Genomic DNA, 142,107 nt, shown 5'->3' on the forward strand with positions numbered 1-142,107 from the left:
TTTTATTCATAACAGCCAGAAATTGGGAATAGCCATAGAACCGCAGAGTGTACGTATGGAGTAAGGTACTAAGTGTGCTAGATCTCCCTAGGACAGGGAAATAGAATAAATAGTTATGGATCAGAGGGTGGGGGGTTAGAATGGGAGGGTCAAGTGGTGATGGGGAGAGAAGGGAAATAAGGGGAGAAATAGCAAAAATTAAGGCCCATTTGAGTGGTAATATGAAAACATAATACAGTAGAAATGACTTAAAATATATGCATATATGAAGGCAATCTAAATGAAATTGCCAAATAATGGGGAGACATCTCTTTTCACCAAATGAAGCTTTGAGTATTGAGATTGGATTACATCTAATTGAATTGTTGGCCAAAGGGGTTCACGGGAATCCCCAAACAACCCAGGATGTTGCCAAGACTATAGATTGCTCTTTAGAAAACTGACAGCAAGGCCCCATTGCTGAAGACAAAACCTACACAACTCATTGAACATGGAAAACTCTAGCCAGTGCCTACATAAATCACTTGCTCTTAAATGCTAGTAGCTTTGATACAGGAAGGTACTCTGCATGCTACCAAAAGAGAAATTTAACACCAAGCCAACTACAAACCCTTTGATCTACAATGGTATTCTGTCTGCAAGATATACTAGGGCAATAGTGGCACAAAGATTGTGGGAGTAACCAGCCAATAGCTGATCTGACGTAAGGCCCATGTTATGAGATGGAACCCATACCTGACATCCCTTGAGTGACCAAGAACCAGAGACTATATATAGCCCAGGACCTAAGGTAAAACCAAAAATACTATTGATCTTTAAAAAAAAAATGTAGTGATAAAATGACTCCTAATGATTTTCTGCTATACTTATAACTCGGCACCTTACTCAGCCACCAGAGAAGCTTCCTTTGGCAGCAGAGGGGAACAAGTACAGAGACCTACAGACATTATTTGAGAGTGAGAAACCTTGGAACACTCAGTCCCAGATAGGATGTGTACACCAAATCCCTCCCTTCAGGGCTCAGGGAATCCTTAGAAGAGGATATAGAAAGAGGGTATGAGCCATAGGGGATGCACCAAGAAAACAAGGCTCTCTAAATCTACACGATCAAAACTCATATGAACTCAGAGATGGAAGCAGCATGCACAGGGCCTGCTCAGGTCTGTACCAGGTCCTCTGCATATGTATTATGGCTCCAGTTTAGTGTTTTTATGGGATTCCTGAGGGTGAGAACAAGTGGCTCTCTCTTTTTTGTTGTTTGTTTGTCCAACTCTGATGTGTTAGTTTTTGTTTTATCTTATCATTTTATTTTGTTATATTTTTATTATTATCCCTTAGGCAAAAAGCCTGTTTTTTTTTTTCTGATGAGAGACAAAAGGGAGTGGATCAGATGGGAGGGAGGTGGGGAGGAACTGGGAGGAATAGGGGGAGGGGAAACTAATCACGATATACTGTATAAGAACGATTTATTTTCAATAAAAGGGGGGAAGATGGAGAGCAATAGAGAAAGATGCTCATTGGTGACCTCTGCCCCTCCCCCACCGGCCCAGGCTCATGCACACACACGCACAAATACCACATACAGAGAAAGAAAGAAGAAAATCATATAGCAGATGCATAATATTTCTGCCTTTGAAACTGGATGTTCTACTGACAGCCGCCTCCTCATGCAGCCACTCAAAATGTTTATTTTCAGCTTCCATAAAAATTCAGTTAAGAAACTGATATGGAGACACCAATACATAATATAAATATTGTGGATTGTTGGAACATGGAGATATGAATGTGGAAAGAACACTAGAATCTGGAGTTCACAGTCCTGGGTAACAGCTTCAGCACTTTAATATAAATGGTGTGAGTCTGAATTTTTAGTTGCAAACATCCAGATCCAATTTTGGCAGTCGTAAGGAAAATATTTCACTAGAAAGATAAAAGGAGTTTCAGGATCACCAGAATCAGGTTTCCTGGGAAACCGGGCAACTGGAACATCTCTGTTTGTCTGTTGACAATTAGGTGCCACCACTTACTCCGAGGGATGCTTTTGATGACACTCTTCTTCAAGTTGCTGACAACGTTCCAGAGATGTTGTTATATAGCATGTAGGTCTCAATTCTGTAAGGGGGATAATTATTTGTAAAATTAGGAACGCATGGAAAGACAGAGAAAGCATCTAGAGTCTTCACTTCCCTAACAAAACACATGGTTTGCTTTTCAACAAGCCCATCAATGATGATCCCCAAATGTAGGAAGAACATTGAGATCTGCAGGTGGCCAAAAAAGATGACAGCTGTTGTGTTTTTGGAAAAATGACTCTGTCTGAATCTAATCTTTCTGTAAAGAAAAGGTTCATATGGCTGAGATGACTGTATATTCGCTTATCCATTTGCCATAAATACAAATTATGTGCCAGGCTGCTAAGATGAACAAGCCCACTGTGGTCAAATGAAGGAGAGAAGTCAACTGACAGCAGGGAAAACCATTGCACACATGGTGGGATGGAAGCCTGTACCTGACAGAGCAGGGCAGGAAAACAGGAGCAACCAACTGCTGACAAATGCTGTTCTTGTACACCAACATACATGCAGCCAAAGCACGCATACCCACAGAATAAAAATAAATAAATCTTAAATAAACGCCACTGTTTTGACAAAAAAAATCCCTCTTGTGGCACGTGACACCTGTAGCATCGATGAAGAGGACAGACAGCATGCTGTGGTAGATAGTCACCACCATTCTTCTTTGGAAGTCCCAACTCTTTTACAGAAATGCCAAAACAAACAGTAATGTTTGATGTCACAAATCCAGGAACTCAGGATTTAATGGCTTATTGAAATTCATATCCAGCCTGCTGGTTTCATACAATGGGGTACTTTTCAAAGGATTAGACATGTGACTGGTTTACCAGTCATCAAAAGCAAGCAACATCACCAAGTTTATTGTAGTATGAGTTCATCCTGTTTTTCGCAGGGCTTGACCTAAGCGTGGCCTTTCCGCTATATCTGTGGGCCTGGTGTACCGCTCTCGGTCTTTAAATTGTTTTTAGGTCTAGGTGTTTGGTTTGGGTTTTAAACAAAGGAGTAGTTGAGGGCTGGGGTGTGGGTGAAGGGGAGAGCACTTACCCAGCATGTGCAAGATCCTGAATTTGCTCCAACCAATAAAACAAAAAACAAATAAAAACCCCTGACAGTTACGCTAATGTGGGCCTCACCCCATCATGCCAAATTCATCATACAGTAGTAATAGATGAAATTATTTTAACACTTTTTTTTTTTTTTTTTTTTTGTAGACCTAGGATTTGGCGGAAGTCAGTAGAACCACATGGGTCTGGTGTAGAAACTTCTCAACATTCTTGATGAGTTAGGTTTCTGCACTTAATGCAGAGGTCTGAGTCCAGATGCTTTTTGTTTTGTTTTCTTTTGTTTTGTTTTTCGAGACAGGGTTTCTCTGTGGCTTTGGGGGCTGTCCTGGAACTTGCTCTGGAGACCATGCTGGCCTCGAGCTCACAGAGATCTACCCGCCTCTGCCTCCTGAGTGCTGGGATTTAAGGTGTGTGTCACCAACGCCCGGCTAAAGATTTATTTTATTTTATGTACACTGGTGTTTTGTCTGCATGTATGTCTGTATGAAGGTGCCAAATTCCTTGGAACTGGAGTTACAGACAGTTGGGTGCTGGGAATTGAATCTAGGTCCTCTGGAAGAGCAGCCAGTACCATAACTGCTAAGCTATCTCTCCAGCCCAGATGCTTATTTTTCTTTATCTTAAAATTATTTTATGCGTATGTGTGCTTCTCTGTGTGTATGTTTGTGCATCAAGTGTGCCTGTTACCCCCAGGAGACCAGAAGAGGGTCGAGTTACAGAGGGTAGTAAGCTGTCATGAGTGCTGAGAATAAAACCTGGGTCTTCTCCAAGAGCAGCCAGTGCTCTCAACAGCTGGACCATCTCTCCTACCCCCCCTCCACACACACACACACAGCTGCTCTTGAAAATCAGTGACCGTGATGCTAATAGGCATCACAAACTTAAGAAGTTCACAACTGAGTTATTGATCCTCCACCTTTATGTTCCCCTTATGACAGTCCCGTTTTTGCAAATAGCACTTCCTGGATCTATGGTAAGCTAGAAGATTGAATTTTCCCTAGTTTTTCCACAACAGCCCAAATTAGACTCTACTGCAAAACCGTCTCAAATCTGTGAGTCCCCATATCCACACCAGTACTTCAGCCCAATCTCTTGGCTTTCCACTAGAGTAGCAGGGTCCAAACACCCACATTCTCCACCCCTTCAATGGCCTCCACTCTAATACCCTTTGATCTCAGACAGAGCTGGGGGTGGGTGCCTGCACATGGCTGGAGAGGCAGCTTAGTGGTTAGGAGGTAGGTGTATTGCTCTTGCCCAGGATTCCCTTGGCGGCTCACAACTGTCTATATTCCCAGTTCCAGGGGATCCAGCTCCTTCTTCTGGCTTCCAATAGCCCCTGTAAGCACAGAGTGCACACCCATACACAGATTTTTTTAAAAAATATTTTTTTGTTGTTAAAAAAACCGCAACTCTTTGTGTTTCTCTAAGGAGCAATCTTGCCTCCCTTGGCTCACGAGCTTTCTCACACAGACTTTTCCTGCCCCTTTTCCATATGACTACTCTCATCAAGTCCCTCAACCCCTGGTTTTAAACCAAGGCCCCTTCCACGTAGTTCACATAACTTTAAATTCATATGAACTTAAATAGCAGCTTGTGTTTACCATCTCCACCATAGAATGGATTTCAGAGCAGGCGCCATCACAGTTTTGTTCTCTTGGGCCCATAACTAGTAGTGACACCAACAACTACTACACATCATTTACATGCGTCATGCATTGTTATACCAAGAGCTTTCCACACAACCAACCCATGGCCCCAGTGTCCTTCCTGACTTCTAGCCAGGGTCAGTCTGCTCGGCCGCTTAACCCAGCTCCTATGTGCTCATCCGCACCGAGCCCCATGGGCTGTTAGGCTAATCGTGCAGGAAAGGATCCGCGTTGACCGCTTGGAATCCTCCTGCAGTTCTCGCCCACGGATGCTATTCCTGCCCCTTCAGAGGCCACGCTCGCCCTTCTCAGAGCCCCGCTAGCTCCGCCTTGCCTCCAGGCTCGGGTCGCGCGCTCGCAGCGGAGCTCCACCCACGCATCACGTGACAGCTGTCGGGGGCGGGGCTCGCGGCGAAGTCGGTCCTCCTGGCGGCGCGCCGCAGTCCTTGGGCAGCCCTGCGGCTTCCAGGGCGTCGCGGCCGCGGCCCCGCAGCGCCGCTCCCTGAGGTAAGAGCGCGGGTTCCTCGACGCGCCCCGGAGGCCTCCCGGGAGCCCGCTGATGCTCCAGGCCACCGGCCTCTCCGTCCTGCCGTGGGCCAAGCCTGTGGCTGGGGTGCGGGGACCCGGCCTGAGGCAGTGCGGGGGGGAGAGGGGGGGCTTGGCCGCCGGAGCTCCAGGAGAGCCGTGCCTTGGTCCCCCCTCCTTCCCCGGGACCACCCGCGGTCGCCTTCAGCCCCAGGGTTTTGCTGGTGTGCGACAGAATTCATTCTCCTTTGCGGTTTGCAGCCTTCACCTGGGATGCCAGAGCCAGTGTGCAGTCGGACACCCAGTGGGTTTGGTTTTAGCAAATCGCGGAGACTTGGTTTCTAAAATCTTTGAAAGAGGGATAACCGCTGCCCGGCCTCCCTCCTGCATCGAAGAACTGATGGCAAAGCCATTTGATGAGCCAGAACTCTGGAGTTGGTTTTAGTTCCACCACCCACTAGCCAGGCAACCTTGAGCCACGTCGATGGTGCTTCGTTAAAAGTAGAGACAGTACGTCAGCCAGAGGTTGCTATGAGGATTAAGCTGAAGAGATGAGCACGGTGCGGGCACAGAGGGCTCTTTAGTTCTCTCGGCATGAGCATTATTAAAATAGCAAGCTAGAGAGGACTCTCCAAGAGAGACGTCTTTCTTGCAGTAAGCACACCATCCACTGTGTTTGTGATCCTGAAAACAGTACGGGTTTTGGCTGTAGAACCCTCTCCCCTTTCCCAGGCCCCCTTTGCCTTCTGTTTCACATTGGCATGTGAACCTGTTGTTCCTACCGAATGAGTCAGGCAGGATGGGAACGCTAATTTACTTGAGCAGATGGGTATCAGATTCCCTCTGAGGGGAAAGAAAACTGCCAGGCATGTGCTCCCATCAAAAAAAGCACAGTAGAGTGATTGACAGTCTACTGGAAGATGCCTAGGAACCCATGTAATCCAGCTGTTTCCTGCACATAAAGAAACGAGCCAGAAGGAGGCCAGGACTTTGGTTTTGCTCACACTTCAACACTGTTGGCTCTGGGTAGTAGAAAGAATGCTTGTGCTTTCCCATGCTCGTTTATTCCTGCTGCGTATTTGTACGTCGACAAGGAGCTGGATGAGATAAAGCTATGAACCAGACAATGGTGTCTGACCCCATGAAGCTGTCTCCATAGCTGACTATGTTAGTTTGAGATTATATAAAAGTCTGTTTTGTGTGTGTGTGTGTGTGTGTGTGTCTGCTGGGTCTCAGTATGCTTTATGATAACAATAAGTTCCAGCTCCCAGGGAGCTTGCCTCACAGCAGCTGGCCCCAGGGTACCCACATGCAAGAGAGGCTTGAATTGTTTCATGAACCTTGTCACGTCTCCAGGCCTGGTGGAAGCTTGATGAGATTTAGAAACTGGAGAAAATGGTACGTTGTTGAAGCTTTTAGGGAAGGATTTCCACAGGCCTAGAATGCCTGCATTTCTTTGTTCCTCTGGTTTCTGGCCTCTTATTGTTTTTAGCTATCTAAAGAGAGCAGCCTTCAGCATAGTTCCTTCATTTGGTTTCCATGGTTATCAGGGGAATTACATTTTCATGATAGCACCAGTAGCTATTGAGCTGTGTGGCCAACCACCAGTCGCTCACCACCAAGTCCTGCTTTCTGGTTTTGTTTTTCAGTTGTAGTGCAGACATCATCTCCGTTTTCTTTTTTTCCTTCCTTTCATCCTTCCCTTCAATGGTGACAGTGTGAAGAGGGATGGCAATAAGAATAGATAAAATAGAGACAGACCTTGGCCTGGGAGATGGTAGAATCCCTTTTTGGCCCAACCCATTGATGATGATGATGCAATGCTGTGTGTGGCACAGAACTGAGGGCATTGGCAGGAGTCAGGGGCAGGGCAGTGGCCCTCTGGAAAGGTGTAAATGGTGAACCAACTTGAGCTGTCATAGGCAGAGTAACAGTGCCCTGAGCAACAAAGAACACCTCACCCGCTTTTCAAAGGAGATAAGAAAGAAACATGTTCCTTTAATGGGCCCCAGTCACAGAGGAACACTAGATAGCATTTTGTTGCTTGAGTTTGCCTTCATGGATGAGCCTTTTCCTCTTGAGTCACTTACCATGTGCTTTGTGTGAACAAGCTGCTGCTTTCCCTGTTAGCGGGATTTGTTTCCCTACTCACCTGACAATGGGATTGTCAACATAAAGGGGCTAGAGAAACACTTGTTTGGGATCCATCTATTTCAGTTTAGATGTTTAACCTGTTTGTCTTATTTCTCAAGTTGGACACTAATGCAGTCACACATTATTTTTCCAAGTACCCTCCCAAGTCTTCCAAAACCCTCATTAGTAAGGATTCTAACCTCTAGAGAGGCTTCTGTAGCCCAAAGAGGACCTCTCAGAGGAGTGAGAGTGGTAAGTGGTATACCCAGATTGTTATCTGACAGCTATGAGTTGTCACTATGGAGGAGTTGCCCTGCACAGTTCAAGGATGTGTGGTAACTGCTGCTCAGTGCCCTTTAGGGCACTATCTATGTCAGTAAGATCCCCTGTTTGGATCTGAGTTTGCAGCTTTTTTTAGTTCATGCTCACGTGCTTAGCTTTGTGTTCCCCAAAGCTCCACTTGTTGGCCTTTGCCTTGAGTCTGCTGCTTGGCTGGCTTCTTCTAGCTTTCGGGGTCACCACAGATCACTGAGATTCTCCTCTTTTCAAGCCTTTTATCTGAATGAAAGGGCTGTATCTTCCTTCCTTCCTTCCTTCCTTCCTTCCTTCCTTCCTTCCTTCCTTCCTTCCTTCCTTCCTTTCTTCCTTTCTCTGAGCTTAACCCAAGTCCTTTTGGTAAACCGGTTCCATCTTGTCACCAGGGTCTTACCTAAGCAAGTTCTTACCTAAGATTCTCAGGGATGGTACATTTCAAGAAGATGCCTCCCTAGGACTTTGGGTACCTCTTCAGCCTTGTTTCTCCAAGTATAAGAGGGATGGGTCCTTGGTGATTCTTGACTGCTTCCACCTGCAGTCCTAAGAGGTTAGGCAACTACAAACATCCCCTATTAAGCTGGGGGTGGTGCATGCTTGCAGTCCCAACACTCTGTAGGTGTAGGCAGGAGGATCAAGAGTTTAGGTCCACCTAGGCTATATGAGACCTTATTTAAAGAAAAAGGAAAGGAAAATAGGGTTTACTGAAAGTAGAAATGTATTTGGCATATATACTCTGTTAGGGATTTGGGAAGCAAGGTTTCAAATTAAAAACAGGAATGTGGTTGGTAGGGTGACACTGTAGCTTTTGAATGGCGGAGGCAGGAGGATTGCTTGGACCTAGAAGTTAGAGTCAGTGGCAAGATCTCAACTTAAAAACAAACAAAAGGCTGGTTACAGTTGTTTGGTTTTTTTATGACAGTTTTTGTGTTCTTTCGGTTTTTCTAAGAATTGGTATATTTATTTTGTTATCTTTGTTTTGAATGTTTTTTACTCTGAAAGATAAAATATACAGATGGGGTGCAAATGTACAGTTTAGCAAATAATTAGGAGGGAAATAACAGTGTAAACACTGCAACCTCAAGAAATAGAACATGGTGAGTGCCTTTTTCAGAATTTAACCTCCTCCCTGAGAAGCTGTCATCTTGACCTGTAAATGACCATCATCTCTTTGTTTCATCAATTGTGTGCACGTCCCTACACAGTACCATTGAGTTTAGCTGCTTTAACTTCATACGTGTGAGATCACCCTGTCTGCATCTTTTGTTTTGCTTCTTTTGCTCTGTGTATCACTTGGCATGCATCCAGGTGGTAGCCTCATGTCTGTCAGTAACAGTAATGTGCTGGTGTGAATAGGTCACAGTAAGTTCAATTAGCATTGGATGGACAGTGGGTTGCCAAGAACATTCTCAGACATATTCTCTCTCTTTTAAATTGCATTTACTCATTTGTTTGTTTAGTGGCAGGAGGCATACACAAGTTGGTTCTCCTTTCATTGTGTGGGTTCCCAGGATAGAACTCAGATCATTCGTCTTGCTTCCTGAGCCATCTCTCTGGCCTTCCTCAGGTATATTCTTTGTGCATCTGAACAAACTTCTTTAGGTTACATTCACCTAAATAGAATTGTTTTGTTAGTGGTGGTAACATGCCCCCCCCACATACACACTTTGATTGGTTTGCTTTTTGATACAAGATCTTACTGTACAGTTCAAGCTGTCCTGAAACTCAATTTGTAACCAAGACTGACCTGGAACACAGAGCAATTCCCCTGCCTTATACCCGTAGCCTGAATCTACAGGTATGAACTACTATGCCCAGCTTCTAAATTTCTGTGAGTTCTACTTCCAGTCCTTGGAGATTCTTGCATCAGTCAGCTTATTTAGCTATTCTTGTGTGTATAATATCTCTTGAGGCTTTCTTTAACTTGCTTTCCTTGGTTATTGCTGATAGTGAGCACTTTTTTATGGCTAATGGGATACTCAAGTCATCAAGCTTGTTCTTTAATGTAGCTCCAGGTTGGCAGGGTTGGCAGGCACTTTATCCACTGATCCATTCAGCTGGTCCTGCAGATATTTTAAGTTAAACACACACTAGATCCACATATAAATAAAAACATGCAGTATTTGTCTTTCTAGGTCTGGGTTGCTTCAACTTAGTATAATTTTTTCCAGGCTCATCCATTTACTTTCATTGTCTATAGGTACCATGTTTTCATTATTGATGTACATCTAGGCTGTTTCCATGTCCTATCTATTGTCAATAGAGTAGCAGTGAGCATGGAAGAGCAGATATTTCTGTAGTAGGGTATGGAGTTCTTTGGGTATGTCTGGGAATGGTGTAGCTGGGTCATATGGTAGGTATATTTCTAGCTCTTTGAGGAACCTCCACATTGATTTTCATGGTGGCTCTACCATTTTTCTTCCCCAACAACAGTGAATGCTCCCCATACATGCTTGCCAGCATTTGTTCTCATTTGTTTTCTTACTGTTAGCCTTTCTTACCTGGGTAAATGAAATGTTAATATCAAGTTTTAATTTGCATTTCCTTGATGGCTAATGCAGATGTTAAATACTTTAAAAGTTATATCTTAGACATTTATATTTAAGGGCTTTTTTTTAATTTTAAACTGGGTGTGATGATTTAAATATATCTCACACAGTCTCAGACATTTAAATACTTGGTCCCTATTTGGTGGCACTGTTTGGGGAAGTTTAGGAGGTGTGTCCTTGTTGGAGGAAGTCTGTCACTGGAGGTGGGCTTTGAGAATTTAAAGACTCACACCCTTTGCTCCCTGCTTGCGGTTTAAGATGTGAGCTCTCAACTTGCTGTTTCAGCCATCACTTTACCACTGTGGATTCTAACCCTATAGAACCCCAAGTCCAAATCAACATGCTGTAGTTTCCTTTGTCATGGTGTTTTATCTCAGCAATAGAAAAGTAACTAATACACTGGGTTTCACTGTGTATCCCAAGATGACCTAGAATTTGCTATGTAGACCAGGCTGGTCTTGAACTAACAGAGATCTACCTGCCTCTACCTCTCAAATGCTCAGATTAAAGGCAAAAGCTACCATGAGTGCTCAGTTGTCATCGTCATCACCATTTTCTATTACATTCAGTGTGTGTGTGTGTGTGTGTGTGTGTGTGTGTGTGTGTGTACATGTGTGGAGGTCAGAAGACAGTTTTCAGGAGAGGGCTCTCTGTTTCCACCTGCGGGCTCTAAGGATGGAATTCAAGTTGTCAGATTTAATGACAACTGCCCTTACCTTCTAAGCCATTTTGCTGGCCCTTATATTTCTTCTTTTGAGAAGTCTTTATTTGGTTTTTTAAAATTGGGTAGTGTGTTTTCTTAATGTCTAGTTTTTCTGAGTTCTTTGTATATTCTAGACACCAATTCTGTGTCAGATGTGAATGGCAGAGATTTCTTTCCCTCACAGTTGATTGTTTCCTCTGCAGTGTAGAAAGAAGCCTTAAAAAAAAAAAAAAGATTTTATTTATTTATTATACAACATTCTGCTTCCATGTATATCTGCACACCAGAAGAGGGCACCAGATCTCATAATGGAAGGTTGTGAGCCACCATGTGGTTGCTGGGAATTGAACTCAGGACCTCTGGAAGAACAGTCGGTGGTCTTAACCTCTGAGCCATCTCTCCAGACCCAAAAGAAGCCTTTTAACTTCATGAGGTCCCTCGTGTTGATTGTTGGCCACTGGGGCCCCATTTAGAAAATCTGTACCTAAGTAAGTATATCGTCAAGTATACTCCCTACTCTCCTTGTGAATTTTCAGGGTTCTGGGTCTAACATTGAGATCTGACCCATTCAGACTTTTGTGCAGGGTGACAGATAAGGACCAACTTTCCCCACAAGACTCCAAGAACTGAAAGATTGTAAAAGCCAGAGTTGGGGAGGATTAGGGTGAAATAGTATATTCTGGATATGACAGGACAGATGTGTACATGGATCCACAGCAGCACTGTTACCTGACAAGATCAATTCAGTCAATATTCCAGCATGGAGTGGGAAGGACTCCAAGCTGAGTCCTTGAGCTGCACCTTTAGCTGAGGAGCTATTCACAGTTGATGGCTGGCTTCTGGGGGAGGGTAAGTCAGTTTTCTTCTAAAAAGTAGCCTCGAAGCCAGGCTGTTGCGGCACACACCTTTTATCCCAGCACTGGGGAGACAGAGGCAGATGGATCTCTAAGTTCAGGGCCAGCCTGGTATACAGAGTGAGTTCCAGGACAGCCAGGGCTATGCAGAGAAATCCTGTCTTGAAAAACATAGGAGGAGGAGGAGGAGGAGGAGGAGGAGGGAGAGGAGGAGGAGGAGGAGGAGGAGGAAGAAGAAGGAGAAGGAGAAGGAGAAAGGAGAAGGAGAAGGAGAAGGAGAAGAAGAAGAAGAAGAAGAAGAAGAAGAAGAAGAAGAAGAAGAAGAAGAAGAAGAAGAAGAAGAGGAGCCTCTAATAGGTTGATCAGTGGACTGTTCCACACCCATGCATGTATGAGAAACACAAATATCAGACTCCTAAGTGCTGGGACTTGCCTTTTTTGAAAAGAGAACAAGGAGTTAGATGGAGGTTAGAAGACTTATCTGGGAGGAGTGGGGTATGAATACGGTCAAATACATTTGTCTTAGTTACTGTTATATTGCTGTAAAGAGACACCACGATCAAAGCAACTATTACAAAAGAGAGCATTTCGCTGAGGGCTTACCATTTCAGAGGGTCAGTTCATGATCATCATGGCAAGTACATAGTGGCAGGTGACATGATGCTAGAGAGGCAGCTAAGAGCTCACATCTCATCTGCAAGTTGCAGCAGAGGGAGAAACAGACACAGAGAAAAAGACACACAGTGCCTGACTGTGGCTGGCATGGGCTTTTGAAACCTCAAGCCCATCCCCAGGGGCACACCTCTTCCAATAAGGCCACACCTCCTAATCCTTCCTAAACAGTTCACCAACTAGGGACTAAGCAAATACATGAGTCTGTGAGGGCCGTTCCCATTCAGACCACCACAACACTGTATACATGTATTAAGTTCTCAAAGAATTAATAAAAATATTAAAAGAAAAAAATCTCAGGCTAGCAAGATGGATGAGCAGATAAAGGTGCTTGCTGCCAAGCCTAACACCCAGTCCAATCCCTAGGATGAGACTTACTCCCACAAATTGCTCTCTAACCTCCACATATATGCTATGACAGATACCTCCCTCCAAAATAAAATAAATAAATGTTCTTTTTAAAAAGAAAGAAAATCTCTTTGTCTCTCTGAGTCCCTGTCTTGCTTGCTCTAATTTGGCCGCATTCTTCAGTCCCTTGGGTGATCTCTCCTGAGTTTCTCCCCTTCCTGACAAGGGGCATGGATATTTTGTCTTTGGGTCAAATCTCTATTCCATATGGTACCTTGCCCTGGCTAAGTCACCATGAATGACAGCCCATTAGACTCAATGGCCTGAACACAGCTCTAAGAATGAGAACGTGCTAGGCTTGGTGTCACAGGCCTGTAATCTCAGCTGCTTGAGAGGCTAAAGAGGAGGATCACAAGTTCAAGGCCTGCCTGGACAGCAGAGTGAGCTCAAGAGCAGCATTGGCAATTTAGTAAGACCTTGTCTCAAAAGAAGGGGACTGGGATTATAGCCTAGCATACACAAGGCCCTAGGATCATTGCCAGTACCAGAAAATAAATGTATAAAAATGAGGAGCAACATATACTCCTGGGGCTTGCATGTGCAGTAGAAAGTTTGAGGCCAGTCTAGTCAATACAGCAGGGTCCTTTGTAAAAAAACAAACAAACAAAAACAAAAACACAAAAAAACAAAAGTAAAAGACTTGGTAATGTAAGTGGTAGCAAGCTTGCTTAGCATGCACAAGGCCAGGGAGGTGGATAGTCAGCGCTATTCCCTCTGCACTTAAGACATTTTTATTTCTTCCTAAGATGCTGAGAAAAGTGGCTCAAAATGTGGTGAAGAAGAGGGAGAAGGGATGTGATTTGGGAAAACATAGGAAAGGAAATCCACCACTTACTATGTGTCAGGCTCATGGTAACTGCTTCCCAAACATCTTTCATCCACCTAACAAGTCCCTAAGGAGTATTACCTCAGTTTTATAGATGAGGAAGGACAGCCAGAGACCAGTCTGACTCCACTGAATGTTTAATGTCCCCAGTAAAGTTGCAATCACTTGGTGTGGAGATGGCCTCAAGCTGAGCGTGATTAAAGAGAAGTGGCTGGATCGGTTTGTGGCTGGTTGGGAGGCAGAAGGTGACTATCTGATAATGTGAAAGGTGTTGGGCTCTACCCGACCTGCAGGTAAGGTGCCCTAGATTTTTGGAGATTTTGATTTGAAAATCTAAGTCTTTAGGCTTCCTAGCAGAATGCTGTCAGTCCAAATTAGACATTTTATGATGCCCAATAATAATTGCAGAACCACTGCCTCAAGGAGATGATGGGACAGACTTAGTAGACTTCCTAGGGGAGGCCTTACCCTGTCCGAGGAGCAAGTGGGAGGTGGGGGTGGGGGGATAGCAGGAGGAGAGGAGGGAAGGGAACTGGGATTGGAATTAATAAAAAAATGAAAAAAAATTGCAGAACCAATTTCATCTTTTTTGTGGTTGGTGAGTATATGTATACATCTGTGATGCATGGCTGGGGTCCTGTGCCATCACCAACAATGAAACCCAACATTGTAAGAGGGGACCTGGGTGGCAGATGCTTGTACTCTGGAGACTTTGGACTTAGCCCAGGTTGGGAATCCATCCAGATATATTACTGCTAGAGACTGGGGATGAGATTTGCCATGTAGTTTGTATTGTCGGTGCTCACCGAGGTGACACAGCAACTGATAAAGTAAACCCTCCTAATGCCTTCCTGGTGGTTGTAGTTATCCACACCTGAATTCAGGGAGGCAGAGGCACATGGGTCTCTTGACTTAGAAGCCAGTCTGGGCTGTATATTGACTTTCCAGGCCAAGCGAGGCTATATAATGAGACTCTGTCTCAAAAAAACAAAACAAGAATAAACAAAACCCCCAATACTCCCTTCCTCGCCCTTTCGGGTTTGTTTATTACATTTGTGAGAATCAGGATTGAGCCAGTTGAAAGGATTTCCTGATGCATGTTCCTTCCCACATGAACCTCAGTGAACAGGCCCTAGGCTGACAGAGAAGGGTGAATTCACGGGAGGCCCTGTATGGCTTGAAGCCCTTAAAGCTCCTAATTTAATCAAGTGCAGTGTTCTGAATTATAGCATCTGATTTCAACACTGAAAATACTGTCTCTTAGACCGAAGAGAACTGAGGCTTGAAGAAATGATAGACTGCCCAGCTGAGACATTTGCCACCCTCAGAGTTTTACATTTTTTTCTCATTTCCAAAGTCTGTGGATGTGTGTGGGCACAGGCCTGTGGCTCAGATTTGAACTAAAATCCGCAAAAGTGGAGACATCTCCTTTGATTTGGGGTTTTAAATAATTAATCTATTACAGTTGCTCTGCTGTACAGTTTGTTCTTATTTAACTGGTGCTTTGTATGCCTCACAATGTGGGTGGAAAAATCTTGTTTTCCCTTGACATAGACACTAAAGGATTGAGCTGCCTAGATCCTTTGTTCTTTTGATTTTTAAAACTAAATCTAATCTCCCACCACTTGGAAACTAAGATACCCTCCTGTAAGTAGGCAGCAATTGGTTTTTGTTGTGTTTTTGTTAAGACACCCCGATGGGCCATTTTTGTCATTATCTGATCATAGAACATGAAAGCAGAGTTCAGTCACCGGGCCTGAAGGTCAGCCAGTGAAGGGGAGGTAGAGCCCAAACTAGAATGTGAATCCATTAGGTCCTTCTTGAAGGAGTCATTTCACCATGGTATGTAGAACCTTCTGTGCAGGACTCAAGGCAGTTCCCCAAACTAAATTAGTGGCTCCGGTTGAGGTGTCCTGGGAACCAGCTGGCTTTTCTGACTGACCCTGAACTATATCAGTCTAAGAATGGCTTCCCCTCCAGGCTTTTACTTATGCCTGGCTTCTCTACAAACGTTCTTCTGGTCCTTGACAGGTTGCCTTACTCCTGTCCACATTTCAGGTACTCACTCACCCATTAAGCTCACTTGCCACCCTGATCCTCTCTCTAGCAGTGACTTGGGCAAGTCCCTTGTCATCTGAGTTCTCTCAGGCTGAGTTCCTTCATATATCTCTACAATAAAGACAGCACTCCTTTAATCCAGTGCTTCTCAAGCTTAGGGTCCACACAAGTTCGTTGGTGATCTTGTTAAAATGCCATATCTGGGGCTGGAAAGATGGTCAGCAGTTAAAGAGTACTTGCTGCTCTTGGTTAGACATGGTGGTGCGTGCCTGTAATCCCAGGACTCGGGAGGCAGGGGCAGGCAGGTCTCTGAATTCGAGGTCAGCCTGATCTATAGAATGAGTACCAGGACTGCCAGTTTGGAAACAGAAAAATCCTTTCTTGGAAAATAAAAAATAAATAATAATAAAGTCCTTGCTACTCTTGTAGAGAATCTGCATTCGGTTCCCAGACTACATAGGATCTCACAACCACCTGTAAGTTCACTCCAGGAAATCTGACACCCTCTTCTGGCCTCTGCAGACACCTTCACTCATGAGGCCGATTTTTATACAAACACACATACATAGATACAAGTAAATCTTAAAAAACAATGCCATATCTGATCCAGTACGTATGTGGTGACACCCAAGATTTAGTGTTCTAACAAACCTTTAGATCCTGGGAATGTTTCTTTTGAATTGTATCACTTCGAAGAGATAAGAGAAAAAGATGAAATAATACATTGGGAAAAAGAACATTTTATTTGAGACAGGGTGTTGCTTGGATGTAGCTTAGGTTGGCCGAGACCCGCTGATTCCCCCTCAGCCTTCTCCTGATGGGATTTCAGGTGTGTCTGTCATTCCAGCAGGTTTTTATTCTCTCAACAAGGGTATTCCTTCTCTCAAGACCTGAGTGCTCTCCCATTCACACTGTGTTTTGGTGTGGTTTTGTGGTGGATGGTATTGTTTTGGTTAGGGGTTGTTTTTTGTTTTTGGTTGTTTTTTGTTTTGTTATTTTATTTGGGGGAGGGGTTGGTAGATGAATCTTGTCTTCTTTGGGGTAGGGGAGCAGGACCCTAATCTGCTTCCCCACTGACTCATGCAGCCTACCACATGGTCTTAGACATGGCAAGTGTTGAACACAGGCTTAGGTTTAATTTTAATTTTAGGTATCTATGTGGCAGTAGTTTGAAGTCTCAGCAGTGTCAGTTCAGTAACTATTTATTCAGTAGGCAGAGTTCTGGACAGATCACACACAGTAATACAGAGTTCCTGCTCTTCAGGAGCTTACATTTCACTCAGGAAAGATAACAAGAGGAGGAAGTCTCTAGTCTGTCTGTTTTGGTGAGTGTCAGTATAGATGGACACACTGGGATCAGGAACTGAAATGTCCCAGATTCTGAGGTCCGAATTGATAAAAAGCAGTGGGAAGACAGACAACAAAACCAAAGAGCAGAGCCTTCAGTCTAGCACTTTGCATGGGGAGAATACTACAGTGCTTGAAGTCTATTATGTCCACTTTCTCCTCTAGAGACCTGTTGCATGTCCTGTACCTGTCATACCCACTGAGGTCACCAGACTTTTCTCTGTCCTTCTTCTGTCACTAGAATATCATCTCACACCAGACCTCTATTCAAGGGCACTTCCCCAGAGACCATCCCCGACAGCCTGTCTAAAATAGTCCCAGCAGTTGTTCACACATGAACACACACACAACTCCTACTCCATTTCTCTGTAGTATTTGTGCTTAATTTCTTGCCTGTCTCTGAGGATAGAGACTTTGTCTTCTTTATTGCTTTTCAGTACTTGGAACAGTGAGTGCCTGGCTCATAGTAGACAATCAAGTATTTGTTAACCAAGTGTCACTTTTTTTAAAAAAAGAAATTGTCAAAATCTGTACACTGTGGCAGAAGAGCCATCCGGTGAAAGGTGTTTTCTTGGTTCAGAGGTGAGGAAGTAGGCTCAGAGAGGTCCAAGGACCTGCTCAGAGCTGCAGTCCTGGGAAGCAGCAGTGCATACTTGCTGAGAGCCAAGTCTTGTCGGCTAACCTCCTAGGAGGAGGCCTCTGCCCCTCTTCCTGAGGCTGGGGATACCAAGTGGCCTGGAGGCCTGTGGCTCTGTCCAGTAGGAGGGTGGAAGAGACCACAGAAACCCCGAGCTCACCTGTTGGGAGCCCGTCTCGGGACCTCCTTTCCCAAACATTGTTTTTCCAGTTCTTACAGACGTCATGCTACAGGTGTACAGGCCCTGGGGACTGTTGTTGCTGTTTAATTCTATGCTCAGAGGCCCCATTGGCAAAAAGGAAAGGCAGAACTTTTAGAACACACTTTTAAAAAAGTGTTACCTAGTTAGAGAAATCCCCTTGCTGCATGGCTCCCTGTGGACTAATGTGAAGACAGCATACATAAAGCCAAAATAGAATGCCAGGGAAGTGACAGTGGAATGCAAGGAGACCTTTATCTGAGCTTCAAGTGGACCCTAAAGGAAGAATTATTGGCCTCGGCCTCATTCTAGACTCAGACCCCTGGAATTGGGGACACAAAGTGAATCTGGAGGAAAGATAGAAACTGGCTGCCTCTTGAGAGACCAGCAGCTAGACTGTTTACTTCCTGAACCTCAAACCCAAAGTGGGCTCTGTGTGAGGTGCGGTCTTTGACTGTTTCCCATTCCTATAACACAATGTTTGAGCACAGATGATTTAAAGGAAAAAAAGACAGATTTATTTAGCTTCTGTCCAAGAGCATGGACACATGGGATGTGCCTGTTCCTAGGTACTTGAGAATCTGAGGCAAGAGGATCAGTTGGGCCCGATAGGTCACCTTGTGTAACATAGCAAGACCCTACCTTAAAAAATGAAACTTAAGGGCACAGGTCAGCATCTGCTCTAAGAAAGGCCTCTTGTTCTGCATTAAAATGGCGGAAGCCATTCATGCCGAAATGGCTAGTGAACAGTCACTAATGCCATCGTGAGCTCCTACTCTAACAATGTCATCTAATGGTAATTGGCTCCCAAAGGCACCTCAGATGCCAATGACATGACTTTGGAGATTAAGTGTCTAGCACATAGATTGGTTGGAGACATACTCAAATCATTACAGATACTTTGCCCAAAACCTCTCAGATAACCCCACATTCTGAGGGAAAGATGTTACCATTTAGTATTTGCAAAGTTGTGAGTTCCTGCCTTCACTGTTGCACTTACCTCTTCTGGATCTCCTTAAAATACAACTCTGCTCAGGCCCATGCCCCTCCTGAGAAACCTGTGCTAAGAGTTCCAGCAGCTGACTCTGTCACTCTGTCTCTGCCCGTGTGGACTATGTAAGAGTGTAGAACCTGAGGGGCTCCAGGGAGGCATAAGTGAGACCAGCTGAGGAAGGAACCAAGAGCACTTCTTCACTGAGTGCTCTTCCCTGAAGTCCCTGTGGAACGTCCACGAAATGGGCAACCGTAGGGGTTCCAGAGGCTTTGACTTTAGAGCAGCTGTTCTCAACCTGTGGGTCTCCAACCCTTTGGCAATCCTCTATCTCCAAAGATATTTGCATTTTGATTCATAACAGTGGCAAAATTACAGTTCTGAAGCAGCAATGAAATGATTTTATTGGGGGAGGGGGTCACTACAACATGAGGAACTGCATTAAAGGGTCACAGCGTTAGGAAGTCTGAGAACCATTGATCTAGAGCTTCCCTGCTCTGCTAGCTGGAAAGGACTGGGCTTTCCTATAGCAACAGACTGTCCCTCAAGGTCTCAGCACCTCCACTCAAAGAGAGACAGAGTCTCATGTGTGGACCAGGACTGAGATCCACCCACCTCTGCCTCCCGAGTGCTGAGACTAAAGTCGTGTGCCACCCACCACTCCAGGGTTTTTACTCTTTGATCCCTTATTCACGTTATTTCTGTGTAGAAATTGCTAGATCCATCTCATTACGCATGGGAGGGGGTTCTCAAAGCTTCATTTATATGGTAAATTTTCATCTGGTTGAGGAAACAATTATTCACCTGAAAATTGGGGTGGAGACTTGATGGAGATTCTTCCTGTTGACTTACTTATAACTAGTGTAGTAAGCTTCTATTTTGTGTTCAGTTTTAGATGGGTTTTGCTGTAACTGAATCTTTGAGTCTTTGTAACTGAACTGGGGCCCAGGGCAGTCTTTCTTAAGTAATGAGAAGCCCACCTGGGACAGAAATTGGCATGCTGTGTGCTGTAGTATATCACATGGGCCACACAATGTGTTGCCTGGGTCACACACTTTTATAGTAAGCTAGGTTGAAGCTGTACTTAGCATGAACAGTGGCTGTAATTTGGGTTGTGATCTGGATGTCTTTTAACATCTCTCCTAGGGATGGGATATTAGCAATAGATCCCAGAGGGACCTTCCTGGACATGTAGCAGGCTATATAAATTAGGATTAAGCTCTCACTCTGGAGCACCTGCCAGTTGTCTTATGTAGAAGTAAAGGGCTCACTGTATAAGGCATCTTGGAAAGTGCACTCCTGACATGCAGTGCCCCTGAAAGAACAGTACATAGTTAACCAGTATGAGAAAGTGAGGCGCTGAGACAAGGAAAACAGAGGTGTACAAGTAGGTCAAAGCCCCAAGGAATGATCAAAAGATACTCTCTCTAGATGCAGCAATTGGTCCTGAGTCAGATGATCACAGGCTCTTGGAGATGTTTAGAAGACGAATAGTTGCATATTTCAAACGAGAAATTTATGGGGATGTGGTAGTTCTGATGCTTTCCAATTGAAGTCACAAATAACAGAAAAAAGTGAAGTGAGAAGCAGCTAGTGGAGTCTTGAAATGAGCATGTCTTTATAGGGAAAGAGAATACAAAGACAAACAGATGGCAGGGGACCTGTTAAGTGGGAGGAGACTGAGTCTGAGCTAGGAAGCAGAATTGTGCTGTATGGGTGTCAGAGCTTGGTAGAAAAAATGAAAAAGTGTGATCCCAGGGGGTGAGGCAGGAGGTTGTAAACTGAAGTCCTGCCTGGACAGTTTGGGGAGACCTTGTCTCAAAATGAAAAGCAGAAAGAGGATGAGAATTAAAGCTCAGTGGCAGAGCACTTGCCTGGCATGTGTGAGCCCTGAGTTTTATCCCCAGCATGAGAGGAAAGGGAGAGGGAGAAGGAGAGGGAGAGGGAGAGGGAGAGGAAGAGGGAGAGAGCGCTCAAGTGTACTATTTTGGTATTAATAACAGAAATTGGATGTGGTCACCTTATACCAAAAGGAAAATAATTTACTTATTTATGACAGAGTCTCATAGCCCAGGCTGGCCTTGAACTCCTGATACTCCGAGTACTTGGATTAGAGTTGTGGGTGACCCAGTCTAAAGGGGAATTTGTTAGAGGGGCATGGAGATCACTAGCACTCAAAGGCCCAGGGTAAAGCTGAGCATTGAGACTGGCGCCATGACGTACAGAGAAACTGGGATGCCCCTTGCTTTCAGTGCTCTTTCTCATTCATTCTCTCAGTGAAACTGAGCTTCTACTTCCCGACCCCCATGGAAAAATGATTGCCAGCACCTACTCAGGAGTTAATTGCTTAGGAAAGAAGTCGTTGGTGTCCCATCATCCAAGAAAGAAGCCAGCTACTAGAATATCCACCCATGTTCATCTAGAGAAAGTCTCAGCGGGCCGTTTGTGTCTGTTGCAGCCAATCAGATGCAGCCAGAAGGCTGGGTATCATTTTGTTATGTACTTTTATTTTTTTAAGAGACTCCTGGCTCTGTAATCATGTGGTATAAATTGTTGGTAAGAGGGAAGGATATTTTCCAAAGAAATCAAGGAGGCAGACAGTGGGGCAGCCAGCCCTGTAGATGGTTAGGATATGGTTACATCAGGGAGTAGCTGATCAAGGACCAAAACCCACACAACCTTCTTTAGGGAAACACGGTGATTATTTGATCTTTGAATGCTAAAGGAAAGACAAATAGGTACTTAGTTCTTGTTTGTATTTAGGACATGTAGACTCTAAGAACCATTGTAGCCAAAGATGACCTCCCTCTGTGTGAATTCAAGATTTATTTGGTAGATCCCAGTGGTATTCCAGGGATCTGGATTCCTTATTTCCAGGATACATGCACCTGTTATCCCTTTTCTCCTTCCTAATCTTCATAGTTCATTTCTACTCCTTTCTGCTTGACTGTTATACTTGTAGTGATTTTAATGAGAGTAACCCTCATGAGATCCCCTGTTGGCGGCGCTGTTTGGGGAGGCTTAGGAAGTGTGGCCTTATTGGAGGAAGTATGTCACTGAAGGTGGGATTGAGAACAAGAGTGTGGAAAGCAGCAACGCTCAGAACTGTTCAGACTATGGGGGCCCAGCTCAGTATTACCAACTAAGCTAGAGACCTTTCTGTGATACTTTGGCAAAGAACATGGCTGCTCTACTAGTATGGCCTGTTAAGCTCCACTTACATGTTTAATGGCTTTTCTGATCCAAAGTTCCAAAGTCTTTCACATTCCTCCAACATGGTCAGGTCTGTCACAACGGTAGTACCGACTTGTATCAACTGCTTTTCTTTGCTATTTTAAGACACCGTGGCCAAGACAACCGATAGAAGGAAGGGTTTATTTGAGCTATGTTGCAGAGGTTCGAGTCTATCATCATGCTGTGGAAGCAGGTAGGCAACGGGGCATGGACAGCTGACGAATGGCAGCTTGAAGTGCAAGCAGGATACAGAGAAGGTGAACTCAAAATGACATGAATCTGGAAACTCTCAAGCTCACCTCTAGTAACACAACTTTTAATCCTCCCGAAACCAACTCAAAACCAAGCACTGAGACATCGGGGCCCTTTCTTATTCAGACTACCAGATTCCTCTCCCTGGCCCCCACAGGATTAAAGCCATATCAAAATATAAAATACATTCAGTCCAGCTTCAAAAGTCCCATAGTCTTTCAGCCTCAACACTGTTTAAAAGTCCAAAGTCTCTTCTGAGAGTCAAGACAACCTTTTAACTGTAACCTGCCCTACACCTCCTCCATAGAATCAAATGACATATTTCCAGCATACAATGGCACTGAATATACATTACTATTCCAAAAGGGAGGAAAGGGAGCATAGTGAGGATATACTGGACCAAAGCAAGACTGATACCCAGCAGGATAAACTCTGAATCCTATAGCTGCATGTCTGATGTCAAAGGGCTTAGATGGCTCCATCCTTCCTGCTTTGTTGGTTGCAACAGTATCACAAGGTTTTCTTCACAAGGTGGGGAATCTGGTTTCTGGGAGTTCTGGGATCATATTCTTAGAGTACCTGACTGAAGAGAGTAGAGACTAACCTCCTAATGGCAGGATAGATGAAAACCTCCACAGTCTATAGTAGTGACTTTTCCTGTCATTCTGACCAAATACCTGATAGAAAGAACTTAAAAGAATGACTTATTTTGGCTCATGGTTTCAGAGTTGACAGTTGCTTTTAACTGTATGTTGTTGGGGGCTGGAGAGATGGCTCAGAGGTTAAGAGCACTGGCTGCTCTTCCAGAGGTCCTAAGTTCAATTCCCAGCAACCACATGGTGGCTCACAGCTAGCTATCTGTACCCATCACATCAGTCCCTCTTCTGGTATACATGAAGACAGCTCACTCATATACATAAGATAAATTAATAAATATTTAGAAAAACAAGAAAACCACTATATGTGGTTGGGCAGAATATCAAAACAGAGTATGTGGTAGAACAGGGGTTTGTTTGTTTGTTTGTTTGTTTGTTTTGAGACAGGGTCTCATTTTGTAGCCCTGGTTGTCCTGAAACTCTCTGTAGACCAGACTAGCCTTGAACTGGGAGATCCACCTGCCTCTGCTCCCAAGAGCTGGGATTAAAGGCATGTACCGCTATACCTGGCTTATTGAACAGGGTTTGTTGTTGGTTTTTTTGTTTGTTTGTTTGTTTTGGTTTTGGTTTTGGTTTTTTGAGACAGGATTTCTCTGTTTAACAGTCCTGGCTGTCCTGGAACTCACTTTGTATACCAGGCTGTCCTTGAAATCACTGAGATCTACTTGCCTCTGCCTTCCAAGTGCTGAGATTAAAGGTGTGTTCCACCACCATCTGGCCTAGAACAGCTTTTTAAGAATATATTTATTTTTATGTGTAAGTATGTATAGTGCTCTGCCTGCATGTATGTCTGCAGGCCAGAAGAGGGCACCAGATCTCGTTATGGATGGTTGTGAGCCACCATGTGGTTACTGGGAATTGAACTCAGGACCTCTGGAAGAACAGCTAGTGCTCTTAACCACTGAGCCATCTCTCCAGCCCCATATACATGTTTTTGTATGCTATGTGAGTGCAGGTGCCTGTGGAAGCCAGAAGAAGGTGTAGAATCCTCCTGGGGCTTGGATTACAGGTGGTTGGCAGCCATCTGATGTGGGTTTTGGAATCTGAACTCAGATCCTCTGGAAGAGCAGTAAGTGCTTTTAACCACTGAGCCACCTCTCTGGCATAGAGCAGGTACTTTACCTTATGACATATGAAAGCAGAGAAAAGAGTATTATTAGAAGAGACCAGGGCAAGATACAGCTCCAAGGACATGCTGCCAGGTCCTCCTTCCTGTAGTTAGGCTCTACCTTTCATTACTTCCAATAATGCAATCATAGAATGTATCTGTCAAGGGATTAGTATGTTGATTAGGTCAGACTTCTCCTGACCTTCTTATCTCTGGAACTGCATCACAGACTCACCCAGAGGTGTGCTTCACTGGTCACTTAGCTGTTTCTTCATCTAACCAAGTTAACAATCAAAATTAGCCATTACAGATTCTTCTTGAGGAAATGGAGCCCTCTGATTGGCTGTGTCATGTTCACTTGCTCATCCCTGGGGTCAGGGGGTGTTATTTTTAAAAAGGAAACAGTAAAAAGGTAGTAGACAAAAATCTCCTTTTGTGCCTTTCTCCCAGGTGACCATGGAAATGGGTGGCCTCCCCCTGGAGCTGTGGCGCATGATCTTAGCCTACCTGCACCTGCCTGACCTGGGCCGCTGTAGCCTGGTTTGTAGGGCCTGGTATGAGCTGATCCTCAGCCTTGACAGTACCCGCTGGCGGCAGCTGTGTCTGGGCTGCACTGAGTGCCGCCACCCCAACTGGCCCAACCAGCCTGATGTGGAGCCTGAGTCCTGGAGGGAGGCCTTCAAGCAACACTATCTTGCCTCCAAGACCTGGACCAAGAATGCGCTGGACTTGGAGTCCTCCATCTGCTTCTCTCTGTTCCGCAGGAAGAGGGAGCGTCGCACCTTGAGTGTTGGGCCAGGCCATGAGTTTGACAGCTTGGGCAGTGCCTTAGCCATGGCCAGCCTCTATGATCGAATCGTGCTATTCCCAGGTGTGTACGAGGAGCAAGGTGAAATCATCCTGAAGGTGCCAGTGGAGATTGTGGGCCAAGGGAAGTTGGGTGAGGTGGTCCTGCTTGCCAGCATTGACCAGCACTGCTCAACCACACGCGTGTGCAATCTTGTCTTCATGCCAGCCTGGTTCTCACCAATCATGTATAAGGTGGGTGCACATTGGATGCCATCCAGTCCCATCCCCACAACCTTGGCCTCATTAGTGCATTTCCCTTTTGGGTTAGGGTTGAGAGTTTAGTAGTTAATTCCTATGCACATAGTCCTGAGAATTGAACTAGTTGAGAAGTGGGCACATGGGTCAGTGTAGTACAGAATTATGCTTTGTACCTTATTTCCTTCAAAGCCACATTAGAAATGAGAGATGGGCCAAGGACAAAAATTTTTATGCCTCTTCTATTCCTAACCAGATCAGTTAGAGCACCAGGTAGAGCAGTGAGGTGGCAAAGAGTACAGCATGGTGAGAGGACATTAGCTGCTCACAGCAGCATGTCCAGAGAGCACTCAGCACCTGTACCCTCACCCTGTGCTGGAGTCATTGCTTCTCAAGGGTCCCTGGAGGGAAAGTCAGGAAATACTAGCCCAGCATGCTGTTCATTAGCACACAGTGGTCGTGTTGTAGACACGGCACATGTGGAGGAGCTGGTAGTCCCGCAGACAAGCATGGAGCTGGCGCACTGGCTAGAAATGTGCCTGTCACACCCAGCACTTCACCTGCCATTTGTGACACTCAGTATACACCAGGCATGTGCTTTACAGGCAAACCTCACTTCCTCCTCCCCACAGCCCTGAGAGGAGGTTACATCTCCTGGCGTTATAGATAAGGGAAACAGAGCGGCATAGCCAGGATTTCAGGCTTATGAGCAGAGCTTGAATCAAAGCCTGATTAATAATCAAGACAACCTCCTATCTAACCAGGCATCTGTTGTAATCAGTAGCTGTGGGTCCATTGGCCACATGCGGGGTATTGGCTGTGGTTCCCTTGGGCAGATGAGGGGTATTAGCAAAAGTCAGATTCTAGTAAGTTTCCCAGGTGGGTAATCAGCTGTAGTTCCTCAGGAGACAGGCCTGGTTGCAGACTTCTTACAGCCTGGTTAGTGCTTCATATTGTGAGTGCTAGGTCCCTGATAAAAAGGTGGGAGGTCTGAGATGTCTTTGCCTGAAAACTGAAAAGGCTGGGACAATTTCACAGAAGTGTTGGGTGATCTCTTAAGAGAACTTGTACACTGACTGCATCTCCAGGAAACTGAGAGGACCAAAGAGGGAAGAAGGCTTCACTGGCAGCAGGGAAAGCTGTGGAATCACATTGGTCCTGGGTCGCACACTTAGAAGAGCACCTAGAGCACCTGGGGTCAGGGAGTCACCCTCCTCTGAAAACTAGCAAGGCCATCACTGATGGAATATGTTTTTAATTGCTCAAGGGGTAGGTCTGCCTGGGTTGTTGGTTAGACTCATGGGACGCTCCATTGTTTTACGGTTGAGATGTATCTGATGACGTTTACATGAATCCAGGAAGGGGTATAATGCAGTCTGACCTTACCAAACTTGTCTGTCACTCAGGCCCAGGGTCCCAATTGAACTACCAGGTTCAGTGCCCCCCCCTTCCTACCCCCAGACTCCTGAGGTCCTTATGTCTTTGACCTCCGATCATAATAGCTAACTGTCACTGAGTGCCAGCTTTATGATTTATAAACTAGCAAGCCCTGTAGGGAGAAACCCTGATTAAGAGGTGGTGCAACAAGGGTTTAAGTAGGAGAGAGGCGCTCATGCAGGCCCTTTTTTTTTCTCTTTCGCCTGGCTGAGCAGACTAGGAGGCATTTTGTGGGTCCCTCCTGCTCCGGTGCAAACCTGGTCACTGGTCACTCCCTTGCGTGAGTACTACTCCTTAATAAACTACCTGTTATCAATCTATTTCTGACTCTACTTTGTAAACCTCATTAAAGCCCCTTGCTACAGACAAGGAAACTGAGGCTTAGAGAGGTGAAGCCATTTATTTGTCCTGGGTCACACACTTGGAAGAGGCAGAGCATACTCCACCCCTGGCAGCAGTCCCCGTCTTTTCTCTGTGAAAATCAGACCTGTCATTTGCTTTGCTCTACCACACACTAGTGGCTGCACAGACTGGTCTATCCTAATGCCTGGTCTATCCTAATGCCTATGCCAACCCCATAGCCTGTCCCAGTCAAGGCAGTGCTTAGTCCCTTCTTTCATGACCTCTACTGTGCCCTTTAGAAGGATAACAGATTTAGAAGGATGCAACGATTGACAGTTTTTCTTGTGCCTCTTGGATGCAGACCTACTCCCCAGTTCCTTTGAGTGACAGCTGACACACTAGCTTTTTACAGAAGGGTAGGATGTGAAACCAAGGGCCTTTCTGTCTCTGCCCTCCTTGAAGAGTAGCTTGGATGATGACCATTAAAACAAAGCTTGGCTTCTTACCATGTCTTCTCCTTCTTGTCCCCCAGACCACATCAGGTCACATCCAGTTAGACAACTGCAACTTTGAGAATGGACACATCCAGGTCCATGGCCCAGGTACCTGCCAAGTGAAATTTTGCACCTTCAAAAACACCCATGTCTTTTTGCACAACGTGCCCTTATGCATGCTGGAAAACTGTGAGTTTGTGGGCAGCGAAAACAACTCTGTAACTGTTGAAGGCCACCCATCAGCAGATAAGAACTGGGCCTACAAGTACCTGCTGGGCCTCATCAAGGCCTCTCCAATCTTGCTCCCTGCAGAAAACCGTGATTTTTTAATGTCCTTGGACCTAGAGAGCCGGGACCAGGCCTGGAGCCCAAGGACCTGTGACATTGTCATTGAGGGCAGCCAGAGTCCTACCAGCCCAGCCTCTAGCTCTCCAAAGCCAGGCTCTAAGACTGGCTCCCAGGAGGCAGAAGTGGGCAGCGATGGGGAGAGGGTAGCCCAGACTCCAGAGAGCAGTGATGGTGGCCTGAGCCCCAGCGGTGAGGATGAGGACGATGAGCAGCTAACGTACAGACTGTCCTACCAGGTGCAGGGCCCGCGCCCTGTCCTGGGTGGCTCCTTTCTGGGCCCTCCACTGCCAGGAGCATCTATTCAGCTGCCCAGCTGTCTAGTGCTGAACTCACTGCATCAGGAGCTACAGAAGGACAAGGAAGCCATGGCGCTAGCCAGCTCTGTGCAGGGCTGCCTCATCCGCAAGTGCCTCTTCCGGGATGGGAAGGGTGGCGTCTTCGTCTGCTCTTACGGCCGAGCCAAGATGGAAGGAAACATCTTCCGGAACCTAACCTACGCAGTGAGGTGTATACACAATAGCAAGGTACTGTCCCAAGGACGGGCCCTGTAGACTGAGGCCTCCCTGGGTGACCACTGCCGAGAGCATGAGTCATGCTTTTTGAGAGGGCTCCTGTGACTGTGTGGAAAGGGTGTGATGAGCTATTTACATTTTTTAATGATTTTCTAGCTTATTAGATATAATTGACTTCCTGTCCATCATCTGAATTGGGTAAGACAATTCAGAAGATGCTGTAGAACAACTTCTTCCCTCTGAAGTTTGAGACAGAGCCCAGGTCTTGTATCTCCATTAATGTGTCATTCTCCCTCCAGACATGTTCCCTAGGTGTTTGTAGAAGAAATAAGTTTGCTTGTTTGGTGTCTGGTTTCTTCCCCATAGGTCAGAGATTTAGAGACATGTTCACTGCCTTCATTTTAGAATACAGGGGGATGGTTGAAAGGGGGTTTCTGCAGGAGTAGGATGACTAGAGCAGAGGGTGTAGGGTAAGGGGAGCATTGTGGAAAACAGGGGGGTACATTCTAGAAGCAAGTACATCCTGTTCTGGGCCTGTTTGTGAGCATGTCGAGAGGTTGTGGGGCTGGAGAGATGGTTTAGTGGTTAAGAGCACTTGCTGCTCTTCCAGAGAACCCAGATGTGGTTTCCAGCACCCACAAGGTGGCTCACAACCATCTGTAACTCCAGTTCCAGGGGACCCAGAGCCCTCTTCTGAACCCCATGGGCACCAGGCAAGCACATACATACATGCAGGGAAAATACCCACACACATAAAATAAAATAAAATCTTTAAAAAGCATTGACAGTGCTGTAGGGAGCAAGCAGGAGCCATCTTGCCCGTAGTCTAGAAAGGTGGGCATCCCACGAAGAGCGGCCCTCCAGCCACTGATGGAGTCACTGTCTTACAGGGGAAGTCACACTGGATGCTGTAGAACAACCTCCATGTCTGTTAATGGTTGGTGCCACAGAGAGTCTTGAAGGGTGGGCAGAAGGCCATGCAGAAGGAAGCATAGCTGGGCTGTGGTCCCAGCTCCCCACCATTTCACTGTGAATTACCTGCACTTCTATATTGTGGAAAAGAGTGTTCCAGTGTGGCTTCTCTCTGAGATCTGAGGGTCTGGTGCTGTAACATTAGCAGAAGTGCTCATAAACAGGTTGATAAGCATTGTACAGGATCCATTGTGGGGCTTAAAGGTATCTACAATGGTCAATTGCAATTGTATTTTAAGTGTATATTACCAAGCCCACTTCTAAGGAAGTTGTTAGATGGTGTTACCATGAAAACACAAAACTATACTATATTATAAGGATAAAATAGATTTTTTTTAAAGGAAGAGGGCCTAGCATAGTGTGCATATCTGGAATCCCAGTACATGAGAGGCTGAGGCAGGAGGTTCACCACAGAGCCAAGGGCAGCCTGGGTTACATAGTGAGACCTTGTCTCGAAAGGCAACAGACATGGAAGGAGGCTAGTTTACTTCCACAGGTGCAATGACGAGAGGAGCAGGTTTGGGCCCTCAGGGAGGACTTTTCTCTTCACATAGTTACTGATGGCATGGATGTTGAGCAAAATGCTGGCTCTGCTGCCCGTGCTTCCTTAAGCTGTGGTGAAGATGATAACAAGGTTACATATAGGAAGTCTGCGGTTGGTCATGGAGGTGCATGCCTGCAAGTCCAGCACTCAGGAGGTTAAGGTAGGAAGAAGGTCACAGATTCAAGGCCAGTCTCGGCTATGTATCTAGGCCCTAATGTCAAAAAAAAAAAGAAAGAAAAAAGAAAAGAAAAAAAGAAGGGAAGGGAAGGAAGAGGAAGGGGAGCTTAACAATACACCATGTATATAGCGGGTACTCAGTAAGCCAATTTTTAAAGGTGATAGCAGTCTAGTTGAGAGGTTCTCTGATAGAAGTACCAGTGGTTTGGCATAGGAACCTGGAAGTGCAGGTGCTTCGAGGAGCCAGGACAGGTCCTAAAGTGATGCCCTTGGCTCAAACTGTGTGGGAAGAGTAGAAGTTGGCAGGTAAAGACACAGAGTACAAAAAGGTGAGGGAGAGAGTCTGGAGTTAGGGCACAGCACCACAGGGAGTTGAGTTCCTCAGCAGCTGTGGTAGGAGGGAAAGGTGGCAGGAGGAGTCCAGGGAGGGAGTCTGGCAGAGCTGCAGAGATTGGAGTTCTGGAGGGTGGCTGAGAACCACGCAGAGGTCTTGTGGTCAGATCTGCCATACAAAACTCACTTTGTGGGGCTCCTAAAGATGGAAGGGAGAGAAACAAGGCTGGAGGTAAGGAGGTAACTATGGTCCAGAGATGGAGAGGAGAGCACAGGCAACCTGAGAAAGGGGGGCAGGGGAAGGATAAGCGAGAATTGAAGCCTAAAGTTCTGGCCCAAGTGCACCAGGCAGTGGTGGAAGGAAACATGGAGGTTAGGGTGTAAAAAGAGATGAGCTTAACTCTGGGCATACTGAGTTGGGACAGATGACACCTGGCAGAGGTGCCTTCTTCTCAGCCTGGAATGTGGAGAGGTGTGTGCTGATGTGCTGGGAGCCCTGAGGAGCTGCCATTTGTGCAGGTTATGGTTGGAAGCACCAACAAGGACAAATGAGAGCTTACATAGACTTCACTGTAGCTGTCTTGAACAGTTGTCCCAGGGGACATTTGGCAGGAGTCATGTGGCCAGAAATTCCTGGTTAGTTTCTAGTAAAGAACCTAGAAACTGATTTTTCAGGGATTTTTAACTAAAAAGGAAAAAAGTCAACATGTGTTTGGAAGTCACCATTATGAGTGCTGAGTGGCATGAACACAAGCCAGGAGTTGTAGGTGGGAGTGGGGGGCTTGGTGGGCAAGTTCCTGAATTGGGAGTCAAGGTCTTGCCAATGGCCAGAGGGCTACCACTTCCCTGGTCCTAAAATATCCCAGAAGGGTGACAGCTGGCAGAAGCAGCCTGGTTGCTTGGGGCTCCAAGAAGCCCAGTGTTTTTGTGTAGGCTGTAATTCCTAGTTATACGGGCGTCTTGTATAAGACACTAGTAACTAGTATTGCATTTGGAAATGGGCGTGCTCCTGTGGTCTTTCTGGGGTCCAACTTGGCAGAGATTGAGCTGGTTTGAATGGTGGTGGCAATGTGATTGGCTTCAGTTTCCTTTGTCTTTGCCTTCTGCTGTTTTTCTCTGGATCTTTCCTTTGCACCTGTCCCTCTCTTTCACCCTCCCAGTACTGCGTGACTGGTATTTGTCAGCTGCACAGGAGAGCCTGGCAGTGACAGGGTTCTCCAGTGTTGTGTTTCACCTTTGGTCTAGGTAGGTATCATGTCCTTGGGAGAGACCCTCTTAGTGATCCTTTCTCATCCCTAGCACTAGGGGATTTCATAGTGATCTGGGACCAAGCTGACTTTCCTCCCATTGCCCACCAGTCACAGACAGGACCTGAGTCTTGGGCCACCTGTCACCAAAATATCCCAGGGGTATCTGTTAAAGTATTCAGGTTCTTGTGTCCCAAAACAAAGAATGAACCAGGGACACATGGTTGGAAATAAGAAGTGTATGCTCCAGAAGTGCTGGGCCACAACCACACGAGTGTCGTTTGCACTGTCTCTCCCATATCTGTGTGTGGTGGGGCTTTTCTTGAAAAGTGTTCTAGTGTATGAAGCCCAGGTGGAGAAGGGCCTCCAGTCTTTTTCTGTCAACCAGCTGCCACACCCAGGAGTAATACTAGCTTTTGTTTCTCCTGTCTCCTAAAGGTCCTAGGATGTGTTGCCTTTACCCCACTACTTAAAGCAAGTTCTGTGGAAAGTTAGAGATGAGTCCAGGTCAGGTGTGCTGACTAGTTTTCTGTCAACATAAGCTAGAGTCATCAGAGAGAAGGGAACCTCAAGTGAGAGAATGCCTCTTTATGGTTGGGCTATAAGCAAACTTATAAGGTATCTTCTTAATTAGAAATACCCATTGTGGGTGTTTTCATCCCTGGGTTGGTGGTCCTAGGTTCTATAATAAGAAAGCAGGCTGAGCAAGCCATGGGGAGCAAGCCAGTAAGAAGCATTCCTCTATGGCCTCTGCATCAACTCCTGCCTCCAGGTTCCTGCCCTGATTGAGTTCCTATCCTAACTTCCTTTATTGATGAACTGTGATGTGGAAGTGTAAGCCAAATAAACCCTTTCCTCCTCAACTTGCTTTTTGGCCACAGTGTTTCATAACAGCAAGAAACCCTAGCTTAAGACAATGGGTTTGGCACCTTAGAGTGTCTGTCCTGCTTGCCCCCAAGCCTGTCCTGTTCTATTATACTTTAGTAGAGTTTTGTTTCTGAGACACAGTCTCACTGTGTAGACACAGCTGGCCTCCAGTTCCCAGAGATCCTCCTGCCTCTGCCTCCCAAGTGCTGGGATTGTGAGGGTGTTCATTTCTCCACACCCACCTCGGCTAGAATTTTACTATAATGAAATAGTTTGTTTATTAGTAGAATAGTTTATCTTAATATAAAATTATTTTAAAAATATGAGTGTGTTTGTATTTATTACATATAAAAAAGTGTAATAGGAAACACATCCCTCTATGTAGGAGCTATGTTGTGTTACCTTGTTTAAAGAGCTTCTTAACATCCAAATTTCTAACACTCTAGTTAGGTGTAGGAAGTCTTTCTGTTGGGCCACTGCTTCTCAAAAATGACACGAAGACATATTATTAATTATGAAAGCTTGACCTTAGCTTAGGAGTGTTCCCAACTAGCTCTTATAACTTAAACTAACCAGTTTTAATAATCTATGTTCTACTATGTGGCTTTTTACCTCTTTCATTTTGTATTTCCACCTTCCTCTGTGTTTTGCTGGCATTACCCTCATGTAATTGATCCTGAGTTCCTCTCTCTGCCAGGAAGTCCTGCCTAATCTCTCCTGTCAAACTGTTGGCCATTCAGCTCTTTATGAAACCAATCAGGTGGTTTAGACAGATCCATATCTTTACAGTATACAAAAAAATTATCTCACAACATTCCCCCCTTTTGTCTAATTAAAAGGGAAGGTTTTAATTCTAATGCAGTAAAATTATATACAATAAAAATGGTTTGGGGCTGGAGAGATGACTCAGCAATTAAGATTACTGATTGCTTTTCCAGAGGACCTGGGTTCATTCTAAGCCACCACATGGTGGCTCGGAACTATTTGTAACTCCAGTTCCAGGGGACCTGACACCCTCATACAGACATACACATAGGCAAAACACCAATGCACATTTTTTTTAAAAAAGGAACGATTATTAAGTAAGAATTACATTTACAATGTTCAGTCCATTTGTATTTGGCAAATTCAGAGAAATTACTCTATTATCTATCCTAGCTTGATGAATCCAAAGTTTTATACCTAAACCACTTTCTATCATAACTTGTATTACCAACCTAAAAATATCTTTTTAGACCTTAAAACATTTTCTTAGATAAACAACTTAAGCTTTTATGTCTCTCAGTCTTGCAAACTTTACATCTCTTTTATAAGGTATCTTTTTTAAAATTTGCTAACAAGAAAAAATGTAACTATAACTATCTCGTCTTCAGCCCCATCAGAGATCAGAGAAGGATATGATCTGACCTGAATAAACAGGAAGTACAGAGCAAACAACTTCCAAAACTGTGGAAACAACAGAGATAGCTGGCTGTCTTGGACAGTCACCAAGGTTCCTCTGCAACACTGGGGCATCCATCTTTGGCCTAAAGGCCTAGGATATCTGACAGACTTTTCTGTGAAGCAGGAATTTTGAAGGACTGACCTACCTTGTCAGTTTGGCAGTTGTCTTCTTTTGTGTCCTGCTTGTCTGATTTGGACAGCATACTGTCAGCAGTTGAGGCAAGGGCAGTTTCTTGCCTAATGGCTAACTTTGCCACAATGAAAGAAAATTGGTACTGCCAGGAGCAGTCGTGTCTCACTGTCATGGAAAGCCTTATGTTATTAAAACACCTTAAATGCCATATTCTGTAGATCTCTGAAGTGTTTGTAGACCCTCTATCTATCTAAAATATATCTCTGACCTTGAAAACAAACCTAGTATGACTAAGTTTGATTGTTATAAATGACTAACTACTAACCTCTAGTTTTTAGTAATTTTAAATAGTTGATAGTAATAGCTTTCAAGGACTAGAACTTTACATTTTTAAATGAGATACATAGGTACAGTACATTAAACAAAAGTAGAAACATATATAGTATGTTCTAACAAAAATAACCGTAAATTTTTATCAATTTACCCATATTCATACCAATGTAAAATATTTTATTCATTCATTCCTGCATCCCCACTGTTAGGATGAAGTTCGAAGGGGGTCCTTGTGTGTGTGTGTGGGGGGGACCATGGCAGGTGAGGGTGACCAAGGAGGGGTGGACAAACACACCAGGCAGACAGAGCTTAAGTGAGAAGTTTTATTAGAAAGAGGAGGGAGGGGAAGGAAAGAAAAGAGGTAAAGAGACAGAGACACAGAGCACAGAAAAGAAGAGGGAGACAGGAAAAGTCTTGTCTGCCCCAGGGGAACAGCAGGAAGGAGAGAATGGGAAGAGAGCTGGAAAAGAGCAGAAAGAGAAGAGAGCAGAGAGAGAGAAGAACTGGAAAGAGAGCAGAGCAAAGACCTTAAGTGGGCAAAGGTCTTTCTTTTAAAGGAGTCCGTTGCACCTGCATAAGGACTAGTACTCATGGAACCCTGGGCTGACCAGGGTATTCTACCTGAGTGCATTCTGCCAGGTGACAGGGGCAGGCCAGCATAATGCCTGAATCCTTATACCCACCCCCCATTTTCTTTTCAGAAAGAGGTCCCTGAATCTAATCTCCTTTGTTTAACTTTTTTCCTGACCAATAACAACTTGTAACTAACCCCCTAAATGATGATAAACATCCATAACCCACTGAATGACCAAAACTCCCCCATTCCATCTCTTGGGAATGTGAACATCAATTCACTAGGCTATTTCCTGTTGTCTGGGTGTGATGGTATCTTTAGGGGACCCTGAGAAATATGGAATAATGATCAAGTCCTGGGAGAGCTAACTTGATCATTTGTTGTCCAGTTTCTGTGTAATGGAAAAGTGTATGGCTTGTCTAAAGTCCTAGCGAGACTAGTATGTGAGGGTGAACCATCTCAGCTATCAGCTTTGAAGTTGTCCTGGATGTACATTTTTGAGAAAACTGTAACAGAAGCATTCTCAGAGGCCAGATCACTTGGGCTACTTGTATCCCTTGGTGTCTGGTTCTTTTTTTTTTTTTTCTGAAAACACACAAACTTTTAAAGACAATATACATATTTTCATTAACACAAGTATGCTAAATATGATTTTCTGTTTTATGTTTGAGCAGGTAAAAGGCATCTGTCAACTTTATAAGTCTGTTTGGACTGCATAACCAAACTACAATATAAATCTCCATCCATGCCATATAAAAAGATGGTATGTAATAATAAGTCATGGGTGTCATCCAGTCTCAGAGCTGTTACTATGTAGAGGGATCAGCATATATGTCACCTCTCCTGTAGTTTTTCTTGGTTTCTTCCTTTATGTCTGCAGCTAAGATTTTCAGGAGGTCTTCCCCGATCAAATCTGATCTCTATTAATTTGGAAGGAATCCATAGCTTTTCATTTCCTGTGGAAATAAAGGCATAACCTCTCCCCCAATGCAACACATTTCCTAACTTCCATTCTGAATTTAAGACATCCTTAAAATATATAGGATGGTTTAATTTAACAGTTTAGTTCTACAATCCAGTGTCTTTCAGCAGTGTTTGTCCTTCTCTCATCAGCATTCAAAAAATTCAAAGTCAACAAAGCAACATACAGGATCCAGATGTCTTGTGTATTTTCCATCGTTACGTGGCTTATTCTTTTATATTACCTTGCTCTTTCTTTAAAAACTTTATTATTTTTAAACTATTTTTTCTTTGACTGTCTATACCCATTTTCTTTTTCTTTTTTCCCCCCTCAGTATCTAAGCACATTTTGAAGTACCTGTTTAGAAGTTTTTTTTTTTCCACTTAGACCTTTTTTTTTTCTTGTTTGTTTGTTTGGGGGTTTTGTTTCTTGGAGTTTTTGGTTGTGGCCGTTTTTGGTTTGTTTTAGTTTTTTGCTCATCTGCAGTGTGTCTCTGACTGCATGAACCAAACCTCAACCTGCTAGGTCCTTCCCTGTATGCCTCGCTTAGCACATGGTGCTGGCAGCTGGTGGCTGGCTCCACCCACTTTGGAGCCTAACTTCTCCTGCCTCTCGGTATTGGCCATTCATCTCTTTATTAAACCAATCAGGTGCCTTAGGAAGAGACACATCTTCACAGTATACAAAAAGATTATCCCACAACAGTTTGGAGTTTCAGTACTTTTTGCATACTAGTGACTACACCAAGAAAGATGCATAGTTAACAAGAACAGGCATCTTTCTTATAAAAATGAATTTGTATGTGTATGCACATGTGTGCATGTATGTATACGTACAGGTGTGGATTAAACTCAGGTCCTTTTATCTACACAGCAAGTACTTTACTGACTAAGCATTTCCCTATCACTTAACTAATGTTTTTGGTTTTAAATATTCTTCCTTAACTACTTTTTGTTTTCCATTTTTCTTTTGTTTGAGACAGAGTCTCACTATATAACACAGGCTAACCTCTAGTCTATCACCTTCTGTCTCTACTTCCCCAGTGGTGGGATTAAAGGCATGCATCACCATACTCAGCTTTAAATAATATTTTTAAAATTAAGAATTGGCCATTGGCCAGAAGTGGTGGCACATGGCTGTAATTCCTGGTATGTGAGAGGCAGAAAAGCCCATGAGTTCCAGGTGATGCTGGGTTATTCAGTGAGACACTGCCTCAAAACACCGTGGGCTGGGGTGTATCTCAGCAATAGAAGACTTGCCTAGTAGGTATAAGGTCTGAGGTTGAGCCCCTAGCACTGCAAGAAAAATAATGGGTCTTGGTTTGATAAATGGGAGGGAATCTGGGGAGGAGACCCTTTAGCACTGTCTTTAGCACTGGGCATGTAATCAGCACTTACTTGGGCAGGTGGATTTGATGCAGGTGCAGTTGGAGGGACAGATTGGGAAATGGTTGCTTTAAAAATTGCTGTGGGATGTGACTTAATTGGTAGAGCTCTTGCCTAGTGTGTGTGAAGTGCCAGGTTTAATGTCCAGTACTGCATAAAATAGTGTGTGGTAGTGCAGCCCTGTGATTCCAGGACTGGTGGGTCCCTGAGCTCAAAGTCATTGTTAGCTACAGAGTGAGTTTGAGGTCAGCCTGGGCTACATTAGCACTTTTTTTAATGCAAGATCAAGAGCATGAAGTTGGAAGATGAATGAAAAAAAAGAAAGAAAGAAAGAAATAGGAAGGACATGACCTCCTGGGTATGGTGGAGGAGCAAGTTTATTGTAGATAAAAGGGAGAGCATAGCCAGAGGCAGAGACATCTGGGAGAGTCCAGAGTGAACATGACCCTGAGTTGGACCATATGCGAGAGAGGGGCAAGCCAGGAGACCAAGAGGCCAGGTGGGTAAAGGGTAGGTAAAAATGGAAAAAAAGGCTGAGTAACCAAAATGTCTGGATTATATAGGGAAGGGCAGCCCAGTCTCTGGACTGGAGAAGTTTAGGGTAGAGGGCAGGGTATGCCCCCCAAAAGGATCCTGTAACAGTTAGTGACTGAGGGATGCTGGGAGAACCTGGTAGCCAGGACCACTTGATATGTTAAATAGCCGCCTCAGTTAGCCCATTGTCCTGGGTTTGAAACCTAACAAAAACCACTTGGTCTGTAAGCATCTCTCCATCCCATCATTTCTAATGAGGCTTGAGCCCAGGACCAGGCTTTTGGGTTTTAGTAAAGCTTTGGCATGAAGTAAACAGCCCTCAGGACAGTGTCCCACAGGATAGGGAGATTGTGTCCTCTGAAACAAGAGTGGGAAGATGGGTGCACAGAGAGGCACTCCACTTACAAACTGTGAGCTGCTGGGACCATGTGGAAAGGCAAAGACTTGCATGTTCTTCTTGTAAGGTTTGTTATTATTACAACGCTCTGTGTGTGTGTGTGTGTGTGTGTGTGTGTGTGTGTGTTATGTAGGATATGTGTGTCTGTGTGTGTTGTGTGTGTCCGTGTATGTGTGTGCATGCACATGGGTGTGGAGGTCAGAGTCTCTGAGGAGTTGGTTCTGTCTTCCCACTATCCTGGGAATTGAACTTAGGTTGTCAGGCTTGTCAGCAAGTGCATTTACCCACTAAACCATCTCCTCTGGTAGATTTTGACCATCCTTTGACACCTCCTCCCAAAGAAAAAAATTTTTTCCTCTCTTCTGCTTAGATCGTCATGCTCAGGAATGACATTTACCGCTGCCGGGCATCAGGCATCTTTCTTCGATTGGAGGGTGGAGGCTTGATTGCTGGCAACAACATCTACCACAATGCAGAGGCTGGTGTGGACATTCGGAAGAAATCCAACCCACTCATCCTGGTACTTTTCTCCGTCCTTTTGCCATTCAACCTGTCTCTCACTTTTTAGAAACCTTGTTTGAGGATGTTTAAGTATAACAAATTGGTTTCTGCCCATTTTTGTGTGTTCTTATGACTGTCTTTCTGGGTGTGTTAGTGATGACTTTGGGCAGGTCACTTCCTGAAATCATCACACCAATAGGAAAAAGATGGGCTGGACAGGAAAATTTCTCAGAATCTCCTCAGAACTCATCTCTCTGGCTTTGAAACTGATTCTCGTGAAGAGGTGTCTATCCTAAATAATGTGTGACTATAAAACCAAAACCAATCGGCTCAGTGCAATCTTTGGAGAAAAGGACAGGATACTTTACCCTCAGGGTGGTTTTGTAGATGTGACAGCATTTGGAGTTTGGTTTTGCGGCTTGGTAGGAGGATAGAGACAGGTTCTTTTGCAATTCAAGCTGGCCTCAAACTTAGCTGAAGCTGGCGTGAACTCTTAATCCTTCTGCCTCTGCCTCCTAAGCTTTGGGGATTGTAAGCATGGCTTGTAGTTAGGGTTTTTCCAGCATAAAAACTACATAAAATCCTTGAATATGGGGCTGGGGAGATGGCTCAGTTGATAGCATGGTTGCTATGCAGGCGTGAAGTCCTAAGTTCAGGTTTCCACATCCACATGAAAACTCAGGCATGGGGGCCTGGAAGCATGGCTTAGGGGTTAAGAGCTCTTACTGCTCTTCCAGAGGACTGGTTCAGTTCCTAGTAGCCTCATCTGGCAACTCACAACTTCTGTATCTCCAGCTGTAGGGAATTGGATACACCTGCACACATATGGCATGAATGCACGTCTGCACACACGTGCATACACACACACACACACACACACACACTTGAAAGAAGAAGAGGCATGGTGTTACACCCTGTAATTCTCGTTTTGGGAGGTGGAGACTGGAATATCCCTGAGGTTTACTGGACAACAGGTCTTGTACAATTGGTAAGGTCCAGGTTACATGAGAGGCCAAGCCTCAAGGGATAAGTTAACAGAGTAATGGAGGACAACACTCAGCATCAGCCTCTGGCCTCCATGCACGAGTACACGTTTATACATGTGCACATGCACAAGCACATGTACATCACATACACAAAATCCTTGCCTATGTGACCAGTACATGAGAGATTGGTTCCTTCTCTGTTCTGGCTTTTCCAGAGATTTCCAGAAACTGGGGAATTGTGAGTTTAGAAAGGTGGTAATCATTGGGAAATGTGGTGCTCATCTATGTACCAGATGCTTACAAAGCTCTCTGTAGATGTTAGTCATCCCATGAGATAGAATGATTTTCTAGGTGAAGACGTAGGGTTCAAGGGGGAGAGGGCCTTGCTGGCTACTAACAGGGGTAGGATTTGAGTTCAGGAAGTCTAACTCAGGATTGATGTTCTTAGCTCATTCAAACCAAACTGGCCATGAAAACTCAGAGAAGGGAGTTCATAACTCTATTCAAATAGACACACCCAGCCAGCAACTTCTGCCCATCCCTTCCCTTCATGGGGCCTCTGCTGTGCAGCTGGAGGGTGATGGTGCACTGCCTCTGAGAAGGAAGTTCCTGACACTGTTGCCAGAAAGATGCAAGGAGTCTGCTGGTGGTGGGGTGGGCCGCTTCAACAGGCAGAGTGGAGTCCCAGCTTAGTGAAATAAGGCAGGGAGGTCCTGTTACATATATCTGCCTCTCTAAGCTTTTCAGTCTTTTGAGGGACATCTCTGGCAGTGGCCGCCTGTGAGCTAGCCAACCACTTCAGAGATCTCAAAAGAGAGCAAGTTAGGGGAGCTTGTAGCCCTGTAACCTGGTGTGGTGGTTACGTCTTAGTATAGAAAGTCAAAACAAGGACAGCCAGTGCACATGGGTAGAGAAAGGTTAGCTGAGCAGGTATGGAGTGAGTGCGAGGCGTTTCTAAGATGATGCCCTCCTTGAGCAAAGGAAGCTTTGAACACTCTAGGAAATAGTCTAGGGGCAGGTACACTCCCAGGCAAACTCCCCCAAGGACACATTTTAGTTTAAGGTCATAATTTAAGAAGAAAAGATGGTGGGCGCACTTTGGACACACTTAGCTCAAGGCCATGGAGCACACGCTCAAAAGGTTAAAATGATGGACAGAAACACCTGGACATGCTTTGATTTTGTCACAGTCTTCATTAAAGATAAAGAATACTCTGAAGGCACATTAACACAGGAATTTTCCTGCCTTGATTAATGGCTAATAACAAGATATGTTTAAGGCTCTGTGACATCATTGTTTGTCTGGTTAGTTTGGGTTTGAGTTTTGTTTTGTTTTGTTTTGTATTTATTTATTTATTTATTTATTTATTTATTTATTTATTTATTTCAAGACAGGGTTTCTCTGTGGCTTTGGAGGCTATCCTGAAACTAGCTCTTGTAGTCCAGCCTAGTCTCGAACTCACAGAGATCTACCTGCCTCTGCCTCCTGAGTGCTGGGATTAAAGGGCTTCGCCCTTTTGTTTTGTTTTGTTTTTTAACAGGGACTTGTTACACAGCTCAAGCTAGCCTTGGACTGAGATCCTCCTGCCTCAGTGCTGGGATTACTGTTGTGCTCAAACTGGACAACCTGGATTGTTCGGAAGAGTTTGTAACCTCGGCACTGGGGAGGCAGAAGTAGGCAGATCCCTGGGGCTCACTAGCCAGCCAGCCTAGCCTACTTGGAGAGTTTCAGTTTAATGAGAGACCCTGTATCAAAAAAAACAGGGTGGGTAGCTACTGATGCATGACACCCAAGGTTGACCTCTAGCATCTACACTCACACACACACACACACACACACACACACACACACACACACACACACACATGTACACATAGATACATGCACAAACATATACTTCCACACACATACATAATTAGAATGAGAGATTTTTATCAAAATTTTGTGATCTCAAATTATTAAGTCCCTAACTATGCTAGGAAAACGAGGGTTCAGATCAGTTCTGTCACAGACATTTTGTACAGGCTCGTGCCTGTTCCCCATTGTACCAAGAGGAGTAGAAGTGAGTCTCCTCAGCATCCTGCACTGACAGACCTCCTCTGGTCTTTCTCCATGAGGCAGGGAGCCCCTCAGTCCTGCATCCTCTCACAGGCCTCCCTTGAAAGAGGACAAGAAGCCGAGTGGTTTCTGTGCCTCTGTGGGGGTAGTCTCCACAGGACTGCCATGGACCCACACTCTCTTGTACTGTATTGATGTCATTCCCTGAGGGGTGGGCACATGGGTCCAGGCTGGTGTGGCCTGGCTGGATGATTTTGTTGGGGTGGGGAGCTGTGGAGAGCCTCAGACACTTTCCATAGCCTCCTGCCTTGGGGAAAAAAAAAAAAAAGCACACAACCCCTCAACAGCAAAGGCCACATAGCCATGTTCCAAGGCTTCAGGGAAACTCATTCATCTTCACACCCTGCCTACTGTTTGCATGGTGCAGCTACATAGCTTAGAACTTTTGACGGTGTTCTTGTCGGGGTTGTGTCCATCTTGGTGCAGCTGTGAGGTGGTACTCAAGTACTCTGCATTCTGACATGTTGAATCTGTCTGCCATGTCTCACTTTCACTTGCAGTGTAACCAGATCCACCACGGCCTTCGATCTGGCATTGTTGTCCTTGGAAATGGGAAAGGTGTCATCAGGAACAACCAAATCTTTTCAAATAAGGAGGCTGGCATTTATATCTTGTACCACGGAAATCCAATTGTGAGGTAGGAACTGCTCTGCCCAGACTATCTGGCCCTTTCACGGTTCCTTACTCCCCTTCTCTATTTTTTTCTTCCATTTGAAAGCCAGTTTGTTTACTACAGCTGTGCTGTGATAAAAAAGAGTCTTCATCCATAAACCCACCCAGTAACGCAAATGCTCTGGTGCTTTTGTCTTCCTTTCCAGCTAGCTGTGTGCGGGCATTCTGTTTGGTAGATACTACTGTGCACTTCTAACAAATAGCAAAGGCAAACCCATGCTGACTGTTCCTCGGGAGCTGACTCTATATGGAATGAGTAATGGCACTTGCCAGTAAGCTTGACAAACTGAGTGTAATCCCAGGGACTCACATGGTAGAAAGAGAGAGCCAACTATGGCAGGTTGTTCTCTGAACTCTATAGTAGGTGTGCTGTGTACAGACAGCACATGAATGAATGAATGAATGAATGAATGAATGAATGAATGAATGAATATGTAAAAGAAGATGACCCTGGCCTCCACATGATGCATGCTATGACCTTTATGTTCTGTAGGTCGTCAGTGGGAAGGCAGGGGCAGTGTTGGATGTGTCTGCCATCCTAGCAGTAGTGTGGGGCTGTCAAGAGGATCGAATCATTCTAAGAGCATGTAGGGAAGGCCTCAAACTGGAAGTGCCTTTCGAGTTGATTTCAATGGCTGGATAGCTCATGGAAGAAAACTTGACCAGCATGCACCAGGTCCTCGAAGGATCACTCTTCCACATTCAAAAAGAAGAGGAGGAGGAAGAGGAAATAGCTGAGTTTTAAAATCTGGGTAGGACTTGAACTCTCCTGAAGCCATATTGGCCATTCCTATAAACAAGAACAGCAAGAGGGGAGGTGACAGAGCAGCACAGAGCCAGGGGCCCTCTGCAAGAGCAGTAAGTGCTCAGCTACCTCTCAGGCTGTCCTAGTGAATCAGTGCCCTGTGGGCATTGTAAATGACCTTCTGTCCCCACGGGTATACCTTCTGTCTCTGCCATGCAATATACCAGTGGAAAGAAATGACAGAAAACCTTGTGTGATAGAGACAGGCCTGTGTCAGCCACGCTGAGGAGGGTGGACTAAGATTTTGAGCAGAAGCCTCAGTTACGTCAAGGCGTTAGGAAAGCTGGTGTCAATCATGTGCTCTGTGGTGCTTTCCCCCTGCACTTTTCCATATGAGTTTGTCTAAATGTTGTCACATAGGTAAGTACCTATGTCACTTGGGGAAATTCCAGGCCATAGCCATATCATGGTTCTTCGTGTTTTATCTAGTCCTTCTGCTGAAGGCAGTTTACATAAACATTTGCTTGTGCTGGGAAACCATTAAAGAGTTTCAAATGAAGACTCACAAGTCAGTGTTGCTGTTTCTTAAAACACAGCCATTGGGGGGCAGGAGAGGAGGGGAGGGAGAGGGAACTGGAATTGACATGCAAAACAAGCTTGTTTTTAATTTAAATTAAAAAAAGGAAAAAAATTCCTCTTATAATATATAAAAATATAAATAAATAAAAACAAAAGCACAGCCATCCTGAGAGGATAGGCTGTGCTTTTATCACTCCTTGTTTGCTTTAGGAGGTGGGGTCAGGAGAGGGGAGGGGACACAGCAAGAGACTGGGCTGGAGATCCCCAGCTGAGGTACAAAAGCACTGGGAACTACAGTACTCTGATCATTCTACGAAAGCTTGGTACAGCATCCTAGGAATTCTTCATACTGCAAGACTTGCCCTGTGACACATGCACCATGGTGTGACATCTATGTAAATGGTCTGTGTGTTGACAGAAAAGCCATAGAGAGTTAGTTGGCTATCACTGTGCTTAAGCCCAGAGTTGTGAGTTTAGTTTTGGGACCAGCTATCCCAGGGAAGATAAGGATTTCCAGTGCTTAGCTTATGGGATTTCAAAAGATGGCTGTTCCCTATGAATGTGGGCCATTGGGAAGCCTACTAAAGAAGGCAATGGGCCAGTGTGATGGGTCTGTGGGTAAAAGCACTTACGATGTAAGCCTGTCCTGAGCTTGATCCCTGGAACCCATAGTGGAAGGACAGAACCAACTCCCAAAGATTGTGCTCTGACCTCCATATACATGCTGTGGCACTTGTACACATTTGCACGTATATCCCCCCCCCACACACACACTTAAACAAGTAACATTTTGAATGTCTTAAAGAAAGGCACCTTGAAGCGTGACTTAGGTGCCTTGGTCTCACATCCTTCCCTGTCTTCTATTGTAGCGGAAACCACATCTTCAAGGGGCGCGCAGCTGGCATCGCAGTGAATGAGAATGGCAAAGGCCTCATCACAGGTACCTGATAGGAACTATGATAGCCATAGCCAGCCAGTGCAGGCGGGAGCCAAGCCACCATCCCCTGGCATGATCCCCACCAGCTTTAGGCCCTCACACCACTCCTTTGCTCTTTCTGTGATTGGCAGATGGGCATTCAGGGGTGCCAGTTCTATGGGGTCATGTTTTTCATAGGAGGCCTCAGCATAGCATAGGGGGAGTACCATCTCTGCCAGCTGCTGGACGGCTAGCTCACACTTCCAGCTGCACCAATTAAACAGGTGTCTGAGTTTTCCGTACTTTTGTGTGAGCTTCTGCTTGCTCTGCAAATCTGTCTGCCCAATTCTCACATATATGTTACGTCTCCACTCATGCCGCTTCCTGTGGGAAGCCTACCCTTACTCCCCCCATCCATAGATAAAGCCCACTGTGCCCAGGACACCTCCTCTGTTGAACATTTTATAGAATTTCTTTAGTTTTTTGTTTTGTCTGTCTCCTGGTACCAGGCAAGGATCACATCTGCCTGGTCTATCATTGGAACGTGGGATTTTTTTTTTTCTTGTTTTTTTGAGAAAGGGTTTCTCTGTGTAGTCTTGGCTGTCCTGAAACTCTCCATAGACCAGGCTGGTCTTAAATGTAGAGAGTTAATCTGCCTGCTTCTGGGATTTAAGGCACTGCCCAGCATGGAGCCTGAGATCTTGATTGCATGTAACTATCATTTACCAAATACTCATAACTCAGTTGTAGACCACTTGCCTAGCATGTGTGTGGCCCTAGATTAGATCCTAGCACTGAGAAAAAGGGAAAAACAAACAAACAAAACCACTTGCTGAGCACCAGCTATGTGCAGCCCTTGTCTTAGTAGCTGGATATGGAGTGAAAACGGAAACAGACAGCGACTCTACTCTCAGGAACTGACAGTTTAGAGGAGAAAGCATATAAATATGTAAAAGCATATGTAGATAAAAATACCCAACTGAGAATGATCCAGTCATTTGCATAAGGTGATAGGACTGTGTGAGCACTTGAAAGCATATGATCGTGACAGACTTCTCTTCAAGGATGACACATAATTCAGAACCTGAGCAATAGAAGGAGTCTAGTGAAACAGCTTTGTGTGCAGGGCCCCCTGTGGGAACAGACTTTCACACCTAAGCAGGACTGCCTGTATACAGGATGGTGTATGAGCAAAGAGTGAAAAGTATGACATAGGGTTGCAGAGGCAGAAAGCGCCCATCACTTACTTCAGCTGGGTAGTCATGGCGCGCACCTTTAATCCCAGCACTCAGGAGGCAGAGGCAGCTGGATCTCTGTGAGTTTAGGCCAACCTGGTCTACAGAGCGAGTTCCCACACAGCCAGGGTTACACAAGGGAAAAACTGTCTTCAAAAACCAAAAAAGGAAAGAGAGAGAGAGAGAGAGAGAGAGAGAGAGAGAGAGAGAGAGAGAGAGAGAGAGGAGAAGAAAAAAGAAAGAAAGAAAAGAAAAACAAAGGGGACCCCAGTCCCTGGAACCAAGTCTTCCTTGTCCCTGTGCTGAGGCAGCAGTGTGCAGGATTCCCCTTCTGATGTGAGGCTCTTCCACCAAGTCCTAGGAGAGGAGGGATGGGGCAGGGTCAGGAAGGTCAGACTGCAGGTCTAGGCTGAGGACAAGCAGATGGGATTGGGGAGTTCTTCCTCCTCAGTCTCAAGGCTGCTGGGTAGAGTGGCGTGGAGACACAGGAGTGTGTACAAGATAAACACAGCCTGTCCTTGGGAGAGTGGATGAGTCCCTGAAACAGCCGTGGGTAAGCTTCTGCTGGCAGCACGGGTGTGGGTGCCCTGCTCTGGGTGAAGGCTGGGGAGTGCCTTCTTTTAGCTGACCTAGTCATCATGGCCTGCACTAGAGGTGGCTCTTGGGTACTGAACTTTCTGCATCTCCCCATAGAAAATGTCATCCGTGAAAATCAATGGGGAGGGGTAGACATCCGCCGTGGTGGCATCCCGGTCCTCAGGAGCAACCTCATCTGCTTTGGCTACTCAGACGGCGTGGTCGTGGGTGATGAAGGCAAAGGACTGATAGAGGGCAACACCATCTATGGTGAGGAGCGTGTTCCCGGGCAGGGGTCTGCAGCCCAGCCCTCCTGGGAGGCAGAAAGCCCAGGTTTCAGCTTCAGCCAGTGGGTTCTGAGAAGGCAGTCAATTCTTCCAGGCCTCAGAGACCTCCCTTGTAGAACAGATGTATGTAGTCTCTGGCCTCTTAGCAGGAGGGGCTCCTCCTACATCTCCTGACCCACTTTGACCCAGAGGTCAGCAAACTGTGTTCTGGCACCATGTACGATAGTAAAAGATGGGCTGGAGAGATGGCTCAGAGGTTAAGAGTACCGACTGCTCTTCCAGAGGTCCTGAGTTCAATTCCCAGCAACCACATGGTGGCTCACAACCATCATCCCTAATGAGGTGCCCTCTTCTGCTGTGCAGATATACATGGAAGCAGAATGTTGTATAAATAAATAAAGTCTTTTAAAAAAAAAAGATAGTAAAAGATAGGGTGTTGTCTGCTACAGTGGCCCACATGAGCTCCAGCTCATGGACATCTAACTCCTCCCATCCCATTGATGCAAACAATGGAAAATTTAACAGAAAAAATGGGGTTATTATGAAAAATACTGTTCTTACCTTGTGACTTTGAGCAAATAATATCTGTAGCTGGGTGTTACTCCAGCCCAACTGTGTGCATTGTCACATTTAACCTCCAGTTATCAACCCCAATTTACAGATGAGGGCAGAGGCACATGAGTTTGGAAACTCAGGGTCCCCACCAGGAAATGGTAGGGCTTGGGTTCACACTGAGCCTGCTCCCTTGCAGAGGCCTTAGTGACCCCTTTGCACTGCCCCATTGGACTTGGCAGTTCTCAGAGCATTTCATACCCTAAGGAATGATCCTAGATAGTAAGGTGAATTAGTTATTGTCCCTTGTATATGAAAGAGATTCCCATAGCCAGGACTATGAGGTGACTTTCTCAGTACCTTTTATTCCCCCTTTCGGGTAACACAGGGTGCTGCTTCACCTATTCTTGGGTGTCAGTGACAGGCTCTTTTTCACTGTCCCAGCTAACAAAGGCTGTGGTGTGTGGATGATGTCCTCCAGCCTGCCCCATGTCACCAGCAACCATGTGAGCTACAATGGCCTGTATGGAGTGGCAGTGTTCAGTCAGAAAGATGGCTCTGGTGAGTTCCCTGGAGGCCACGGGGCCCAGGAGAACTTCAGTGAGGATGGAGATGCCATCCTCTGGGAGACAGACCTGGAGAAGGAAGATGACCCACTGCGCCGGCCTGTCACCATAGCTCTCGTGGAGTCTAACAGTATCAATCACAATGGAGGTGAGTGTACCCCAATCCCTGTGGTACCCTTCCATGGCTCTCTGTGCACTGCTCCCAACCTATCCTTCTGGCTTCATTAGCTGCTTAATGAATAACTCAGCCCCTGGCCTTTTCCCCAAACTCAAATCCATTCCTTCTTACCCTTGTCCCACTGGCTTCACTAATATGTTGCTTTTGCCTGAAATTCCCACACCAACAAAGACTTCCTAATTGCAAACACACACCCTCATCCTTTCTTCCTTAAATGTGTGCCCTAACCCATACCCAGTGACATGGGATCATAAACGTCTTAGTTGGCTTTGTTTCTGAATACTTTTTAGATTAATTTATTTTGTTTTATGTATGTGAGTATTTTATCTGCATGTGTGTCTGTATACCACATTCATGCCTAATGCGCATGGAGGTCAGAAGAGCACACTGGATCCCTTTGGAACTGTGGTTACAGATGGTTGTGAGCTACTGTGTGGGTGCTAGAACCCGGACCCAGGTGACTGTAAGAGCAACAAGTGCTTTTGACCACTGAGCCATCTCTCCAGCCCCATCCAATGGCATGTTTTATGGGGTAAGACTCACAGTGCTGATAGAGTGACTTCAAGCAGTGAGATCAGTAACAGCAGTCGCAGGGGAGTTAATTCTCCCACCCCAGTAGAGGACTCCTCTCATGAAGCCCTGCTGTCTGGTAGCACAGGCTAAGCCATGTAAGGTGAGTCTTCCAAGCTAGGGAACTCATCCTGGGTGCTACCAAGAGGCTGGCTCAGACTGCTCTTGAACCAGCCCAGGTCTTGTCTTCCACCCTGCCCCTCCTGGTGCTGTCTCAGTCCCCCTACTCCTACTGAAACCCTCCTGCCTCTAATAGGATGAGGCTATAGGAGAACTGGGGTGGGGGCTTGGGCCAGAGGACTGTTGAACCTAAGGAGTCTTCTTATAGCCTGTGTCCCTGGCCACCTTAGCAGGGACTCCATGCCTCTTCCCTACCATCCTGGAGCACACACTTGAGGAGAGACTGTTACTCCTGACTGGCATTGTCAGGGTTGACTCTGGGGGTCACCTCTGCTCTTCCCACTTCCATACTCTGTAGCATCGGGACTCTTTGTGCAAAGCAGCGAGGCCCTGCAGGTCATCACCAATGTGATCCATGCCAACGGGGACAGAGGCATCACCATTGTTCAGAGCAGCCAGCTCACGAGGGTGGCCAACAACAGCATCTCCTGCAACCGGCAGAGTGGGGTTAAAGTTGAAGCCCAGTGCAAGGTGGAGCTCCGGGGCAACGGGATCTATGACAATAGAGGCCACGGCATCATTACCAAGGGTGACAGTACTGCTGTTGTGGAAAATGACATCATTGGTAACCGGGGCAGCGGACTACAGTTGCTGCCCAGGTCTGACACTAAGGTAAGTGGATGATGTTTATGATGCAAGGGGCCAGCAGGGCTCGGGCCTGGCCTGCACACTTTGCTGAGAAACAGAACCCTCAGCACTTAACTGTAAGGAGAAAACATGGTCCACAGAGGGGGAGTATACAAACTGAGCCCCCAAAGGATGAACAGGGGAGTCGTGGTGCTGGGAGCCTTCTGGGTGTCTTCTTGTTCTCTATTCAAAGTCCCGGCTATTTCAGCTCTTTCCCTGACAGAATAAGCTTGCACTGGACCTTCATTGTCGTGCAGTAGGTACTTGCCAGGAAAGAGCCCGAGGGCCTTCGCACACGCTGTGGTCTGTGTGGGGAGTCCTCTTAGCCATTCATACACCTGACTGTCACATTTTAAAGAAGAATTGCTGAGTTGCCCAGGCTATTTGAATGCTCTCTTTTGGACTTTTGGGGCACCCCACCCCTCACAATTTCCAGAGCACTTCTCAGTGCTTCCTGATTTCTTGCCTGTCTTGGCACATGACACTGAGCTCTTAGCACCTTTTAGGTAAAGCACTGCATGGTGCTAGGGCTTCACGGTTGAACCAAACAGATAAGCCACTGCCCTGTGGATTATCCAGAGGTTTTCAGCAATGGGTCAAGGAATAAAGAACTGGACTCTTCTGAACCCTTAGGAACAGGAGCAAGAGGGGCACACTGTAGGCTCAATCAGGCTGCAAGTAGGCATGACTTCTGGCACAGTGCCCTTCTCTGGTAGGCCTTACATACTGTTCCTTTTTCCAGAAAGAACTGTCCCCAGCTTGGCCCTCGTACAGCCTGTTCATTAGCTCTAGGACACAGTGGCTTCACAAAACTGCCCTCTCTGTGCCCCACCCAGAGCTCCTCTTGCTCTGTGCTGACCTCTCTAACACACTTAGACTCCATGGTTTTATAACAGTCACTCAGCTTCCACCAGTCTGTGACAAGCCCTGGCTGCTTCTTCCAGGTACTAAAGAACCGGATCCACTCCTTCCGTGCTTACGGCATTGCAGTGCGGGGCCGCGTTAAGGCCCTGGTACAGGAGAACATCATCTTCCAGGGCAAGACCAACAAGACTATCTTCCAGCAGGTCACTAACAACCGGGAATGCATCATGCAAAACAACAAGTTCCTGGTCTTCAAGAAGAAGTAAGTTGGCCATTCAGATGGCACCCGGGAAAGCCGTGAGCATTGCTGCGTGAGCACGGGGACCTGAGTTTGGATCCCAGCACCCAAGCAGATACTGGTTATTGTCTTGATTCCTGCTCCTTCATTTAGCCGAGTGCAGTGTAGTTGGCCTGGTGCATTGCTTGTGAGTTGCTTGCTCTTTCTGTTCCTCTTTTTAGGTTAGCATACAAAGCAATGGGTTTTATTATCGTATTTTTATACATGTGTCATTAATACAGTGCTCTCCTCACTGCTTGTCCTTCTTATTCCTGTACCTCTCTTCTGGGCAACCTTGTTCTCCCAAAATAGACCCCAATGTTTGTTTGTTTGTTTGTTTGTTTGTTTGTTTCTGATGTGGATGATTTATTTAGTCACCTTAGCCCTCTAAGATAAGAAATACAAACAAAACTTTGGCAAATGGTTCATGCTTTTAACTCCAGCACTGGGAGGCTGATTCAGGAGATCACCAAGTATGGGGTCAGCCTGAGTTAGGATATCTCAAAAAAGTATGAAGATACATTTGATACTATGACTAACACTGTCTAGTTGTCAAGGCCTAAATTTCATTAAGAAATCGGCAGTGTTACTAATTCTCTTCTACTACCTCTTTGTGAATGTCCTGTAGGAAGCAGTAACTCTTTTAACCTTGTAAATGTTTGGGAATATGTTGACCCTGAATGTTTTAATGAAATTCCAAGTTCAGTATTCATAAGTAAGTTTTATTGGAATATAGCTATGTTAATTTACTGATGCCCTGTCCCTGCTTTTCACACACTATTAAAGCACAGTTATGAAAACAAGACAATATAAACTGTCTTAGGGGTCCTTTTGCTGTGAGGAGACACACCATAGTGACTATTATAAAGGAAAACATTTATTTTGGGCTGGCTTACAGTTCATAGGTTTAGGTCATTGTATCATGGTGGGAAACATAGTGGCACACAGGCAGACTTGGAGCTGGAGAGGTAGCTGCGAGTTCTACATCTAGATTCAAAGGCAGCAGGAAGAGCATGTGAGACACACTGGGCCTAGGTTGAGCATCTGAAACCTCAGAGCCCACCCTGAGTGACACACTTTCTCTAACAAGGCCACACCTCCTACTAGTGGCACTCCCAATGAGCCTATGGGAGCCATTTTCTTTCAAACCACCATATTCCCCTCCCTGGCTCCAATAGACTTGTTGCCATATAATAATGCAGAAATGCATTAAGTCAAACTTTAAAAGTCCCCATAGTTTATAACAGTTTCAACTCTGTTTCAAAGTCCAAAGTCTCTTCTGAGACTCATGCAGTCTCTTAACTGTAATCCCTTGTAAAATCAAAATGAAAATGCAGATCACATACTTCCAACATTTAATGGCACAGGATACACATTACCATTCCAAAAAGGGTGGAAAGGGAGCATAGCAAGGAAATACTGGACCAAAGCAAGACCAAAGACCATCTGGGCAAACTCCAAACTCTGCATCTCCATGTCTGATGTCAAAATGCTCTTCACATCCCCAGCTCCTTTCAGCTTTGTTGACTGTAACACACTTCTGTCTCTTGAGCTGTTTCCACTCCCTGTTTGCAGCTTCCCTTGGCAAGTATCCCACAACTCTGGCATCTCCAACATCTTGGGGTCCCCAGGATTCGCCTTCACAGCTTTACTCCATAGCGCCTCTAGGTCTCCATGCAGGGACAGCTCTGATATTTTCCTGGCCTCAGTGGCTCTTCTAGTCTCGGAGGGAGATGCTATAACATGTTTTTCTATCCTTGACTCTAAACTCAGAACCATGTGGGCAAAGCTGCCAAGTTCTGCTGCTTACTAGAGCTGGAACATGGCCCCCTTGTTCAATTACATCTTCATTAGCTTTCTGGGTTTTTTTGTTTTGTTTTGTTTTTTTGTTTGCTTTTTTTTTTTTTTTTTGGTTTTTTTTCGAGACAGAGTTTCTCTGTGGCTTTGGAGGCTGTCCTGGAACTAGCTCTTGTAGACCAGGCTAGTCTCCAACTCATAGTGATCCACCTGCCTCTGCCTCCCGAGTGCTGGGATTAAAGGCATGTGCCACCATCGCCCGACTCTAGCTTTCTGTTTTTAAAGGTTTCCTTGACCGCCTAAGTTTGTCTATCCTGGAACTTTTTCTGTAGACCAGGCTAGCCTTGAACTCTGAAACTGGCCTGCCTCTGCCTCCTGGATTCTGGGATTAATGGTCTTTAGTTCCTTTTCACAAGTTGGAAGCTTAGCTGTGTTAGACCCCCGGAAAACTCAGGTAGCCAGGGTCCCAGGCCACAACCTCGGTCACCCCAATCACCAGGCGGATTCAAGAGCTTGATGCAAACTGCATGAGGCTTTATTGTAATTTAACGGGCTAACCCCATGTTAGCTCGGGTCTTTCACCCACCCGCCATGGCGGATGGCTAGAAAAGACAGCTCCTAGGGCCTCCCGAGAGATCTTATAGGACAGTGTAAGGGGAGTGTCTAGGGGTACGCACAGGCTCACGATTGGTGTGTCTCCAGGCTTGGAGGGTTTGCCCTGTGTTGATTGGTCAACTGGTTGTTATGGCCCATAGGCCCTCCCAGGGTGGTTGCTATGCTCTGCATCATTGCTGTGTGCTTGTCCATAAAGTACACCCAGGGTCGTAAAGCATAGCGCCACCAGCTAACGTCTGATTGGTTCCTTGTCACGAGGCAGGCATCTGACTTTCTAGTGACTAAGACAAAGTCAAACAAGCACGTGTTCGGCAGCTATGACTGCCGAAAGGGAAGCTGGTCCCTTCAGCTGGATGGGATCTTATCCTGAAGTCGCCGCTCCCTTTACTCCATTTAATATCAAGCTTTTCTTTTATCTGTTTATCTCCTTGAACATAAGACTTAGCTCCATTCTACTTCCTGATGCCTTCTTTTGCCTCGAGCTGTACATTTTGTATTTTCCCTTGCTCAGCTTTCTCCTTTTCCTTACAGATCTGCATAAGAGTGAACACTAATAGCTACATGACACAGTTAATACTAGGCTCTTTTGAGATTTCCTCTGACAAATCAATCAATCCAGTTTAACCTTGGGCAGACTTTTCAGATAAGGGTAAAAGGCGTCCATATTCTTAGCCAGAATATCATAAGAATGGTGTCTAGGGCACATAAAAGAGTTCTTCTCTGAACCCTCTTGAGCCAGGTCCCCATCTCAGTGTCACTGCCATCTATGCTCCTACTTGTATGGCCCATTAATCTTCACTTAAAGTATTCAACTGCTTTTCTAATCTATGGTCCCAAGGTCCACATTTCTCCAAAACAAAAACGTGGTCATGTCTGTCACAGCGATACCCCAGTCCTTGGTACCAACTTCGGTCTTAGTTAGGGTTTCTATTGCTGTGAAGAGACACCATGACCACAGCAACTCTTATAAAGGAAAACATTTAATTGGGGCTGGCTTATAGTTCAGAGGCTTAGTCCATTGTCATCGTGGTGGGAAGTGTGGCAGAATATAGGTAGATATGGTGCTGAAGAGGTAGCTCAGAGTTCTACATCTAGATCTGAAGGCAGCCAGAAGAGACTGTGAGACACACTGGGCCTAGATTGAGCATGTGAACCTCAAAGCCTGCCCCCTGACACACACTTCCTCTAACAAGGCCACACCTCCTAATAGTGCCACTCCCTATGGACCTGTGGGGGCCATTTTCTTTCAAACCACCGCATAAACCTAAGATATTTACTGTCTGGGCCATTATAGGAACTTCATAGACCTTTGGTTTTAAACAGCAAAGTCCTAAACTTTCTGGAATGTTCTGAGCTATTCCAAGATAGCTACTATCTGGAAAACTGCCCTTACTTTTTAATTAACAAGTACCCAGCCATATGTAGTGCATAGCTAGCATCTAACCCTCTAAAAATGATAACTGGAAGTCTAGCTCAGTGGCCCTGGGCATGAGTCCATTGCTGTCTTATTCCCCAAAGCATGGCTGAACTTAAGCTTTCTCTAGATTCTATCATAGCTCTCCGTAATTCTCTAAAACAAAAGTTTTAACTTTTCCTTCCCATCTGAGCTGAAGTGTTTAATTAGGACTCCATGTGAAAGGGACTGTGTACATTACTCAGCAAAACACCCGAAGTCCTGATGGAGTTTTGATCCTTGCACACTGCTGTAGGTTACTGCTTCCCTATTGGGGCGGGTGGGGGTGGGGGTGGTGAAGACCGCTCTACTTTGAAGTCATCCTGGGCTGGCATCTCCGTAAATTGGCAGCTGGCTATTCTGCACATGCTCAGAGCTCCACAGGGCACAGGAGGAGGCCACAGAGGAAAGGCTCCTATTTGGTTTCCCCTGTGTCCTCTTTTTCCTCCCTTCCCCCAGCCCATAAGATCTCCTCCTCCTCACACGGTCCCTTTTCTTGTTATGTGACAAAGTGCTTGACAAAGGAAGCTTAAGGAAGACAAGGCTTATTTTACCTCAGTTTGAGGGTGGAGTCCCTCACAGTGGGGAGGTCAGCTCTAGCTGTGTCAGCGGCAGCACGAGACAGCTAGTCACATCCTGTCTGTTCAGGAGGCAGGCGATAAATGTCATTGTTCGGCTTAGTTTCTCCCTTTTTCTGTCAGATCCTCAGCTGTGTGTTCCATGCTCCTCAACTTCTCTGGGAACACCCTCCCTCACCCATACACTCATAGATAGGTCTGTTTCCTAGGTGTGATGGCTATTCTTTTTGTTTGTTTGTTTTTTTGTTTTTTCGAGACAAGGTTTCTCTGTGGCTTTGGAGGCTGTCCTGGAACTCGCTCTTGTAGACCAGGCTGGTCTCGAACTCACAGAGATCCACCTGCCTCTGCCTCCTGAGTGCTGGGATTAAAGGTGTGCACCACCAATGCTCAGTGATAAAGTGTGCACCACCAACGCCTGGCCATAGTTGCTGTTTTTATGTGTATACATGAGTGCCACATGTATGGCCATGTATGTCTGCATCATGTGTGTGCCTGGTGTCTGCAGAGGCCAGAAGAAAGTTGGACCCCCTGGAAGTCATTCTTTGTTTTATCGAGGGTTCTCTGTATAGCTCTGGCTGTCCTGGAACTCTGTAAACCAAGTTAGCTGGAGTACCAGGATTAAAAGTGTGTGCCACCATGCCCTGCTTCATTCACTCCTTCTCACTGTCTAATAGTTTCTATGCACTGATGCAGCAGCTTGTTTGCCTGCTCATCACCTGAAGGGCTTTAGGTAGTTTCTAGTTTTTTTGTGATGATAAATAAGGCTTTTATACCATTCATGCTCACAGAGCTGGTGTGTCTTGAGTGGAGGGAGCTAGAGATAAAATCCACTGATTCATATCCAGATCCAGAAAGATGGGGAAGTTGAGGGCCACAGAGGAAATGTGACCAAGGTTCCATGGAGAAATGCAGCAGAGATCTGTCCCTTAGTTTTTCACTCCATCTCATTGGGCAGTCACTGACTTAGGAGATAAAACCCACACTGAAGTTTAAAGCCAAAGGTGAGACACAGGCATTCACCTGGCACACTCAGCCTCAGGGTTCACTGGCTGTCCTTCTGCACCTCCAGGTCTGACACTTGGCGCCTGGTCAATCCACCAGCACGACCTCACCTTGAAAACTCACTCAGGGGCTCCTCTGCAGCCCACAGTGGGCAGAAGGTGACAGCTATGGCGACCAGGATTACAGCCCGTGTGGAAGGTGGTTACCACAGCAACCGCAGCATCTTCTGTACCATCCTGTAAGCAAGAAGACCTGCCTCCGGTCCAGGCCGCCAGTGGGTCCTCAGAAGAACGAGAGGCTAAGTCTTGGGATGGAAGTTATGTCTAGAAGACTCCCAGCCCCATCCATGTCCTACACACCACTCCTGAAAAGAGGGTCCTAGACCTCCTGGGGGCTAAGATTAAGGTACCTCTAAAACCCTTTAGCTCCACAGCCTTCAGCACGAAGGACCTTGGAGTCATTCCCCCAGGAGAAAAAGGAATACCAATTGGGTGTGTTTCCATTGGCTCCAGCACTTAGAGGTTATGGAGAGCTGGGAAAACTCAAATAGTACATGCAGTTTGTAGGTCAATGATCCTGAGCTATAGAGAACCTTGCTCTACACAGACCAAACCTAGCCACCTCTCAGGGAAGAGAGTACTTCTGATCAAGGGAAGTAACTGAGGTGAGGTGGAGACAACTGCCCCTTTCCTGGACCCTCTGGGGACTATACCAGCCTCCCAGCTGCCTCTGGGGGCTGCAGTGTTTTTTTTACCAGAGACGGTTCTTAGACTGGCACACAGCACATGGCCTTGTGAGCAAGGAAGGGGCTTGGAACAAGGAGTTCCTCCTGAAAAGCTGCCCCAGGAATAAAGGGACATGCTATAAATAAAGGGGACAGGTGGCTGTCTTCAGATGTGCAGACAGGTGCTGGGCTGGGCCTGTGGGGATGAACAAAACTCCACTGTCCTCAAGGAGTCCCCCAAGTTCAGAGCATTAGCTCAGCGCCTGCCAGGATTCCAATTGAGTGGACACACATTCCAGCTGTCCCTGCAAGCTCCAGCCTGTCTGACAGAGGTGTCCTTCAACGTGTCCATATCCTCACATGATCAGCTGCCTTGACCAGCCCTACCATATTCCCCACTCTGTGCCTTGGCTTGCGCGTCTTCTTCCTGGCATGCCCTTCCCAACCATGTCCATGTGTGCAGACCCCACCTCTTACTCAAGGGTTAGCTCGGACACTGCCATCTCCACGTGACTCTCCCTCTCCTTGCTCCAGGTGATAGTGTTACCCCACCCAAGCCTCATCCCCCTGCTCCCTCTCAGGGCACTGAGCACTTTCTGCCTTGCTTTGGAACTCTGGGTCCATACCCTGTCCTGCCCTTTTACCTGTGAACTCTCTAAAGGTAGAGTCACCTTTGTCTGTGTTCTTCAGTACCAGTCCAGAGCCAGAGTTCTGTTAGTGGCCTAAGTGATGAGAAGCTCCCAAAGGGCTTCACTAGACTGTACTGTGAATGTGGCAAGCTTTGAGAGCCAGGTAGGCTTGGACCCCATTGTGGAAGGGGACTGCATGCAGGGCCAGCTCCGCCTTGATGACCCCTTTCCCACTTGGCCTTTACTGCAGGGCCCTCACCAGCCTTTGGGGTCACTGTCCTACACTGGCCCAGATCCCACACTGGTTCTGTGGAGCCCTAGGTGCTGCTCTGTTGGTGGGTGGGAAAAAGGACTCTGGGAACAAGAACACTGGTCTTTCCCATCTGCAGTACTGTCTGTTGCACTTGTTTGGTGGCCCCAATGTGAGTCGCTGTATAAAATGCTGCCTTTGTTATTTTGTAATAAATGACTTTTCTGTGAACCAAGTACTTACAAAAATCTCAATAACCAAAATAAAGTTCTATATATTTTAAAGGAGGTGCTTCCGGGGTCTTAACTTGGTCCACACATTTGCTGGAGTGTCAAGTAACCAGCAGGCCTCCCCACAGGTGCCACAGGCTCCACTGAGACTGCAGAACTTGGGACTCTCATTGTATCAGCTTGTTCCCACCATGGCCCAGAGTTCAAAGCTGAAGGGCTACATCTCAGGGCCTCCATATCATTCAAAAGTTCTAATTCCAGCCCTGCCCGGAGGCCTTTCTGAAGACAAATGGTGACACTACCTCCATGTGGATCACCTAGTGAGCAAAGGGTCTGCAGAAGAAGAAAAGCCATGGTTATCACTTCCTGATTTGGCTCTGCTGTATTGTAGTAGGCTGTTAATCTAGATCCCACTGCCAACCTTAGTAGAGCTGGGGGCCTCCTCTGAGCCCTGCTTTGCTCTGTCCTCCTCCACCTACTGCGGGACATTCTAGGTCCTCTTTATAAACCTTTAAGTTCATTTTTATAAACCTTTAAGTTATTCATCCTTTAAGTTCAAAGTTCAGCCTGATGTGATCCTTTGACCCGAACTTCCCGAGACCCTCCCAAATCCTGCACAGAATCTAGCAGGAGAAACATCTGTTGTTTCTAACCACAGCAACACCAAAGGAAGGAGATGAAGTCAAACCTGGGCCATTGCTTTAATTTCTGTATGAGAGGCACAACAGGGATGCTGGCTTCAGGCATGAAAACCATGCTAAAGTAAGGCTTCAGCGGGTGGGACACCAGAGTCCCAGGCAGGCCCAGGATCCACAATCCTCCTGCCTCAGTCTCCTGAGTACTTGGGTTATAGGCAAATAACACAACATCCAGTCTGCCTCCCTACAAGTGGGAGTGGACTGAAGTGGCTGTAATATGACCAGAACAACCCATCTGGAAAACATCTAGTTCATCTTCTTCCGCTTTGACTGGCGATCTGAGGTCTGGGGCGGAGGCAAGGGGACGGACAGAGTGCCCAGTCTGTGATCCTCTTCCCTGCCGTCTGCCAGGGTCACCTTTCTTTTGGAAATCTTCAGCCTCATGGCTTTTGCTATCTCAATCATCCTAAGGAATAAGTAGCACAAATGGAGAGTAGCCCTGAATATGCCATTCAGGTCTGACAGGAGCAAAAAGCATGTTGTACTCTGGACCATGAAGCTGGGTTCTCTGCTTCCACCCTCGCTTCACCCCTAGATCCATGGAGGACCCTCCCTAGTCACAGCAATTCAAAGCACACAGGGTTATTCAGAACAGAAAGCCATGGGAGGCTCAGGCCTAAAGCCCAGGCACACTTTCTGGGAGTGAGATCTTGAGAAAGTCATTATATTTCTCCAGATCTTAAGATTCTTGTTATGTTTTTGGAAATCAATGAGGGACTGTGAATGAGTTCAGTGTCATGCCTTGCAAAGAGAAGGCACTCACCAATCAATCAGGTTTCTCACCAATCATTCATTCATTCATTCATTGAAAATCGTCTTCTGGTCCCAAGATTTTTCTATGTGCCTTAACCACCCTTCAGCAGGGTCTCATGCTCTGGGCAGGAGTAGGAATCCAGCCAGGCGGCTACAGGGTCCAGCATTACTCTACTATGCTCACCTTTTCTCACTGAGTTTCAAGTCTCCCTGCAACAGTGTCAGGTCAATCTGGAAGCTATTTATGTGCAACGCAAGTATGATGGCAAACGCAGTGATCTTGGCCTTCATAGAACTTGAAATTAAGTTCCGTAGACTGCAGAGTCAGTGGCAATAAAGGAGAAATGAAGTTAATAAGAACATAAGGGCCTGATCCTCTATAGTCATGTTCCCAGTTTGGGGAGCGGGGAGCAGGGAGCATCAAGCCATACAACCTGTTCCTTCCAAGGTGCCCAAGTCTCACAGTGAACAGTGAGTCAACCATGTTTCCCCTAAGAGACAGAGAAAGCCCTGCCCACACTTTCCCTGGTGGTGTGGGAGCATTGCACTCATGAAAGCCCTATGTATGAGTCTGTTACTGTCTGTTCTGCAGCCTGCAGGAAAAACCACCCCAAACTCAGTGCTGCCCCTGCTGTTTCCAAGGGCAATCAGAAGCAGGAAGCACAGCCCCATCAAACAGCTGCAAGCAAGGCCAGGATGTTGCTGGAATTTCTAGGTCGCCATGCTGGCTGCTCTTTTCCACAGCACTGTAGTCATCAGTGAACGCTTCACTGCAGGGTGCCCCACAGCCAAACACAAATGGATACTTCCAAGGGGGATGGTGCATGATGTACACGTGTCCCCAGAAGCCCACCAAATGGCAGTGAGCTCTTTGGCACTGGATCCCTGGACATGGAACTGCACCTGAGCCCCCACCCTTCCCTGCCACACCCATCTGCTTTCTTCTTCCTAGAACTAGCCTCCTGACCTGCCATTGTTGTAAGTCAAGCAGGTGAAATTCTTCAGCAGCTTGGTGTTGATGATATGGGGGATTCCGGGTCCTAGGGCGCCTAGAACACAAAGTTGCATTGGATCATTTTCCTGGAAAGTCCGCAGGCCACACATCCACAAGTGGGCGGGTGGGGGCTGGAATGGCCAGAACCACGTGATAAGAGGAACAGGGGCCCAGGATCTGCAGCAGCCACTTTAAGGTCAGACACACACAAAAGGAGTTTGTGAAGTGGGCATGAAAAGACAGAAAAAAACCAGACTGATGAGGACTAAGAACACACATGGAGCCAGTAAGGTGTTTCAGTGGGTAAAGATGTGCCACCAAGTTCCATCCCCAAGATTCACAGGTATATATAGAAAGAACTGATTCCTAGCCAGGCGTTGGTGGTGCATGCCTTTAATCCCAGCACTCAGGCGGCAGAGGCAGGAGGATCTCTGTGAGTTTGAGACCAGCCTGGTCTACAAGATCTAGTTCCACGACAGCCTCCAAAGCCACAGAGAAACCCTGTCTCGAAACCCCCCAAAAAAGAACTGATTCCAAAATTGTCATCTGACCTTAGCTACACCTAGGCATGTACCCCACACAGGAGTGGAAGGCGTGAGCCTGGAATATTAAACCGGTGTTAAGCAGGGAGGCACACCTCCATCCTTGGTTCCTTTCACAGTGGCAGTGAACAGACAGACAGACCTTGTGCTGAAAACCCCACGTGTCTCCTGCTGGCTTTCCAACTTGGGGTAGGTATGAGTATGTGACCACAACATACGGTTCTAGAAACAGGTGGAACTGGAATTTTAAACATTACAAATGACTCAGTGTGAAATAAACTGTCACAACCACCACCACCCCCCAAAAAAAGAAAGTAAATGCAAAGCATAGTGGTGAACACCTCTCATTCCAGCACTCAGGAGGCAGAGGCAAATGAATCTCTGTGAGTCCCAAGCCAGTCTGAACCAGGGCTGTGTAGTGAGACTGTCTTAAAACAAAACATCCTGCCCCAAGCTTCTTCACAGGCAAGCCCTGATTCCTCCTCATCCTGCAACTGATGTCTGTTCTAACACCCTCCCTTAAATTATTCATCGCATTTGACCTGGATACTGTGTTTTACCCAACAAAACAGAAGCAGTGAATGTGCTCTCTGGAAGTCCCATCCAACCCTGCCCCCATTTCCAGAACAGATAAGAGAAATACAAAGAGAGGAGAGCCCTGCGAGGCTCAGGCAGGCAGCGGGACCAGGAGGAAGGGCCGGCTGCATGGAGAGGGTCTGGATAGACATCCATGGGGGTGATGTGAGAACCACAGACAAGTAACCACTGGAAATAACCAGAATAAAATCCCTGTGGGACTTACTTTTTCCCTTTATCACTTTCTGAGCTCTAAATCTGATGAGGGCATCTAGAAACCAGATGCTTCGGGCTTGCCGGTCTCGACTCTCCTCATTTGATGGTAAAGACTTCAGCATTTCTATGACGAAGGAACAGTGTCTGAAACAAGGAAGGGAAACAGCTACACATGAGGAAAAAGCAGGCTGTGAGGAGGCACCACCAGCACATTGTCCCCATGCCCTCCACACATTCTTGAGCAAGCTGCTAGGAAGGCTAGCCCTAGCAGGGTACACAAGGTTTGATTGACAGACCCTCCTCATTGAACAAGTTAGAACAGCAAGAGAGGATAATTCCTAAGACCTCCATTGTACATGCACCTTGCCCCCACCACCACCACCAGCACGCACGCACGCACGCAAAAAGAGTAGGACTGGAGAGATGGCTCAGCAGTTAATAGCACTCGCTACTCTTGCAAAGGACCCTGGTTTGTTTCCTAGCACTCACACTGGGGCCACTCACAACTGCCTGTAACTACAGATCTAGAAGATGCAATGACATCTTTTATTGGCACCCATCCCCACATCATACATACACATAAACATGGATAATCTCATAAAAAAAGAAGAAAGGGGTAATTAGAAGAAAAAACTCAGGCTGGGCATTGGTGGCACATGCCTTTAATCCCAGCACTTGGGAGGCAGAGGCAGGTGGATCTCTATGAGTTCGAGGCCAGCCTGATCTCCAGAATGAGTACCAGGACAGCCTCCAAAGCTACACAGAGAAACCCTCGAAAAACCTAAAGAGAAGAAAAGGCTCAGAACTAAGAAATAATCTAACCATCATTTTTTTAAAAAGTTGTTTTAATTGGGTTAATCTCTGTTATTTAAACTAAATATACAATATCTAAAAATGTGTATTTAATTTTAGAAACCTTTTCCAGCATGCTGTCACATCTGTCACGCTGATTAGCACTCATGCCAATGCCAGTGATCATCAACAACATCAACACAACAGTGGGGTCTGGGGCTAGCTTTGGTGCCAGGCCCCGGATTACAGGACCCTGCCACCATCTTTCCAGCTACACATGAGCCAATCCTCTTCCTTGAATCTGCCCAGGCCTGAAAGCCTAGTGTCAAAGCTCACTCCTCCTCCCACCGCTGAGCAGACACCTCCCCACTGACTCCGAGTGCTATCAGCAAAGTCTTGCTTTGTGTCCGACTCCCGTTTCCTGACTCACAGATGCTCCCTCTGCCCATGGATACCTGTTCTCTTCAATCATCTTCAGTATGTCTTCTGATGTGACCTTTCTGAAAGCTTCTGATGGGCTCTCAAGGGCATCATACTCAGCCTGGGACAGAACTGGTTGCAGGTTAAGAACATGACTGACCAAAATGGAAACCCACTGAGGTAAGTCATCTCACGGGGCCTCATTTCCCAGGCATGAAAGGCTAAGGCCCATGGAGGAAGCAGGGTGGAGCGCAGAAACCAGATTCTTAGACTCCAGCCTAGGGGTCACTTCCTACTTGGACTGCCCCCCTCCACTTCATTACCAGAGCCTCTGTTAGCACTCTCCAATTAGCCAGACCCAATGAGCAGTAGAGTTCTATATTCCAACCCTCCTTTCAGTATGTCTGCTCTAGACTTTGATACCAGCCAACTCTAAGGTTATATTCTGACTATCTGTGGAGAATGACCCCCACAGGGCTAAGCTGTGCCCGTTGTCCTGTTACTGAATAATGGGTTTGAGTCCCAGGAGTGGGTCCCTCCACTGATGAAGAAGCCGAACTGACCAACCAACCTCTTGTTAACAGCACTGGGGTGTGGTAAAAGTTTGGATGTTGCATTTATTAATGTCACAGGACCATGACCACCCATACACAGCCTGGTTCTGCCAATGGATACAAACATCATAGCCTGCAAATTAGGCACCTTTCCAATGCAAGGATACTGTCTTCAAATCTGTACACGTCTTCAGGCTTGGTTGCATCAGCATGGCAGGGAGGAAGGTAGAGGGAGTCATCTTGCAAGTCATCCTGCATGGCATCGCTGACCAGAGCTTTCAATTCAAGGAAATTCATATGAGTGTCCCCCTGTCTGGCTGCAGGCTCCCCCACACGCCATGAACCCTATGCAATGGAGACCACATGGTCCAAAACTCAAATCTGAACACCTGCCAAGATCTGAACTGACCATCAGGCTGATGCTCCAGGAGTCCCAGCCATGCAGAAGGTGGATACAGTGTGTTTGCTCTCAACTAACTCAGAATAGGGTTAAAAAGACGCGTGCTGGGGGCTGGAGAGATGGCTCAGTGGTTAAAAGCACTACTTGTTCTTCCAAAGGTCCCGAGTTCAATTCCCAGCAACCACATGGTGGCTCACAACCATCTATAATGAGATCTGGTGCCCTCCTCTGGCCTGCAGGCAACATGTAGACAGAACACTGTACACATAATAAATAAATAAATTAAAAAAAAAATAGACTTGTGCTAATAATCACTACACAACATCAGAGAAGCTATGGCCACAGTTTCTCGTGGTTCCAGAGTCATTCCTGAGCAGGCCCTCAGCAAGTAGCAAGAAAGAATCCAGCCTTCAAGCCCACCACTTGCATATGGAGGTGAGTGACAGATCTCAAGTCTTTGTGGGCATACTCTTTACCCAAGCTCCAGCTGCTTACCGTTCACACCCTTTGTATCAATGATGTTCTCTGCAGCTTTAGTTACTGTGAGATTCAAAGATTCGCTGCCAACTTTGTTCATTCTCCTGGAGTTCAGGGACCGCTTCTGCTTGGTGCTTCCAAAGGCTTCAATGCAAGAATCCAACTGTGTAAGAAACAAATCCAATCAGGAAGGACAGGCTGGGCAGGCTGACTGTTCCACGTATGTAAGCACAAGCATGCTCTGGGCTCCCTGAGCCAGGATTACCTCATCTGTCAATCCTTCTCATACCTGTCCACCTCAGAGGTCTGTTCCACATCAGAACTGGGATTTGATAATACTGACTCCCAGTTACAAATCTATAGTTAGTTTTCCATCAGTACAAAAAGACAACTTGACTGGAATTAGGGTTGGTAAATCTGTGGCACACAGCCTGCCAATATGCTATTTGCTCCAGTAACAGGACACTGTTAATAAACCACTCAGTCTCCCTGAACCACAGAGGAGTCTTCTCTTTGCAGTGGTCCAACAGCACTGCAGGTTCAGTCTGCCACCCTGTGGTGAGATCACTTCGCTAAGAATCCTTGATCTACACCGAGAAGCTCAAAGAACTTACTTTGTTTGCATGAGTCTCAAGGTACAACCATTTTCTACAATGTGGACCAAAACCTAAGATGTTTTCTGCTATACCTCCATCAGCCCAGAGAACAGGGTGCAAATACTAACATTAGCTGTGTTCACCTGGCCAGGGCAGCAGCTCTCTGGGAGACCTGAAGGCCTCTGCAGGTAGCAACCAGGCAGAGCCACAGACCAATTGAACTGGAACAGCCAGAGAGGCCCACATTCAAGGGCGCTGTGACACTGATGGGTAGACCAGGCCCTGAAGGAGCTTCCCTAACTACTGCTCACCTTTTCCCTGAAAGTCTTGGCCTGGTTCTCTGGAGGAGGCTCCTGTTCAATAGCGTCTTCTATAGAAACACAGGAAGAAAGCACACTATGAGACTCAGAAAAACACAGAACAGGAAGAAAGCACACCATGAGGTTCACAAGTGAGTATTTTACTGTTTTGTTTTTTAATGGGGTCTCACTATGTTGCCTAAGAAGGTCTTACACTTGTGAGCTCAACTGATTCCCTGCTCTCAACCCCACAAGTAGGGGAGACTGCAGCCAACTGTGCTCAGCTCTGCAAGGCCTTAAAAATATTAATAGTGCTTGGTATTTATTTAATATTCATCTAAGGAAAACAGATTTCCTTATTCCGGATTTCCCTAACATGAATGTACACTGTGAATACTGACTGTATACCTCAGTGCACAAGTAAGAGAACTGGGTAATGGGTGTCCTCTGCTCCAACCTCTTACTTCATAAACAGGGAAAATGAGGCCTGCAGACACAGTGACTGGCCCAGGCATTTTCCAAGCCAGGCCAGAGGGAACAGAAACCAAGTCCTCAGTTCTTCCTGTCAGTAGATTTGCTTTTCTAGTCAAAGACCTAAAGGCAGGTGTGAACATAATTCGGATGTTTTCACTCCCCAACTTCCCTCAGAGTACTCAAGGAGTGAGCAGCATAACCTGGCGGGCAAAAACACAAGCTCTGCAATGGCCCTGCCTGAGTTAGCTCAGCAGCAGGTCACTGACTCAGCCAAGTTTCAACGCAAGGAGAGAAAAAAAAAAGCCAGGTGGCCAGGTGGTGGTGGCACACACCTTTAATCCCAGCACTAGGGAGGCAGAGGTAGGCAAATCTCCTTAAGTTCAAGGCCAGCCTGGACTACAGATGGAGTTCCAGGACAGCCAGAACTACACAGAGAGACTCTGTCTCAAAAAAACAAAGAAAAAAAGCAATTAGAGTACATATGAAGTAATCATGGGTGCTTATGAAAGGTGTTCAGAATAGTGATGGGCACACAGCAAGGACCCAAAACTAAAGTTGTGCATGTGCTAGCCAGAACAAGCCAGGGCTTTAAACTGCACGAAACACAAATGTGTCTCGTCAAGAGTTAAACAACCCCAGAGTGTGAAGAGATGACTCAGCAGTTAATAGCACTTGATGCCCTTGCAAGAGGACCCAAGTTCAGTTCCATATGACAGCATCCATATGACAGGTAACAACCATGTGTAACTCCGGTTCCAAGGGATCCAACTCCTCTTCTGGCTTCCATGAGCAATGCATGCTTGTGGTACACAGACACACATGCAGACAACAGAACCATACACATAAAATAAAATAAATCTTTTTTTAAAAAAAGAATCAAATGTGGTGGGCTGGGAGAAGGCCAGCAGGTAAAGGTGTTTGTCACCAAGTTTGATGACTGGAGTTCCCATTCCTGGATCCACATATTAGAAGGAGAAAATCAACTTGCTTGAATTGGCCGTTGACTGCCACACATGCATTGTGGTGTACACACACACACACACACACACACACACACACACACACTGATAAACCAATGTAATAAAATTTCACATCTCCATTGGAGATGGTTCAGTGTGTTAGAGAGCTTGCTATCCACACACGAGGACCTTGGTGTGAATCCCCAGAACCCATGTGAAACTGGGCATGGTGGCACACATCTAGGATCCAAGAGCTCCCACAGTAAGATGGGAAGCCGAGACAACAGAACCCCAGATGCTCAAGGGGTAGCCTGCCAGCCTACTCAGAGCCAACAGACAGTGTCTCACACAGGTCAGTCAGGACCTCCCTATGTGTGCTGTGGCATGTGAACACCTGTACTCCCACACAAGAAGAATTAAGTCTGTGGTGGGAAAGAATGTACTATGAGACACCTCCCTTAATATTCTGTACTGATGACTATTCTTCTTGCTTTAAAGGCTGGTTTCTGAGACAATATCTGTAAATGCTGAAGAGATGGGCTCTTATTTGTCATACAGTCCTTAGTTTAGTACTTGAAGAATGTAAGGAATCAATAAGTGATTCATTTAAAAAAAATATTGCTGGGTGGTAGTGTCGAACACCTTTAATCCCAGCACTCAGGAGGCAGAAGCAAATGGATCTCTGTGAGTTCAAGGCCAGCCTGGTCTACAGAGCGAGTGCCAGGACAGGCTCCAAAGCTACACAGAGAAATCCTGTCTCAACCCCCCCCCCCCCCCGCCCCGCCCCACAAAAGGTTATATATCCATATACCTTTTCAAATTAAAAAGAAAAAAGAAAAATGAGAACACTCGGCAAGAAGGCATCCTATTATGGTTGAGGATAAGCTGTGTTTGCCAAATAGACACCAAGTTCTGAGTTCACACCCCTTTACCATATAAACCTCTCACCATACACAGCACTCTCAAGTTGATGGCAGGAGGACCAGAAATCCAACGTCATCTTCAGCTACCCAGAAAATTCAAGGGTCTACATGAGACCTTCTCTCAAAAAGGTATATGTGGAGGAAGCCATTTAGAAAAAAATTACAAATGCCTTCTAGAAAACAAAAATGAACTAATCCAACAAACCCAAACGATGTATTTAACTGAATATTCATTTAACAGAGTATTCATTTCCGGAACCTACCAGCAAACAGTGGCTGCATGTTGAACAACTCAGCATCATATACTTCCATCTGCCCAGAGGTCTTATTCAGAATTCCCACAAAGTGTCTGAGGAAAAAAGTAATGATACAATAGTAGTTTAACCAAAAGGTTATTATTTACACAATCCTCTCTTTTTCCTATTCACATATCCCTAGCTTCTTTCTGCCAGAAAAAGGCATCCACTTGCTCACATGTAACAATAATCCCTGCACGGAGAGGAAACAGTAGGTGATGAAGAGGAAGGAGACATAAAATGGTTGTGGACTGAAAAAGCCACCAGATGGTTCTGATAACCAATCACATTTAAAGTCCCAGCACTTGGGAGGCAGAGGCAGGAGGATCTCTTGAGTTCGAGACCAGCCAGGTCTACAAGAGCTAGTTCCAGACAGCCTCCAAAGCCACAGAGAAACCCTGTCTCAGAAAACAAAACAAAACAAAACAAAACAAAACAAATTTAAAGCCACTGCTGTTAATGGAAACCCTTTTGAGGTAATAAGAATCTAAAATTAAACAGAATTTTGGCATGCATAAATTCTTCAGGCTGGATGATGCTGTGACACAGAAGACACCAGAGGTGAGCGAAGAGCAAAGTTGCCAAAGTCATTCACTCTGACAGTGCTGGAGGGCTGCTTTGTTCCAACCCAGAGGCCTTGAAGATACAAAATCCTCTTGTCCCAAGGCAAACTTGAGGCAAGCTTTGACCTGATGATCACACATTCTAAATCAGCAGACATAGCTGTCTTTTGGGATAGGACAGTCATACATAATGTCATAATGAGGTCTTTAGGAACTCGACAAACGCAAGCCATCTTTTCCTTTCTAAGGGTGTCTACACAACAGTATATGGAATTTGTGAGTCTAGAAACACAAAGTCTTAGCAAACCTGCAGATCTCAACTACCTCCAAAATGAAGACTGAAGATAGTGTTGTCTCTGTCACTACTACAACCCTCCTAGCACCTTTGTCACTGCCCAGTTGTCCATTACCTGCAAAGAGTGTTGCATTTGAGGGCGCCAGTCCCAAAATTGTTTCCAACATAGGACAGCCTGTCTGTTTCTGCTGCCTGAAAAACAAAGGAGTGTCCAATTTACAATCAGCACTGGGCATGGCCTCCTTTTGACGTGTATAGAAGTCTTAGAATCCAGGACCAAAATGACCAGCCCTAGATATTCTCCAGGTGACCTACCCCATCATATCTACAGGAATCTAGGGTGTCTCTGGGGGACCCCAAATACCATAAGGAAGCTTCAAAGTGATAAAGTTCTGGGGGGGGGCGCCACCTGGGATTGCATGAAATTAAAAAGCTTCAAACTGGGCGGTGGTGGCCCACACCCTTAATCCCAGCACTGTGGAGGCAGGGGCAGGCGGATCTCTGAATTGGAGGTCAGCCAGCTATGTCTACTCAGTGAGTTCCAGTATAGCTAGAGCTACACGGAGAAATCCTTTTTCCCAAATATGTGAAAAGTCATCGTTTCACCCAAAATCTTGCACCTTGGTGAAGCCACAGTCCCATTTGCTTTCCTCCTTTTCTCCCCTCAGGCCCTCCCATATCTGCCCACACCAAGGGCCTTCTGAGCCCTGCAGAGCCCAGACTACCTGTACCTGCAGCCCTTACCAGGATCCGCTGATTCTTCAGCCTGGGGTTTACCAAGTCGTTGCTGTTGTACAAGGTGAAGCGCATGTTGCCTGGATTCTGCAGCTTCCCATTGGAGAATTGGACTGTAAGTGTAACCCAAGAATGAGATGAGGGCAAGACCAGCAGAGTGGGGTGGCTTAGAACTACACTGTGGTTGGGAACCCAGGGCGAAGGCAAGAGAGCTCATGTCCCACTTTTAGGGAGACTGAAGGAAGTCCTGGTCCAGTACTAAAAAAAAGGAGATGGGGAGGGGGTGGCCTCTGTGCAGAAAATGACGGAGGGAATGTCATTAACTAGCAGAAGAAAGGGAACTCTGCTCCGTGGAGGGGAAAATGGGCGAATGAGAGACCTGGTGAAATCTCCAAGTCCTGGGCACTGCCCTGAGAAGTGTCCTCGCATGTGAAGTCACGACAGAGGAAAGGGAGGATAGCGGAGGCTCTGTCCCAGCTCCAGGCAGTGGGCAGGAGGGCTACGCGGTACCCAGATAGAAGGGGATAGGGCTGAGCGAAACTCCGCTCCGGTCCCGCAGTCTTTACCCAGCACAGCTTTCTGCCTGTCGTCAGGCTCCCCACAGTACAGCCACCTTGCACTCTGTTGCACCTCTGTCTCCATGTCTCTACTCTGGCTGTCCAGCCCGGAAGACTCCAGTGTAGCCATGAGCTCTCCGGCTCACACGCGGACGCATACACCGGAAGTGACACTCTGAGACCTGCCCAGAACACGCAAAACGCGAAACCACGCCTCTAGCGTGGTGGAGCTTCGTCCCGGACCACTCTTGGCTCTTTCCGCGGTGGCCACGCCCCTGGTAGGAGGGCCTCTTCGAGGTGCAGTACCTGATTGGCTTAGTGCTCCCGCTTACGCCCTAAGGTTTAGCCAAACGCCGAAACACAGCGTCTTCAGCCTCGGTTTCGCGTGGAGCTGCCTCTGACTTATCATCATCTAGGTAGAGGACTGTCTTTCTTCTCACCTTTCCAAGACCTGATAAGGCCAAGTTGAAATTTAGAATACTCAGGCCGTGCGTTGGTGGAGGCACTCGGGAGGCAGAGGCAGGAGGCTCTGTGGGTTTGAGGCCAGCCTGGTCTCCAGAGCGAGTGCCAGGATAGGCGTGTTCCCTGAGGCTGGAGAGATGGCTCAGTGGTTAAGAGCACTTGTTGCTCTCCCTCGGGTTCAGTTCCCAACAATCTTGTTAGGCAGGGCAGCTCCAGCTCAGGTAACTGGAGATCCTATTTCCTTTTCTGGCCTCCTTGTCACCTGAACACACATGGTCTCCACAAGCACATTCACACACACACACACACACACACACACACACACACACACACACACACTCACACACTATGCTTTGCTTTTAGCTGTCACAACTCTGACACACACACACACACACACACACACTATGCTTTGCTTTTAGCTGTCACAACTCTGACTGGAAGGTTACTTTCTTTGATCCTACCCAAGTGTTTTCAATTGATTGTTTTCAGAAAGGAAAAGGAAAGAGATGAAAGAGGGCTTCATTCTCTAATTATTCATCAGCTTCTTCTGTCAGTCTTTTCCACACTAAGCTTATTGGAACTTAATAACTAATTTTGGAGCTAATTAGAAACACATTTCATTTTAAATTATTTATTTAGTTAGTTAGATAGTTAGTTAGTTGCTAGCTAGTTCCCAAGAAGTAGTGTGTAGTAAAACAAAACTGCTCATTTGGTGGCCAAGTATGAAGGGGAAAGGGGCTGAGGTCCCTTATTCTCTTTAGGCTCAGTCTGTCTTCAAATTCCCACCTGAGGGTGACTATCAACTCCTCATCCTTCTGCCCGGTGCTGAGATTATAGACATGTACCACGCCAGCCAGTACATTTATTTCTTTCCTTTAACTTCTGCACCTCCAACTCCTGGGAGGTCCTGTGCAAATGGAGATTTTCAATAAATGTTCAATGAGAATGCTGGCAAGATAGCTCAGTGGATAAAGACACTTGCCATCAAGCTTGATGGTCTTCCCAGGACCCACCTAGTGGAAGAAGAGAGCTTACACAGTGTGTACAGGTGTATGTAAATGTAAAACAAATGAATATTGAACAAATGAGTGAAAAGCTAGGTGATAGGTGGGAATATTCATGAATCCTTGGAGTCTAGGGCAGGGAGTGAATCTCAAAGATACTTAGTAATGTTCTTGAAACCAGTTAGTATAAGGATTATACATAGACACTATGTTAATGTTCACTGGTTAAGTGAAAATGAACAGTTATATTGAGGTGAAGAGGTACCAAAGAAGACCGAAGTATAAGGAATCAGATACAGTTCTCAAAGCAAGTGTCCTGACCCTTCTATAGTATAGGGATACTGTGGCTGTGCTACTCAAAGTGCCATGGTCTGTGGAAATAGCAACATCACTACCCAGAGCTCTTCAGATCTGACTGGGAATCAGCAAGTAATGTGGGTACAGTTTTAGTGTGGGAAGCTGTCACACTAAAGTGAGTCCCTCTTAAGGAACCTCTTTGCCAGTAGGACATCATCACTGAGTGTCCTCTGCATTGACTGCTGTGCTACCAATAGGAAAGAGAAGATCCCCAGAAATATCTCCGGCAAGAATTCAAAAGATAAACATTCTGTCCAGGAAAGGAAGTTTTACAGAGGGAGAGCTGGGTCAGAATTGTCGTGTACCTCAGTATTGTTCAACTAGTTAACAGTGACTCAAGATACACAGACAACATGTACACATGCATACATTAAATAATAACTGAAATGGGACAGGATGCTGGGAGCCTTGTGCAAGTATCGATGTGAAGTCTAAAACTCACAGTGGCCTCGTTTGGAGTAAAAGCATGGATTACTAAAAGTACACAAAATTTACCATAAGAATCTTACTTCTTAAATTCAGACTGGAGACCCAGAGCTACCTGGAATTCTGTTTTTTTTTTTTTTTTTTTTTTTTTTTTTTTTTTTTTTTTTTTTTTTTTTTTTTTTAAGCAAAGGAAAATTTGAATGGGAGGGGGGTGTTTGCAAATTTCTCCTTTTTTCAGGGCAATATCCCCATCTGCTGGTGTTTCCGGATATCGCTCATGAAGGTGGAAATGCAAGGGACATCCTGGTTTGCGGTGGTTTATCCTGAACTCCAAAAGCGACTTTTTTTTTTTTCCATCTTATTTCTCATCTTCTTTTCTTGGACCTCTACCTCTCTTTTTCTTCCATTCTCCTCTTCTGTGTGGCCTACTCTCTATTCTCCTCTAGCCTTCCTTTCTCCTCTGTGTCACTTGATGCAGGCTGCGAGAACACCTATAGACGTAGCTCTGTAAGGCTGACTTCATAGTGCTCAGGGTTTTGTTTTGTTTTGTTTGTATGACTAAATCTGCAGCAGCTTCAACTTATAGCTGGAGTTCTGATCTCCAGGGCCATGGAGAGACCAACCAATTCATCTGCCGGAGCCTTGCAGAAGTCTCCCTCCTCCTCCTCCTCCTCCTCCTCCTCCTCCTCCTCCTCCTCCCCCCTTTTGTTTTCCTGCTCCTTTCCAACTCCCATGCTTTCCATCCACCTGCCTCAGCAACTGCTTCCAACCTCTCAGCTGTGCCTCACACACCAACATTTGAAATTCTTTTTTTATCCGGGTTACCTCTGTGAGCCATATGCCAATATACCTAGATCTGATGTCCCACGTGCATCAGTAACCATTATCTGTGGATAATCAGGGTTTTAGGCGTGTACCAACACACTCAACTAACAACAACAAAGAAGTGACTTTGCTTAAGTCACAGCATTCTTGCTATATTTTTGAATTATTATTATTATTATTATTATTATTATTATTATTATTATTATTATTTGAAGACACGGTTTGTCTGTGTAGCCCTGGCTGTCCTGGAACTTGTTTAGACCAGGCTGTCCTCAAACTCAAAGATTCACCTGCCTTTGCCTCCCGAGTGCTGGGATTAAAGGCGTGCACCAACATCAACTGAATTTTTATTTTTTGGTTTTGCAATATTTTTAAATAAGAACAAAGATTCACAAACAGTGAGGTAGCTCTGTGGGAAAAGGCATTTGCTATGAAACTTGACAACTGGGTTCAATGCCCAGATCCCTCACAGTGGAGGGAGAGAACCAACTCCATCAAGTTTTTCTACTTGTGTGCTGAGGCACATGAATGTACACACACATGTGCACACACACACGCACAATAAAATAATAGTGATCAAAAGATGTCAAAATGTAAAACAAATAAAAACAAAAAATCAGAGCTCTATATTAAAGCTTGTTAAACATAGTATTCTCATTTTTCCTGAAATTTATTAAACTATCAAAGCAATTATTAAAGCAACACATATTAGATGTAGAATAATAGGAAATACAGAAATTACAGACAGGATAATAAGATTGTAATAACACATGACCCCACAGCCCTTTTAAGATGGCCATTGCTAACATTCCATTTCATCCCTTGGGTTTACTGCTGTGCTATGTACTTTTTTTTTTCTTTTTGAGACAGGGTCTTACTATATAACCCTAGTTAGTCTGAAACTCACCACATAGACCAGGCTGACCTCAAACTTGAACTCACAGAGATCTATCTGCTTCTGCCTCCAAGTCATGGATTAAATTGTGCAAGCTACCACACCTGGTTGTATTTTTGTATAATTGATATTCCATTGTATTCAGCTCTGTATGCTGTCTTTAAAAACGTATTTTACCAGGGTGGGGGATGGTAGAATATTTGAGACAGCCGTGAGCTGCCATATGGGCACTGTGAATTGAATCTTGATCCTCTCAAAAGGTGAACAGTCAGTGCTCTTAACCGAGCCATCTCTCCAGCCCCATATTGTGTGTGTGTGTGTGTGTGTGTGTGTGTGTGTGTGTGTGTGTGTGTGTGTGTGTGATGGATGGAGAATCTTTGATAGGCTTGAGAGTTATGTGTATGCCCTTTCTGTGAACTATCTCTATGTGCTGTGTTCTGTGCCATCCTTCCACTGCCCCCCAGTGGAAGCATTGAACCCAGGGCCTCATCCAGCTAGGCAAGTGTTCTCCACTCAACTACATGCCCAGTTTTGTTTGTTTGTTTGTTTGTTTTTTGTTTTTTTGTGGTTTTTTTTTTGTATCTTTTTTGAGATAGAGACTCACTATGTAGACCTGGCTGGCCTAGAATTCACTATGTAGTTCCAAGCTACATCTGCCTCTGCCAGGATTGAAGGTTTTCTTCCACTGAGATAACCAAGTCCTGCCCCCAGGCCCCAGTGCAGGTTATTGATCTTATTTATTTTGGGGGTGCTAGGGATGGAGCCAAGTGCGTGTTAGACAACATTCTACCACTGAGTTAACCCTACAGGTGACCCGTGGGTTTTTTTAGACAAAAACTCACTCTGTAGTCCAGGAAGGCCTCAGACTTCTAATTCTCTTGCTTCCAGGGCTCTGTGATTGTTACAGGGGTGTAAACCCATCGAACCAGCTGGTTTTATTGTGGATGTGTATGGTTTCACTAGTGAGAGGAAGGCATTGTATACATACGCCAATATTTAAACCTCTGTACACACATTTAGATTATATCTTTCTTTTCTTTCAGCTACACATTTCACAGTTTCTATATTTCATTTGCCTATGGTTTTTTAGAAAAAAAATCGCCAGCAAGAAGAGTATTGTGTTTTACATTTTGAGACATCTCTTCAAAGAAAGCATCAATGATAATAGAAAGGGACCTGATTTACAAGAGTTTTTGTTTGTTTGTTTGTTTTGAGACACGGTTTCTTGTGTAGCTTTGGAGCCGGTCCTGGAACTCACGCTGTAGACTAGGCTGGCCTTGAACTCACAGAGATCTGCCTGCCTCTGCCTCCCAAGTGCTGGGATAAAAGGTGTGCGCCACCACTGCCCAGCTTCTACACATTGTTTTTGTAACCAGTTGGATGATATGAAATATTTCGGGTGCAGAATTACCTTAAGATCCACATATGCAAAAGGCTTTCTCATTAGTGTCTGGCTTATTGTCACAATTCCACATTGTCTTAGTTTGTATTGTATTAGAAGTAAGGAACCGGAATTGAAAACTTGTCTACATCAGATTTGACTGTGGGCAAGTCTGTCTAGATTGCTTGCTAACTGATTCAGTAGGGCTCACCCCCTGTAGGCCTTACCATCCCTAAGCAGGTGGTACTGAGTTGCACAAGAAAGATAGCTGAGCCTAAACCAGGAGGCAGCCTTAGTGGATGGTTTCTGCTTGAGTTCCCTCCATGATTTCCTGATAACATGTAAGCCAAAAAAAAAAAAACACTTTCCAAGCTGCTTTTGGTCAGGATGTTTTTGTTTTTATTTCATAAGCATTGATGTTTTGCCTGCATGTATGTCTGTATGAAGGTATCCGACCCCCTGGAGTTACAGTTGTGAGCTGTCATGTGGGTGTTGAGAATTGAACCCAGGTCCTCTGGAAGAGCAGTCAGTGTTCTTAACCACTGAGCCATCTCTCCAGCTCCAATCAGAGTGTTTATTTAAAAGCAACAGAAAAGCAATCTAGAACATGAAGGGACCAGCCCCCCATTTCGGCAGCCATAACAGTAACACGTGCTCGCTATGACCTTGTCTTAGTCACTAGAGGTTAGGTGCCTGCCTCGTGACAAGAAACCAATCAGAAGTTAGCTGGTGGCGCTATGCTTTACCACCCTGGACCCTGGGTGTACTTTACGGACAAGCACACATCAGTGAAGCACAGAGCATAGCAACCACCCTGGGAGGGCCTATGGTCCATAACAACCAGTTGGCCAATCAACACAGGGCAAGCCCTCCAAGCCTGGAGGCACACCAATCGTGAGCCTGTGCGTACCCCTAGACACTCCCCTTACGCTGCCCTACAAGATCTCTCGGGATCCCCTAGGAGCTGTCTTTTGTAGCCAACCAAAGACTGGAGCTAACCTGGGGTTAGCTCGTTAAATTACAATAAAGCCTCATGCAGTTTGCAGCATGCTCTCGAATCTACCTGGTGATTGGGGTGACCTGGGTCGTGGCCTGGGACCCCGGATACCTGAGTTTTCTTGATCCTACTGCTCGATAGTGTACATGTATAAGAACTATAAAATGTCAAGAATTGACCATATTTCATCATAGCCTTAAAGAAATAAAGACACAGGCCGACATTTCCACGCAGTAACGTCGGAAGGAACTCTCCAGACATGGCATTAGACTGTTCTGAAGGTTGAGTTTAGAAGCCTGCCTCGCCTCCTGAGGTCACCCTACTCACAGCTCAGCGGTACTTGCCAGCCTGTCTTTGTCTCTAGCACAGAGCTGCGGGACAGAGACCCAGAAAAGACAGCCACCAGGAAGCCCCGGTGGGGTGGCCGGTGGCCGCCGAGCCTTCCCCTTCCCCACCAGGTCCTGTAGACTCTTTTGCATCATTGCTAAGAGGGTTGAGCCCTGCAGTTCTAAGGCGGTGGCGACTGTAAACTTGGTTCTGGAGCCAACACGGTGATGGGCAAGAGTTGGACTTGGAGTTGGGACCCGCCCGTGGCTATGTCTGGACAACCGGGCAACCCAGGTGAGACGACCACTAGGCCGCATTTCCTTCTCATTGTGAAGCTTGCATTTGGGTTCCATTCGATTCAAACGGCTTTGTTTGTATTCTGACAAAGTTTGTCTGCAGATCAGAGGGCAGAGGTAGCCACTAGTTATCTGTAGAGACCAGGCAGGCAGTGGTGCCACACACTTTTAATCCCGGCACTAGGGAGGTGGAGACAGGATTCACCCTGCCCAATTAGGTCTGAGGATTCCTAGAGGAAAGAAGTGACTATGGCTGCTGCTTTGCTTCTCTGATCTTTCAGCGTTTCCTCCATATCTGACCCCGGGTTTTTATTGTTAAGACTAATTAGGATCGCGCTTCAGCTTCTTGGGATTTCGTTTTTCTCTTTCCCCAAATCTACAAGTTGGGAACTACCTCCAGGGCGATGCTTGAGGGAGCCTCAGTGGGGATCAACGTCAGACACCCTGGTCCCGCAGGGTGGGAAAGCTGTCAGCACCAGCCAATGGAGGGGCACAGGGCCGGCAGTCTTCGTTGTGATTGGCTCAACTAGACGGAAAACCCTAGCTTTGCCATCCATGGTGGATTTTGATTGGGTGTGACACAAAGTCGCTTCGCTACAGCTCAAACCTGGTGTTGCTTAGTGATAGATCCCGCCTTCGAGGGCCTTTGAGAACGACTTTACATGCTGTAAAGCAAACTGCGATTGGTCAGAGCGCTCACGGATGCTTTGGTAGTAAACACAGCCCCGTTCCTGGGACCGCGGATTGGTCAGGTTTTTCAGACGCCACTCCTTGCCGTGGCACCGCCCTCCCTCCTGCTGATTGGCCATGGGCGGTTTATGAGGGCGGGGATATGTACCACCTCACATCCGTTTACTGTTGGCCGCCGCCGGGTTCGCAAAGAACCGCGCGAACCGGCAGAAGGAGCCGGGAGAGAGAGGCGGGGCGGGCTCGGGGCAGGCTCGGGGGCGGGGGCGGGGCGGGCGGAAGTCCCAGCCGGGAAGCCAGTCTGGACCTTCCCGCCTCCTTCCACGGGGTCGGTCCGAGCGGAGGAGGGTCACCGCCTCCTCCTGCGCGGAGAAGGGGGGCGGAGCCCGACTCAGGTGAGGCGACCCTATCAGCTGGAGTGGCCTTGGCTCGCGCGCGCGCGCGCGCTCACGCGCAGGCGGTTGAGCGCCGGGAGCGCGCCGAGGCTAGGGGAGCGCGCAGACACGTCCCGGTGCCGCTGGTCCACCCTGTCTTGCTGCTGAGGGGTATTGTTACCCTTCGCCTCGGTGGGGCCAGGCGGGTGGGAGCGGGGTTCTTGTGCGCAGGCGTCCCCCGTGTCCCGACGCCCGGCTGTCTGCGCGGGGTGGGGCAGGGGCTGGTGCCCTGCGCATCTCCCACCGGAGATGGAGCCTCCGGGATGCTGTGGGAACGGGCTCCCGATCTGCATCCTGGCGGGATGAGCCGAGCAGCGGCTGCCCGGTGGGATGGAGGCGAGTGGCTCTCCTACCCCTGTCCTGGGTCCTTGTGAACGATGAGGTTTCGTTTCATCAGAGCAAGGCCACAAGCGGTCTGGATTCGGGAGCCAGCGGCCGACTACAGGGGTGGAGCCATCATTAGGGAATGCCCCAACTTGTTAGACAAAAGTGTTTAGTAGGCATTTATTGAATGCCCACTTCTTACAGGCTTCGTGCGAGCAGCTGTGGGATGCGGTGGTAAGAGACAGCCGTCCCATCTTCTCCCCCTGGGGACCGACTGCTTTGCATGTAAACAACAGGAGGAATAAGGCAGTGGGCTAATTAGGGGGCTTGGAGGTTAGGGTTTTTGTTTTGTTATTCTAAAGTGCCACTCACTACGGTCAGTCTCTGTCCTAGCATAGTGGAGGGTACTGTAGGAGCCACATTTTGGTTATTTAAGTCAATAAAACAAACTCATCACTTTCAAAGCTTGAAACAAAAACATTAACAAAATGTGTTGATGTTAAGTCTTTGTATGAGGTGCTGTGCTTTACATGATTTTGAAGGTGGACCGGGCACTTCATTGTTTTACTAGAGATTTTGTTTTCATTTGCCAAAAAAGTCTTGCGGTTGGCAGTAAGCTAAAGTTGTGTCGAGGGGAGAGTACAGATGGGCCAAGGAGAGAGTTTAGAGAAAACTCCCTAAGCTAAAAGAAGGCCTTCCACTGATCGCCTTAACCCTTCTGGAAATCTCAGCAAGCTTGGGAAGACAGACCTGGCCACTGCCACAGACTTGGTGACCTGCCAGGTAAAGTTAAAATTAAGGACTCATTCTGGGCTCTTGGGTTTTGCTAAATAAATGAATCAAGACTTTTTGAATAGTTTGTTTTCAGGAGAATTGATTCTTTTTTTTTTTCTCTAAAAGTTGTGTGGAAACAAAACTTTGTGTCTGTTGGGAATTTAGCCACTTTTATTCTGGGTAAATGAATGTGTCTCCAGCAGAATTTTGCCGAATCGATGAGCAGAGAGATTTTGGGGGAAAGTATTTTGTAGATGGGTATTTTCCTAATTTTAGGAGTCAGTGTGTTCAGAAGGGGCTGCTCAAGACTATCCAAGTGGAAGGATTAAAATAATTGGACAGTAAAATGCATCTATTTTAGTATTTGAAGCTCTTAGCATTAATTCTGTTAGACACCTAACAATACCCTGTGTTCAGTGAGAGTGACAGAAGGTCTGGTGCTGACAGAGCCTTGAGTCTGCCTCCAGTTTTCTTAAGGAAGGGGGAAAAGAATCCAAAATACAGATTCCATGTCAACTTTCAACTCAACTAATTTTTCAAAATGTAAATTACCTATAAGTACGTCTTACCACTGTGATTTTGAGCACATGACTGTGCACTTGCCCTTTTTTAAGTAGGGATGTTGTCTGCTGGAGGCTGTGTTCCTCAGTGTAGCAGGTGAGATGGAACGTAACACTACATGGCACCTTTTGTCTGGCACAAGACCAGATGTTTCCAAGAAAACCCCTGCTCTTCACAGTTTCCTGGGAGTGCCTTTGATTTCATTTATTATCATTCTGTTTTCTAGAAAATTTTTATTGTGGGAACTGGAAGGATGGCTGAGCAGCTAATAGCATCTCCTGCTCTTCCTGATGCCCAGGGTTGAGCTCCGCACCCACTGTTGGTTCACATTTGTCTGTAACTGCAGTCCCAAGGGATCCAGTGCCTTTGCCTGGCCTCATACACATGGTGCACAGACATACTTGCAGGAAAAACACCCATATGTGTAAAATAAAAATAAGGAAAACCTTTCAAATCCTTTTGTTATTGGCCTGAACAGATTAGAAAGTATGTTGGAGCACTAACTTGATTGTAACACAGAAGAGATGGTAGGTTCTTAGTGTTTAAGCTTATTTTAGCTATAGATAATTTTCCTTTTGAATATGTTATGGTTCCAGTAGTTCCTTAATTCGATTCTAAAACTATCTTTTAAAAAGAATAATTTATTTTTACTTTATGTGCACTGGTGTTTTGTCTACGTGTATGTCTGTGTGAAGGTGTCAGTTCCCCTGAAATTGGAGTTACAGGCAGTTTTGAGCTGCCATGTGGGTGCTAGGAACTGCACCTGGGTCCTCTGGGAGAGCAGCCAATGCTCTTAACAGCTGAGCCATCTTTCCAGCCCTAAAACTTGTTTTATTACATTTTACTTTCTTTGAAGATAGGATGGCATAAGTAAGCTTAACTGATAATGTTTATTCAGATATGTATGGTAGCTTACACCTTCAATTCCAGCAGTCTGGACACTGGGGCAGGAGACCCTGCCCCAAAGAAAAAAAATTGACAACTTTCTTCTTTTCTTGTGTTACATAAAATAATTCAGTTTATAACCACTGACATTTTAGACTTAATAAAATGTGGGGCAATTAAAAGACCTGTCCTCAATTAGTTCATTGTAATTGCAATCAGTGAATTTTACAAATTTGCCTTTGTGCTCTTGAGAAGTTTGTTACTAAGAAGAGCTTATTAGGAGTGGGGTTCTTCCTTATATAAATGGAAATTAACAGACTGTTTGTTTTACAAACTTTAATGAATGAGCAAATGGTGGTGTGCTTTTTGGAAATTATACATGATAATCTGTTGCTTTTTTATACTCAGTAAATGCATTTACAAATCCTTTATAGTCAACTTCTTAAATTTAAAACGATTAGAGTGAATTGCTTCCTGGTTTTCCTGTATATGATGTTAACATGGTATAATTGATTTTTCAGTACATCTTAATTATTCAGTCATTATTTAATTATTTATTTTTTTTTTAGACAGGGTTTCTCTGTGTAGCTTGGAACCTATTCCTGGCACTCGCTCTGGAGACCAGGCTGGCCTTGAACTCACAGAGATCCTCCTGCCTCTGCCTCCCGAGTGCTGGGATTAAAGGCGTGCACACCAATGCCTGGCCCAGTCATAATTTATAATCAACTCAACTATTATCTTTCTCTGAAACTGCGAGGCGCTCACCTCTTGTAGTCCTGTTTTAATCCCTACTGGGGAGTTGGAGGAACAATGACAAGGAAAACAAAATCTGCTCTTTCGTCCACCCAGAAAGGCTTAAGGCTTCTCTCTCTCTCTCTCTCTCTCTCTCTCTCTCTCTCTCTCTCTCTCTCTCTCTCTTCTCTCTCTCTCTCTCTCACACACACACACACTAAACACATCTAGTACAGCAACATATCTTGTACTCTATACTGAACAGATGGGCAGAAGCACCTCAGCATGATCAAGTACTGAACACTGTAACTTTTTTTTTTTTAATTTATTTTTTAGTTCTAGCTAGGGAACAAGCTTGTTTCACATGTAAGTCCCTTCTCCCTCTCCCTCCCCTCACCCCCATCCCTCCTCCCCCACCCCAGCCTACCCCCCACCCCATCCACCCACCACTCCCCAGGCAGGGTAGGGCCCTCAACCGGGGCTCTGCAAAGTCCACAAATCTTCCTGTGCTGGGCCTGGGCCCTTCCCCATGTGTCCAGGGCCAGAGTGTAACCCTTCACGTGGGATGGGCTCTCAAAGTCCCTTCTTGCACAAGGGAAAAATACTAATCCACCACCAGAGGCTCCCTGGAGTGCAGAGGCCTCCTTATTGACATCCATGTTCAGGGGTCTGGATCAGTCTTGTACTGGCCTCCCAGACAGCATCTGGGGTCGATGTGCTCTCCCTTGTTCAGGCCAATTGTTCCTGTGGGTTTCTCCAACCTGGTACAGACCCCTTCGCTCTTCATTCTTCCCTCTCTTCAACTAAATTCCCGATTTCAGCTCAGTGTATATCTGTGGATGTCTGTCTCTGCTTCCATCAGCCACTGGATGAGGGCTCTAGGATGGCATAAAGAGAAGTCATCAATCTCATTTTAGGGGAAGGGCTTTTAGGTTATCCTCTCCACCATTGCCTGGATTGTCAGATCGTGTCATCCTTGTAGGTCTCTGGAGATCTCCCTGGTTCCAGATCTCTTCTCGGACCTATAGTGGCTCCCTCTGATATGGTATCTCTCATCCTGCTCTCTCTCCTCTATTCTTCCCCCAACTCAATATTTCTGCCCCTCCATTTCCTCTCCTCTACTCCTCTTCTCTTGCTCTTATTGTCGCAGCTCCCTCCCTGTAACTTTTTTTTTTTTTTTTAAGATTTATTATGTGTTCAGTCTTCTGCCTGCGTGCCAGCAGAGGGCACCAGATCTCATTCAAGGTGGTTGTGAGCCACCATGTGGTTGCCGGGAATTGAACTCAGGACCCCTGGAAGAACAGTCAGGGCTCTTAACCGCTGAGCCATCTCTCCAGCCCCAACACTGTAACTTTTATAAGTGGCTCATACTGCTTTGAAACTGAACTCAATAATAAGAAATTAATTCCTCTTTTTTGTCTGTTTTTCCTACTGGTAAGGGACTATTAGCAGAGCTTTAGGGCAGAAGTCCTCTAGGAGTCTCAGTAGGCTAGTCCCAGCCACCTGGCCCAACATGCCAATCAAAATCAGCATTGGTGAAGGGTGGGAAAGCAGCTTTAACCAGTGTGATCACATCGGGGAGGGCACACAGGTTCAGTACCCTTAGGTCTGTCTTGTATTGACTGCCAAGAACTTGAGATTTTGTAGGAAGGGAAACAGGCTGAGACTGAAGGTTTGCAAAGCCTATGAGCAGGTCATCTTGGTCAGGCCAGTGGCCCCTTCCCATCATAGGTAATTTGCTCCCAGGTGGGGCTGATCTCATCATTGGGGAATTTTTTTTTTTTTCCCAGGTTAGCATTGATGGAGTTAGTTCCATTTCCCTGTCCTAAAGATGATTTGTCTTGTTTTGTTTTGTCATATTATTCCTAGTACAAAAGTTAGAGAGGACAAAACTTAGAGAAGGACAGAAGGCAATCAGTTAGTCCCCAATGCTTAGGCATTGCTGACTTCTTAGAACTTCCCCCCTTTAAGAAATAAAATTCCAGAAAAGTATAGTGGCACACTCCTTTAATCCCAGATCTAGGGAGGCAGAGGCAGGTAGATGTCTGAGTTCGAGGCCAGCTCATCTACAGAGTGAGTTCCAGGACAGCCAGGGCTCTTACGCAGAGAAACCCCCATCTGAAAAAAAACAAAACAAAATTCTTTCCTTTTCTTTCTCTTTTCTTATTTTGAGACAAAGTCTTCCTTTGTAGCTCTGAGTAGCCTGAACTTGCTATGTAGATCAGGTTGGTCTTAATCTTGTTGCCAGCCTCATGCCTCTGTGCCTTGTCAGTACTAGACAGTGTATACCATGGTGCCCAGCAAGAAGTAATTGGTTAGGAGTGAAATGCACACTGTTGTGCAGGTGTAGAGGTCAGACTTTCAGGAGTCTGTACTCTCCCTTCACCTTTATTTGGGTTCCAGGAATTGAACTATGATTGTCCAGCATATCAAGTACGCTTTCCTGCTGATCCATCCTGCCTCCTCCTTCCTTGCTTTTGAGGCAGGGTCATGTGTAGTCCAGGTTGGCCTCATGTATTAGAGATGGCCTTAAACGCTTATCTTCCTGCCGCCGTCTACTGAGTGCTGTGGTTATAAGTGTTCACCACTGCATCCACTTCACTTTTAATTGATTATTTTCAACCTTTATTTTTATTTTACATGTATGGTGTTTTTGCATGCTTGTTTGTCTGTGTACCGTATTTGAGAAGTGCCTAAGTGTGGGAAGAAGTTAGAATTCCTGGGATTGAATTTACAGATGTTTGTGAGCTACCATGTGGGTGCTGGGAATCTAACCCAGGTCCTCTGGAAGAGCAGCCAGTGCTGGTTAACCACTGAGCCATCTCTCCACCCCATATATATATATATTGGTTTTTTTTCGAGACAGGGTTTCTCTGTGGCTTTGGAGGCTGTCCTGGAACTAGCTCTTGTAGACCAGGGTGGTCTCGAACTCACAGAGATCCTCTGCCTCTGCCTCCCGAGTGCTGGGATTAAAGGCGTGTGCCACCAGAGCCCAGCTCCCCTACTTCTTTTTGTAGTTGTATTTTAAAATTATTTTTATTTTATACATGTGGCTGTTTTTGCCTATACTTAAGTCTATGCACCACCACATGTGTGAGGAGACTAGAAGAGGGTATTAGGTCCCCTGGAATTTGAGTTACAATTTTGAGCTACCGTGTGGGTGCTGGGAATCAAACCTTTATTCTTATTTTTTTAAGGTAGCATACTTGTGTCTGATACTATACAAATTCATACCAAGACCTAGCTTCATTGCCACTGTTGTGAGACATTGGAGGTAACTTTTGTGTTTTCACATTTCACCTACTATACATACTGCTTTCCACTTTGTTAAAGGATCAGTTCTGTGTGTCTCATTTCCACTAATCACCTGTGACTGTTAGCACTCCACCACATAAGTCGATGTTGGGCAGCATTTTACCTTGAACAAGTTAAGCACTAAAAACATGAGGCGGTTCTAGGGAGACAGCTCCATCTGTAAAGTGCTCGCCATGCAAGTGTTGGCACTGAGTTTGCTCCCAGAATTCACATTAAAAACAAAAGCATTTGTAGTAGCACATGGCTGTAACCCAGTGCTGGGGAGCTGGGAACTGTTGGGGTTACTGGCTAGCCAGCCTAGCCTGATTCTAGCTCCAGGCCAAATGAGAGACAGTCCCATAAAACAAGGTGACTGGCTCTTGAGAAATAAAACTCATGGTTGACCTCTGGCCTATACACACACACACTAAAAAACTCACCTGAACATGCAGACACACACAGATCATTAGAGAACATTAGATGTGTGAATTTATATTGCAGATGCACAGGTGCCTCCGTGTGCTGTTGAGATCCCTGGGCTGTATAACACTCCATGCTGTGGTTGTGGTGTGTTTTTCCTTCTCTTGGTGCAGTGGTCAAGGTACCTCAGGCAGCTACCCTTGCCTTCGTTCCAGAGTTGCCATTGCTCATCTTAGTCAGGGAATGAGAAACACCAGCATTTTATTTAAAACAAAAGACAGGGCTTGAGGGACTTTCCTGTGTGGAAATCTTTCACACATAGGCTTTGGTCTTTATTTGGCTTGTTTGGAGACATTTTCTTTCTCTATTTTGGCTGATTTTAGAGTTAGTTGTTGATCTCAGAAGGCTGATTCTTGAATACTTATGCTGTTTTGTCTCATTTAGATGTAGCCAGAGTTCATTCAAAAGTTGTCATTTTATTACTTATCAGTCATTATGGAGTTGCAGGGAACAGTCTCTGTTCTCAGTAAGTTGTTTTAGGAGAAAAAAAAATGAATTTGGCTAGGTCTGTATGACATCTTTTTCACTCAAACTCAGTTACAACGTTTCAGGTTGGTTTTCCCCAAGGACCCTGGAAAACAAGGTGGCAAAGTAATCATAAAGGCTTTGGCATGAGCTGCCTTCTCAGCCAGACTCACCTTTAGTTAGTGATGGACTGTGTCTAGTTTCTAAGACATCTCTGGGTAGAGCCAGAGAGATGATGTCAGTCATGCTGGCAGGTCTAAGTTTGGGTGCATCAAGTTGTAACCTTCCCTGCTTCTGCTTTGTTGTCCAGTCAGTCGGAGAGTGGCTGGGTGATCCACGACTGTGCTGGGCCTGACTAGGAGCCATGTCTGCTGTCCAGTGTCTGACTAGTGGTTTGGGATAAAAGTGCTTACTGTGCAGACTCAGGGAACTGAATTCCATCACCAGAACCCATCCACAGAAGGAGATTGCTGACCCCAGAAGTTGTCCTCTCTGCCCTACACAGGCTCATGCAGGCAGGATGACTCTCTCACACACTGAAAATATTAGACTTAAAAAAAAAAAAAAAAAAGACCTCTCTGCTCAAGTGGAACTTTTTGGTTTTCTACTCTGAAATCGATTTTCAACTATACCTTCTCTATAAAAATGGAGGAAAGATGCTCCTTAGTTCTCTTCCTGACAGAATGTTTTCTTTTTCTTTTTTGCCCAGCTTAACAGTAAATGTTAAGAACTCCTTAGAAGCCTAAGATGCCTCCTGTACACAATCTCACCGGGCAGACAAGCAGGAAAACACCTGATAGGGTGGTAGATAATATTTGAATGTGGGTGTGCTGTTCTTTATGAACTAGGTGTGTTATTGAAAAGCTTGTGAGTATACCATTATAGAAATCAAATGGTTGTAAATGTATTACTAGCTGCTGGCTTATTCTCCTAAGATACAAGCAAGTGTTTTATTGGACTAAGTAGAACATTAAGGAAGCCACTCTACAGATAAAATGGCCCATTTTTGAGTATTCACACTAATGTACTGAGCAGAGGTGTTAATGCATTTTCTTCATTATACTTAGTTTTGACATTACTAAAAATCTGTTTCTGCAGACAGTAAGTGTACTGTTCACCCACTGTGGGTCGGAGGCACCAAGTGATAGATTGTTGTACCGCCAGCCATATAGATCCGGAGTGAATCCTATTTTGAAGTCTATCTAACAAACACAAGCTTTTCCCCCTTCATTTGGAAGTTTTAGACAATCTGCTTAGGGGTAAAACTTTATCTTTTTGGTGCAAACTCTCATAACTTTATTTTTGTGTCCGCATGTGCATTCCAGCTGAGGCCCAAAGAAGGCATTGGATCCCCTGCAGCTGGAGTTACAGGTGGTTTTGAGCTGCCCAGTATGCCAGGAATGAAACTAATGTCCTCTGTAAGAACAGCATCTCTCCAGCCCCTTACAGCTTTTGGACTGGACCTCAGATTCTGTTAGAGTTGCTTAATAGTTTTGAGCAACAATGATCTTGAGTCCCATTGTTCTATCAGAACATAGAATGGAAAATTTCATATCTTACAAACTAAGGGGATTTTAAGAATATCTGTTTATCCAAAAAGTTTTGGCCATATTATTACTGAGCTGGTATGTGGCTCATGCCTTGCTCTGGAGGCGGGGCTGGTCTGAAACTCACTTTATAGCCTACACTGGCATGAAATTTGCAGTCTATTGGTCTCATCTTCCTGAATGTTGAGATTACAGATGTGCTTTATTGCGCTTGGCTCCAAAAAGGTTTTTTTTTTTTAATATTTATATTTTATATGTATGGGTGCTTTGCCTGCATGTATATCTGTATGACATGTGTGTGCTTGTTTCCCAAGGATGCCAGAAGAGGACATTTGACTGGAGTTGTGGATGGTTGTTAGCTGCCGTGTGGGTGCTGGGAATCAAATTAGAATCTTATGGAACAACGGCTAATGATCTTAACTGCTGAGCCATCTCTGCAGCACCCCCCCCCCCAAAAAAAAAACTGTTTTAAGGTATCTGTTAATTGGATTATTCTGGGGAGTGAAATTTGAACCTTCTCTTTGGCTTCATGGCAAAGATCCAACATAAGCCAGGTGCTGTGGTTTGGTTGTTGCTTAAATGTGTTGCCTAGAGAGTCATGTGTTGGGAGCTTGGTCCCCAGAGGAGTGATGTTAAGATGCGGAGCTCTCTGGCATTCTATGATCTCTTCCTCTTGCTTTCTTCTTACAGATTGTGATACCATCTGTCATGAGGTGAGATAGCTGGCAGAGCTTTCACCAGGTATTTTGTATATAGACTTGCATATTTCATTATCATAATGGATTAGCTTTAGTCATGATTGGATCTTGGGATCTTGATATCTTCAGAGTGCCTTCTTTGAGGATTGCTTGTTCTTACATTGGTTTTGGGTTGGTAAAAATGGCCACCCTCAATGATAGACATAGATCTCTCTCACAGATTCACATACTCCCTCCATCCCTTTCCCTTACATCACAGTGATCTAGGTACAAACTGTCTCGTTGACAGCATCAATTAAAAGTTCATAGAGCAGACTCTAATTAGCATGACTTGAGTCATGTAACTCTCCTCTTGGTGATTAGTGCAGTGAGTACCAAGTTAGTCAGGCCACCCTACATCATCTTTCAGAGCCTTGGGCAGTATATGACCTTTACTACATGAATCAAGAGTGGGTCAGAAGGGACTGGGATGTAGCTCACACAAAGCCCTGGCTTTGATTCCTAACACTGTATACCTTAATCCCAGCATTCTGGGGGTAGAAGCAGGAGTATCAGAAGCTTGGGGTCATTCTTGGCTTACGGAGATAGCTCAGCAGGTTAAGAGTGCTTTCTATGCAAGCATAGGAACCTGAATTCAATCCCCACAACCATGATCTGAGTTCAAACCACAATGAACACTCATAAAAGGCCAGCTGTAGTCATGGTGAACATAGCATTGTAGTGAATGGAGACAGACCCACTGGGGCTTGGTAAGAGCCTAGCTCCAGATTCAGTGAGCAACCCTGTCACAAAAGGAATTAGGCAGAGATCAGTAGATCAGGACATCCTTGTTTGGTCTCCAGAGAGTACTTACACAGGCACATTGACCACACATACATGTCTCTGTCAATTCTAGAGTTTATATATTAACCTTCTGTGGTCTTTGATAGAGTTGAAGACAGATAGTTATGGTTATAGTTTTCTTCAGTTATTATAAAAGATAAGTTATCCTTTTTATTTAGACAGAAAAGAGATGATGGGGGGAAGTCTTCTGTGTATGTGTTTGTCTTACTTGATGATAAATAAAGTACTGTTTGGCCAATGAGGCAGCAAGTTAGGCAGGACTAGGAGTCAAGGAGGACTCTGGGAAATGTAGTAAAGAAGTGGTGATCTACGCAGGAAGTGACATAGCAGGGAGACTCATTAACAAGGGCAAGAAGGAAGTGGACCCCCTTCTCTCTTCCTCCTGGTTCTCTGCTCTGGAGTCGCCATGTGATCCACCGGCAAGAGAGGGTGCCAGCAGAAGGCATCCTCTATAAGATAAGTCTTATAAAATATATAGATTTATGAAAATTAAGACTGAGCTAACAGATGAGAAATCCTAGTCATTGGCCAAGCAGTATAAGTCTCTGTGTATTATTTGGGGCCCTAACTTGGCAGGCAGAACTCGGGCGGCTGGCAGAAAGCGCCCACATGGCAGTAGGGCTCTGGTGGCTTTTGGAGAAAAGATTGATCGCAACATGTACCTATAACACACACACACACACACACACACACACACACACAGACAGATTGATCGTACCATGTACCTATAACACACACACACACACACACACACACACACAGTAATTTTTGGTTGCATAGTGAGTTTCCAGCTACCTTAGACTGTGTCTCAAGAAAAAAAAGAATGGGGTAGAAAGCAATTTCCTCCAAAGACATAGTAGACAAACAGACAAACCAAAAGAGCCCCTTAGAGATACTATTTGAATGCTGATTTGTGTGGAAATGTTAACAGGTTTCCTACCACTGGGGACACCCACCTCAGAACTTCGTTCAGTTATGTCTTAGTTTTGGATGGTGAGCAAGCTCAAGATGATCCTTGGGATTTGTAATTGTTAGAGTCAGCCATTTGCTGGGGCTGAAGTCATCTTGAAGTCAAGCTTACGTGTCTGAAAGGATTGTCAACTGAACTTCAACTAAATTTCCTCACAACTTGGTGGCTGGGTTCCAGGAATAAACAAAAAAGAAGAGAAAAGAGCTACCTTATTTTGTGTTGTTTTTCAAGACAGGGTTTGTCTGTGTAGCCCTGGATATGCTGGGACTTACTCTGCAGACCAGGCTGGCCTCAAACTCACAGAAAAAGATCTGCCTGCCTTTGCTTCCTGAGTGCTGGGGTTAAAGGCATGCACTACCACTGCCCAGCTAAGAGTCTTTTTATGGCCTAACTGCAAATCACATAGTGTAACTTTTCCCATAGGGACCTGGCTTCAAGGGGAGGTTGGGTAGGTGTTAAATGACATTGTAAGAAAGCATATAGGATTAGAGATCTTAGTGTTGCCATCCATTGTAACACAGAATCCTCTACATGCATTGCCTTGCTTCAGGTAACTAGTTTTATGAAGAACATGAAATATAAATTAAGCTATGTATGCTATTCTTGGGTTGACCTTATTTTGTCTAAATGATTTTGTTGCCTTGTTCTCTTTTCAGCTCTTAGGCATTCTTCCTTCCTCAGAGCTTTTTGGTTCTTGCTCAGTAGCAATAATCTCAACCAGACCACTCTTGTGACAGAAAGGCCATTCCTCCTTGCTCACCTAGAACAAGGGAATGGGGTAGATTAACTTGCAAGTTCAGCATGGGGGTGCTCTCCCTGGAACCTTGTACCTTGAGCAGGTGCCAGCTCTGAAAAACACTGGAAGCCATTACTTTCAGGGAGGTGCCTCAAGGAGATCTCCCCTTGAGCTACAGTGACTGGCTTTGCTTCAGTCCTTCAGAGCTTTTGTAATTGCTCTTCATTTCCAAGCCTGAGTGGTTGGCCTCCTACGCCTTTGAGCCCCCTTAGAGCTTTTTAATTCTTTTCTCATGTGAGGGGTAGGTTCTGTCTGCTGTATGTACACCTTAACTGATAGGTGGTTGTGACTTCTGGCAGGTATATTTTAAAACCTAAATTAGTTGATCAGATTATTTCAGTGTGATTCGGACTGTCATCAAAAAGCCGGGGCTGGAGAGATGCTCAGTGATTCAGAGCTTTTTGTTTGTTTGGTTGTTTTTGTTTTTCCAGACAGGGTTTCTCTGTAACAGCTCTGGCTTGTCTTGGAACTCCCTCCGTAGACCAGGCTGGCCTCAAACTCATAGAGATCTGCCTGTCTCTGCCTCCCTAGTGCTGGGATTAAAGGCGTGAGCCACCACTTCCTGACTCACATGCGGCTTCTTCTTTTCTTCTTCTTCTTCTTCTTCTTCTTCTTCTTCTTCTTCTTCTTCTTCTTCTTCTTCTTCTTCTTCTTCTTCTCCTCCTCCTCCTCCTCCTCCTCCTCCTCCTCCTCCTCCTGCTTCTCCTTTTTTGAATTAGAAACAAGATTGTTTTACATGTCAATCCCAGTTCCCTCTCCCTCCCCTCCTCCCCTACCACCCCCCCCCTAACTAAAACCCTACCTATCACATACCCTTTCTGCTCCCCAGGGAGGGTGAGGCCTTCCATAGGTCCTTCATCAGAGTCTATCATATCCTTTGGGATAAGGCCTAGACCCACCCCCATGTGTCTTGGTTCAGGGAGTATCCCTCTATGTGGAATGGACTCCCAAAGACCACACCTATGCTAGGGGTAAGTACTGAACTACTACAGGAGGTCCTGTAGATTTCCGAGGTCTCCTCACTAAAACCCACGTTCCTGGGGTCTGGATCAGTCCCATGCTAGTATCCCAGCTATCAGTCTAGGGACCAAGAGCTCCCCCTTGTTCAGGTCAGCTGTTTCTGTGGGTTTCACCAGCCTGGTCTGGACCCCTTTGCTCATCACTCGTCCTTTTCTGCAACTGGATTCCAGTTCAGTTCAATAGTTAGTTGTGGGTGTCTGCTTCTACTTCCACCAGCTGCTGGATAAAGGCTATAGGATGGCATATAAGTCAGTCATCAATCTCATTATCAGGGGAGGGCATTTAAGGCAGCCTCTCCTCTGTTGCTTAGATTGTTAGCTGGTGTCATCTTTGTAGATCTCCAGACATTTCCCTAGTGCCTGATTTCTCTGTAAACCTAAAATGTCTCCCTCTAATATGGTATCACCTTTCTTTTCTTCTATTCTTCCCCTGACTCAACCTTTCTGCTCCTTCATGTCCTCCTCACCCCTCCTCTTCTCCCCTTCTCATTCTCCTAGCTCCCTCCCCCCTCCTCCCATGTTCCCAATTTGCTCAGGAGATCCTGTCCATTTCCCCTTCTCTTAGGGTCCTCCTTGTTTACTAGCTTCTCTGGCAGTGTGGGTTGTAGGCTGGTAATCCTTTATGTCTAAAATCCACATATGAGTGAGTATATATCATGTTTGTCTTTTTGTGAGTGGGTTACCTTGCTCAGAATAGTTTCTTCTAGTTCCATCCAGTTTCCTGCAGATTTCAAGATTCCATTGTTTTTTTCTGCTGAGTAGTACTCCATTCTGTAAATGAACCACATTTTCTCTATCCATTCTTCAGTTGAGGCATCTAGGTTGCTTCCAGGTTCTGGCTATTACAAATAGTGCTGCACACAGTTTTCCTGCTGTGCTGGGATTGCTGGTGAACAGTGCCATGCCCAGAGTGAGTTCATTTTATTCTGGCCATTTCTCCTCTTGCCTCAGAGTTTTCTTTGACGATATCACTGATTAGTCACCTGTCCCTGGGTAGTCTCACTCACCACTGGGGTGAGATGTGCTCTGGTTGATCTAATCTGATCCCATCTTGGGAGTGGGTGAAATGACAAATGTCAAGGAGTTAGTGCTTGGAAAACCCTTTGTGACCAGATTGAACCACCCCACATGCAAGCCTGTGTGTGTGTGTGTGTGTGTGTGTGTGTGTGTGTGTGTGTAAGTGTGTGTGTATTTGTATTTTGTGTGTGTGTGTATGTATATGTATTGTGTGTGTGTGTGTATTGTGTGTGTGTATATGTATTGTGTGTGTGTGTATGTTTGTGTGTATGTATATGTATTGTGTGTGTGTATGTTTGTGTGTATGTATGTGTATGTAGTGTGTGTGTGTATATGTATTGTGTGTGTGTGTATTTTGTGTGTGTTTATATGTATTTTGTGTGTGTGTATGTTTGTGTGTATGTATATGTATTGTGTGTGTGTATGTTTGTGTGTATGTATATGTATTGTGTGTGTGTGTGTATGTTTGTGTGTATATGTTTGTGTGTATGTATGCATATGTAGTGTGTGTGTGTGTGTGTGTGTGTGTGTATCTGTATCCATGTGTGCAAGTTCATGCACATGGAAGTCAAAGGAAGATGGCAGGTTTCATTCTGTCTCACTGCTCTGAGACAGGCCTCATGCTGAACCGGAATCTTACTGTTCAGCTAGGCTGGCTGGCAAGTGAACTCTTGGGAGGGATTCTCCTGTCTCTGCTCCTTGATGCTGGGGTTACAGACAGGAGCAGCCATGCCTTTTTATGTAGTGCTAGCAATTCAAACCCAGATTCTCATGTTTACACAGCAAGCACTATTATCCACTTAGTTACTACCTAGTTTCTGGGGTCTTAATTGTTTTTTCTTTTACATTTTTTTGTGTGTGCATGTGTATATGATGTGCATGCCACAGCACGTATGTGGAGGTCAGAGGACAATGTCCAGGAGTCAATTTTCTCCTACTACCTGGGTTCTGAGACTCAACCTAGCTTGTTAGGCTTGACATCCACATCCTGCACTTCATCTATTGAGCTGTCTCACCAGCCCCTGGAGTCTGGCCTGTGGCTGATGTTCTAGTGTCTGAAAAATAATAATATTTAGTTGTTGTGGTTATTTTTGTTAAGTTGTATTTGTGTAGAATGTTGCTAGAAAACAGTTGTAAAGCTTTACAGGGAAAATACAAACCTCAGCCAGTAAGAACACTATTTTAAACCTATTTTAATTTTTAAATTATATTCCTCCCTCCCTCCCTCCCTCCCTCCCTCCCTCCTCCCTCCCTCCCTCCCTTCCTCTCTCTTCTCTCCTCCTCTCTCTCTTTCTCTCTCTTCTCTCTCTCTCTCTCTCTCTCTCTCTCTCTCTCTCTCTGTGTGTGTGTGTGTGTGTGTGTGTGTGTGTGTGTCTTGAATAGGTGCTGTGATAAAAACCCTGACCAAAAGCAGCTTGGGGAAAGAAAGGGTTATTTCAGCTTACACATTACACTCCATCAGTATGGGAAGCAGGGCAGGAACTGAAGCAGAGACTTTCAAGGAATACTGCTTACTACTTACTCTTTATGGCTTGTTCAGCTTGGTTTCTTACACAACTCAAGATCATCAGTATGGGGTTGGCACCACCCACAGTGGGCTGGCAAGGCCTACACCAATCATTAATCAAGAATTGTCAGGTCAGAAAGATTGTTAGACCCAGAGGAACAGGAAGCCTGCAGTGAGATTGCACTCCTAGAAATGTCACAAGGTAGGCTCATAAGTCCTCACTAACATGAGTACCTAAACAGGAACTGAACAAAGACAACAATAGACATGCTAAGGTATATGGGGAAAAGCCCAGAAGGCCTCAACCTTACACAAAGAACCACAGGCAACTAAGAGTGGAGAGTGGAGAAAAACAGTCTTCCCCAGGGAAGAGCACATCAAATTGGTTGTCCAGTACCAAGTGGTCAACTCTGAAAACATACATACAAGTAACATTATACAGACTGAGCACATTGTATTTATGTATGCACACACACACAAGTATATATACACGCATACATATATGTGTGTACATATGTGTATGTAACAACAATTAATGAAGAAAGATACCATGAATTAGAGAGAGAGACAGGGAATCAGAGAGACAGAGGAGGGATATGTGGAGGGATTTGGAAGGGGGAAATGACCCAATTATATTGTAATCTCAAAAAGTAAATAATTTTTAGAAATGCCCCACAGATGTGCTCATGCCCAATTGGATGGCAGCAAGTCTTCATGAGGTTCCTTCTTCAGGTGACTATTTTGGGTCAGGTTGACAACCCGACTAGCACAGGTGTGCTACATAAGCACTCTGCTGCTCAGCCACCTGCACAGAGCATCCCAGTATCCAGGTTTTAGTTCCTTTGCCTATCTGTGATGTGATTTTTGTCTGTCCTGTCACCTGTCCTGGTGCTGGGGACTGAGAAAGAATTTTGAGCTTGAAGTAATCTCCCATTGACTAAATCCCCAACTCATCCACACTTTAGTTAGGTCATGTAATTTTTAAAAGAGGCTTGGGGTATGGGAGGACAGCATTTGAGGCCTGTCTGGGCTATGTAGGGAGATGAAAGGAGATCATCTCCCCCCCCCTTTTTTTTATTAAATCTCTGTAGCCCCGTCTCTTGCTTGACTCTGCTTCCCAAGTGCTAGGATTAAAGGTATGCTACCAAACTTGGCCCTATTTCTTTAAAAAAAAAAAAAGAAAAAAATGCATTGGTATCCTACCTTCCACTATTATTTAAACCCTTGTCTTGGGTCATTTCAGCTGCCCCAGTAGCCTCTTGGTAAAGGTCTGTGGATCATGGGAAATTGTCTTCAAAAGAGTGCTCTTGGAGTTAGTTTCCATTTGTGTGCTCTCTGTAGAAAGTGGGTTGGCATTAGACCTTGACATTTAGTCAATGACCTTTTATAGAAAAGTGGTGGTTTCTTCTCAAGGTTCTGCTGACATTTTAAAAAGTAAGCAAATTTTCCCACAACTGCTGCTTGTTAAAAAGGACACTGAATAGAAGCCTTTTGTTACAAGTCTGAGTTGAAGCTGGGCATAGTGGCACACACCTTTGATCCCAGTACTCAGGAGGTAGAGACGGGCAGATCTCTGTGAGTTCCAGGCCAGCCTGGTCTACACAGGGAGTTCCAGGATCAGCCAAGGCTGTTATATAGAGAAACCCTGTCTCAAAACAGACAAACAAACAAAAAGTCTGGGTTGAAATATAGTTTAGTGAGTAGTAATTTTAGGAGCAATGTAATTAAAAAGTACTTAGGGCTGGGGAGATGGCTCCGTGGGTAGAGTGCTTGCTGAGCAAACTTGAGGATCTGAGTTCAGATCCTCAGGACAACCCAAGGCTGAAGACAGTAGTGGGTATACAAACCCAGTACTCCTGTAGCAAGGTGGGATGTGAGGTGGAGGCAGGGGAACTCCAGCTGGTCTGGCACATGATTGGGGAACAAGAGACCCCATAATAGACGGTGAGGGCCAGTACTTAAAGTTGCTCTCTGACCTCCACATGTGTGTTGTGGTGTGTGCCCTTGCATATAGGAACACAGATGTAGATTTAAAAAAAAATAGTACTCAGCACAGTGATTGGCAAGTATGCAAGCACAGGGCTTGAGAGTAACTACTACCATTCTGGAGACTGGCACAACGCCACTGGCTCTGTTCTCTCCAGTAGGAGAATATGCTACTTGCTTTTCTCTAACCGGGTCCAGGTTTACCCCTTCTCTTAGTTCCTATTGCAACTCTGAGCTTGTATCAGTTTACTCTGGAAGGCAGGGGCTCCCTACCTGTGCTCAGTAATTACACTGTTAGTTTTGTTTTGGTATTTTGAGAAAAGGTCTCACTGTGAAGTCTTGGCTAGCCTGAAACTATGTAGATCAGGCCTGGAACTCATAGAGATCTTCCTGCCTTTGTTTCTAAGTGCTGGGATTAAAGGGTGTATCACCATGTCTGGTCCATTAATTACATTTTATTTAATCTTCACAAAGCGTTAAGCCCTTGGCTCTTGGTGAATTAGGTGCAGGTCTGGGGTGATGTGTGCTAGCTACCACTCTTGGTAGACTACGGGACTCTTAATAGTGTGCCAGATAAGGGAAATGTGTATTTGGGTATAGTTTGCTGTTGGAAAGTCATCAAGGGTATTAAAAAAAAAAAAAAAGGAAGGGGGGGGATGGCTCAGCTGCACAAACATAAAGGCTTGAGTTAAATCATTTTTTACTTGGGTAAAAAATCTGGGTGGAGTTGCTCATGTCTGTAATCCTAGCACTGAGGTGGGTGGAGATAGGAGGATTGCTGGGACTTGCTGGCCATCCATCTAGACCCAGCTTCAGTTTCAAAGGAATGTTGTGGACAGTGATAGAGCAGAACAACCCACATCCTCTGAACCCCCCTCACACACATTTCCTCCCCCCCACCAGAGAATCATCAGGTAAAAGAATATGGCTAATACAAGGCGACTGTTTTGAGGAATTCTACTGTTATCGTAATTACTTTCCAGGCAGAACAAAGTGGCACAGTGCCCTCAGTTGCTACAACAGACCTTTGTGGAGTAGGAGTTGCCATGATCTGGTTAACTCTGGCTTGTTTGGGACGACTAGGGTACAGAGCAAGTGAACTTCTTGGCTTATTGCCCTCACCTGCAACTCTTATGAAATGCTGTGTGGCATTTTTGAATTTGGAGATTGCAGTGATCTTAGGGTGCAATACCTTTGGAATGTCAAGGATGAACTATGCTTTTTAAATTTTGTGTGTGTGTATATTTATGGATTTTTTTGTTTGTTTTTGAAACAGGGTTGCTATGTAGTCCTGACTGTCCTGAATCTCACTACATAGAGCAGGCTGGTCTCAAATCCAAAGAAATCTTCCTGCTTCCTGCTTTTGAATGCTGGGATTAAAGGCATAAGTATTATTATGTGTATGTGTTCTTTTAATCCCATGGTTCCACTGGGCCTGTAGATATAAACAAAGTACCAGTAGTCCTTTGTTTTACCTTTTTTCCTCCAAGTTCTTACTCCTCAAGGGCAGCCAGGTGTTTGTGCTGCCTTCCACATGACTTGCAAACATCACCTCTGTATTCTGGGGCAAGCTAACAGCTGGCATTCTTAAGGGGAGGACTTTTTTTTTGGTTTTTTGAGTCAGGGTTTCTCTGTGTAGCTTTGGAGCCTATCCTGGCATTCGCTCTGGAGACCAGGCTGGCCTCGAACTCACGAGATCCGCCTGCCTCTGCCTCCCGAGTGCTGGGATTAAGGCATGCGCCACCAACGCCCGGCAAGGGGAGGACTTTTATCACAGCACTTCTTTGCCTCACCTCTCTCTCCCACTGTCTTAGATATGGCTGGTGTTGGTATTATTATGACTGCAGGGTACTGTCCACAGCTGAGCAGCACTGTGTGCTACAACTGAGCGCTGCCTTTTCCCCAGAACACTGCCTCATTTTAACTTTGCGTGCGTGCGTGCGTGTGTTAGGTGATCAGAAGAGGGTGTCAGATTCCCTGGAGCTATAGTTGCAGGCAGTTGTGAGCTAGTCCATGTGGGTACTGGGAACAAGTTTGGGTCCTCTAGAAGAGCAGCAAATACTAGTATTACTGAGCCAGCTCTCCAGCCCCCGTGCCATACCTTTTTTTCTCAATGACGTATTTTTACATTGGTGAAAATGCTCAATTCTCAACATTCAGCCACATCAGAGCTATCGGTTCCGTTTTTGCCCCCTTGGGAAGAATGCTTCAACTTAACTGCTCCAGACTGAACAACCTAGCTTGCCATGCTGAGGTTCTCTGTTTTCAGGCTTCTCTTTGTCTGCTATTGTGTTTGTTACCCAAATTTGTAGGGTCAGAGCCTGGGGCCTGGCAGTCCCAACAAGCTAGACTCTGTTACTTGTCCCCAATAAGTCAATTAAAGAGAATAGTAGTGGCGATAAGCAGAGAAAGGAGATGTATTCACTGTGGCCACATTGGGGAGAGGAACAAATAAAGAGGTCCAGTGACCTTCCAGGTGTATGTTTGGGATAGTGACACAAGGTTAGGTTTAAACAGAGGGTAAGCGGAATCCATGCTTACACAGTCCCTGGGTCTGAGTGTAGTGCTCATCATTGACCCATCCTTCTTCCTTTCCTAAGCATGAGAGTCCTGGGGAAATTTAATTCTTGGGGTCTGTTGCCAGTAGTCTGTCACAAGTGCCTCAATAAACATCTTCTCTCCTGCCAAGATGTTATAGTGGCTCTAATGTTTCCTATATTGTTCCTTTGTCGTTTGTTCGTTGTTTTCCTGGCTTGCTTAAGTACTTAGTAATTTCCTGAGACAGAAAATGTAAGAGATACCCTTTGAGTTCTTGCTTCTCTTAAAATGCCTTAGTTTACCATCATAATTGAGTAATAGTCTAGGAGTGAAATTCTCTGTTGGAAATAATTTTACTGGAGAATGTTGAAGGAATTATCTGTTAGCCTTCAGTATTGCTTTGAAAGAGTCTGATGCTAATTTTATTCCTAATTCTTTGTAAATCTGTCACACTGTCCCACCACTGGCTCCCAAACTCACTTTCTTTTTATTTTAGATTTTATAACATTGTTTATTTGGGCATTCGTGCATGCATAGTTCAGAGGACAACTTGAAGTTACCATTTCTCTCCTGGGATGGAATTCGGGTCCTCAGGCTTGGCAAGCAAGTGCCTTACCTTCTGAGCCGTCTCTCCTGCTCCTAGATTATTCTGTCTTTGAGTTTCTGAAATCGGAGTTAGGCTTCATGAACTAATCTCCTCTTAACAAAATTCAGTTCTGTTTCTCCTTTGTTTTATTGTGAGATTTGCTCAGTTATTTTCTTCCAATTCTATTGACTTTAAATTTTTTGCCATTTTTAATTTCCAGTAATTTTTTCCATCCCCCTCCCCTTTCTTTCCTCCCATCCCTTTCCTCTTTTCTTTCCCCTCACCCATAGGCTGGCTTTGAACACTCAGTATTCCTGCTTCAGTCTCCCCAGTGCTGAGATTACAATCATATGCTGTCATAGGCATATGCTTTCCTGTTCCCAGAACAGTCCTCCTTATGTATGTATAGAAAGGGTGTATTGAGGGTGGGTAGAAGCTGGAGAGCTAGTTGCTCTTCTAGAGAATCCAAATTCAATTCTCAGCACCCATATGGAAGTTCACAACTATCTGCAACTCCAATTCCTGGCCACTGTCTTCTTCTGGCCTCCACCTGCACCAGATATGCACATGTTACACAGACATGCAGCAGCAAAATACCCATTCACAGAAGATAACAATAAAATCATTTTAAACAAAAAGAACTGGAAGTGGTGGTGCACACCTTTAATCCCAGCACTTGAGGAAAGAGGCCACCCTGGCCCACAGAGCAAGTTTCAGGATGGCAAGGACTACACATAGAAACCCATCTCAAAAAACAAGAAAGGAAGAGGGAGACAGACAGACAGACAGACAGACAGACAGACTGCCTTTTATCTCATGGATGTGCTATCTTATCTGAGGATTTTTTTTTTAACTTCAGTTTTTCCTCCTATATCATTTCTGTTTGTTCCAAGTGTTCCCCAGTGCTCTTCTGTTTGTTACTTTGTCATCACCATCATTATTATTCTGTGAGTATATGCCTGCATGTATGTCTGTGAACCACATGTGTGCCTGGTATCAGTGAAGTCCAGGAAAGGGAAGCAGATCCTTGGAGCTGGAGCTATAGACAGTTATGACTGGGCGCATGGGAATCAAACCTGTACCCTCGGAAGAGCAGCCAGTGCTCTGAACCAGTGAGCCATCTTCCAGCCCCGAGGCTTTGAGGTCTGTGCTAAGAGTTTTGTTCTCAGCATGTGCTGTTCCTTCACATTCATAGTAGGAGTGAAGCCTGGACTGATTGGAAGCTGAGTGGATGGGTTGGCCTTGAAGATGAATGTATTTTGTTTGGGCTTTTCAGCTATCTTACACATAGAAAACTCCAGTCTCCTTGGGAAGTGTGAGCCTGGCTGCTGTCTCCTAGTCTCTGAGCAGGGGGGGAGGGTGGTGATTGGGGTGGGGCGTGAGGGACTGTGTAGACTCTTAACAGCTTCAGCTTCTGCTGAAGCTCTCACTGCTCACCAGGTGCTCTCCAGGCTGAGGGAGCTCCTCACCAGCAAACTTTCAGTACTTCCTTCCCTTCCTGTGTCAGATAGGAGCCCTGAGCCTGTCCCTGTTGCAGCAGCTTCTTCCTCATAACATATCTAGAGTTGTCTATTTTTAGTCTGTTCTACCTGAGGTTTAGTTGGCTTATTGGTTCTGACATGCTGGGAGTTCTGTGTACATGTCCTGTCCCGGGCTTAGCAATTAATTCATTCAAACCCCCATCCTAGAAGCCAGAAGTTTCTCCCCTAAGAGGAAAAATAACCTGTTCTGTTTCAGCTGTAGAGCTGTAGGAGGGGGCATAGAAGTGTCTCATTGCCGTTATTGACTTGTCTGTTAACCACTAGGGAGGGCAGGTCCCATGCTCTAGTAAGAGGTAGACACTTGGAACGGATGGGCAGCTATAAAGTTCCTAGGAAATGTAGTAATTTCTTAAATGAAAATAAGCAAGTTCTTATTTCAAATAATTCCAGGAAGTATGCAGATGTTTACTGGGTCCAGACTCAGCATTAAAGGGCACCAGGGCCCTTCTTTTTCTCTTTTAACTTGTTTTATTGAAAACTTTCAAATATATGAAAGTATATACTTTTGAAGCAAATTTACTGTTTTAGCTGTAAATATTTCCATCTCTTAAAAAAAAAGAAATCATAAGACATGCTACCTAAAGGAAAAGTTCCTTGATTTTATTGAGCACAGGTGATACTATAAGCAGTCATTTTGCTTACTTTTGTAGGTGCCCTATAGTTCTTGAAAACATCTGGGCCAAGCTTATTTGTGGCCTCTCTACCTTTTCTATTATTTTTAAGGTGCAATCTATTAAGCTTTCTTGCATTATGATGTATTACTGTAAAACATCTTATTAAACATGTAATCCATGCTCTTGTAGCAAATTTGTGAGTCATGCCACTGTGACCACAACTGAACTTGGTAACATTTCTGTCACACACACTGGGATCTAAGTCCTAGCGCCAGGATAGTATGAGTCACCATATATTTACTTTTGCTGTGCCCTAATTTTTTTCTTTTTTAAAAAAATGTATTTATCTTTATTTCATGTGTATGAGTCTTTACCTCCACATCTGCAATATCCAGAGAGGCCAGGAGAGGTTCTCAAATTTCCCTGGAACTAGAGTTACAGTGGTTGTGAGTCACCATGTGGTTGCTTGCAATTGAACTGGGTCCTCTGGAAGAGCAACCAGTGCTCTTAACTGCTGAGCCATCTCTCCAGTATTGGCTTTATACTTTTAAAACAACAACCCCTCCAAAAGTCAGAATCTTTGGTGCTGGTGTCAGGGCTGCAGTAAGGAGTATGGGAGGGGAGTGCATGTGTACTTTCAGCTTCCATATCTCTCTAGCTACAGTTCTTCTCTGCTATTGATTTGCCCTTTTCACCAAGGTTGCTAGGGATGCTGGAATTTCTTGGCATTCGCTGCTCTAGGAAATGCTGAATGCTAACAAATTTCAGTGGGGCAAATGGGCCTCCTCCCACATACTGGGCTTTTCTAACGAGACCCTCAGTGTCCTAAGCAAGTTACATGAAGGGCTAAGGGATCTCATATGTGTACATGGATTTGAAGCTTAAGCCAAATTGACTTTTGCTTTTTAGTTGACAAGTTCTTACATGTAGGCCCATTATTAGACATCACAAGCTTTAAAAGCTCCAAATGTGGCCAGCTATGCTTAAAGTTGTCATAAATCACCTTTTGATTTATTTTGTGTTTGTGCACATGTGCATGTCACCTGATTTGTGTTTAGCAGTCACTTGACGTCCCTTAGGAGTTGATTCTCCAGGACCCAGGGGTGGAACTTAGTTTGTCAGTAAGAATATTAACTGGCTGAGCCATCCTGCCAGCCCCACACCTCTCTCACTGCATTGGATGTGCTGGGTCTGAGTTAAGATTTGTTAGGTCTTAACACTTTTTTCCTTTGTGTTTTCTGTAGGACAATGGATTTTCCTGGTCACTTTGAGCAGATCTTTCAACAGCTGAACTACCAGAGACTTCATGGCCAGCTCTGTGACTGTGTCATTGTAGTGGGGAACAGGCATTTTAAAGCCCACCGTTCTGTGCTGGCAGCATGCAGCACGCATTTCCGAGCTCTGTTCTCTGTGGCAGAGGGAGATCAAACCATGAACATGATCCAGCTAGATAGTGAGGTGGTGACAGCAGAGGCCTTTGCGGCACTGATTGACATGATGTATACCTCCACCCTCATGCTAGGGGAGAGCAACGTTATGGATGTCTTATTGGCAGCCTCTCACCTGCATCTGAACTCCGTTGTTAAAGCGTGTAAACATTACCTGACGACAAGGACGCTGCCCATGTCTCCCCCCAGTGAGCGTGTTCAGGATCAGAGTGCTCGCATGCAGCGCTCTTTCATGCTGCAGCAGCTGGGACTGAGCATCGTGAGCTCAGCCCTCAGTTCCAGCCAGAGTGGCGAGGAGCCGCCTGCCCCCATGAGCTCATCCATGCGCAACAACCTGGACCAGCGGACACCCTTCCCCATGAGACGCCTTCACAAGCGCAAGCAGTCTGTAGAGGAGAGGGCCCGGCAGCGCCTCCGATCCTCCATGGATGAATCTGCCATTTCAGATGTTACCCCAGAGAGCGGGCCTTCGGGAGTCCATTCTCGGGAGGAGTTCTTTTCACCAGATTCTCTGAAAATTGTGGATAATCCTAAACCCGATGGGATGGCTGACAACCAGGAAGACAGTGCTATGATGTTTGATAGGCCTTTTGGTGCCCAAGAAGATGCCCAGGTGCCCAGCCAGTCAGATGGCAGTGCTGGCAACATGGCCTCTCGTGCAACTCAGGTTGAAACTAGTTTTGAACAAGAAGCTGTAGCTGAGAAAGGCAGTTTCCAATGTGAAAATCCTGAGGTTGGCCTTGGGGAGAAGGAACACATGAGAGTGGTGGTGAAGTCGGAGCCGCTGAGCTCTCCCGAGCCACAGGACGAAGTGAGCGATGTGACCTCCCAAGCAGAGGGCAGCGAGTCTGTAGAAGTGGAAGGCGTGGTGGTCAGTGCCGAGAAGATAGACCTCAGCCCTGAAAGCAGCGATCGGAGCTTCTCAGACCCCCAGTCCAGCACAGACAGGGTCGGCGACATCCACATTCTGGAAGTCACAAATAATCTAGAACATAAGACCTCTTTTAGTATTTCAAATTTTCTCAACAAGAGCAGGGGGAGTAACTTTAGCACAAGTCAGAGCACCGATGACAACATCCCAAACACCACCAGTGACTGCCGGCTGGAGGGTGAGGCCCCTTACCTGTTGAGTCCAGAGGCTGGGCCTGCAGGTGGGCCTTCCTCTGCCCCTGGTTCCCATGTAGAGAACCCATTCAGTGAGCCTGCAGACTCCCACTTTGTCAGGCCTGTGCAGGAGGTGATGGGCCTGCAGTGTGTGCAGACCTCAGGCTTCCAAGGAGAACAATTTGGGATGGACTTTTCCAGGTCTGGCTTGGGTCTCCACTCTTCCTTTTCCAGGGCAGTGATGGGTTCCCCAAGAGGAGGAGCTAGTAACTTTCCGTACTACCGACGCATAGCTCCCAAAATGCCGGTTGTAACTTCTGTCAGGAGCTCACAGATCCCTGAAAACTCCTCTAGTTCCCAGCTGATGATGAACGGGACCACCTCATTTGAAAGCAGCCACCCTTCCCAGCCTGGCCCTCCGCAGTTGACCAGGGCATCCGCCGATGTCCTGTCAAAGTGCAAGAAGGCCTTATCAGAGCACAATGTCTTGGTCGTGGAGGGGGCTCGCAAGTATGCCTGCAAAATCTGCTGTAAAACCTTTCTGACTTTGACAGACTGCAAGAAGCACATCCGAGTTCACACGGGCGAGAAGCCATATGCCTGCCTCAAGTGTGGCAAGAGGTTCAGTCAGTCCAGCCACCTGTACAAACACTCGAAGACCACCTGCCTGCGCTGGCAGAGCAGCAACCTCCCCAGCACTTTGCTCTAACCATCTCTTCTCGTGAGACAGTACACAGGCCAGTTCTGCACCAAAATTAAAATCGCTGTTGGCAGGCAGCTCATGCCACTGGACGTGAGGCCTTCGCTGGCCCTTTGCATTTCAGCCAGTGGTTAGCAGAGAACTGTTAAGTGTAGTACTGACACTGAGAACTAACTCTTAGGTGTAGTACTGACGCTGCAGCATTTCTGAGGGAGGTATGCACCAGCTCCTTCCTTAGGGTGGAGGAATGCAGTCATATAGTTTGTCATTGATGTTGAGAGTGTCAAATTTTAAATGGAAGTGATGAAAACATTTAACACTATATTAAAGCCCTGTGAAGCATTTAATTAAATTTCCTACATCCTCTGGTGGGAATATGCCATCCCTGTACAGCAGTGCAAAACATACTTACGTGTAAGCAGGTGACTTGGTGCTGTGTGAACAAAGGCCCTGGAGGGCAAGCCTGTCTGTCACAAATGCTTTAAAGTGTATCCTGAGCTAGTCCGAGGCCACAGAAAGTACTGTTATCCTTTTTTTTAGTCCAAGTTGCAGTCATTGACACTGCCCTCTGATGGTGCTGACACTGGGTCCAGGTGAACACGCCCTTGGACTAACAGGTGTATATACTTTTGAATCATCTCTGTGGAATAGGTGTTTTTATTAATTTTTTTCTGGTTTTAAAAATAAACTTGTAAGTGGAGTATGTATTTGTAGGGAGTGACAGTGAGGTGTTTCTGTACGTGCTGTGTTAGCAATGTTTTAACCTTTGTATTCCCTATGCAGTAGTTCTGTTGGAAGTCAGCAGGAACTAGTGTCCGTCTTTGTTCTGGTGATATGGAGTCCTGTTTTGTGGGTTTTCATGGTGCATTTGCCTTTCACTCCATCCCGATGTCCAAGCCAGCCAGGTCTGGCTGGCCTTGCCACCCGTGATCAACTGCTCTGCTTTGTCACTTCTCACTCCCAAGCCCCATAGAACATCTCTCCCAGGCATAACCAGCAGAACCAAGCATAGCAGCCATGGTTTTATACCTCAGCTGCCAGTGGTGTCGTTCCTTTCACCAATACTCGGCATTCCATCATCTGAAACCTAAATGGGGTAGTGTTCATAGCTATGTGTTTTCCAGGCTTTGGAAGAATTAGGCAGCCCCCACACAGCATAGAACTCACCAGAAATATCCAAGGCTCTTGGAGAGGCAGTCGGTTCTCTGTCCAGGACTCTGTGTCCTCCTCCCTCTAGCCTTGCTGTCATGACTGCTGTTCCTGGTGTGTACCCAGGGATCAGCACGGGTCCATGCATGTCTGTAGGCTCATTTATTTCATTCATGGACAAGAATTCTTTTTTTTCTCAGAGATGCCAAACCATTGTGCACAATTCAGAGAAATTCAGTTCTTCAGTGTAGAAAACTGTGTATTTCTGTATTTCCTAAAACAAATGACTGTGTGTCTTCTCTTAAGCTAGTGTGACCATGAATCTGTGGATAGACCAAACTGATTCCCAGGGAGGACAGCCCAAATGGAAACCTGGACCCTCTTCCTGAGCAGCAGGTGTGTGGGAAAGACCAGTGGAGGCAATGGGGTCACTTGAGAAATTGCAGTGTGGCTCGTCAGCAGTCTGTTGAGACATGATGTCGGGACCAGTGGGAGTCGGGGTCAGCATGTAGAACCAGAGATGCCCTGCTGGGTGAGGAGCCAGTGTCACAGGCAGAGAATGGCAACCATTCTTCCTTCCTGCCTTAAGGATGTGGTGTTTGGAGTCTGTCCCTCACCTCAGCTTGGATATGAATGGACTTTGCTTTGGGGCCTGCCTCTCCACTGCTGGATGGACCTGGAATCTCATCTACCTCGTAGTCAGTCTCTACGTTTGAGAAGAAAGCTTGCAGGCCAGTGTCCTCCAACATGCTGTAGCACTTAAAGATTTCCAAGGGTCCCTGGGAAACTGGACCCAGGGCTGCTGTGACCTGGAGTTCTACTGGGATTCTAACTGGTACTGGGGACCCGACTTTTGATTTTTAGCCTTAATTGTAGCCCGGCATAATCATGTACAATCTTCTAGAGATGGCATCAAATATAGAGGCACCCTGTCGGTGCTAATATACTGGTCAAAACAGATTTTGAAATAAAAAAAAAAACTGTCATATTCATGCCTCTAAATACATGTTCACCTCTATTTAGGTTAAGGATGAAACAAAACAGGGAAGTGCTTCTCTACTGGCTCTGCTGCTGGGTCATCTTCAAATCCAGCAGATACTCCTGCTTTCCCCACACCTGCCTGTCTGCTATGCCTGTGTGAGAGGTTTTGCAGTGGCAGTGCTTGTGGCCTGGCCTTGGGGTGCAGAGGGGCCAACAGGTAGACATGGACACAGATCTTAAAACTGACGTAACTGTGGTTTGGCCAACAGTGCTGACCACACCTCCTTCTGTCTTGCAGTTTTCTCCCCTCTGTAGTCTGTTCTTTCACCATGGTCTAGGTATTGGATTCAGGTGCTGTGTTTTTCTGGCTCTGCTTTCCTTTCCTCAGTGAGGGAAAAGGCAATCTGGGTGAGGGGAACGTGGGAAGCAGAGTCAAGGCAGATCACCAAGTGCCCTGAGTAAGCAAACACAAGAGATGCTCTTTTTGTTAGTGCCCCAGTCACAGGCCCAGATGCTGTGTCAGAAATTATTTAATGCTACAATTACAGGCTTTTGGCTTGGATATGGCAAGTCCCCAAAGCGGCAAGCCCTTTTGCCAGTTCCCATGTCCCCCTGAAGATGCAGTAGAGGAGGCTTCCACCAGGCTCTTTCCCGAGTCCAAAGTCCAGCAAGATGTCTCCAGCCCATGAAAGCCCCTCTACAGCTTGAGTTCACTGGGCATCGTCTCCCCTCTTAGGCCAGCCAGCAAGTTGTTAGCTGCCAGCAAGGCCATGGTGTTGCGAGTTTTGTAGGTAGCACTGCCGATGTGGGGCAGGATCACTGGAGGGAGAAGGAAGCATTGGTCCCAGACCACCATTTAACAGGACTAAGGTTCTGTCTCAGACCCCATCACTGCACCCTCTGCCTTGCCCTCCTAGACTTAGGACTTAAGTTCCTCATGAACACCATTCCCTCAGGTTCAACAGAGCAAATGCTGAGACCCAGATCCAAACAAAAGATTTGAACCCTTAAAAAATATGGTAGGCAACAAGGAGTCTTTTTGCCTATCTGGACGGTGAAACTAGGCACCAGCTTAGGAGCCTAGCCTAGCAGGTACTGCAGCCTGCACCCTGGAGAGTGATGGCCCAGGGCTTCTGAGCTGAAGTAACTCCATGATAAAATGCTGGGTAACACTGTAGGTGCTCTGGTCCCAGTGCTGAGCAAATGAGGGCTGCCTGCCTTCCAGAGCTGAATGGGGACAGGGCCCCCATTTCCTGGCTGTGGACTGTAACCCTCACATCACAGTCAGTGTTCCTTGCAGGCTGGCATGGGGATGGGGTCAGGAGGAATGCCAAGGGCTGACTTAATGGGAGCCTTCAGTGAAGAGACAGCAAGAACATGTTTGGGCTTCCTCTCCAGAATCCATAGCCCTGATGCCTCCTGGTGAGTCTGGAGACAGAAACACCATTTCTTGAACAGGGAGGAAAGGCAAGTGCTGAGGGCACAGTCTCAGGCTGCAGCCCAGACCTGCAGAAGCCCTTAGGGTAGGACCTGGCAACCAGTGACTCAGTCCCTCCAGGAGACAATAAACAGAAAACTAGAGCCACTATACTTGATGACAAAGCAGCAATAGCCAGAAGCATATAGGGCCCGAGGGAACAAACAGAGAAGGGAGACTTAAAATGCCTAAGGCTGAAGAGTGGCCCAAACTCAAAGTCTGGGGGACACTGATGGCTGGTGAGCCACATGTTGGAAAACCTAAAGCTGGACTCTCCAGCCACAACATGAATGAGCTGTTGGCTGCTAGAATCTTCCTAACTGGTACCAGTTGTAAACACTGGTGGTGTCATTACTTTTCCATACACTGATAATAGCCAGTTATCCCCATGAGTAGCTACAGGAGTGTGGTCAGCCTTCCTTTAACAAATCCATTTGCTTCTTGGATCTGTCTCCATGGAGATGGAGCCTTAGTTGAGCATCACATTCCTGATAAACACCAGTCGCTAATAGCCTGTACACTCCTAGTCCCTGGCTATGCCCTCTGGGCTAGCATTGCCTCAGCTAGCTCCATAGCCAGGCCTGGACTATTCTCAACACTCCATAGGGTAGCTGTACACCTGCACCGGAAACTGCTCTTACCACAGTTCTTCAGGGTTAGCAGTGGGTGGCTTGGAGGCAGTGGTTCCGGAGTGGTCACATCCAGTCCTGCTGCTGCAAGCTGACCACTGGTTAATGCCTGATACAGGTCGTCCTGGTTTACCACATCTCCTCTGGAAGTGACAGGTGGTCATCTGGGGACCCAGACATGCCCTCCACCCAAGCTACCTTTAGGGCAGAATGACCCACAGATGTATTTTTCCACTCATCACCTGGCATGGACTTCTAAGGTTGGAAAATGTTAGTACACCATGGGAGTCTGCATATGAATGCTAGTTCTGACTTGAGCCCTGCCACTTATTAGTGTGACAGAGCTAATAAACTTTCCTGGCCTCCTGAAGAAATGCTAACTTCCTGGAACACTAGGGGATGGGAGTACTTAACAGACTCTGTAGTCCCCACCCTTTGTAGCAGAGGGAAGTGGGCCTGCTGGGAGCTCCTAGAATCACACTGCTATGAGCCAAGCCCTGAGAAGGTTGGGCTGAGCAGGGGACCGGAAGGCTGGGCCCTGTGCTGACTGATCTTCCTCACCCATTTCTCGAAGAGACAGAAATCCAGATCACAGGGGTAGACACAGGAGTGCTGGGGGACCCAGGGATGAGAGCAGCCCTCAGCTACCTGCTGATGTTGATGAAGACAGCTGTGTTCTTCATGTTTTGGAAGAACTCCTTACTGCAGAGCCCCCTGGTAGCAGGTGTCAAGGAGCAGGATACCACAATGAAGTCTGACTCTGCAGCCAGCTGAGCAATAGGCACTGCGGGAGGGGAGACTTTATCAGAGGCTGAGTACCAGTGAGGGACAGTAAGACGGCAGCGAAGGCCAAAGACATGGGTAGCTCCCATCTCCCACAAAAGAAACTTCCCAGGATGCCAGGCATGACAGCACACACTAGGAATTCCAGAGGCTGAGGCAGGAAGACGACCTTAACTTGGAGCCAGCCAGAGCTACATAGTGAAACTGTCTCCAGAGTCAGTGGGCCAGGAAGGTGTCTGTCAGTAAAGTGCCGCTGCACAAGCATGAGAACCTGAGTTGTCATTCCCAGGACCCACCTGAAAATCTGGGCAAGACTAACTTCCAACCCTGGAGGGATGGAGGAGACAGGAGGCTCCCTGAAGCTCACTGACCTGCCACTCTAACCACATCCGTGAGTTCTAGGTTCCATGAGAAACTATGTCTCAAAAACTATGATGGAGGAGCTGGAGGATGGCTCAGCAGTTAAAACAATCACAGAGCCAGAGTTCGGGTCCTCCCACCCACATAACATCCTGAGATGGGGCAGCTCTGAGACGGGCAGAGATAGAGATCAGTTGCTAGGGCTTCCCACCTAGATGAGAGAACTCAAGGTCTAGGACACGTGGTGGAGGTCTGTGCTCCTGAGTGGCCTTCTGTGTCCCAAGCAGGTAGACTACATAACACATAAGGGGTCACAGAAGTCCCCGGACACCTCAAGCTCCTGCATTCTGCCTATCAGTGTCACACCACCACCACCACCATCACCACCACCACCACCACCACCACCACCACCACCACCACCACCACCACCATTGATCCCAGATGGATTCCAGGAGAAATCAGGACTTTACTTACCAAACTCTGCCTGGAATTCTGCTGCTTCCTGAGGCCTGGGCTGGCGCCCCGTGTAGAGAAATCTCTGGACACCAAATGGTTTCAGTCGTCGAGCAATGGCCTGACCTAGAGGCAAGGAGACCTCAGCTTGCTCCCACCTTCCAGAGGGCAATGGCAGGTGACCCTTAGAGATGGATCTTTGTTGTCAGAGTGGAGCTAGGCTGCCCCAGTGTAACCAGTCCCTAGACAGTACACTGTTCTCATGGATTTCGAGGTGGTGCCACACGCTGTAGGTGGACTGGTTTACCCTGGCTTCACATGGTTCCAGTCATCTCAAGGGTCATTTGCTGACTTTCTCCAAGAACTGCATATGGCACCACTGAAGACAGGGCATCAAAAGGTCCCTCTCCTGAATTCTCTATTTCTGTCAACACAGCCCTACCTCTTGACTTTTGGTGGCATTGCCCAGCTGCCAACTTGCCTCACAAGACTTACAAGAGTTTTTCACGCATGCTATGCCAACAGGCTTGGACACTTAAGTCCTCAGACCCGCACACACCCCAGGTTGTTGGACTCCTCCAAGGATTGCTGGCTGACCAGACAGGTTACCTCATTCTCCACCCCTGGCTGCCTCTCTACATGCAGGATGACAGCACCATAGCCTCCTACCAGGCTTCTGAAGTGACAGCACTGAAGGGGAGAGGACATTCAGCTGCAACTGCAGAGTGGGAAGTAGCCTGCCTTTCAGAAGCAGGGTCCAGGGTTGGTGCAGGCTTTCCCATAGTAAGGTGCTTCCCTGGCTAGCCAAGGACCTTATAGCCTTTATGTTCATTAGCAAACCCAAAAGAACCCTGGATCTCTACAAATTGCTCCTGTGAGCCAGTGAGTTCTTGAGCTTGCTTTGTTTTCTTCTTTTAATCACACATACAGCCTCTCCAAAGGACACCCATTGCCCAGGCTTATGGCACTGGAGATTCAACATAAGGAAAAGGTTGGGAGCAGGTAGTAGGGCCTCACCTATGCGCCCTAGCCCCACAATGCCAACAGTGCTCTGCGAGAGTCCATAGCCACACATCCATAAGGGTTTCCAAGAGTCCCAGCCGCCGCTGTGGAGAGACGGGGTGGTGATTAGTCCAACCTTGGGAAAAGACAAGCGGCCATTGGAACCCACCCACTGAGCACTCCTGGCCTTGGTCTGAAACTATTCCTATCTCCAGGTCATAGGGCAAAAGTGGCTGACAACAGAATGGCTCTTTTGAAGTTAACAGGGGACACAGGAAGAGGGGCCAGCCACAAGGGGCCTTAGAAGTACACCTGCTTTTGTAGATGGGGAACCCTGCTACCTGAGGCTGCACCACCAGGAAATCGGGAGCACAGGCTGCAAACTTAAGATCTGGGGTTTCAGAACAAGTTCTAGAATCAAACACTCTAGGGCAACACAAAAGCTGCCCTCCAAGGTGCGCCCTGTGGCCCTGTGGGCCAGACTCCAGCTTCTCACCCAGAACTCATGCATCTGACTGGGAAAATGTTTTTCCCATTGTGCCCACATGATGTCCTTGGGCACTGTCGAGAAAGCTCTCTGTTCCTCACACTGAGGTTCCCTCCCTCAGTGTGTGGCGTGGGCAGTTTTGGCTCCCAAAGCTGCTTCCAGTCCTCCAGCGTGTCCACTTCAGCATCGCAGGTATGCAGCGTTGCACTCCATAGCTACCGGACCCACTCCACTGTGCCCACGCCAGCAGAATTTGTCCTCATCCCTCACAACTTCCCTTCCTGCCCCCTTTAATGCAGCTCTTCCGTGTGCTTTAACTATTTCAGCTGAGTGTGTTCTCCCACTAGAGACAGAGCAGATCTGAGCCAGGCTAAATACTCAGCCCTAATGCTTTCCCACCAGCCATCAACTTACTTCTTCACTTCCTCTATGGCCTCTGGCAGCCGGCGGCAGGTGGTGAGTAGCAGGGAGACGGCAAGTTCAGCGGTGGCATCTGTCAGGACACCTGGCGTGTAGCCCACCCGGATCCCACTAGGAATCAAACATCTGGTGGTAACAGTGGCCTCAAGCACCTTCACCAGTGTCTACTGATGGGTCACTTCCACAATGCTACTTTGCTCCTTCTACTGCCAGGAGGCTCAGAACTGTAAACGGTCCTCATTCTCATCATCACCCACCATGGGGAGTATATGAAGATGGAAAATCAGGGCTCAAGGTCTGCAGCGAGTAGCTACTTAATGGTCCTCATGTCTTCATTGGAAGGGGGAATAATACTACTTGCCTTTTCTACTTCCAGGGTATCATGGAGATCAGAAGAGACAAGAAATATGACCAGAGGTATGGTCAGAGGTCAGAGGTCACCCATGGCGTCTAACCTTCTGGGTTTAAGTGGCTTGTGCATGTATGGATGATTTTAGCATCAGCTACTCTGCACTCTCATGAGGGCACATGACATGAGCAAGCAGAGAGCCCTTCTTGCCCACTGTGGTTCAGCCCTCACCCGAGTTGTATTTACCGCTTCTTGATTTCATCCAAAGCCAAGTGGTCAACCCCCACTGATAGGGTGCTGATGACTCTGAGGTTGGCTCCTGTTGTATAGAAAACACACGTCTGTCCTCATGGAATTCAAACCATACTCTGGGGACGATCCCGGGAGCACCTACTTATTTCTTAGATGATGGGGAAAGCTGTCATCTCTGTCCCTCATATACAGCTGAGGCTCAGGGAGTATATTGGTTCAATCACAGAACATCTGGTTCTCTCAAGACTCTACTCACGCCCACCAGTGGCTGTGGGTCTCCTTTACCTACACCAAAGGCCTCCCCACAGACACTCCAAAAGTGCTGTGGTGGCGGCTGGGATGTGACCTCCTCACGTGCTCTCCTCCACCACTAAGCATCTGGGTCAAGGCCAGGGGCGGAAGCAGTTCTGTACTGAATTTGGCAGCCACTGGGTCTAAGGCTTTCCTTAAACTGCGGCAGTAGGACTCACGGGGTGATGTTCACCCTACCCAGGAACAAGACCTGGGACCACAACTGGGCACACATGTGGTGGGTGCCTAGCAATGCTGGGCACAGACAGTTCTGGGTCCTGTGCCCTGAAACATACAGGCCCAGAGAGATCTCAAGGTCACAAAGCAAGGCTATGGCACAGCAGGGGGGTTCAGAGTCCATAGTTCCCTCCTCCACTCCCCAGCCCATTCATGCAACACTTGGTCTTTGCCCTCTTGGAGCCTCTCGAGAACTTATAAGCCAGATGGGGGACAACAGGTGCCAGGTGGAGCTAGTGCTGGGAACGCCCTCAGAAAGACAGGGAAAACACTGTAGATCAGCTCAAAGGCCAGCTGCAGCAAGCTGATGTGTTCATGGTGCAAGACGCCCCTCAGAATTCTGCCCAGGCCGGCTCGGCACACACCTGCAGCATCCAGAAGTTTCTGGTCCACACGGTCAGTGAGACGGCAGAGCAAGCCATGGGCCCCCGCCACGCTTTCCTCCAGTTTCTTTCTGGGGATGGGATCATCCGAATTCCACTGCTCCACTTCACAGCTGGAGGGAAGGGAAGCCACTCAAAGGGTGCAGGGAACCTCCTAGATGCTATAGCAAGCACAGCTGGCAAACATGGCCTTTTACCTGCTATGGCTTTAGGCTAGCCAAAGTTAAGATCAGGTATGGGAGAGGGGGGCTCAGAACTACTTGGAATGTAGTTAGGGCCGGGGATGAAGGGCTGCCAGAATGGGGGAAGCCACAAAAGCTGAGCCCCCACCCCTACCCCAGAGCTTAAGCAGAAAAGTGGGAATGGCCTAGGCACCACTCTCAATCCCAGAAAGAGGTCTCTCATAGTCACAGTGAGTCTCCAGGCAGCCAGCTGTGGAGAAAGCCGGGGTAGGGTAAAGAAGGGGGAGGGGGGTCCTACATCAGATTAATAGGGCTTATCTTCAATGAACAGTTGCAGTTATGAGTTCACAAAATACAAGCCCTGTGGACTTGCCAGCTCAAGGCTATCTAGCCGTGGGAGCACTACAGTGTGCTTCCTTAGCAGCCCCAAGTGTGAGGTGCTCCTCGAAACCCTTGCATTGAATTCAGAGCAGCCCCAGTGTGTGCACAGGAGGTACAGGACAGTGTCTGGCAGGTCCCCAGGTCCACTTGTCCCAGCACTTCAAGACCAAAAGTGTGTCCTCAGGAAAAGTTTGTAGTATGCTAGAAAAAATTCAAAACAAATCACATCCCCCGAACCCGTAAGAAGTGACTGAAAAAGGGGTCACACCGTCTCCCAAACTATAGACGGTAGTGCAAAGCTGTCAAATAGAAGTGATCAGACTGCAGAGGGACAGGACTGAGCATAAAGGCCAAGTCTGCCACCTGGAGCTGAGTGACCCTGGGGCAAGGTACGAAGGTGCCCATCTAGCCTGTGTTTTCAGATCGGTGATGTAGGAATTCTAAGGCTGACTTCACAGTGTTGTGGGGGACTGAAAGTTTGTGTTCACAGCTCCGGGCAAGGTAGCGACCACAGAAAGTTCAAAATGAAAACAAACAACAAAAACCAAAGTCGTCAAAAGGAGCCGAGCCTTTTGACTGTCACAGTCCCTGACCCCTCCTGCCTGCCAGCCAACCTCAGAGGGTGAAATCCAGTCTGGACCTTGCCTCGTATGCAATCTCCCTTCCCTGAAGGGTGGAGACCCAATAGCCGGGAGCGAGCTGCACCCGGGAGCACTTTTCTCTAAGAAGCTCCAAGCCCACCCGCAGCGGACACAGCTGACAACACCTAAACAAAACTCCCAAGCGCCAGCCCCAGCCTCTCAGGTCCCGGCTCCACCTCTCCCGCCTGCCAGGCACCGGGGACTTGGGAAATTGCTCCCGGCCCTGGGGCAGCTCTGGAAGCCCCAGCGGCGTGTCTGGAGACGGCCAAACCACCTAAGCAGGTGCAGGGGTGTCTGGGTTTCGGGGACACCCGCCGGGTGGATGGGGCAGGGAGCCGGGAGCTCAGCAGCAGTCCCGATACAGACGCGGGCGCTTACTCTGCGGCCTTGGCGAGAGCAGCCATGCCCTCGGGGGGAAACGGGCCAGTGACGAAGACCTTCATGAGTCGTGCGGGTTTCATAAGACCGGCAGCAGCAAACACGAGCCAGGCTGGCCTTGAGCACGGCGACGTCGACGGCGACGGAAGTGGGGGCGGGGCTGGCGCGGAGGGCGGGTCCGGAGGCGGGACTCTCAGGCACCCAGTGTGGGTGGGGCCGTGGCTCGGGAGACTCGATTGTCCGGGAAAGGAGCAGTGTGTTTGTGTGTGCTGAGTGTAGGGCTCTGAGAGCCTTCATGTGTATGTGCCCTCAAGGGTGATATGGCCTGGGGACTGCCAAGCATCCCAGAAGCCTGGGTGAGTGAGGGGCATACTGAAGAGGGACCTGTGTGATATGAGAGTTTCTCTGAGTATGCTGTCAGAATGAGGAGGGGAGAAAGCCCCGAAGAGCCATGCTAGGTCTATTTTAGCCACACTGTCCCAGACAGAGGCCTCTGATTAAACACACTAAACTCCAAGCCAAGCCTGCCTGCATACTCTCAGGAGATTTGGGGAGCTGATCTGAATCCAGAGAATATACCTTTTATTTTTTTTAAGATTTTATTTATTTATTATGTATACAACATTCTTCTTCCATGTATATCTGCACACCAGAACTCATAATGGATGGTTGTGAGCCACCATGTGGTTGCTGGGAATTGAACTCAGGACCTCTGGAAGAGCAGTCGGCGCTCTTAACCTCTGAGCCATCTCTCCAGCCCCCGAGAATATACCTTTAATACTTAGGATAATTCCCTACATGAAATCCGAAACTGTGGTGTGGAGTTTAACCCACCACATGCCACACAGGCAGGCTGGACACCTGCTGTCCTGCTGGAGGCAGTTCCTGAGCAAGATGGCAGGGCAGGCAAGCATGCTGGGTCATGGGTAGATCCAGGGTTTGCAGTTGGATGGGACTGAATCTGGATCTTGGCACTAACCCTTATGGGCTGCTTGATCTTGATGAAATGATGTTCGAGCCCTAATCTGCACTCCCACCCCTATTCCTTCAGGCACATAAAATGGGCAACACTTTCATTGAAGGTTGTTTTCAGTACTGGACAGGGGTGCTTGGCCTGGGGGATGTGGAGCTCAAGGTGTGATGCCTAGCTGCCTGGGGCTATAGGTCAGCTCCACCACCATGAGCAATTCCTCATTTGTAAGACGGGGATTGTACATGCCTCTTGGCTTGTTGAGAGATGAGTATGTGCTGTGCTGTGCTGTGCTGTGCAGTAACAGAGACACTGAGCACGATGTGCTGATGTGGGCTTACAATTCCAGCATTCAGGAGGTAGGGGCAGGATTGCAAGTTCAAGCCCAGCCCAGATTTCATAGCAAGAGAAGCAGATCCGGAAGGCAGTGTAGGACTAGCTCAGGGCCCCAGGCCTGTCCATCAGGCTGCTTAGTGACTCGCTCTCAGGTCACTGATTTTATTTTTGAAGCAAGTAGCCCCAGCTGGCCTCTAACCCACTATATAGCAGAAGATGGCCTTGAAGTTTCTGGAATTATGTGCACCCAGCATCACTGTTTGTTCCCATCTGGGTTCCTGCCAAGGCTGTGCTCTGCCACCCCAGCCCTAAGTAACACATTAATAAATGTCTCCCTCCTGCCCTTTATGTTTGTCACTTGGCCACTACAGGGAAAGGAAAGGTCCTGAGATTTGTCAAACATTGACACAAAGTTGTGTTTCTGTGCCCTGAGGCCAGGCCTCCTGGGGGAGCTTGTGGCTCTTTTCAACTCTCACCACACACTGAGAACAGGCAAGGGCAGGGGGCACTAGACAAGCATGTCAATGGGGGGTCATGGGACCCTCCCTCAGGGTAAAGCATCTGGTTGACATACTACAGGCTGTTGGGGGTAGGGCAAGCAAGTTCTGTAGGAATGAAAACAGAACACAAAGCCAGCCAAGGGACCTGGAACCGGCTCTCTGCTTCAGAGGCTAAAGCCGATGACCATCAGACACCGATGCTGTTTATGGAACATCATGCCAAACACTTTCCATGGGAACACTGTTTCCCCAGTCTACAGTCTACAGTCTACAGGAAAGCTGAGGACAAAAGTGGGGGAAGCTGTTTGCTTGAAGTCACATAGCCACTAAGAGGCAGAGCTTGGACTCAAGTCCCTCACCTTGGCTCTAGATCCCAGCTCTTCACCACCCAGAAAGTGTCATAGGAGGGCAGGTACAGGGTGCCAGGGAAGGGCAGCTTCTCACACTGGCTTGGGAGGACTCCTGTAGGGGCAGCATTGGGATTAGAATCCAGAGGTGGGCAGGAGACGATGGGGAGTGCCAGGTGCCTGGGGTGCCCTAGCAGAGGCCAGGAGGGGCTTATGGCCCTGAAGCTCAGTGTGTAGTGGGCTGAGGCTGGCATTTCAGGGTCCTGAAACAGGAGCCTAGGGACACCTGGCCACCACTAAGGCATTGGGAGGAAACAAGTGTGCAATTCAAAATGACAGTAAGTATGACTCTATATCTTGTTTATATAGGTTAACAACTGACATCTGACCCGGTGTGGTGGTGCAAGTCTTAGTCCCAGTACTCAGGAGGCAGAAGTAGGCAGGTCTATGAGTACCAGGCCAGCCTGGTCTACAGAGTGAGTTTCAGGACAGCCAGGGCTACACAGAGAAACCCTGTCTCAAACAACAACAAAACCAACCTCCATCAGCCAGCACTGCTATCCACCAGCACCAGAGTAACTCATCAGGTGCCAGCAAATATATCAAATGGTACCAGAAACAGACACATGAGCTTCTCAATCACATTAGGTGAACCCCTTACCTGAGACTATGAAAGGAGAGCCCCATGACTAAAATGTGACCTGCATCCTGACTAGTCACCTGGTTACTCACTGTGAGCCTCATCTAGGAAATTGTCACAGTGGAAAACTCTGTCCTTGGACACCAGTTTAAGCACAATTTCTCCTGCCCACAACATCCAAGCTGCCTCAAACTGACCTTCAAATTGGCCTGCCACCTGACCTGTCTGTTACATCACTGTGCCCTGTTAACTGTGCCCCTGAAGCCCCTAAGACTTCCTATCTGGCCCTCTGTAGACGTTTCCTGGCGTCTGTGTCAGCTCTCTGCCTCAGCTTCAGGTCAGCCAGTATGAACTCTGAGCCACTTCAACACCTTGTCACCTGCATATGTAACTGTGTGTGGGATGTAATGTGTTAATAGTAGAAAGACTGGACCCCTGGGGAGGAGGCTGAGTCAGGACTGTCATGAGACTGAGGCCAGCCTGGGCTATGGATTGAGCGCCTGGTCAGCCTGAGACACAGCGTGGGACCATGCCTCAAAAAAGGAAGGAAGGAAGGATAAAGATTAGAATAACAGAACCTATGATCGCCAAAGGCCAGCTATCCTGGAAAATGGGAGTTAATTGGCAACATGAAGCCAACACAGCTGATGTAGCTTGTGAATTTGTTGTCAATCAATAAATTCTGACACTGGGGAAAGACATAGCTTGCTCCTTTATGCTTCTGCTCTAACATACTGGAAATGCTCTCTTTGGGCCATGTTTGTGTCTATGGCTCATCATGGGATCTTTCCCAAATGGCTAACAAATTACTCAATAGCAACAAAATTTGTGTAAGTGTTTTTAATGCAGAATGTTTTTATTTCTATGACTTTGTCTAGGTTTTGTCACACAGAGCCACTTTTACTTAGCCATGTTGCAAAATGAACAATCTCCCAAACATGGTAGCTTAAAGCAGCAACCACCCTTTTTCCGGTGTTGCTTATGGTTTCTGGGGATCTTAGGCTGCACATGGCCGCAGGCAGGTGGTAGGTGGGTTGAGTCACCTGAAGGCTTTCTCACACTTGTGTCTGGTTGTTGATGCCAGTCAGCAGCTGAACTGCTGGTATCAACATTTACATAGGTCCTCACTGTATATCATGGACATCCTTAGGGCCCAGAGACTGGGTTGTCAGTGCCAGTGTGCTCCCGATATAACACAACTTAACAAATGACCCAGAGACCAATGTTGGGGTTCAAACTTCAAGTTGAATTTCAGAAAAGCAAAGCAGCTGGCCACTAGCTTCTTATCTCTACCTCAGGCTGATCTTGTCTCCACGAGCTCTCACCAAACCTCAGACTGTAACCACTCCTCAGCATGGCTGGAGAATAAATGCCTCTCTGAGACCTTGCTTCTGTCTTATATACTTCTATAATGTTAGGAATAAAGGTGTGAGCTATAATTTTAGACTAATTCACTCTTGTGTAGATCCGGGTGGCCTTGGACTCACAGAGATCGATCTATCTCTTAATTCTGAATCCTAGGATTAAAGATGCAAACCACGAGTGGCGGGTGGATGGGGTGGGGGGTAGGTTGGAGGTGGGGGAGAAGGAATGGGGGTGGGGGGAGGGAGAGGGAGAGGGAAAGTACATGTGAAAATATTAATAATTTAATAAAAAAAAAGAAAAAAAAAGATGCAAACCACGACCACCTAGCTTCTGGCTGCTAGAATTAAAGGTGTGTTCCTGGCTTCTATGGCTTGTGGCTGACCTTGCTTTCTGAATCCTTAGGCAAGCTTTAATAAATCATAAATAATGTATCATTACACCTAAGGCATGCAATGCAGCTTTAACATTGCCAATGTGTTCCCAAGGCATGCAATGCAGAATTTTAAAAAGGCCTTTCTGCCGGGGTGGGGGATTTGGGGAGTGATGGTGGTGGTGGTGGTGGTGGTGGTGCACACCTTTAATCCCAGCACTTGGGAGGAAGAAGCAGGCAGATCTCTGTGAGTTCAAGACCAGCCTGGTCTACAGAGCTAGTGCCAGGACATCAAAGTTACATAGAGAAACCCTGTCCCCCCAAATCATTTTAATATTGAATTCAGCAAGTCTCTATGCAAGAAATCCTAAAAGACACGAACACCCACCCCTCTCTCCCTCCCTCACGGGAAATCCCTGGTTTTTCGGGAAGCAGGCACAGCCATGCTTCCTTTGGGAAGCAATGGATTAAAGGCCGCTTCTCTGGGCTCAATGACACTAGATTCCTTTTGGGTTCATGTACCCCTGTAATGTGGAGGCTATCCCCAGCAGGCTTACCCTCATCTTATCAAAAGGTGCAGGGTCAGAAGCCCCCCTGTCGACTGTGAGGACTGTGACGACTGTGACCCTCCCTGTGGTGGAGAGTACTGCTGGGGACCTCTACTTCCAGGAGCCTCAGTCCCGCAGTCACCAGGAACTAACGGTGCTGACAAAGGAGCCGGAGTTCCGGGAGACCGGAGCAGACCCAGGCTCCTGACTGTGGTCCTAGGGATGCCTGAACAGATTTAACCATGATTTGTCGTGTGTGTGTGTGTGTGGGGGGGGGTCGTTGCTCTGTGGAATCAGCCAGGCTTTGGGGCTTGTGTAATGACTGAGGCTGTTCAAAGGACTCGGGACACAGACAGGCTGGGTGACATCAGGCAAAGCACTTCAGTCTAATTGGGGACAATTAGCCGGATCTCTTCGTGGTCTGTAGGTGCCAAGCCATAGACAGGGTTCTCAGGAGGAGCTGGTGGCACAGTGGGATTGGCTTACACCGCACCCTGCTGACCGTGGGAGGAAATACATCCTTGGCATGTCCCTGTCCTTGTTGGACTCTGTCGCCTCCTGGTGTTTATCCTTACAGTTTTGGTGCATGCCCCTGAAACCTCTTGCCTGCGGGCTATGTATGACCTTGGTCAGAGCTGCCGAGGGACCTGAACCCAGGTTAGTTGGGCTAAGCGTCCTGCTTGATCCTTGGCGACTTCTCTGGTCATCTAACTTCTGTGAGATCCCGGGACTTGTCTCCACCCTTCACTTCTGGAATCTGGAGGCTTGCATGCTTGTACCCTCCTGGCCCTCCAGCAGCTGCCCCAGAGTCCTGTGTCACACCCTCCCCCTCTGTCCTCAGCTCTGTCCAGCCTTTGTCCCATTGCAGGACCCCAAAGCTCTCCCTGCACCTGCCCAGCACACACACGGGCATAGAGTGGCCAAGCTGGGACCTTTTGTCTAGAGACACCTGGAGACCTAACACCCAAGGGCTGAGCTCAGAGAGTATAGTCAGCTTTCTCAGCGAGGGGAGGGGCTGCAGAAGGAGCCAAATCAATGATGCAGCCCAATACTAGGTATGTACAGGGACCTATAAATGCATTAATATAGGGAACTTGGGAGGATGAGAGGGTGAGGGAATGGGGGGATGGATATGTAAATATGAGTAATTAAAAATAAACAAATAAGGGCTGGAGAGATGACTTAGAGGTTAAGAGCACTGACTGCAGAGGTCCTGAGTTCAATTCCCAACAACCACATGGTGGCTCACAACCATCTGTAATGACATCTGGTGCCCTCTTCTGGTGTGCAGATATACATGGAAGCAGAATGTTGTATACATAATAAATAAATACATAAAATCTTTAAAAAAATAAACAAATAAAAATAAATAAATAGCTCAAACCTCAGATCTAGAATTATACTACCCAATTGTTTATTCAACAAATGGTTAACAAAACTAACATAATTCCAACGTTAGAGTCATGCATACTGTGGTAGTTTGAATGAGAGTGCCCCCATAGCCTTATATGTTTGCATGTTTGGTCCCCAGTTAGTGGAATTGTTTGGGAAGGATTAGGAGGTCTGGCCTTGTTTGAGGAGGTGTGTTATTGGGTTTGGGTTTTGAGGCTTCAAAAGCCCATACCAGTCTGTCTGTCTCCTTATTTTTTTCTCTCTCTATCTCTGAAACTTGCAGACCAGATGTAGCTTTCAGCTACTTCTCCAGCGTCATACCTGCCTGCTACCATGCTTCCCACTGTGATGATCATGGACTGACCCCCAATTAAATGCTTTCTCTTATAAGTTGCCTTGGTCATGGTGTCTCCTCACAGCAATAGAACAGTGACTAAGGCTGGGCAGTGGTGGCTCATTCCTTTAATAACAACACTCATGAGGCAGCGGCAGGCGGATCTCTGTGAGTCTGAGTCCAGCTTGGTCTACAGAATGAGTTCCAGGGCAGCTAGGGCTCTTACACAGGGAAACCCTGTCTAGAAACCCTACCCCCACCTCCCCAAAAAGAACAGTAACTAAGACAGATAGCTGTTTATTCAACAAGTGGTTAACAAAGCTAACGTTCCCCCAACATGCCACTAGAGTTAACATTTACCACCTGCGGGAATAGCAGTCTTGCATACTTTAGCAGAAAGAGCCCATTTCATCATTATTTTGAGCTGGGGTTTTACTATGTGGCCCTGTCTAGATGGGAACTCACTGTAGAGATCAGGCTGACCTTGCACTGTGGCACTCCTCCTGGCTTTACTTCTGGATTGCTGGGGTTGCAGGCTTTGGCCATCACCACAAATCTTGGAGACACTAACCTTTTCAACAATGCTCTCTCCAGATACTGAGAAGGTGGAGAGCAATTCGAACCAGAGGTTGACACATAGAAAACTCAGGGTTCCTGATGAGGGCCTTGGGTAAGATGTTGCCCTTCTTAGGACCTTGCTTCCTTATTCATAAAGCATGAAGCCGATGCCTTGTAGCAGACTTCTCTTTAAAGGCCTGGGGATAAATGTTTCCAGCTTTCAGGCCATATCTCCTCAGTGCTGTGGTGACAGCACAAGGCTGCAAGAGACAAAACAGATGAGCATGTCTGCATTCCAATAAAACTGTATTTGTGGCTGCTGAAATTTGTCTCTTTCTCATGTATCACAAACTTCTCATTAGATTTTTTTTCTGAGCATGATCCATTTTTAGTATGAGAATCTATAGGTGACCAGAGATAGCCCACAGAGGCCATTTGTTACCAAAGCTCTGAGATAGCTTTCCCTCTTCAGCATACACATGAATTATGGCAGGATCGTGTTAAAAGGCAAATTCTGATTCAGCGCTTTTGAGGAGCTGGAATCTGCTTTTCCTATGAGCTCTGGGCAGCTGTAGCTCCCGCCGCATTCTGAGTGAAGAGGAGACAGTCATCGGCTCAGTTGGAATGGTTGATTTTATGACCAGTCCGGGCAGGCTGTGAAGTTCCAGTCAAGCAACATGGACACACTGGGATCCTGCTTCATCTAATTTCTTACCCTTTTTGTATCTCCTTTCCGTTTGTCCCTTGAGAGCAGGGGTCTCCCTGCACTGTTTGCTGGCCCTGCCCTACAGTCTCATGCCCTGCAAATATTTTACTAATAAACGACTGATATAGTCAGGGATGTCATCGTTCTATCGCCACCTAGTGGCCACTTTTCTGAACTGCGAGAATGGGGGAGGAAGACACAGATGGTTGAACAGGCTCCACCCGGGAAGCAGGTGAAAGTGGCTGCTGTGGACCTTCACGTCTGTACTCTGCTTTCCCGGCAGAGCTCCGCCAGGCAGAGACTTCCTGGAGGAGGTGAGCGGCAGGGGCAGAGGCTGCTAGCTTAGGCATGTGCCAGGAAGGAGGATCAGGGACAGCTGAGGTGATCTGGAAGATGAGGTAGGAAATGAGAAATAGAGGAGAGGCCCCAGGATAGGGAATTTCCAGGCTAGTCACTTCGAATGCGTGATGAGGTCATTTAACCCCACAAAGATCAGTGAAGCGTGTGGTAGGATTCCCGTTTTACACATGAGGATACTGAGGCACAGACAGTGAAATGCCACGTTCTAGGTCTCAGCTTGTCACAGAAGTAGACTTGAATGAAGGCCAGCTTTGCAGATGGATAGCATGTGTGCTTAGGTTTGTGTTTGGGGACTGAGGTTTGTTGGTGGGCGCAGGGCATATGCAAGACGCCTGTAATGCAGGCAGACATGAGCACAGAAGCCCCAGCTGGGGATGGGAAATAGAGTGCCTGCCTTGATGATGTCCAGCAGACAGGGTCAGAGGAGGCTTTTGTCCTGTCTGGACTCCAGTTTGTCTACTTGAAGTTCACAGTCCCAAGCAAAAAGCCTGATCCTTGGCCACAGGGGGTATCAGGGAGCTTTGTTGGGATCCAGTAGTGCACCCCCTCCCCCTCTGAGAACTGGAGAATTGTGTTTGGGTTTCGGTTCCCAGTGAGGCATGTCCCTGGGGACAGCATGAGCCTATACAGTGCAGGTGGGTGGGGGTTGGGCCTCCCCAGAGGGAAGGGAGCCAGCAGGCCATGCCTCCAGGCTATCTGGATGTTTCCCCTCCTCAAGGCAAGAGGAGAGGTGTGGGGCACTCAGCTCCCCCAGTCTAGCAGCAAACTTGCGCTGCCTCACACCACAGTGGAAGTCAGTTGTCTTCCTCGGAACAGAGGGCTCCAGTTTGAGAGACTCAGAGAGGTGAGGCAGTTACACTCTCTCAGACAGTGCCAGAGCCCTAGGCTGTGATATTCACCCCCAGCACACCTGAGGCGAGCCTTGTTAGGATTCCCGATTGATTTTTTGTTTGTTGGTAGTGCCGGGGTTAGACCTGGAGCCTCTTGCAAGTTAGGCAGGCACTCAACCATAAAGCTACAACCCTATTTCACTTTTTATTTTGAGATAGGCTGGCTTAGTTGCCCAGGCTGGCCTTGAACTTGCAACTCTGCCTCCTGTGTAGCTGGGATTGCAGGCCTATGCCTCCAGGCCTGGCTGAAGTCCCACTTCTGAGTTGAGGAAACTGAGGTTCAGAGGGCCACACCGTACACACCTGACATCTCTCTCTCTCTGATCCTCAAAGTTCCTCCGTGCTTCCACTGTGGAGCATGGGACCAGCACAGAGCAACTGAGGGCAGGGGTAGAGCAGGGGTGAGAGCCCTTTCTGAGAGCTTGATGCTCTGGCCAAGTCCTGGGGCTGGACACTTGTAAACCTGTTTTGATCAACAAGAAAACCCCCTATAGTGGTGGACCCTGTCCCCATTTTTACATGGAAAAGCTGAAGGGTTAGTAGGGGACATGGCCGGCCTGAATCCTTGCAAGTTCCAGGCAGAGCGGCAATCTGTGCAGCCTCAACTTCCCCCCATGGGACCGTTCCATCTGACCCAGCTCCCCAGCAGCTGCCCAAGGTCCCACATGTGCCTCAGAGAGCCGAAGCCTCTTTCTGCCAGGCAGCATACCTGAAGCACACCAGCAGCCTTACGCGGTGTGCTTCAGGAAGACCTCAGGAGATTAGAAGTAGCTGGATTCTTGGGGCATCCTAGGGGGAGCATGTTCCTTCTGCTGGGCCTTCCTTGATCCAACTCAGCGCACGGCTAGCCTGAGGTAATGCGGGAATAATTGATTCTGTGAGCTGGGACCCAGCAGTTCTTTCTCACACGTGCAGTGCTGCTCTCTTCTCCACGATCCAACGGCGGAGCTAGGGTGGGGAGCTAAGAGCCAGAGCCAGGAGAGCCATTGCTTGCACAGGGCCAGGGCTCAGCTCCAGGTCCTACAGACTGAGCACCATGGCCCCAGGAGCAGGGGTGGCCAGAACAGCTCTGTGTAGCCTTGAGCAACCATGGGCCAGGCCAGCAGGAGGCGCTGTCTCGTAGATCCTGGCTGGGCATCAGCCCAACAGCGGGGGGGGGGGGGGGGGGCTTCCTTGTCCACTAGAATCCCAGGATGGGGCTTTCCACTAGCAAAGGGTCCCCACAGGAGAGTCTGAGGGTCAGAGAGACAGACACCTTTCCATCCTGATGCCACATAGAAGTCCCTTCTACCTTCGCACTGTAGAAGCCGCTTCTCCCAACCTAGAAGCCACAGCAGGAAGGCCATACGCCTGTCCCCAGATTTGCCTTTCTGGTTGATTTAGAGCCAGTGTCTAAACCTGGAGTCACCAGAGCTGTGCCGGTCTCGTCCGATCCTGCCTCAAGTCTCGGGGTGCCGTGCCCGGGACCCAACTTTCCTCCCTGCTCCAGCACTGGCCCTTCAGACTCTCCTCCACAGCAATCTTGTGTTTGGTTTTATTTTAGGAGAACTCCAAATAAAACTGAAGACCTCATTTCCTCAGTCATCCGGGGAACTCGGGGGCTCTCGGGAGGCTAATGGAGCTGAGGAGTCATCCTGGAAGAAGAGTTCAGCGCACCAAAAAGTCCTCTTGGTTCTACTTCTATGCGCAGGCCGAACCCCCCCCCCCCCCCATCCCCCTGCCCACACTGGTCCTCTGCTCCAAGCCACTGTTGTCTGTTACCTGTGAGGCTGCCTCCGGCCTATCTCCCTGCTTCCACTCTGGCCCAGCCCTGCTCCAGGACTCTCTGCACGGCTCCCTCAGAGCTCACACTTGTCCTGGGGTAATTTCTCCAAAGTTCCCACGTCCTTCCGGTGAAGGCCGAGTCACAACAGAGCCTCCGAAAAGGTGTCCTCCCATCTCGTTCCTCCAGCGTCTGGCCCCAGCTGTTACATTTTGCCAAGTCCACAAGTCCTCTACACGTGTCCCCTACCTGGAGCACAGCTCCGTGTCCTCAAGTTAGTTCACACACGCTTTTGTTCATAGATCTAGAGCAATAGCGAGTCCTTCGCATACCTGCCGGATTGCAGACTGTCCACACCTCTGAAGCCCCGTTTCTCTGTTCATCCCCGTTGCTCTCAGTCCCAGCCTGACTGAACCCATTTCTTTCTTTACTGCCCGCCCCCACCCCCACTACTGACAAGGATGGAAACTCAGAGGGCTAGAACTTGTCTTTGCTCTCCACTGCATGTCTACAACAGAGCCTGGAGTCTCCATCTAACGAACTGATGAAAGGATCTTGTCTGTCATACGTCAGGTCTCAGTATACGCAGAGGGTGTGCCCTGGGCAAATGGAGTGAGTGACATGACTGGATTTAAAATGGAAGTTCTGGCTTCAGTCTGGCTGTAGACAGCAAGTGACCCTGGACAGATACAGTTTTCATTTGGGGTTAACAGCTCCTCCAGGAAACCTTCCGGAAGCTCTTCCGAGTCTCCAGTGAAAGTGGTCCGACCGCCTTTTAGCCTGAAACTTACTTTCTTGTGGTATTAGGCCAGTGAGTGATATCCCAGTGGGCCCCTGAGTCACGGTCAGAGAGCACCTAGGGACCGATTAAGCTCAGCTTCATGGAACTCAGAACCACCCCAAGGTAGTCATTGTCACCCCCATTTTACAGATGAGCAACTGTGGTTAGAGGCTTCCCCCGTGCTCCACGGCTGGCATCACATAGTAGCTTCTCCTGAGCCTGAGGGCTAGCCAGGACTCAGTGAGTGCTTGGAGGCTGAGTGAAAAAGATAATCTGAACTCTTGGGCTGAGCACCTAACGATGCAGCTGCAGCTTGTGCGGGTCCATCCCCAGCACTTGAGACCAGAGCTGACCTGGAAGCACGTGCCTCCCCTGCAGAACATGCCAAAGGCAAATACTATAAAAGTGTTTGCCTCAGCCTGACAGAAAGTAAATCCTTCTCTCTCCTCCCTCTTCTGTGTTAGTGTCTCTGTATACACTTTTGTGTATAGGCCAAAGGACAACCTCAGATACCTGAGTCAGAGAACTCAGGAGGCTGGGGGAGGAGGAACCTGAGTTTGAGACCAGTTTGGGTTAAATAGTGAACTGGAGGCCAGCCTAAGCTCCTTAATGTATTTTCACCTCAAACAAAACAAACAACAATAAAACCCCAACAACAAATCTCTGAAAATACAAACACATGAAGATGTTGACAGCAGTGTGGTTTATAGTTGGGGAATCAGCAGGCATACTCTTCCCATGGGAAGGTGATTTGGCAATCATGTTGTCAAGTCTTCAGCTATTAGAGACCATAACTTGATTCTCTGAATGACTGGTGATGTTTACACAAGCGGATTTCTTTCTTTCTTTTTAAAATATATTAATTTATTACATGTACACTGGTGTTTTGCCTGCATGTATGTTTGTGTGAGGTGTCAGATCCCCTGGAACTGGAGTTGTAGTCGGCTGGGAGCTGCCATGTGGGTGCTGGGATTTGAACCTGGATCCTTGGAAGAACAGCCAGTGCTCTTAACCATTGAGACAACTCTCCAGTCCCTGTGAACAGGTTTCATAACAGAAGAAAGCATGGGGACTCTCTCTGATTCTCCAGCAGTCATTTGAGACAGAAAAGAAAGGGGGTTCAATATTAATTCTCTGCTATCTCAGAGAGTGAAGACTGAGCTTCGAGAGGCCAGCAGAGGCTCCCACGGGATTCTGGCTCTGGGCTGGCTAGGCTGGCAGCTCTTCTAAAGGGGACCCCAGTGCTGCCTCTGAGAAGCAAGCCTGAGCAGGGAGACCCAGGGCAAAGGTGTGCGACAGACAGACTGCCTGGGCCTAACCTCTCCACCCTACCCAGGGCCTCTGGGCTGTCCCTTCTCACTCCCTCAGGAGAACACAGAAGAACCCAAACCCAGGCTGTTCTGAGCCTAAGCAGGATTCATAGGAAGGCCTGCTGCACCTGGACCCATGAGGCCTTTTGGGAAAACCCTGGGAAACTGTCTAACACCTGGTGCAGGTGTGGGCTGGTGCTTTTTCAAAATTCTTTTTTAGTTGCAATATGGAAATTTTCTACTATGCAAACTTTGCTAGAAATCATATCTAAGCAATCCTGCTGCTATTGCCCAGTTTGGGAAGAAAACCCTACAGAGCAGGGTCTCAAGGTTTGCCTACCTCACCGGTAACATTCCCAGCTCTCCCCAGGACTCCCCAAATTCCACTTCAGTGTTTATCCACCTACTTGATGTAGCTTTTCTTTTTTCTTTTCTTTTCTTCTTTGTTTCTTTGAAGCAGGGTTTCTCTGTGTAGCTTTGTAGACCAGGCTGGCCTCGAACTCACAGAGATCCGCCTGTCTCTGCCTCCCTAGTGCTAGGATTAAAGGCGTGCGTTAACACCGCCTGGCTCTGTAGCCTTTCTTTTGCTACTTTCCATTGAAAGTTGTTTTTAGAGTTACATTTGTGTGTGTTCTTCTGTATGTGTCTGTGTATGTGTTTGTGTGTATGTGCATGATGTGTATATATGGGTGCGCATGCCACAGCATGTGTATGGCAGTCAGGGAACAACTCTGTGGAGTACATTCTTTCTTTCTACCAGAGATCAAATTCAGGTCACCAGTGATGTGTGGTGTCCTAGTTAGCGTCTTTGTTGCTGTCATGAAACACTAATGGAAAGCAACTTGGGGAGGAAAGGGTCTGTTTGGCTCCAGCTCACAGTCCTTCATGGAAAGAAATCAAGGCAGAAACTGAAGCAGAGGTCATGAGGAGCACTGCTTACTGGTTTGCTTCCATTCAACTTCTTTCCGTCTGTCCTTCCTTCCTCCCCCCCCCCATTTTTTGGTGTTTGTTTTTTGAGACGGGATTTCTCAGCATAGTCCTGGCTGTCCTGGCACTCACTCTGTAGACCAGGCTGGCCTCGAACTCACAGAGATCTGCCTGCCTCTGCCTCCTGAGTGCTGGGACTAAAGGTGAGCATCCCACTGCCTGGCTGTTTCTTCCTTTCTAATTTAATTTAATCCATTGTATGAATGCTTTGACTGAATGCATGTCTGTGTACCATGCACATGCCTGGAGCCCCAGGAGGCCAGAGAGGGCCTTAGATCCCCTAGAACTGGAGTTACTGATAGCTGTGAGCTGCCATGTAGTTTCTGGGAATGGAACCTGGATCCTCTGCAAGAGCAACAAGTGCTCTTAACCACTGAGCCATCTCTTCAGTCCCCCTTTTTATACACCCCAGGCCTACTTGCCCAGAGATGGTACAGTCCCAACCCCATAGTGGGCTGAGCCCTTGTACATTAATTAGCAGTCAAGAAAATACCCCACAAGCTGGGTGGTGGTGACACACACTTTTAATCCCAGCAGTTGCGAGGCAGAGCCATGCAAATCTGTGAGTTCAAGGCCAGCCTGGTCTACAAAGTCTGTTCCAGGACAGTTAGCAGTTAGGTCTACACAGAGAAACCCTGTCTCAAAAAAAAAATGCAGGTGGATCTCTGTGAGTTCAAGACCAGCCTGGTCTACAAGAGCTACTTCCAGGACAGCCTCCAAAGCCACAGAGAAACCCTGTCTTGAAAAGCAAAAAAGAAGAAGAAGAAGAAGAAGAAGAAGAAGAAGAAGAAGAAGAAGAAGAAGAAGAAGAAGAGGAAAGAGAGAGAGAGAGAGAGAGAGAGAGAGAGAGAGAGAGAGAGAAAGAGAGAGAGAGAGATGCCCATAGGCCAGTGTGATGGCGGTGATGGCGGTGACTCCTCAGTTGAAACGCCCTCCTCCTAGGTGTGCCAAACTGACATCCAAAATTAGCCACCACACATGGCAATCACCTTTCCTATTGAGCCGTCTCACCAGTCTCTGGAATGTTGCAATTTTAGGTAGAATGTCACCCTTCCATATCTTGATGATTTACTCACCAGTTTGATTATCTTTGGATGAGGGTACTATCTTTAGCAATTATACTTAGGATTTTTTTTTTTTGTCTCTTTTCTTCTCTTCCATTCCAACAGTGTTACCCTCAGCAAATGCCTTTTTGTGCTCATGCTAGCAAATTCCCAAAGATAGATTCAGAACGTGTTCAACCAGACTTAGCCAGAAGGTACCAGCTGCTTCTCTGAAGTTGTTAGAACAGGGGTCCCTGAGGATCTGGGCATTCTAGTCTCCTCCCCCACACTCTGGCTGCTGTCAGGGTTTTAAAAATACTCTAATCCACCAAATAGGATAGTAGGCAATTATTTAAATCTAAACCTTTGGGGTAACAACTGAACATATGTTTATTGGCTTTTGCCTATCCAGAAATCTTCTTAACCAAATGATTTGTTTGTAGGTTTCTTTGAGCTTCCTAACCAGACAGTGGTGCCAACTGCAGATAATGGCACGGAGTGGCCTTGAACACTAGGGAGAAGCTGATCTGCTTGAGTGGTGTGCCTCCCCCAGAAAATGAAGTTGAAGATATGCCCCAGAATGAAGAGATACAGCAGAAATGTAAAGAAAGAGAAAATACAAACTAAACACATGGGCTGACTCGGGGACTGACTTCAAGGAACAGGAATTCCAGGAAACAGAAGGAAGGAAGAAAGTAATTACATCTTTTTCATGTTTCTTAGAATTGGAACACATTATTACTGAGACTAATGGATGAAATAGACTCAAAAAAAGATTCAGGGCATTGGGGACATAGAAAATATCCTCCAAGTTTGCAGAGAATGGTGATTCAGTCAAAGAACAATGGGTGAGAATGGACGAGTTAATTGCGTCAGTGGAAGCCAGAGCACAATGAAGAAAAGAGTTTTGGTTAAATTCATGATAAAAATTGGATCAGGCCAATGATAAATGCGAGTCAGTTGTCCAGGGAAAACAAAGTACTCTGACAGAGAAGGAACACAGTCTCCTGAAAACCATTTGACAAAAAGTTTAGTGGAGGTGAGTTCCAAACTCAGAAACTGTAAATGAAAAGCCCTCTATTGGGGGAGGCTGGGGCAGTGCTGAATGAGAGCCGAGAGCATGAAGCTGCTTCAGTATGCAAGATGACCAGGAAACCCCACAAGTCACATGGGAGGAAGAAGCCTGGCCTCTGCCACAGGCTGGGGCAGTCTTAGCCCACAGTGGCAACCATCTTGCCCTGCCAGGAGTAAAACAGTCTTTGTGAACTCCACCATCAACTGGCACATTTTCACCAATTTGAGTATTTAAAAGGTATTTTAGGGCTTTTTTTTTTCTTTGTTTGCACGTTTGGTTTTGTTGTTTGTTTTGTTTTTCCAAGACAAGGTCTCACTACGAGGGACACACACTCTCCTGCTCCATAGCCTGAGTGGCTTCCCCATTTCTTCATCACGTGTGTAGCTTTGAGAACTTAACATACTTCACGGTCTCTAGCTCTTCTTTTATAAACTTATTGTTGCTATCTCTTGCCCATTTTTGTCATGCTGAGTTCCTCTCTTTCACTCTTGAATGGTAAAGGCTCCTTTAAATAGCAAACCTACTCATTCTCTTGCACCCCACAAACACTTTCAGGGGTCCTTCTCCTTTCTACATTCTTTTTTAGTGTAAGGGAGTTTTCATTCTTATGTAGCTCAGTCTCTCTTTTATGTATGCTTTGCCTTTAAGTTCTTTCCCATGAGTCTTCACAGGTACCTTCCTATGGTATTACCCTACAGGGTTTCCCATTTCACATCTGAGATACCACGGCATGCAGGCCACAGCCAGTGCCTGTGTACCACTTCCCATGATGGGTAGAAAGGATCAATGACTCAAACCAGAAAATCTCAGGCAATAGTAGGGCACTTAAGAAGCTTTGTGCCCTCACGTGTTTCTTTTTCTTCCGGGGTGAAAGGTCAGACGTCACTTTCCAGCTTGCCTTGTTAGATGGGGCCGAGGTGTATGTGTGAAGTGCACGAGTTCCTCATGGCCCCCTAGACTTCCTGTGTGATCTTCTCTTCCCTCCAGTCCAATGTGGAGGTGGTGGGCACGAGCTAGGTGCTGGCAGGGATGGAAGACAGGAGGTGCTTCCTCTTGGAGCAGCAGTCAGATGGGAGGCAGCAACTAACAGGAATCCTCATGGCTCTCTATGTGGATAAGAACTACACTTTCATTATGGTGTTCCATCGGGAGACTTTGTGTGATGCTTACTATGGCAACTAGTGTCCCTGAAACCCGACAGAAGCCTTTGAATTCACCGACACAACTGTTTTGAATTCTGCCAAGTGGAGCATATTGTTTCATTAATATGATGTCAGCTCTGGACTATATAGACGCACTTTCCTCAGGAGGCAGAGGCAGGGGGATCTCTGTGATCTCATCCAGGTCAGACAAAGTTACACAGTGAGACCCTGTCTCAGGGAAAACAACAACAAAAACATGGAAAAGTTTTGTTTCAAATATTTCCAAATATGGGGTCATTCTATGTGTATACAATCTGAAATCTGCTCAATGTCATATTTTCCATGTGTTCCATTTGCATGTATTTATTTTTCAGATTCTCAAAGTAGTACATGTTCATTATAAAATATTTAAATATCATTAATAGGTTTTCCGAACCCCCCATAATATGTTTCTCCACTGATAAAGTAAGTCAGATCAAGCCAAATTGAAAAAGTATAACAACAGGTATATTTAGCAAAGCCACTTCTGGGCAGGTTCACTGGTTGCAGAGATTAAGGCCAGAGAAGTCAAACACCCAAACTAAAGCAAGGAGATTGTATAGGTTGTAGGTGAGGGGTGATGATGTGTCTGGCAGAATCTGGGTTTGTGCTCAAGTCAAAAGCTGAGTGCTTAGGTGGGGACTTGAGTGGCTGGTGGCATCAGGGGAGGAGGCTGCAATAGCCACCAAGAATGGGGAACTGGGTTTTTTGGTGCCTTTCTTCTGTTCAGAGACTCTGAGTGGGTGGGGTTTGGAGAGAGAGAAAGAAAGAAAGGAATTGGGTTTTCCTGACCTACAGGGGTGAGCCAGAGGCTCCAACTAAACAATCAAATAGTCATAATATAGGAAGCAAAAGCATTTACGTTTCTTCCAAGACTTAATTTTTTTTTGTTTTTGTTTTTGTTTTTTTGAGATAGGGTTTCTCTGTAGCTTTGGAGCCTATCGCTCTGGAGACCAGGCTGGCTTCGAACTCACAGAGATCTGCCTGCCTCTGCCTCCCGAGTACTGGGATTAAAGGCATGTGCCACCAACGCCTGGCTTGACTTATGGATTTTTTCCTACTTTTTTTGTTTTCTTTTTTTTTTTTTTTTCTCTGTGTAGCTTTGGAGGCTGTCCTGGAACTTGCTCTGTAGACCAGGCTGGCCTCAAACTCATAGAGATCTGCCTGCCTCTGCATCCTGAGTGTTAGGATTTCATGCACGCACCACCTGGCTTGTTTTTGTTTGTTTGTTTGTTTTGTTTGCATGTGTTTGTTTGGTTTTTGAGACAGGATCTTTCTGTAGGCTTGGTTGTCATAGAATTTCTATGTAGACCAGGCAGGCCTTGAACTCATTGAGATCCACTTGACTCTGCCTTCCAAGTGCTAGAATTAAAGGCATGTGCCACTACACCCAGTTTCTATTAAAATTATTTATTATTGTTTGTAGGGACACGTGTCCTTGTACACATGTGGAGGTCAGAGGATTCCAGGGGTAGAACTCATGCTGTCAGGCGTATGCAGTAAGTGCCTTTAGCTGAACCATCTCCATGGCTGGCATCAGTCTTGTAAACAGTTTCATAGGAATTCACCATTTTATTTCTTTTTTCAGAAATGAGGTCTCACTATGATGCCTAGACTAGACTTGGACTGTTCTTATCCTGGTAGCAGCTGGGACTGTGGATGTGCTTCACTGTGTCCAGTCATGGTTAATTTAGGCCTTTAATAAAAAGTTCTCAGTACACGTCACCTTTCTCTACAACCACAGAGATCCATTTGAGGGCTCTGCACCTGTTTCTCTCCACTCCCTCTGTCTAGCGTCCACGTGTCCTTCAACATCCATGCTTCCTGGTCCTTACATACAGTTACTTTCCCTTCCCTGTTCCTATGCTCCCCTTCCTTCCCACAGCCACCTGGACACCAGCGGGAAGAGCTGGAGGTGGCAGAGAAGCAAGTTGAGTCTGGGCTTGTCTGAGTTTTGCCATTTTTCTTTTGGTGCAGGGCCCATTATTTAACCTGTCCAAGCACGAATATTCTCATCTCTAAACTGGGATTGCAACTATACTACCTATTTTCACGGTGGAGGTGAGAATTAAATTCGAGAGTCTCATCATTTATTATATTTTAAACAATTCCCAGCTCCACCAACTCCATGGTTGGACCACATAGGATCTCAGTAATTCCAGGAAACTGACTAGACACAGTAAGAAGCCCTGAGAGGAGCTGGTAGGCCAGCACTTCACCTCCAGCTGGTTTTCCAAGCTTTGAGACATCTGAGGCCCAGTTGGCCCAGGAAACCCACTTTTCTTTCTGATAGGCTGGTCACTCACACTCTTACCCGATGCCTGATTCAGCCTCTACACCAAGAACTGGAAGCCACAGAGGCAGCTGACTTAAAGATATTTCTTAAGAGCTGAGAATGTAGCTCAGTCGGCAGAAGTCCTAGGTGTGATCTCCAGCACCAGGTAAAGGCATGATGGCCATATCTTAATCCCAGTACTTGGGAAATGGAGGCAGTGAGATCATCACTTCAAGGTCATAATTGGCTACATAGTGAATTTGAGGCCAGCTTGGGATATAGGAGGCCACGTGAAAGCTGACAAAATATTTCTGTTTAGAAATATTAACCATAGGGGCGGGAGAGATGGCTCAGCAGTTATAAGCACTTGCTGCTCTTGTAGCATCCACATGGCTCCTCACGAACAGTTGTAACTCCAGTTCCAGGGGATCTAATGCCCTCCTCTGGCCTCCTTGGGCACCAGGCGTGTATAGGTGGACAGACATACATGCAGGTAAAACATCCCTACACATAAAATAAAAATAAATAAGTCTTAGCCTGGGCATGTTGGTGCACACTTTTAATACCAGCGCTTGGGAGGCAGAGGCAGGTAGATCTCTAGGCCAGCCTGGTACGTGGGGAGTTCCAGGCCAGTCATAAAAAGACAATTACAAATTAATATTTACATGAAGTCCCCAGGGTAGTAAAGTTCACAACCAAAGAAGGGGGAACAACAGTTCCAGGAGGGAGATGGGGGGGGTTGTTAGTTCTGTGAGGTGAAAAGGGCTTTGGAGGTGGGAGTGACCATATTAACGTAATAGTAGAAATGTCATCAATGCCGCAGCCTGAACACTTGAAAACAGTTACATCGTAAGGGGTTTGTTATGTCCTTTTCCCCACAACTAAGAAAGAAAAATGCTTCTTGGTCCTTCAGGCTGTCCAGGCTGGGGAGTTACAAACCACCATGCCTGGGCCCATGGGCACAGAGGGCACAGAGGCATGCCCTCTGAGCTCCTGGCTGCTCCTGCGACCCTGCCAGCACCTGCCTATTGCCTTCTTTCCAGGCCTCAGGTGTCAAACTCCCAACAAGGATGTGGAACAGACCATCCACAGCTCCTTCCCAGCTCTGAGGAGCTCAGATGAAGATGAAAGTGGAAACAGGTACTTTTTTAAAAAGTAGAGAATTAAAAATTCAATTGGAAAACACACTCGGTATTCCAAGATTAAAAAACGTTCTTTAGAAACTGGCTTATTAGAGGACATGCTTCCTGCATCGTGCGGGAAGGAGGGGGTCAGGTCAGCGGGGCTCTCGGTAGGGGGCAAGCAGGTGAAATGATTATAAAATATGTCAAATAAATGGTCCTTTTTCTCCTGCCAGGAGATAAGGAAAGGTAATTTGGTCTGTCAGTTGCGCACACAGAAGACGTCATGGTCAACTGCATTAATACTGAATACTTTGTCCAGAGTCATAGAGCTAAAAGAAATTACAGCATCTCACTGCTGTGAATTCTGGCATGACTCTCAGCAAGACGTCCCCACCTGAATTCACAAGAGAGACTAAGGCTGGAAGGCAGGGGCCAGAGTGACTTCCCTCTGGGACTTCCTTTCCCTGCCACAGCCAGTTCCATCTCTGCTCCATCCTTCTGGGTCTGATTTTGGCAGGACACAATCCCAGCTGTTTCTCAAGACTTCCTGGGACCACATGTGCCTCTGGCCCCAGACTTCGCTAGGCCTTTTCCCACCCTGGATAGTTCTTGCTTAATGCACACTCATCAAAAACATCTTCCCTTCATGCCTGCTGTAATCTTTCCTTCTGTCTTTCAGGACCCTGTGCACCACATATGAACTCCAGGTGGTTGCAATGGGTGTGTCCTATCCCTATAGCTCTCCCCTAACACTCAGGGCTTATATAGTTGAGAGACATGACCCCCCCCCCGCGGGGGGGGGCCGTGCAATACAGGGCCTAGCAGCACAAGGGATATGATAAAGAGGCCTCTAGACATTGCTTATTTGTTTATTTATTTACTTATTTATTTTGTTTTTTTTCAGACAGGGTTTCTCTGTGTAGCTTTGAAGCCTGTCCTAACATTGGCTCTGTAGACCAGGCTGTCCTCCAACTTACATAGATCTACCTGCCCCTGTCTCCCAAGTGCTGAGAGTAAAAGTGTGTGCCACCACCACCCAGCAACATTGTTTTTTAAAAACAAAAACAAAAAAAACCAGTCAACCACAGAGAGTATGTGATGGTTTTCCAATTTGGTTTCTTTTTAAATTTTAATTGAAAATTTGTTTTGAGACAGGGTCTTATTGTGTAACCCTGTCTAGCCTGGAACTCATAGAGATTCCCCTGCCTCTGTTTCCCAAATGCTGGGATTAAAGGTGTGGACTACCATGGCAAGCCCAAATTTTATTTTATTTTATTTTATTTTATTTCATTTTATTTTTGAGACAAGATCTTACAAGGTAACCCAAGGCTAGTCTTGAACTCAGTAGACTGACCTGAACCCATAGCAATCCTTCTGCCTTGACCTTATGAAGGGAGGAATTACAAGTGTGCCCTACCATGTCACTCCTCTTTTTGAATTGGTGGTGGAGAGGACACGTTGTTAGGGTTAGGTGTAGACATTTGGGTGCTGGAGAGGATGCAATGTTAGGGTTTGGTGTAGACATTGGGGTGCTCTCCGAGTCCATTGTCTGGTTGTTGACTCTTAAGAGCCTGACTTGCTCTCTACCCTCCACTTGAGCCCCGGAAGGGAGTCCCAGTCAGCACTTGGTGGCTGGATGAAGGTATCTGTGTCTGCTCTGGGACAAAGATGTGTCTTTGTCTCTGGGGCAGTTAAACCTCTTTCAGGACAGTTACATTCGCTCATGCCATAAGTACAGTTGTTAAGCTGTTTTCCCCAATCAATTTTATTATCAGTTAATTATGCATTAACATTTTAAGTAAATAGGTATTTGTCAAGTTGCTTAACCAGCCATTAGCTACACATTTGCTTCCTCATTTCAAGCGAACTATTGTCTATTGTCTCCTGCTAATGGAGAAGCCCTGTTTGGAGCTATCTGACATAGACCCACATGGAGACCTTTCTTGGCCCCGAGGACTGGGCTGCTGGAGGCTGGGAGACACCACAGAGCCCTAGCCTCCAGGAATTAAAGGCAGGGGGACCTAAGCACCAGCTCGGCAGATTGTGGGGTCAGGGGAAGTGGAAGCAGCATGTGCCAAGTATTGAGTAAGTTCGGATGTTGAACAGCAACAGAGAATTCTGCTGTGAGCCATCAACTCTCTTTTGTAACTTCTGAACCACCTGGCTCAAAACTCCTTGGAAGCCAGCCTCCTCCGTCCCAGCAGGACTGACTTGCGATGTGTGGCATGGAATGTTGACCAGCATAGAAGCCTTCTTCCGTTACTTGAGTTTGTAGCAGATGTGCTGTGTGATGGCTAATGCCCTTCCTGGCCTTGGGCACCTGAGCCCGAGAACTATCCAAAGCTTGTTCCAAATCTCTAGTCTACACCATAAGAACAGGCACCAGCCAAGGAGTTGACTGTTCCAATCCTAGGACCCACAGTTAAGGAGATGTCCAGGGTGGCCTGGGATGGAAACACCCAGAGAGACCATATATGCTGCCAGTCAGTACCTTAGGGGTCATAAATTAAAGTTGGCTAGTGTCAATTTTGGAATGGGTTTTAACTAAGAAAGATTTTTTTTTTTACATTTTTAAATTGTTGCAAAAATCGAAAGGAGAACGCTATTTTACAACACTTAAAGATGATAAGAAAGCAAGTTTTGTTGAAACATGGCCCTGCTTATTTGCTTAATGCACACAGCTCTGCCTGTGGCTGCGTAGCCTCCAGAACAGTGGCATGGAGCAGCTATGAGAACTTGAGTCCTGAGAAGGCTCAACATCAATGCCCCAGCCAGTTAGACAAGCTTTGCCGACTCCTGGTCTTCAGAACTTCTCTGTGGCAGCCACAGGGGGATTTCAGGTTGCTTTTGTTTTTTAAGATTTATTTTTAATTATGTGTATCTGTGTGTGTATGCCTGCAGGTGATCATGGACACCATAGGCATTTAATCCCTTGGAGCTGGAGTTACAGGGGCTGTGAAATTCCCAGACAAGGGCACTGGAGAGCAGTACACACTCTTAATTATGAGCCTTCTCTCCAGTTCACAAGGTAGGTTTTTTCAATGGCAATCTAAACAGATATCCCAAGTTTTTTTTTTCTTTCTTGTGCACTTTGGTTATGATTCATGTAATAAACACTGAAGCACTTTCTAGTTTGGGGATTGGGAAATGGAGGGAATTCAGAGCTCTGTCTCATCTCATTGCCGGATAGAAAGGCTTGTGTAGAGGTATAGACACTGCATTGTGTAGAAGTCTAGACATTGTAGCACAGTCAGCATGTTAACAGGCTGTGTCCTTTGAAAGGAACATGTGAGGTAATGAAGAGAAAAGGTCTGTCGTGGGTCACATTTTGGAGGTCTCAGTCCATGCTCTGTATGCCCGGTTTCTTTGGTGCCTACTAGGAGACAGCACAAGATGGCAGCAGTAACTGACCATGTAAAACTATTTACTTTATGGTCTGAAAACAAGAGAAAGAAAAGACAAGTGATGGGGACCCTACAATCCTTTCTGAGGGCAGGCCCCCAATTAGGTAAAGACTTTCTAGTAGGTACTACTGCCTAAAGTTCTCCATTAATAGTCCTTTGGGTGTCCTGTAAGAGCCATACTTTAAGGGCTCAGTGGAATGCTTGCCTGACACATACAAGAGCCTGGGTTCAATACCCAGCACTATAGAAACCAACCAACCAACAAACCCACCAACCCACCCACCAACCAACCAACAATTCAAAGATTCAAACGATAGTCAAGGGTCTAGGCCTATGGTAAATTTTAACAAAATACTAGGAGATACACAAACTATATGGATGGAGTGGTTAGCAATGCCTTGAGAAATTGGAGGCGGCTTCTGAGGGGGTGATATCTGAGCATGGCAATCAGCTGGAAAGACTGAGGTTTCATGTAAGAGGGACATCTATGTTACACGGTGCAGATCTGTAACAGTTCATGAAAGCCCTGTTGAGTGGGCCTTGGGGTAGACTTGGTTTCAAGGGAGAGATCATGACTCAATGGAGCTTAGGCAATCAAGGAACCCAAAGGCTCCTGGAAGGCAAAAGTCTGGTAGCCAGTCCTGGCTGGTGGCAGGAGCTTAGGCAGTGTCACTGAGCCTCAGAGCCCATCTGAAGAGAATCAGGGCATGAGGGCAGAGCCAGAATGGAGGGAAGGAGTGGTTTTCTCAGGAAAACTTGCAAACAGCATACACATCTATTTCAAAGAGTAAGAAGAACCCTTCTAGGCAGGGCAGGCAGCAGCCTGTGACCTGGACACTGCCCCAAACTCTAGATGAAGGGCCTTGGCAATACCCACTCTGAACCCAGAAGTGGAAGAGAAAGGTGGCCATCTCTCCTGCCTCTCCTTCCAGAGCTGGCCCTCAGAAGGCTCTTGGAGGTCACGACTTGAGCTGTTTAGAAATAAGAGCTTATGAATACCTTGCTTTCCAGGTTGCCCTGCTCAGCCTCTAACTACAGGAATTAAATTTGTGCAGCGCATTTAACAGACAATGAACACTGATCAAGGTCACAGATACATGTTGGGATTACAAGACAAGCAGGGAGCAGGGGCCAGCAGTCACCCACAGCCCTGTGACGGCTGGCCGTGTGTTCTGCTTGTGCTACATGCCTCGAGTGCCATCGGGCAGCCCTTCACACTGCACCCTGCTCTGCACATGACACCACTTCTTTGTTTAAGTATAATATTTTAATTAATTCTCTAAGAATTTCATATAATGGGTTTTGATCATATTTACCGTATTTACCCCGGCCTCCTAACTTCTTCCAGATCCATCCAACCACTTCTGTACCCCTCCAAACTTCACATACTCTTACAAAAAAAAGTAACCTCACAGAATCCATTTGTGCTGTCTCCATAGTCATGGGTGTGCAGTCGTCCACCACCAGGGTTACACTATCAAATAAAATGGAATCTCCCTCCCACAGAAGCCATCAATAGTCAACAGTTAGGGGTGGGAGCTTGCCTGAGTTGCTTTTCTATTGCTAAGATAAAACACCGTGACCAAGGCAATTTATAAAGGAAAGAGTTTAATTGAACTTACAGTTTTGGTGGTTATGGTCCGTGGTGGTGGAGTAAGAGCATGGCAGTAGGAATAGTTAAGGGCTCACATCTCAAACCACAATCGGGAGGCAGAGAACACACCGAGGACGGCAGGAAGTTTAGAAGCCTCAAATCCTGCACCATGACACCTTCTCCACCAAGGTCACACCTCTTCATCTTTCCCAAACAGTCCCAACTATATTTGAACCAACGGGGGCCATTCTCATTTAAACCACAACAGGGCTCACAGACAGTGGTTCTCAGCCTTCCTGATGCTTCGATGGCCCTTTAATACAGTTCCTCATGTTGTGGTAACCCCCAACCATAAAATGATTTCCTTTGCTACTTCATAACTGTAATTTTGCTAGTGTCATAGATTTTAATGTAAACATCTGTGTTTTCTGATGGTCTTAGGTGACCCCTGTGACAAAGCTATTTGACCCCTCAAAGGAATCATGACCCATAGGTTGAGAACCATGTTCACGAGTCTTTCCTCTCCCCATGCAGCAGTTTTGACTGGCTTGCTCTTGTGCAGGTCTCGTTCATGGCTATTGTGAGTTCTTGAGTGCAGTGCTCCAGTCATGTCAGTGCTGATGCTCCCCCAACTCTGCCTCTTAAAATCTTTCTCCTCCGTCTTCTGATATGTTCTCTGAGCCTTGGGGAAGGGGTGATATATGGGTCCCATCTACAGTCAAGCACTGAACTGACACTTTCTGATCA

The 142,107-nt window shown here is 46.5% G+C and overlaps 4 protein-coding genes across 15 annotated transcripts; 2 read left to right on the forward strand and 2 right to left on the reverse strand.

The window, feature by feature from the left end:
* Positions 1-5,194: 5,194 nt before the first annotated feature.
* Fbxo10 (F-box protein 10) lies at positions 5,195-58,091 on the forward strand. 2 transcript variants are annotated; one of them, XM_027403181.2, is made up of 11 exons: positions 5,195-5,292; positions 24,700-25,290; positions 27,605-28,438; positions 38,697-38,846; positions 42,433-42,569; positions 44,798-44,868; positions 46,773-46,925; positions 47,939-48,208; positions 49,287-49,600; positions 50,560-50,741; positions 56,269-58,091. In XM_027403181.2, exons 2-11 carry the CDS (start codon positions 24,706-24,708, stop codon positions 56,441-56,443), a joined length of 2,871 nt encoding a protein of 956 aa, XP_027258982.1. In that variant the 5' UTR covers positions 5,195-5,292; positions 24,700-24,705; the 3' UTR covers positions 56,444-58,091. The 2 variants fall into 2 exon arrangements, with proteins under 2 accessions (XP_027258982.1, XP_035295780.1); XM_035439889.1 differs by lacking the exon at positions 5,195-5,292 and having other exon boundaries at positions 24,954-25,120.
* A 620-nt stretch (positions 58,092-58,711) lies between these two features.
* Positions 58,712-70,332, reverse strand: Polr1e (RNA polymerase I subunit E). The gene is made up of 12 exons (XM_027403183.2): positions 70,163-70,332; positions 69,606-69,709; positions 68,977-69,053; positions 67,971-68,056; positions 65,364-65,422; positions 64,475-64,619; positions 63,747-63,854; positions 63,061-63,157; positions 61,824-61,957; positions 60,453-60,534; positions 59,670-59,801; positions 58,712-59,138 (listed from the first exon to the last, which is right to left on the reverse strand). The coding sequence occupies exons 1-12, from the start codon at positions 70,281-70,283 to the stop codon at positions 58,979-58,981; spliced, it is 1,305 nt and encodes a 434-aa protein (XP_027258984.1). The 5' UTR covers positions 70,284-70,332; the 3' UTR covers positions 58,712-58,978.
* A 178-nt stretch (positions 70,333-70,510) lies between these two features.
* On the forward strand, positions 70,511-106,810 carry Zbtb5 (zinc finger and BTB domain containing 5). Of its 11 annotated transcripts, none has more exons than XM_035439891.1 (4): positions 78,101-78,205; positions 78,773-79,351; positions 87,997-88,019; positions 102,666-106,810. In XM_035439891.1, exons 3-4 carry the CDS (start codon positions 88,015-88,017, stop codon positions 104,680-104,682), a joined length of 2,022 nt encoding a protein of 673 aa, XP_035295782.1. In that variant the 5' UTR covers positions 78,101-78,205; positions 78,773-79,351; positions 87,997-88,014; the 3' UTR covers positions 104,683-106,810. The 11 variants fall into 11 exon arrangements, 9 of the variants coding, with proteins under 9 accessions (XP_027258991.1, XP_027258988.1, XP_035295782.1 ...); XR_004768271.1 differs by lacking the exon at positions 78,101-78,205 and having other exon boundaries at positions 78,276-79,351; positions 102,666-106,218; positions 106,412-106,810; XR_004768270.1 differs by lacking the exon at positions 78,101-78,205 and having other exon boundaries at positions 78,276-79,351; positions 102,666-105,290; positions 106,133-106,810.
* Positions 106,811-107,315: 505 nt separating this feature from the next.
* On the reverse strand, positions 107,316-115,657 carry Grhpr (glyoxylate and hydroxypyruvate reductase). The gene is made up of 9 exons (XM_027403192.2): positions 115,509-115,657; positions 113,909-114,039; positions 113,010-113,082; positions 112,409-112,525; positions 111,523-111,611; positions 110,527-110,631; positions 109,558-109,693; positions 108,922-109,052; positions 107,316-107,622 (listed from the first exon to the last, which is right to left on the reverse strand). The coding sequence occupies exons 1-9, from the start codon at positions 115,589-115,591 to the stop codon at positions 107,501-107,503; spliced, it is 987 nt and encodes a 328-aa protein (XP_027258993.1). The 5' UTR covers positions 115,592-115,657; the 3' UTR covers positions 107,316-107,500.
* Between the last annotated feature and the right edge of the window lie 26,450 nt (positions 115,658-142,107).

This window comes from Cricetulus griseus, chromosome 2, assembly GCF_003668045.3.
Source record: "Cricetulus griseus strain 17A/GY chromosome 2, alternate assembly CriGri-PICRH-1.0, whole genome shotgun sequence".
In the NCBI taxonomy this organism is placed as follows: domain Eukaryota; kingdom Metazoa; phylum Chordata; class Mammalia; order Rodentia; family Cricetidae; genus Cricetulus; species Cricetulus griseus.

What these genes read in the sequence shown, in the direction of transcription:
- Polr1e (XM_027403183.2), bottom strand. Translation starts at nt 70,283, where the DNA reads ATGGCTACACTGGAGTCTTCCGGGCTGGACAGCCAGAGTAGAGACATG. An exon ending in CAGGCAGAAAGCTGTGCTGG is followed by an intron (nt 69,710 to 70,162) that starts GTAAAGACTGCG and finishes TTACACTTACAG; the next exon opens with TCCAATTCTCCAATGGGAAG. An exon ending in AAGATGATTGAAGAGAACAG is followed by an intron (nt 61,958 to 63,060) that starts GTATCCATGGGC and finishes TCCTTGTTTCAG; the next exon opens with ACACTGTTCCTTCGTCATAG.
- Grhpr (XM_027403192.2), bottom strand. Translation starts at nt 115,591, where the DNA reads ATGAAACCCGCACGACTCATGAAGGTCTTCGTCACTGGCCCGTTTCCC. An exon ending in AGAATTCCAGGCAGAGTTTG is followed by an intron (nt 109,694 to 110,526) that starts GTAAGTAAAGTC and finishes CCCCTCCCGCAG; the next exon opens with TGCCTATTGCTCAGCTGGCT. An exon ending in GCTAACCCTGAAGAACTGTG is followed by an intron (nt 107,623 to 108,921) that starts GTAAGAGCAGTT and finishes TTCTCCCTCCAG; the next exon opens with TGATCCTGCCCCACATCGGC.
- Fbxo10 (XM_027403181.2), top strand. Translation starts at nt 24,706, where the DNA reads ATGGAAATGGGTGGCCTCCCCCTGGAGCTGTGGCGCATGATCTTAGCC. An exon ending in TCTCACCAATCATGTATAAG is followed by an intron (nt 25,291 to 27,604) that starts GTGGGTGCACAT and finishes CTTGTCCCCCAG; the next exon opens with ACCACATCAGGTCACATCCA. An exon ending in TTCCTGGTCTTCAAGAAGAA is followed by an intron (nt 50,742 to 56,268) that starts GTAAGTTGGCCA and finishes CTGCACCTCCAG; the next exon opens with GTCTGACACTTGGCGCCTGG.